At 38.7% G+C, this 123,956-nt stretch overlaps 1 protein-coding gene and 2 long non-coding RNA genes across 3 annotated transcripts; 1 reads left to right on the top strand and 2 right to left on the bottom strand.

Moving 5' to 3' along the window:
- Positions 1-4,732: 4,732 nt before the first annotated feature.
- Positions 4,733-73,337, bottom strand: LOC311440301. The gene is made up of 10 exons (XR_014695322.1): positions 73,255-73,337; positions 70,984-71,104; positions 70,526-70,673; positions 49,811-49,979; positions 49,625-49,669; positions 46,808-46,936; positions 45,933-45,978; positions 37,387-37,533; positions 7,378-7,487; positions 4,733-4,836 (listed from the first exon to the last, which is right to left on the bottom strand). It is a non-coding gene; the product is annotated as an uncharacterized lncRNA (long non-coding RNA).
- LOC311440252 (uncharacterized protein C3orf85) lies at positions 67,786-78,688 on the top strand. The gene is made up of 4 exons (XM_084526895.1): positions 67,786-68,082; positions 75,635-75,783; positions 76,001-76,086; positions 77,913-78,688. The coding sequence occupies exons 1-4, from the start codon at positions 68,034-68,036 to the stop codon at positions 77,989-77,991; spliced, it is 363 nt and encodes a 120-aa protein (XP_084383021.1). The 5' UTR covers positions 67,786-68,033; the 3' UTR covers positions 77,992-78,688.
- A 32,093-nt stretch (positions 78,689-110,781) lies between these two features.
- On the bottom strand, positions 110,782-122,009 carry LOC311420563. Its single transcript, XR_014684366.1, has 5 exons — positions 120,713-122,009; positions 120,155-120,185; positions 117,840-117,900; positions 112,783-112,849; positions 110,782-112,309 (listed from the first exon to the last, which is right to left on the bottom strand). It is a non-coding gene; the product is annotated as an uncharacterized lncRNA (long non-coding RNA).
- Positions 122,010-123,956: the final 1,947 nt, after the last annotated feature.

The raw sequence follows: 123,956 nt of genomic DNA, 5'->3' as shown, positions 1-123,956 counted from the left end.
CATCCCCTCTTTTTTTTTTTATTTTTTTGTCAGAAGGACCCCCAAATAATTGAAAGATCTATTAATAAGGGTTGGACAAAGAAAACAAGGAAGAAATTGATATAATTTTCTTATTATCAGATTCGGCATTACATCCTGAAAGGCAATACAGAAAAATAAAAACAGCATGGAATTCAATTTAAAGGAAAGATGTGGGAAAAATCTTTTGACCTTTTATACTAAATATTCCTCAAGAGGAATTTCATCACCGCTGTGCTATGCGGCACTAACTGTTCTGCAAAGTTGTCTCACACAGCCATGATCCCTAAAACAGTTCCTGACTGCTGCAATTGGTAACAAATTTTAAGATGAAAAAATATCAGAAAGGACAACATTTATTCAAGTGTTTTTTGTTTTGTTTTGTTTTGTTTTTAACTGAGAATTGATAAAGAGAACTCTGTTTCAATCTGAAAAGCTGAGACAAATACATCTCAGAGAATCTGTCTTCACTAAGAAGTTGCATGCTATGAACAGGAAGGCACAACTTCAGTGTTTTTAAAAAAAGGAATGTAAGAGCTTAATCACAGCATGCAATTAAAATAAAGACATGGGAAATCTGGTAGAGTTTAGAAAGTAATGAACAGAGTTTCCAGACAAAATTGATGGTGTATTACAATTTATTTATTTTATTTTGTTATATTTTATTTATTTATTTTTTCAAATTTAAGCTATTTTCATCATCATGTCAGCATACCAGCATTCACTGTTAAGAGTAAACTGCTGGAACTCGAAGCTCTGAAAAACTGCATTCAGATTTGTAATAACAATTTGAAAAGAAAGAAATGGGGGAAATGGTTTGGGTTCCAAAGCTGTTTGAATATTCAAGAAAAGTGCTATCTAGTTTAAGTGGAGGTCACATGCTCAGTTTGTGCATTCAATTAGGTTCCTATCAGCCATTTTACTTAGTTGGAAAGAGAAACTTCAATGGATCTTCCAATTTAACAAGCTTGCATTTTTAGAAATTCTCTAATCTGTTCCAAACTTCCATGTTCTTAGAGGATATTGATATCCACTGAAGTGATAGAAACTACCAGGAAGATGGGAGAACAGAAAAAATTTCTCCTACCTTACAAATCACATGTTCAATGTACAAGGTTGAGTATGAAGATTTTACCAAATCTTTTCCATAGCAGATACAAAAGAAGAAATGTATTCTAAGTCCTCCAACTTCATTTACTTACTAAATCCAGCCTTATCCTTGAAATGCAAATCACAGTGAAATGCAAGCTATTTTTGACAAAGTGCTGTTTGCATGTACCTGGAAAACTAATCTTTAATGGAATAACTTTGCTTCCCCCACAGTTCTTAAAAATCACCATGCTGACATAATTTGTCTAAGACAGAAGATCCACCTCCTGAAGCAGTTCTTGTAAAGCTGAAGATTACTTAAAGATAGCTAGCCAAGTTTTGCAAACTGCACACACTAATAAATTTGAGACAAAAATTTCCAGTCTGTCTTCAGAAAAGTAACGTATTCCTACACATATGCACACACACACAAATATTTGCCCCCCAAAACCAACAAACCTGGGTGAACTAAATTCTTTCTTGTATTATTGCTTTTGATAGGCTTGACTGCTACAATATTTTACAGCACTAACTGAAAGTTAAAGCTGAGCTCAGTTTTTCTGTATTATGCATAACCTTTCTGTCTACTCCGCATAATTTAGGGTGGCTCTCTGGTGTATTAAATGTACTTATATTATTAAATTCAAGAATATAAATCAATAAATGCTCTATTCCTTGGAAAGTAAGCTCCACAAAGAATAATTACAGCTATATAATAGCACATCATCGTGGAATACAAATTAATTGTATATAGTATTTTTTACTTTGTAGAACCATTCTGACTTCTTTAATTGTTCAGGAGGAATCTCTGGTTATTCTTATAAATAAGAAAATAAGGAAAAAGTATTTAAGTATTATGTGTGTGTATAAAAGGAATCAGAAGAAATTTGTAAAGGAGACAACAGCTGAAGAAAAGCAAACAGGGAAAAGAAAAAAAAAAAAAGAGAAAGTATTTTCAAACACCAATTAATTCAGGAGGATATTGAAGCCTAGAAGTGTGAACTAATTCTTTACCATCAGCTGGAGAATAATGACATTTTCATAGCTGAGTTATCATTCTATGCCTTAACAGTGATATTGGAGTATTTAATAATTCTGTAGTACTGGAGAAAAAAATGCCAGGACAACTGATAAACCTGTCCTCAGATACTAATATAATTTTCAAATCCTGTAATCTAAAATGAAGCTCATCAGAAGATCCATAACAGGTGTACTGTGTACTGTTTCTGGAAATGTTTTAAAATTGAAGGCAGGTTCTTGCTGCAACAAACCTCAAAAAATGTGAATGTGTACTTCTGACAACCATCTGCTGTCACCTTCCAGTACCTAAGCCCTCAGTAGACATGCATATGTAGTAAACTTTATTGATGCTGCAAGGCAGCATAGGACAAAACATAAAAAGATCCCCCCCAATAAATAAATAAATAAATAAATAAATAAATAAATCTGTTTCTTGGGTCCTTGATCGGGAAGTAATTTAAAAGTTGCATGGAGAGAGCTGATCTTTAACTTTCACCTTAAAGCTGCCTGGAAGATGTTCCCTTTCTAAATTGAATTAGCAATATTTAGAAGCCAGAGAAAAGCAGCTTATTAACAGGGGCAGACTGAGCTGCAGCTTCCATGAATGGTCTCACAGTGGTGTATTTTGTGTTCATCACAGATCAGTGAAGTTTTAGAAGGTGGGGGGTAATAATTTGTCTACAGTAAAACATTGCAACTAAGCAGAAAGCACATGTAGTGTGGACTGGTAAAAAAATCGAGGTTAGTACATACCTACCAAACTTGTACCTACCAAGAGTTACTCCCAAGGCATATATTTACTGGTGGTGGGTTGACTTTGGCTGGTGGTAAGATGGCCACCCAAATGCTCTCACTGCCTGTCCTCAACAGGACAGGGGGAGAAAATGCAATGAAGTAGCTCATGGGTCTAGATGAAGATTTACCAACTATTGTCTTGAGCAAAACAGATTTCACTTTGATTAAATATATATATATATATATATATATATATTTTTTTTTTTGCCAATGAAAATAGAATAGGATGGTATAGGATGGTGAGAAACAAAGACAGAACTAAAGGAAAATGTCCCCCTTTTCCCAGACTTATTCCTTCATTCATCACTCCTTCATTCTCTCCTCCTCTTCCTCCTGCCTCACAAAGCAGCACAGGAGGGATGGGGAATGGAAGATTACAGTCAGGTCCATAACAGCTCCTCTCTGCTGCTCCTTCCTACTCACACTTTTTCCTGCTCCAACATTGGCTCTCCATGGGCCACAGCTCCTTCAGAGCATGTCCACCTGCTCCACCATCATCCTCTCCTTGGCCACAGCATGGTTATCTGCACCACTGTGGTATTCTGCAGGAGTACCATGTTCTACCATGCCCTCCTCCAGATGCTGCAGTACAACTCCTGCTCTGGCACTTGGGCACCTATTCCTCTCCTTCTTCTTTGACCTTGGTGTTCATGAGGCTGTTTCTCACACTTTCCCTTAATTCCTCACTGTTGTGTGGTATTTTGTCCTCCCTTACTCTGGCTGTCCCCAGGACGGCTGCTAGGCCCAGCTGTGCCCTGTGATGGGGCCACTGGAGCCAGCTGGATGTGGCACAGCACAGCCCTGGCATCTCCTCACACAGCAGCCCCACAGCCCCCTGCCTCTTCCTGGGCACCTGAGCTTAGTAAAGTAGTTCAACCAAAATTTCAGTGCAGCTGAGGATGGGGACACAAGCAGACACTGCCTTAACCGAAAAACAGGAGAGGACCATCATTCCCTCACAAAACTCGTTTGGAAAAATTGATTCAACGCATGCCTTGATGGCAATTCTGTGTCACCTTAGTGTATCTCTAAGTCATGTGAGATGTTACCCTGCTTTCCAATGAAACTGGACTTCTGCCTGTATCTGTGTATCGGGAGTATTTAAGAAAGCAGTATATTCCACCTAGTAAGAGTAATGAAGCATCATTTTTTTTAATTATACCAGCTTGGACATTTTCTAGTGGAAGACACTAATTCTGAATGAATGTAATCAAATCAGACAGCTATAAGTCCAGATAGCTTAAGCATAGATGTTGGATCCCCCATCAATATGCCGGTAAGTGGTTCTTGTGATAGCTTTCATCTTAAAAATTACAGCAGAACTCTAAAAAATTAAATGACAATTAAAACAACTGTACATCAGTGATGAAGATTCCTAAAGCAACAAGGCCAGAGAAGTCATGTCCTGGTCTGGTTAAATAAAATGGTTAATAAAAATGTCAGCTGGGACATTTTTATTAAGGACCATTACCTCTAGCAAAGCTTTCTCTTGGTAGAGTGAAGCAAACTGAATGCAACAAGTAAAGCTATGGTCTCAAAAACCACAAAGTTTTAACTTCTTATAGCTCAGTAAGAAAAGGATTTATGGAGGCAGGTTGAAATCCTACACACAAACTGTGCTTACAAGATTTCAGTACACACCATTCCATTACAAGAGCTATCAGAAATTTTACTTAGTGGGCAGTTTCCAATTTAGTACAATGTTAAGTGGCAGAAAACTTCTCAATTTTATGAAAATTAATTCTGTTTTTCAACCAGCTGTAGAAGATGACACTAAACCATCTGGCAGCTATCATGTATAATTTTCTGTGTTTAAAATTAAGGAACTGGACCGGAGGCCAATGATTTGTGCTATTCAGTGCATCTTCACTTTGTGTCTTTGCTATCCAATGCCATCAACTTGTCTTCTGCACACTGCCAACAGAAGGACAGAAATCTTTTTTATTTTTTTATTTTTTATCTTAGATTCACATCACTGGTGGAAAAGGCTGTGTTTTACAAAAATACTTCCTTGTATTTCAGATATGAATCTGAAACAGAACTACAGAGAAACCATGCTGGGGTCAGAAAGAGCACATGCAGATCTGACACCTGATTTAGTCTCTTGATGTTTCAGGGATGAAGCTCCCTCCCAGTCTGTTCACTCTGTCCTTGGAAGAGGTGTAGAAGAAACAGCTTCCAGGGAGCAACATACAGATATTTACTCATATCACTGGCTGTATGCATGGTGGCTTTCAGTTTGGTAAGCAGGATGAGGGGAGCAACAGAGTAAGAGGATGAAGAGGGAAGCAATGGAGAATGGAAGAGGATCTTTCTTCAGGCAGAATATTCATATTGCCTAGTCTGTGTTCCCCAATAACACTGCCTGAATTACTGAATTAATGAACACCGTTGGGATGAATGATAATCAATTTGTGGATACTATTCAATAAATGAAGCATGTCCCTGATCACAGACAGAGGTTTAGAACACCTGGCAACCATACTGCAAGCTCGTGTGCTTGCACATTCAGTTATTGTGCAACTTAACTCACAGAGTACGGGAAGCAAACTTCTCACAAGCTTAATTTTATCTGCAAAAATTCTGACTATAAAGACTGACACAGATGGTATTTCAGATACCTATACTTCTGGTATTAAGATAGCCATGCTTTCCCACAACAAAATAAAACAAAATCTGTGTTTAAAGTCTGTGTTTAATTCATTTCTCCCCGTTGGCATAAAAGCCACCTTAGGAAACCACTGGTGGTACCTCTGGCAATTTTATTGGACAATTGCTCAGATTTAGAACCATGTTAATGTTGAGGCTGCTATACTGTTATTGTAACACATATTTGAAGAAACTGGTTAATTCATGAAGTAAAGCCTGGCGATTCATTTGCAGCGAGTTCACACAATTTTGCAAACTATCTCTGCAGAATCAAATAGTAAGAGCACACATGAACAGTTTTTCTTCTATCACAGTTATTAAGAGGTTTTTGAGTGATTTCAAGATTTCTTTTAATTTAGGAATTATTATTCTCCTCTCATAAATTGACTTAGAGCAATTACATTGACAGGCTTAATGATGTAGCTGGCCACAGCATCTCTATTCAGTCAAACAAAAATGTCATCATTCTGCTAACAAATAGCTTTTTCATGTCTCCACTTCTCCACTTCAAAAGTTGATAGTCCTTAAATAAGAAGCCTGATTAAGTTTTGTCTATCTACTTTTAGTTCCTGTGCTTTATCTGGTGATAATTCAATGTAAAAGACTTCGGAAGAGTAGAACCCTATTATGGGACTAGGTCCTCTTTATGCCTGACCTAGAGCTTACCTTATCAGTTTTAATGATCAAAGTAACCAAAATATGGATGGAACAGGCCTCTAATTCTGTTATTTGCTTAGTACATTACTTCCCCCCCCCCCCCCTTTGTTTCAGGAAATAAGACTTGGATATTTACTACAGAGAAGGCAGTCCCAGAAGTGCAAGTGACTCAGCTTTCCTATGTGTTTCCCTATGTGAAACACAGTGTGTCATGAGCCAAATTTAAAAAGCAGTAAAAAGTGAAAAGACACTTTCAAAGGGAGTTGACATAGCACTACTGCTACAATGTATCTAATTTCAATTCTAAATATAAAGTTTCAGTTTTGTTTTCAAATCCCCATTCCTGCCTCAAATCCAGTAGAAATAGCATCTGCCAAAAACATTAAGTATTCAATTTATGCAATTTCTTGACCACCAAGTTTAGCACTAAATAGAAGATTTCCTCCCTCATACAATGAAAAACTACTTGCAGCTTTGCTCTTTATTCAATTCACTGTCCAGAAGAAGGAACAGTCTTTCACTCCCTGAAAAAAGTCCTGAATACCCACAGGGAGTATGGCTAAGAATGGTTTCAGAGAGAGACATAAGCGGTAGTAAGAGATGAAAATCCTCACTTCACCCTGCTAAATCCAGCATTACACTTCAGTGATGTGACAAGAAAAGAGCCAAATACCTGCCACTTTCATCCTGCTGAAGTCCTGAAACCAGGATTAGAGTTATATAATGTTGTAAAATGGGAACTGAACTTGTGAAGGAAGGAATCTCTCAGTTCCCCTCTGTATTTAAAATGACTGACTGTGCAGCTGAATAGCATTTCCCCAACACAAACAACACAGAAGAGCCAAGTCCTCAAAACTGTAACTCTTGCCCAAGCACAGTCTTACAAGTGCACTCTTTATGTTAACTACATGCATCTGAGAATTTCTGCTCAAGAGTAAAACTGTTGGGCATGTCCTAGACAGGGAAAAATTTGATCAGATACTCATTTTGTTCTGGATATTTTGTACAGTGCTCAATCTTTGTTTACATTTCTGCATAAACTCTGAATCAGAGACTGAAATTAAGACACACCTCAATGAATTCAGGGTTCAAATCCACAAGTGTGCAAGATGAACACAACAAGATTGCTTCAGGTACAGAAAAGCTTACCTTAAAAGAGAGGTTGGTATTTCTAGTGTCCTCCTCCACATGCACAGGCCAGATCCCATGAATGCCATCACTGCACCCCATCTAATGAGTAGTCCATGTTCAAATAAGCTCTACAAATAAGCAGAGCACAGAATAAACTTAACAGAGTTTGGAAATATCCTTTCTATTGCCTTCTTACAGTTAATATCTTAAAAGCTGCCACAGTAAACATCAAATAAAACTTGAAATCAGGGAGACTACACAGTCTATTTCTGCAAGTCTGTCCTGGAAGCAGGTGAAATCTCCACCAGGTTGAGGGCACGGGCCCCAGGGACTCTGGACTAGGCAACTCTATTTTTTCTCAGCCCTGCAGCATGATCCAGAAGTCTGATTGGTCCTGAAAGCAGGGAGTAAGGGATGGCTGTCCCAAACTCTTCAGAGAGCAGAGCATGTGCATTTCGAGCTGCAAGAGTAAAGTGAAAGTGAAGGGCTGACAGGGTGCACAAACTTGGCCCTGCCAAATTACAGCCGTACTAATGCCTTACAGGAAGAGGCGTTGCATGTCCTCAAAGAGGGCTGGAAGACATTGAAAAAACTGGAGGGAAAGCACCTTGGCTACCCAAAATCTTTTTGTTTGGGAACCAAAGTGTAGATTGCTTGGCAGACCACAGTCTCTCTGACAGGCTGGCTGTGTATGTTAGAGGGTGATACACACAGTGTAAGACAGGAAAATATTGATTAAATCAGCTGTTTTTTGGAGTTCAATAATATTGGACAAGGCTGAACAGAAGATATCATTCAACCTAATCTTGCATCAAACAGGAGACAGGTAATTTTACAGTAAAAAGACAAGTGAATTAGAGTTGTAAATTTTACTAAAGAACAAATAAGAATTGCTTGGTGAAATTATATCATAGAACTTAATTAGCTTAACAAGCTCAAAATCAAATAACAGGTGAATAGGTACTGTTGCAAAGAAGCAAGGAAGACTAAAAACAGACTAAATAATTTAAGAAACAGCTAGTGTGGTGTACTTTGGATTTCTAAAATTGTTGGATATTTTATGTCAAAATGTCTAGTCTTTTAGTACTGACAAGCCAGTATTTTTGACTCATACCCTGACTCCATAAAAATTAAATTATTTTCATAAATTTGCTAAAACAAAGGTTTATTCAATGGGCTTCCTTTCACTGAGTTTTAAGAGAAGCACATGAGGAAAGCAACAAAATCAACAATTTACACAGTTTCAACACATAACTGCAATGCTCAGAAATTAATACTGCACTCAGCCGCAGTCCACGGTACCACATTAAGATAAATGATTAAACTACTGCAGGACATGTATTTGTCCAGATACTGCCTCATTCTGATACAGCATTAGTTTGGTACCCACATTACTATTACTATTATTCAGTTTATCTTACCTCCGTGTGGCACCTATTTACAGATATTTAAACTCATTCATCCAACAAAGCCGAAACAGTTGCCTGAATGCTACATTGCATGTGACCATCCTGACAAAACTAGTGTTAGGCATCCAACAACCCCAGCCTCAGGAGTCTTATTTCAGCAAATTTATGAGAGCAGATGTGGCTCCATGCCTTGCAAGACTACGTGTTGTGTTTGGCACAATGGAGTTAAGCAGCTACAGACTTTGTATTTTCCTACGGCTGTGTAAAGTACTAATTATATCAGTCTAACTACATGCTAAAAATGTATGACTGAAGCTATGTTAGCATGATTCAGGGATCTGAAATCTTGGATAAGTCCTTGCCTTTAATATACTGGGCGAACTCTTTGCAGCACTGCCTTGAAAAATAATAAAAAACAACAACTTTGTTTCATGGCAGTTTAAGTAACAGATGTTTAATCACTGGTTTTAAAGTCTTCTTTCTGAAAACTGAAATTGTGTTTTTCACCAGGAACGTCAGGTTTATTGTATAAACCATATATTTATGAACATAGTACCAGAAGAGAAATGAAGAGAAGAGAAATGTAAACAAGAATGCCATAGATATCATTTATAACAAGTGGTATTTATTTACAGAAAAAAGATTGCATGTAATATTAATTATTAGCAGTTTTTCCACAATCAAGTAGAATAATGATTTAAATATTTTAAAGAATAGTTTCAATAGGTATGGAATGCAAAATTTCTTAAATTAGACTCAATCAATCTCACGCTCAAATCCAGAAAAACGTTGCTAGTAAGCAGAAGAGTGTCTATTGCTTTCATTAAAAGGAGAGGCTGCTGATTGTCTGCTGCACTAAAACATGGATCTTGATCAAGTTATGAACAGTTATACATGTATGACATAGTTGACTCTGGGATGAGGAGGTGGGAATTTATGTCTCAGAAAGATACTCCTGGTCATGCAATCCTCAGATAATATAATACTCTATTTTCATATATTAAATGTTATAATGAAGATACTCACAATTTACCATTGTACTTGGCAATAGAAATAAGCCTCTGGTCTGAAACGTTTTTAGAACTGGAATGTTTTTTGTAATCAGGTTATTATATAAGGTCAATTAAATAGATTTAGTGGTTATGCAGCCACCAAAAATAAAGCATAAATACAAGACATCATTCTCCAGGGAAGATCTCATCACCGAAACCTGAGGGGATCATTAGCCCCAATTTCAATTTCACTCTTATACAGCAGTCAACACTGTGCAATGCATTATGTTTTGTATCATTAGCTGCAGCTATGCCAAAGAGCACGGTTACTCTTCTCATCTATCCGGCTTAGAAGCAGCAAGCTGCTTCCTGTTTCATCCACAGCATCATCCCCATCAAACTAATACACGTGTCTGCATCACAATATTTTTGCTGCTCTCAAATAAGTCTGCAGACTTGGCCAAGAACATCAGCTGAATTATTTGTAAGTGGTATCCCTAAAGAACTTTTAAACATGATTTCCTTTAGTAGAAGTACATATGCTTATTATTTGAAAAAAATATATTAGTAATTATTTGCTTAAAAGAGCTTATACAGCAACATCATTTTGTTCTCTATAGAGTGCAAGCAGAACAAAAGACTCTTTGGCATAACTTCTCTTTCAGGTAAAAAAGCTGTAATAGGCAGGTGGCATTCAGATTGGTTAGTTGCTGTTCCACACGAAAAACTATCAGGTTTTGGTCCTGCTATGTAAATAGTTTTGTCAAAAAGCTCACTCAAAAGCAATGAAATCTCATGAATACAGATTAAAGCTCAGAATAGCAAATTTTCTCACTGTGATCAGTAAAGCCTACCTTTAACTCTCCTCATGCCAAAGTATTTAGTCTTACTGCTGAATCTAAAAAGCACATGAATCTAAAGTCTCTAAAATGTCACTTACAATTAATTTTTTTAGGCGTTAAACTACTTAGCTTTTCATAACAACATAGATATAGCTAAGAAGAGTTAGATGCTGTTGGTTCATCAAATGCATTCTGGATCTTGTTTTGTCTTTGCTTTTATTTTTATCAGAAATAACTCCACTTATGTTAATGGGTTCAAGAGGGCAGAGCTGAGCTATAAATACTTCCTTGCTAGTTGTTTCCCACTTCAATCCAACATAGTTCCAGACACCAGCTCATCATTATTATGAAACAGATTATGAAACTACCTTTATCTTGACCCACAAGTATTTCTCACATTTGCCCTTCTGAATCTCTTCCCTATTTGATGGAGGGTGAAGGTAGGGATGTTGCTGGCTGGGGTCAACCCACCACAATGACTGATTTGGGTTGATTACCTTCCACTCACATGCACTGTCACTTATCAGTACAGATAGCCTGGAAAGATGTTTTATGAAGAGTCCACGTAGAGTACTGTAAATTGGTAATAAAAGCAAGATGTCTACTGCTTATGATCAAATCAGACTAGCTATGTAAACTTAATCCTGAGTCTAGATGCTCAGTATAGAAGTCATGGAAAGTTAAAAATGATTAGCACACAAAAAGAGACAGACAAGCTTCTAGGCTAATGGAGGCACCAAAAAACCCCAAACCAAACCAAACCAAACAAAAAACAACAACAACAACAAAAGCACATAAGGAAAGAAAACAGAGAGATCCTGAAGTCCAGATTGATGTTAGCGTCCTGGGCATTTGGGACAGATTAGGACAGCAGGAGGAACAGCATCAAGGGCTCTGGTTTGACTCATGGCCACGGTAAGTTCTCAAGTCTGTTTACATGAGCCTTAGCTATTGCATTTCCCTGAAGTGTGTTGACATAGCTAATGACAACAAGGCCCAACAGATGATTGAAGAGATGTGAAAAGGAAGCCACATCATGCTTTCCAAGGAAAAAAATGATCGAGACAGATTTAACTTACACCAGTTCTTAGCATCACGTTCCTACAAATAGAGAGCAGTACTGGAGCTATTATTGTCACCATTCAGGCATGATAGGAAGTGTGAAAAATAATGAACTATCTGAACACATAAAATGAGCATAGTATAAAGCATAGTTATCAGACATTTCAACTATCTCTGAAACAGGAATAATGTGTGTTCTATGAACCATCCATCAAATCTATCCTACATTATTCCATCTGACAGATTAAATGGGTGATCTTCAGTTTATGTAAAATTGTGAGATATCCAGCGACTTGAGATGAACCAGTCTAGTTTTCACAAAAAATAAAAAAAATAAAAATAGAGATTGAGTACAGTAGTGATGAAAATTACTACCTTCTTTTATTCTGTCAAAATGCCAGAGTTTGCATGTCTTGAAACATAAAAATGAGAGAAAGACTATGCACAGGCAGGCAGTTAAGCAAAGAAGGTAGGGTTAAGATGAACAAAAGCAGCTTGCAAATTGCCATCTTTAGGGCAACAGTAGCTGCTAAAGGAACACAAGACAATTAAATCTTAGGTTCATTTTCTAGCACAGAACAACTTAATTAAAAAGCAATTAAAGGTACATGAGTTAGGAGTGATCAGCTGACCTAATTTTTCATTAGCAATCAGAGACTAGATTGTCAGCTGTGATCAGCTAGTCCTTGTTTGGGCAAGTTATAAGTCTAAGAAATATGCATGTTTTAAACGTATGCCTTAAATTGAGACAGTGGTGTAAAGGCTAAAAGAAACAGAGAGAACTAGAAGAGATAAGCATCATAGTGAGTGATATATCTGGAAAGAATTTTGCAGTAATTTTGAAAAGTTAATGTTTTAAAAAGAATATCACAGTTACCCAAGGGAAAAAAAAAAATCATTATTCTTTGGGGGGAGTGTATAGCCATTCATCATTTATAGGACAACCAGGACAGTATCTAAGCAATACTTAAAGACTGATTAGGATCAAAGATTACAGAGGAGGGAAAACTTGTATCACAGTGAATCCTTAGTCAGTAAAGTAAATATTTCACTGTAACACAAGAACGTGACCTCAAAATGTAACTGGCTTAACAACATGTAGCACTGGGCATGGACTCACCTTTTGCTGAACAACAGAAATACAGACCCTCTGTTACAAGGAACAGACAGTGGTCAGGCAATTTTATTTGTAACATGACTTGGCAAGATCCACAAACTCAGGCCAAATAATACTAATTTATATTCCAATTCTATCACACATTCTGCGTCCTAAAAATGACATTATTTCCATACAGCCAGGTATTCATTTGCAGGAGAGACATGGAACACAAAGTGAGCAAATGCAACACAGCTATGGGTCATCTTAATCATAAAGACTACTAATGAAACAGCTTCCTGTGATATGAGCCCAAAATGGATGAGTTCTGAGGTCTGATAATAAATGACACATACTTCAGGAGATTGCTCACTGTTAGGCCTCCTATCCTTTATGAGAAACATTTGTGAGCTATAAGAACTCAAAACTTTACTGACAATTAGCTTAATGGAAGGAAATTATTTTACTTTCAGTAAGTTCAGAAATATTCTGCTTTTAAATTGACTGCTAATTCTTAATGCAAGCCTGTAATCCATCCACACTCCAATTATAAAAACTGCACCTTAACTTAGAAGTCCTTCTCTTTCTCCACCAAAGGTGTCATAAATTGGTAGAGATTTCTCTTCTTTGTTACAAAGAGCATTAAGATTTTGTTGTTGTTATACACTTTGTATTTTAAAAGGCCCTTTCTGCACTGCAGTGAAGCACTGCAACAAATTCGTATTAAATAAATTGCTAATCTTCTAAGCTTTTTCTGATTTATCTTCTGCTTATACTTTACTCTGTTGATTCTGGGGTGTTCAATTAATGATATTTTCAGGAAATTACTTTTCCTATATTTCTTTATAATTTTGCAAATTAACCTCTGGCTATAAAACTTCCATTTCTGAAAGCTAAGCCTCCTATAATACTATATAAGGGGGTTTCTATTATTATTATTATATTTTATTTTGTTCCAAAGAGGGAGGGAGAGAGAGAAGGGAAGATAAACCTGCTATTTAGAGAGTTCAGTATTACTGTAAGTGAATTGTAAGGAAGTATTAATTGAAATCATGTATTAGGTTATAGGTTGACTTTCACTGCATCACCAAATGATGTTTTCAAGAAAACGCCAGCAGTTTGAGACAGCTGATCCACAAGTAATTAAGGCAAATGATACCTTAAGCTGGAGATTTAGAGTGCTCAGTCACCCTGTTAAGAGTATTACTGGCTTTAAGGCATTTAAAGACCATCCATGCTAAAGACCATCCATCCATACCACTTTGCCTACTATTGCAAGGTCTTTTATCATAATAAACTTGGTAAATTCATATTTTTACACTACGGCTCTCAATCCTCAACGGTAGTACAATATTACAAGCCACCAGCTTTAAATGTGGCATTTAAACAACAGAAGGTTTAGGATCACATTTGATTTTGTTATAATTTGTTCCCATATAACAGTTTTGGTGCTTTAAAGAAATTCCTTGCACAGGTAATTTCTGGATCACTATCTTTCACTTCAGTTGTAACAACACACATGCTTCACAGAGCAGGTATTTTTCTCTAGGCTGTAAAGGGGTATCTGAAAAGTAGGAAACAGATAGATTGGAGACATTTCTAGCCCAACAACATGTAAGTTGAATCCCTTTGTAGTCTGCAATCATTCCCTGGGATGTCTCCTTCTGTGCTGCAATGCAGACTAAGTTTTTTTTCAAAAGTTCTCGAGTTTGTTACGGGATGATTTGGGTATGACCGTATGTCATACAGTGAATGGTATGCATGAGGATCTTGGAAGAGATGCTGTGTGAACCTTTCTGGACTGTGTACTGCACATGGCTGTGTAGGACCATGGAGACAGCTGTCTGTTCAGCAACACAAAGATTCATCTGCCTACAAAGATACCATTAAATTGTCCTACAAATCACTGCTTTCACAGGATAAGTTACAAGTACTGAAGATACACTGTTAGATCACAATTTCAGGGAACATACGTGTTCAAATATCCTGTTTTTTAATTCTGATTTTCAGGTGGAATTCTCAAGAAAGTAGCTTCTGTTTTTAAGGCACCATTTTCATGAGCAACATCCTGCTTGCAGCTTTTGTAGAAAACCATGGGTGTAATGGGCTGCTTTTACCTTTCTCTGATTGTCTTCATGGAAAAAAAACAGGTTTTCAGTTTTCAGCTTATTGTCTGACAGCCCTTTATTTTGATGATAGTACTTAGCTCAATGACAGGTTAATCTTCCAAAGACTGAGATTTGACACACCTCTTTTTCTGGAAATCAGAAAACAAAATACTAATCAGTTCATATGAAGCCATATAATTCCTCACTATTGCTTGCTACAAATATGACCGATAATTATTTTATCGGGTTAAACTGATATTTCTTTTAATCTCCATCAGGATTCAACAAGAGGGAAGAGCAAATAAACCAGCGTGCAAACAACAGGTATGCTCAGATTCATCAAACTTGTAGTGAAAGAAGGAAGAGAAGGAAGAGAGGATGAATTTTTTTCCTGACCTTTTTGAGTGATCAATGCACATCCTGAAGCGTGAAGACTGACAGCACCAGTAAGTTTTTGTCCCAGCCATATAACTGTAAGTATTACTCATGACGTGTCTTATAATTTAGATTCATATTAACATGCAGCTTTATTTACTGCTTTCTGACATTCTGTTTCCTCCAGCAAGACATAGAAACATTGGCCAGGTTGAATTATACCAGCTATAATGTGACAATGTTATTTTCCCAATTGTATACACATTAACATTCTGATCCTTTTCTTTTGGAAATGAAATCTGAAGTGCTAGAGGCCTTGTCTCTATCCAAAGCAAAGCCATTTATCTAGTTCAATGTACTATTTTTTTTCTTTAATCTTTAAAGATATATATGGGGGTGGAATTTTCAGCCATCTGAAATAAAAGAGGTTCCAGGTTTTTGACACTTGAGGGAATGTGAGAACAATCTAATTCGAGAAAAGGTTTTTTTTTTTTTTTTTTTTTTTTTTTTTTTTTTTTTTTTAATAGAATAAAAACCTGTAGCAAAGTCCCGTGAGCTCTCTGAAAATGGCTTGGGATCTATTCTAATGAAAAAACCATAGATATAAACAAACTGCCAGAAGAGCAATGTAATTAGTCCTCTTGTCAAAGGAATGACCTGCAATATCACTGTGTAAGATGCTACTGACAAATCCAAGAAGCATTAATCCTGAGTTGATCTGATCACTGTAATAAAATTACCAACGTAGAAGATAAGCTTAATTATCATTCATGAGCTACAAGATGACTTGAAATGCTTGTGGATCAGCATATGAATGTCCTTTCCAAATAGCTTGCTAACTATAACGTATATACTAAACACATGCTCCTGTACTTAGTATTTCATACAACCTGCATCAAAGGCAGTAAACCAGACCACTGTCTTGCCTGGAACTGCTACATAAGTTTCAAAGTGAAGATGCTGAAACCTGTAGTTAGTGCCCATAATCACAAGGAAACTTCACTGACATACGAGATAGAGTAAAATGTATTCAGCATATCTACTATACTAAAAAAATAAAAAATGAAACAAGGGTCAGGGTAAAGGTCTTAGGAGCATGACTTTTTAACAGGCACACCAAGCTCCACATGCTGGAGAGAAGAACATCAGAGGTTCCCCAAACAACCACCATCATAAAGTAAACAGTAAGAGTTAAACATACATTTGTGTTTTAATATCCAGTAAATGGGAATCAAGAAAATAGAGAGCTACATGTAAATAGACATGTAACAACAGTGGAAAGAGCACATGCTTATTGCTGGCAGACTCAGAGATTGTTCCAGGGAAGCTAGTAGCCATTGTAATGCTGAGCAAAGCTGTTGTTTATTCATTAAAATCTAACCAAACCAGCTTAACATTAATTGCATTAATCCTTCCTGTACAATCAAATATCACTTAGCATATACGCAAGTTTCTGTATCTGTCTTGCACCTTAGGCTACTCTTATTCTCACTGTTGAGCCTTCCCTGTGTAGTATGTAACAGAACATTTTAACATGTCCCTTTCCTGTGTGCCTCTGGCTGTCAAATGACAAAGGGAAAGCTTGTGTTTCAGCACACACACAAATACTGATCTCCTGGGGAAACATCTTTCATTTTTACTTATTTTAAAACTATCTTAGAATCGGAAATAAAGTTTCCTGTGTTGTTATTTGTCAATCAGAAAGGAAAATACAAAATCATTTACTATATACACTCCAACAGCATTTTAAGGATGGGTTTTGTAGGGCAAGGACCCTTTTAAAAAATATCAATAGCAATATCTACCTCGAAAAACTTATTCCAGTAACTAAGTTTCTAAAGCAAGATCTAGTACTAGCTGTCCCCTCACATCAGCCTCCACTATATAACAAACCTCTTCCTGAGGCAGTCTTGCTGTGAGCTCTTGATATTTAGCATGCAGAGCTGTAGTGAAGGAACTGGTCACTGCCATGCCTGCACAGCAGCCAGTTAGTTACTCAAGAACCCACAGGTGAAAACAACTCAGCAGTCACAAATGACAGTGCAGGAGACAGCTGAGCCTGCTGTGTGAACATCTTGTGGTATTTTACTTCAGATTAGGTCCAGTGAATCTCCTTTGATAGTTTTTGCACTGTTTTTACTTTTTCTGATACCACATTTTAAATTGCTTGGGTATGAAATAAACACTTCACAAACACAGAGCTAACTAAAGGAGGGAAATGACAGATTGTTATATTGTACCTCAGAAGCACAGGGATGCACCACAGGGTCTGAAAAGGCAAGAGAGCTTGTTTCTCACTGAAGTGATCTAGTTTTCTTCTGGGATGGAGATATCTGTCTTGGAAAACCTATTTTTAAAGCTTGCTTCCTGCATGTGGCCTTTTTTCTTCCCTACAGATGTCTAGGCACAGAAATGGTAGAACTGACCCCTTATGGATCCAAAGCAGTTCTGGTACACTCATTTGTGTCCATTCATGTTTTCCTTAGGAAAAGGAAGCTTCCAGCTGAACTTTAGTTAGTCCCGTTTAACAATCGTCTGTGTTTGATTTTACAGTGTAATTCATTAATAAGTGTAAAGTTTGACCTTTTATAGTTCCCCAGTACTTGTAAATTATTTTCCAGGCAGGCAGACTGTCTCTATATGGTGAAACATAGCTTTTTTTTCTGGGGCAAACTTCTGTTTTGCATGACATAAAAACAAAAATTGACTGTGCATGGACTATTTTTGTTCTTATCCTAGCTCTGTTTTGTAGGTGGTTTGTCAGAAAGCACAAAACCAAACAATGAAATACTCACATTTGTTCATGGGGCTCTCCTGCCTGCAGAATGAAGAGCCATCTGTGGTCCTAACAAACAAGGCTTTTGTGAAAAAGATGCATGAAATTTAGGCACATAATTATATATGTCTGTCATGAAATGGTAAAGGCTCCCTAAATTACCATTCAAAAGATTAGCAGCTGACATTTTGAGTTAATGCTCAGATTTAGTATGCCCCCTGGTGTAGTGGCACAAAGAAACAACTAAAGAAATAAGCTGCAAAGCCCGTTTCAGAATGACTTCTGACTACCCTTACAAGCCTGTGGAGAAAAAAGGTCACCTCAGCTACAGACACCTACTCTTTCTAAGGTTATGAATCCTGGGCATGTTCACATCACCTCATACCAGGCCCCCCACCTCTGTGCAGATCAACCCTATTGGCTACATACGCATAATTTTTACAATTTGTTGACAATTCAAGAGAGCATTAATAGGCATTACTGAACACTTGCATTTTCTGAACCCTGCATTTTCTGGTTTTAATAAAATCAGGAAATGAGAATTTGAAATGACACTTCATTTTTTAACTTTTCAAAGGTCTTGAGCTTTGGCTTTAACCAGACTCTCCAGAAGACTGCATGATAAGCAGAATGCTAATTTATGTTTCTTCCACATTTTTTTTTTACTTTCAAAAAAATGGGAATAGTAATCCAGATTTTTAATATGAGCAGTTTGCATAATAAATTATAATGAAAAAGGCTATTTCAAGATCCAGATTACAGCTCACCTTGTATTTCTTTAAAAGCTACTCTATATACCTTTTCAATTCACATAAAACTTTTTATGCACACTAATAATTTGCATAATATTCTTTGCATAAGGAATACGGGCTTTGTTATTAAAGCACTCATTCAGCATAGAATTGTGTTGGGACCTTCTTGATTGAATAAACAGATGTAACAATTTCATAAATATGAGGCTGAATCGTTACAGCTATGCTGGTGACCTCCTTCAGCACAAGGATCCACCTTGCCGTGTATTCTGTTCCCAGAAGTGTTGTAAGAAAATGCTGAGGGGAGAACAGGAATAGGGCAAGCCATATGTAATAATTCTGCAACAGCTTTCAGCTACTTTCAGCTGAATTTTTACATTAAATTTTCATAAGCTGTATAAATAGTTGAAGTATGTTTATGCATGAAAACAAATGCAAATTTTCTGAAATATGAAAGCACTTATATTTCCTGTCCCGCAAAAAGATAGTTTCACTTAAAAAATGTGTAATAATTACTATTCTCCCTCTCTCTCTCTCTCTTAAGAATAAAAAGTTTGCTCTGCATTTTGGAAAGTACACATTATGAATCCTATTTCTGAATTGTTATCCCTAAGTTTTAGGAATTCATTTATTATTTAGGAATTCATTTATTATATAGGTGACTTAAGCACAAAAAATTATCCAAAAAAGTCCTTGACTCCTCTTCATCTGAAAATCCTGAAAAGATTCTGTAGTTTGAAATAATTTTTTTTTTTTTAAAAAGAAGACTCTAGCAGTAGCAAGGATGCTTCAGTTGAAAAGACGCATTATAAAGAGGTAGCATAAAGCTACCACAATAATGTGTGCATTTTTCTAAATTCCATAGGATCCATGCACCACTGAAGTATTATTGCATACTCATTTGCACAGTGGAAAGAAAATTTATTTTATCTATAAGTGTCCTTTGAAGGTATTACTACCTAGATAAAGGCAAATTCATAGGATGTAGTTATATTTAGCTTTTCAAAAGCATTTGGCAAGGGATTTCAATCAAAGCAACAGAAGCTACAATAGAATTTGGGATAAAAAAGCTGTCTGAAGAACAAAAGGAAAAGCCTCATAGCTTGAAGCTTTTCACTATGAACAGAAATGTCGCCTGCGTTCTTTCTGCCCTGTGAAGGGGCAGTTTTGGAGCTAGGAGGAGATCTCCCACGGATGAAAAGTCAATAGTTGAGATGAGGTACTTTGTAAGAAACAAACAGCCAGTCATGCAGTAACACAAGTGTATTAAATTAAATTTCAAAGTAAAATTTCAGCATCCCTATGATAGCTCGTGCATGGTAGCTAATGAAATCTGTGTTCAATTTATGAACAGTAAGTAAATTCATATATTCTGTATGTTCTGAACTCTTAGCTTTAATAAATCCTTGTATCATATTCATTTTGGGACAAGTAACAGACTAGTATAAGTGGAGCAGGATTAAGAACTGCAAATATTGGACTGTTGCTAAATATAATATGTGTTATGTTTTCAGGCAATTACCAAGATAAACAACATATAAAGAAGATAAACAAGCATAAATGATGCTGGAATGGAAAAACAGCAGAAAAGGAGAATTAGATGAAGACTTAAGTAATCCAATCAGTTAACTTGCTAAGAAGCAACATTTCTAGAAGAAATACTAAAAAAAAAAAATAAAATAAAATAAAAAAATCATGCTAAGAAGGGAAGAAATGTCCATTTGGCACACCACACAAGAAGTGCTGAATCATGAAGAACTTAACTCATAACTTAATTTAGTGGTAATTTCTAGCCATTTTATCAGCTATTTAGGGAGACACAATTTGTTCTAGAAAAAGAGGGAAATATGAAAAGAAAACTTGATATTTCATGTTAAGGAACTTGTTCGTAAATCTCTAGAGAAGAAACAAAGAGGTTAGAAATACTAGATGAGATGAAGAGAAAAAGAGAAGATTATTGCCAAGCTTGCTAAGAACATCACAAGAGATGTGGTGATTTACTTTTCTGTAGTTAAAATGATTTCAGTCTTACTCTTAAAAACAGATTTCAAAAAATCTACACGCCTACTGAACATCCTTGTGTGATCATACTTCTGGTAGGTAGCAAGTAGCTTTTGCAAGATTTGAGATTTGTTCAAGCATTTGATTATTATATAAACTGTGGTGAGAAATCCTTAATAAAACAGATATTGCCCCGAGTGAAATGGTGAAACCCCAAAGAAAACTAGCTTCTCGAAAATGTAGAGAATTAAATGGAAAATCCAATGAAGCAACAGATAAACAGATGCCACTATAGAGATATAAAGCACATCATCCGTGAAGCTGAGGACAGACAAAAAGGGAGAGCCTGTGAAGCAAGAATCAGGACCAGCCTAAGATGCAGTTAACAGCAATACAGAAAGGAGACTCCATGATTTAGAAAAAGAAATTGATCTTCTGAAGTGACATTTAATAGAGGGGATAGAGCAGGGAAAGAAAATGATTGTGAGAACAGTGTCCCTACCATGCAGAACTCCTGCCAGTAATGAGGGAGCAGCAGCAGGATGGCATGCCACTTAATTCTCACTTCATCGCAGAACTGTAATAAAAGCAATCGTTTTAGAAATCCTGTGCAAAATCTGTTGTCTCACATGTGCCCTACGAGATAAACAAACGACCTTGAGCAACTGAATATGGCTCTTGAAAAGAATCCATTATACATTCTGATAATTATCTTATACACAGTCCCGGTGTCCCACTTATGGTGGCAGCCCAGGCCAGCTGCAGGGGATGGGGCAGAAGGGTACGTGGGCTGCCATGCTGAGCAGTTTACGCAGTGAGTGAACCACACGGCTGCAAACAAGTTCTCCACATTTTAGGCAACTTATGATGTATAAATATCAGCTTTGTGAGAATTTCAGAAAACAGTTTTGGATACAGTTACGAAGATCTAAAGACAGATAAAACATGAAAATATTTCCTATCCTTTTATGAGAAACACTCCGTAGCCAATAACTTAGGCTCAGGCGAGGATCTCAGTGAAGTAGTAATTTATTCGCGATTGCAATGGTGGGCGCTCCACAAGCAGAAGAGAGCGCATCTACTAGTTCCAAAACACAGTTTATATAATTTTTGATGACAGGACCCTCCCCTGTTTCCCCACTGAGCGTGTAATCCAGGTTCACAATCTATCTGATGCTTCACAAACAATGCATGGCTTTCAGTTGCTGGCCTGTTAAATTTCTGTTTCCTTTTGCCATTTTTACTGTTTGAAGTGGTAATGTTTCTTCACTTATCTGACTTGACTTAACACCGTGATTTTCACCTAATTGTCCTAAGGAGTCTGGTTGTCTGCATTTTACAAGGTCACCTGCTTAAGCTTTCTTATTACTGTAAGCATATCTCAGTACCACATTCCTTCCTTCTAAACAATGAAACTCTGCAAAAACAACATTTCTATTCCTACACTTTTATCACTACAGATCGAAGGATAAAAATTACAACTTGCGAGGCACTGCCTCTTCATCTCTGATCACTAACAGCTCTATCAAGTCCCTTCTTGGAAAACAGTAGAATAATTTGGTGAAGAGCATGATGTGACAGAAAGATGGAATTAGATGACCTAAAAATGAACAAGCTAAGTAATTTTTGGAACTCTACCACTACTGCAGATCTACTTGATAAGGAAAATTTCAATTGTTAAGATGGCAATTATACATAAAAAATATTTATGGAAGGCCTTATGATTTCTTTTTCCCTCAAAGCAAGACAGAATTGGAAATCAGAATGAAAAGAATATTATATGTCGTGAAGTGATAACTTGACCAAACAGTAATTTTCTGTTCCTAAAATACGGCAGAAACAAGCAGATGTCCTTGTTCACACTATTGAAGCTTGCTTCTGACAAAAGCACTTTGTCATCCAAAGAAGTACTATACCATGCAGTTTTGTGATGCAAATTCTTGCTAACAGCAGATGTTTATTTAGCCCCTGCCCTTTGATCTAATGCAACAATTCTTGATGCAGGATTTCTTCTTGGAAACTAAACATTGGGGTTAGGCTCAGGAACCTGAAAGTTTTACTTAGCTTCGTACTTCCTTTGATCATCATTTTTGTGGGCGAAGGTACTTAACTTTTAAGTGCATTCAGCAAACAACTTGCCTGTAAACTGTTGACATATCCCATTCCTAACCATCTACAGTTCCAAAATGTATTACAACTTCAACGCAAAAAAAAAAAAAAAAAAAAAAAAAAAAAAAAAAAAAGGTATCTATGTTCCATGTATATTCCATGTATAGGAGCAGGAAGGTCTACATCCTTCAAAGTGATTGCTGTCTGTTTTATTCATAGTAAACTCAGTGTTTAGCAAAACTATATATTTTTTTTCAATTGTTATTACCTTTTGTGTTGCATTTGGATACAGCAGCTGATTCCAAAATCCTAATGCTTACCTGAAAAAACCTGGTTCGAGACAAACTCATAAACTCTCATACTTTAAACATGATGGTGATTGTTTTAGTGCTTTTGCAATTGAACAGAATATCGGGTCCAGAGAAGGGCGACGAAGCTGGTGAGGGATCTGGAGAACAAGTCCTACGAGGAGCGGCTGAAGGAGCTGGGCTTGTTCAGCCTGGAGAAAAGGAGGCTCAGGGGCGACCTTATTGCTCTCTACAGATACCTTAAAGGAGGCTGTAGCGAGGTGGGGGTTGGCCTGTGCTCCCACGTGCCTGGTGACAGGACGAGGGGGAATGGGCTAAAGTTGCGCCAGGGGAGTTTTAGGTTAGATGTTAGGAAGAACTTCTTTACCGAAAGGGTTGTTGGACACTGGAACAGGCTGCCCAGGGAAGTGGTGGAGTCACCATCCCTGGAAGTCTTTAAAAGACATTTAGACGTAGAGCTTAGGGATATGGTTTAGTGGGGATTGTTAGCGTTAGGTAGAGGTTGGACTCAATGATCTTGAGGTCTCTTCCAACCTAGAAATTCTGTGATTCTGTGATTTTATTTCAAAAACAGACCAATTCAGAGATTTTTGTTGTTTTCTTTTTATGATTACCTATAAAGCTGTTTCAAACAAAGGATCTTTAATGAGGCAAGACAAACCCCTTAGCTGCCGTGGAACAAGTACCCAATTCCTTTAACAATGATGCTTTTTATCTATTCTTTCAGGAGAAAAGAAGAGAAGGGAGCCCAGAAAACAAACAAAAACCCCAGTGTTTAGTTCTCAAATCCAGACTGAACTCAACAGAACTTTGTACAAAGACAAACCAGAGATGACTTAAAAGGAAGCTGGATAATCTTCAAGTAACAGTTCACCTGGGACTGCTACTTTCCCAGTTGCTTCTGATGTCTCTTGATTGACTGTCTAAGGTGATTCTTGTTTGTCATTTGAAAAATGTGGTCATTTCTTCAAAGTGCCCAGAGGAATAGAGGATAAGCACCCTGGTCTCTCACACAGTATCTTACAGTATAGGACTAATCAATACAAGAGGAAGAAGCAAGCAAGAGAGGAGTATTATGTACTATCATTATCTTACATTCCCCAGCAAGAAGTTATCTTTAATGATTTAAAATACAGTACTGTTCTTGTATGGGGCTGTTCTCTTGAGCCTGTAAGAAAGGCTTTGTCTTATACAATAGATCCTTCACTGAATGTAATCCATATTTTTCCTGTTAACATCAAATGATGAAATAGGCATTACTAATTTTAGCTGTTAGCTCCAGGAAACATGCACTGCTCAGAGAAAGGTACTGAACGTACACTAGCATTGCTTACTAGATCTGCAAAAAAGGCTAGTTAATTGCATTGAAGGCAGGTGAAAACCACTTTCTCCATAGACTGCTAAAATCATACAGTCACAACAAAGCACTGATGTGAAGAGTCTGTCTGAGCATCACAGGGACAGCAGCTTTTCCCCATCACTTTTTTTTTTTTTTTTTTTTGGTTGCAGGGTTTGGTGATTATTTTTTGTTTGATAGTTTATTTATTTATTTATTTTAGTAATCAGAAGCTAGGTGCCATTTCGAAATTTCTTTTACAAGTTATTTTTCAGAGTAGAAACATACTTGGCATACAAGTCCACAACACAGTTGTGCACCCAAGTGTCCATCCATAGACTTCTCCACTACTTTCTATGTAAAACCAGTGTTTTATTGAGAACCCGTTTCTGCCAGGTTCTCAGTCACATATCCACTTGCTCTCCCCAGACTGAGGCTCTGGGAAGTGAAACTGAACATACTAGAACAAGTGTGGTGACTCAAAAGCTATGGTCAGTATTAAGCTGGGTCCAACAGGAACACATCAATGTTACATGTTTGCCAAAGGTGAACAAAACATGCATTACCATTAGACTGAGAAAGTGAATTTATCATCCTAGGGAACTAGCTGTCAGGTGTAGTTTGCAAAAAGATACTAAATTTTTTATTCTCTATAACTACATTTACACAGATATAATAGTATAGGTAAAGAGTAACAGAGAAAATCACAAACAAAAAGTCAGTCAACTTTTGCAGATCACAGATCTAGGGGAGAACTCAGAGGGCACAAACCAAAGTGATTACTACATTGCAGAAACTGTGTGACTGGATGTCCAACTATGTGCCATATTTCTTCATTTCTTCTGCATTCTGTGCCTAACTGCATTTTTCCTTGAAGTGTGTATTGATTTAACACAGTAAGAGAAATTCAAGCAAACGGCTGCCTTTGATAACAAAAGCAAGCCTTCAATGTAGCCCTCTACAAAGGAGCCTGCTTTTCATCATATTCCCCAAAGTATCACCAGATCCCAGCATGGATAATAGTCAAAACAGATGAAGTGCCATAGAATCATAGAATGGTTTGGGTTAGAAGGAACCTTAAAGCCCCCCCAGTTCCAACCCCACTGCCATGGGTAGGGACACCTCCCACCAGACCAGGTTGCCCAAAGTCCCATCCAGCCTGGCCTTGAACACCTCCAGGGATGAGGCATCCACAGCTTCTCTGGGCAGTCTGTGCCAGTGCCTCACCACACAATGAATGAAGAATTTCTTCCTGATATATAATCTAAATCTCCCCTTTTTTAGCCTAAAGCCATTACTGCTCATCCTATCACTACACTCCCTGACAAAGAGTGCCTCTCCAGCTTTCCTGCAGGCCCCCTTTAGGTATAAGAAAGCTGCTATGTCGTCTCCCTGGAGACTTCTCTTCTCCAGGCTGAACAACCCCCATTTCCTCAATGATATTAAATGTAAAAGTTTTTTGTCCATCCTCAGCAGGAATGACTGAATCCTGCTGTCAGCCTTCTCATTAAAAAGTAAGCAACTAGGACCACAAATCCTACTAGGAGAGAAAATATGGCACCATAGATATGACATAAGAAAAAACAGATGAAGTAGTTCCAAAATGCTTCAAAAATGTTCTTAACTTGAAACACATCACTGAGGAAGACAACATAAATCATTCCATAGCTGGTATAGAGTAGCCCTGCAGCCCAGTAAATACTGAATTGCCATTGCTAGTAACAGGCCATAGACTTTCTGCTGAGTTTGCAGGGCCCCAGGATGGCAGCTTGTCAAGCTTACTTTGTCTCAGCTTCTCTTGACCTGCTTGCCAATTCCTGACTTAGCTATAATAGCAATTTTTCTAATGACTAGGTGGTTTGGCCTAATTTGCTTTATTTTTCTTATCTTTGTATGACATATTCATAGTTTAATACATTTATTTTCTGTAGAAGATAAGGTTTAGTAGGAGAGGCCTTAAAAATGGGGACACAGGATATGATCTAGAGTTGTGCATGCATGAGGCAGTAAGAGATGTGGCACCGACTGACACTGGAGGCCCCAGCACTATAGACAACTCACCAATGGTCAGCCAAAGAAATGCAGACTCAGAGCCAGGCAAAACTACACTTAGAGGTACAAAGAGAACAAAGAATAAGCATCCAACTTGCATAAATTCTACTGTATATAGGAAATTCAGTTCTATCATGAGCTAATCAATAAAGAGCAAGCAAGGTATAAAGCATGTTAACAAACACATAAGTATTACTTCAAGATGTTCCTAAGCTAAGGAAAGAGACATCAACAATATTATGTTCCTCCTATCTAAGAATTCAAGCTGCGTGATCCATTCTCCCATGCAAAACCTTCAATACTAGGACACCATGGGCACTGGAATGGTAAGAAAACAACACGCAGAGACCATGAAGCATGAGTGTCACAACTCTTTGTTGTTATAAAAGCTTTTTCTCTATAAGTAGTAGGTTTTTTTTTTTTTTTTTTTTTTTTTTTTTTATCCTCCCTGTAATAATTTAGTCTGGGGTAATAAATACTATTTGGTTAAACTGCTAGGATTTCAATTGCATGCAAAATAAATTCTTGGCTTTACATATAATTTGTTTCATTTTTACCCGTAACAAGAAATTGAGGGTAACAATGTGTAGATAGTACTCTGTTCACAAAGACCATTTCACAATGGAATTTTAAATAATTAATACATGCTATTGAAAACAATCATCATCATCTTCCCTTTCCTCCCCAACCAAATTGAAGAAAAAAATGCTCAAGCATGTGATATTTCTTTTCCGGTACAATTCAGTCTCTTTAAGTTCACTGATCATCTAGTAGTAGCTTGAAAATAGTATTTTAGGAAAATTTATTTAAGATCTCATGCATTTTGAAAGCTGAGAAGCTGAATGCGTGTTTATTTGAGGTTGAGTATTATGAGTTTCTGATAAATCTAAAGCAAATTTTGGTGAGCCCTCTTCATTCAGTGTTTATCCATAGATTTTCTGTGTCATGGTTGGGACTTCCCAGCACTTATCTGGCTTGAGCAGTAAGTGTTGTTGCTCATGCAAGTGACATATTTAATTCTGCTATAACAGTTTTGCAATATTCAGTATGTGAAGATATCTACCCAATGAGCAAAGAAAATCATTTGATATTTCTGACTTTGCATCGAAGCAGATGAGCATATCTGAGATAGATACATTTAAAATTTTATACACCATCTGCACTTTTTTTTTCTTTTTTTAACTCTAAAAGCAATGTAAATGTCGTGTGTTCTTTGCCATTACTGTTATTACCAGTAATCTCCTTCATGAAAACAGACAACTTAGTCAAGAAAATACTGTATTTCAGAGACGTTGAGGGGAAAAAAAATCTATTACAAGAACTTTCCTATAAAGACAACTCTTATTAACCTTTTGACTCTGAGCATTTGTCTCTGCAGTTCTTCAGAATGACTTGTGCTGTGCTTGCTTAACTGCATTATAATAAACTGAGATATGGGATTAGTTTCCTATGTGCAAGTCAGAAGCTAAAGCTGGCCGTCTGTAAAATAAATGCTACCATAGGATGTCCAGAATCTATGAGAAAAAATATTGAAAACTAAACCTGAATTGAACTGGCAAGACTTTACTTCAGAGCGTACTGCTGACATGAAGAGTGCAACAAAACAAAGAAAAACTGTGTAAGCACCACCTTTAGGCTCAGTCTTTATCAGCTAGAAAGCATGGAGGTCCAGCTTTGTGTGCCCCTGTATGCAAAGGAGGAAGAATAAGCCAACTTTAAATGGTGACACATTACTGTATATTATTTGTAAAAGAGAGTAGGAAAAAAATTCAAAATAATTCACAGATTCAGCTAGAAAATTTTGCTGCTATTGTTTTTTTTTTTTTTTTTTTTTTTTTTTTGAAGTAATAAGGCCTATATACTCCAATGCACCAAACTGAAGCAGTCTCTTTGGAAGTGACTGAACAAACACTGACCAAAATGAAATCAGCAAATCAGCACTTAGAAGTATTAACGCATTCTCTAGACAAAGATGTAAAATGAAGCAAGAGAGAATTAAGGAATAATATGTAACATATTTGGGAAGAAGCAAATGAAAGCACAGCAGTATATTCTTAAGGTGCTGGAAGGAACTGAAACAAGTTGCTTTATTTTTATGACTTCTTTGGGTATTACCTTGCTAGATCCTAACTTAGTTTCACTTTATATAGTTCCAATTATACTGGCTTACCATGCTGAGCAACAGTGGGGACTTCTGCTGCCTTGCCTCATTTGTAATGAGTTACCTCTGAGGGGTTCACAGATCATTTGTCACCCACAAACTAAACATGTTCTAGAGTGAAGCCACCCCCTTTGGGCTTAAAAAAAACCCACAACAATCGAAGTTACCCTGTGCCAGAACAAAATGTTTGACTAGTTCACAGCGGTTACGTTTGAAGGCTGTACATGAGAGGAGGAAATTTTCCATATCTATGAAATGGACAGCGAGGTAACCACACCAGCCTGAGCGGCGTTATATTGCCATGAAAATGAGCTTGCTGCCAGTGGCTGCAGAAGCATCAGGTCTGCCCCTTTTCAATTAAATACCCACCTGATATAAGGGAGACAGTGAATTTAATTACCAAATTTTTGCAAAGTCCTCTGAAAAATCTTGAATGCTTAGGAAGCACATCTTCATCATTAAGCTCCGCTCAGCAAGTTGTGAACTCCTGCATACCTACAATTTGGAGAAATGCTTTAAGTGCCTAGTATACAAATGGAAACTCAGACGTGCAGTTAGTGAAGCACTATAGAAATGAATTGCCATTTACCTATCAATAGCTTTTTGACATCTCAGCTGTTCAATAGAAGCAGCTGTCCTTAAATACTTTTCAAAATGAAAGCCATTTCCACCTGAGAAAAAACAAAATACAGCTGTAGCAAACAACAAAAACAAACAACCCAGACCTTACCAGCTATTTGTAAAATATTCTTTCTAAAAAGACTCCAGTACTGTGGAAGCATTTAAACCATACTGTAACTAAACTACTTTTCTCCTGAAAGCTCTAACCTAGAAGATATTAGAGAAAAACCTGCTATGGAGTTGATATAGGAAATCTTTTGTTCTTCATACAGTGCTAACAGGAACATATGACACATATGGTAGATATGATGAATAAGGCTAATTATGAAAAGCCCCAAATGGTCTTTCCTCTCCTTTCTGTTCCAAGTCAAGTATCAAAGTTCTTGGCACTGTGCACTGGTGAATTTTTATAGCCGTCTTATGATAGTTGATGCTGGCTTATGTCATATGGGGAACATGGAGTGGCATTTCTACTTGAGCAAACAAAATCAAAGGGGGCACATATATTTGAAAGGGAGAGAGGAAAAATGAAAATATGATATTAATGTAGAAGAAATTCAAGAACTATGGGACCTCAAAACTAAGAGGCAGTAGGTAGACAAAAATACTAAAAGAGGTACTTTTTCAGTGCGAGGATAACAGGCTAGAATACTCCCACATGCTGTCCTGGATGCTGAAGCTGTGCAGGAATTCAAAGACAGCTGGACAAATTAATGAAAGAAAGTTGCCTGTAAGGCCACTAAATTCAAACATATTGCCTTTGCAAGAACAACCCAAGCCATAAGTCACGTGTCACATCTAATGGCCATAATGTCAAAGAATACAGAGATAAAAAACCTCCATAAAATATTTCTCATCCTCTTATCATGCCCCACACAATTTATTTCAGTAGAATGGTAAGACAATTTGCTTTGATGAAACAGGTGCATCACAGAGCACAGGAAGGATTAATAAAAGTATATGGCACACCACAAGTGTAACTTGTTTTCTTACTCTAGGTCTGAAGCTTACTGGAAGCTGCTGTAAATGTTGTCTTGCTCCTTGGTGAGTGGGCTTGAGGACTAAATGCCCAGTTATCTGGATGTTACTCATAATCCAGGTAGTTCTGAATAGTTTAGGTAGTCCTGAAGCGCATACGTGTGAAGCAGCATAACGGGGTGAAGAGAAGCAGGAAAAATTTAGGACAGCACATGCCTGTGGAAAAGCAGGGACTCTTTCCCTTAGCATTGCCACCCTCACTCCTTGTGACTGCAGAAGAACTAGATGAATAGCCTGATCCAGTCTACCTTCTCTTAAAACATAGAATCATAGAATCATGGAATATCCTGAGTTGGAAGGGACCCTTAAGGATCATCAAGTCCAACTCTTGACACCACACAGGTCTACCCAAAAGTTCAGACCATGTGACTAAGTACACAGTCCAATCTCTTCTTAAATTCAGACAGGCTCGGTGCAGTGACCACTTCCCTGGGGAGCATGTTCCAGTGTGCAACCACCCTCTCTGTGAAGAACCCCCTCCTGATGTCAAGCCTAAATTTCCCCTGCCTCAGCTTAACCCCGTTCCCGCGGGTCCTGTCACTGGTGTTAATGGAGAAAAGGTCTCCTGCCTCTCGACACCCCCTTACAAGGAAGTTGTAGGCTGTGATGAGGTCTCCCCTCAGCCTCCCCTTCTCCAGGCTGAACAGGCCCAGTGACCTCAGCCGCTCCTCATACGGCTTCCCCTCCAGGCCTTTCACCATCTTTGTAGCCCTCCTCTGGACACTTTCCAACAGTTTCATGTCCTTTTTATACTGTGGTGCCCAGAACTGCACACAGTACTCGAGGTGAGGCCGCACCAGCGCAGAGTAGAGCGGGACAATCACCTCCCTTGACCTACTAGCGATGCCGTGCTTGATGCACCCCAGGATACGATTGGCCCTCCTGGCTGCCAGGGCACACTGCTGGCTCATATTCAACTTGCTGTCTACCACGACCCCCAGATCCCTCTCTTCTAGGCTGCTCTCCAGCATCTCATCGCCCAGTCTGTACTTGCAGCCAGGGTTTCCCCGTCCCAGGTGCAGGACCCGGCACTTGCTCTTATTGAACTTCATGCAGTTGGTGATCGCCCAGCTCTCCAACCTATCCAGACCCCTCTGCAAGGCCTTTACACCCTCATTCGAGTCCACAACTCCTCCAAGTTTGGTGTCATCAGCAAACTTGCTCAAAATACCTTCTATTCCTACATCCAGATCGTTTATAAAAATATTGAAAAGTACCGGCCCTAAAATGGAGCCTTGAGGGACCCCACTGGTGACCGCCCACCAGCCTGACACAGCCCCATTTACCATAACCCTTTGGGCCCTGCCCGTTAGCCAATTGCTCACCCATCGTATGATGTTTTTATTTAGCTGTATGGTGGACATTTTGTCCAGTAGGATCCTATGGGAAACCGTGTCAAAAGCCTTGCTGAAGTCCAAAAAAATCACATCAGCTGGTTTCCCTTGGTCCACCATACGGGTGATCTTATCATAAAAGGAAATCAGGTTAGTTAGGCAGGACCTACCCTTCACAAACCCATGCTGGCTGGGACCAATGACTGCTTTGTCCCCCAGGTGCGCCTCAATAAGTTCGAGAACCATCTTCTCCATGATTTTACCAGGCACTGACGTGAGACTGACAGGCCTGTAATTGCTAGGGTCTTCTTTCTGACCCTTCTTGAAAATCGGCACATTTGCCAGCTTCCAGTCTACCGGGACCTCTCCAAATTCCCAGGATCGTTGAAAAATAATTGAGAGAGGTTCCGCGATGACGTCCGCCAGCTCTTTCAGCACCCGGGGATGAATTCCATCCGGACCCATGGACTTGTAGGGATCCAGGTGGAGTAGCAAATCCCACGCACGTTCAGGGTCGGTTGGGAGTTTGTCATCCCCACCGTCCCGGTCCTCCACCTCAGGGCACCCTGGGTCCCGAAGCCCATCATCGGCATTGAAGACAGAGGCAAAGAAGGCGTTAAGCGTCTCTGCTTTGCCTATGTCATTGTCTGTGAGGAGACCTTCCCTATCAAGGAGCGGCCCTATGTATTCTTTAGTTCTCCTTTTTCCATTCACATATCTAAAAAAACCCTTTTTATTTTCTCTCACAGACACAGCCAGCTTCAACTCAAGGTGTGCTTTGGCCACATGAACTTTCTCCCTACAAACACGAACATCATCCCTGTATTCTTTCCATGACACCTGGCCCTCCTTCCAGTAGCGAAACACTCTCTGTTTCCGCCTAATCTCCATTAGAATGTTCCTGGTCAGCCACGCCGGCCTTCTGCCCCGCCTGCCTGACTTGTGATATTTAGGAATTGCCTGATCTTGTGCTTCTAGGAGGCATCGCTTAAAGAATGACCAGCACTGGTGGACATCGAGGCCTTCAAGAGCAGTTTCCCAGGGGACCTTGCTGACTAGTTCCCTGAGCAGCCTGAAGTCTGCTTTCCCCATATCTAGGGATGAGGTTTTGGTGGCACTTCTCCTTCTGTCACCGTAAATTTTGAACTCAACCACTTCATGGTCACTATGACCGAGGCGGCCACCAATCACCACATCTCCCACCAGACCCTCTCTGTTTTCTAGCAACAGGTCTAGGAGGGCACCTTTCCTAGTTGGCTCCGTTAGCACCTGCACCAAGAAGTTATCATCTAGGTGCTTCATGAACCTCCTGGACTTGCTCGTGTCAGCCGTGTGGCACTCCCAGTTAACGTCTGGCAAGTTGAAGTCCCCCATAAGGACAAGGGGAGTTAATCTCGAGGCCTCTCTTAGTTCTGTAAAGAATAATTTATCGGCGCTATCATCCTGGCCAGGCGGTCTGTAATAGACTCCCACAATGACATCCCCTTTATTCGTTCGTCCCTTGATCCTTACCCAGAGGCTCTCAATTTTGCCATTGCCGACCTGAAGTTCCACACAGTCCAGCCCCTGCTTCACATACATCGCCCCCCCACCACTTCGCCTACCCTGCCTGTCCCTCCTGAAGAGCCTGTAACCATCTATCGCAACACCCCAGTCACAGGACTCATCCCACCAGGTTTTGCTTATGCCGATGATGTCGTAGTTGCGGGACTGGGCCAGGACTTCTAGCTCATCCATTTTATTCCTCATACTGCGTGCATTCATGTAGAAGCACTTCAGGTGTGTCTCCTTACACTCAGCACCTTGTGGATCTGACCGAAGGACCTCACTGGCACACAGCCCCTCTGATTCTAGCGTACCATCCCTTAGGTCTTCACTGGCGTGCCTGGTTTTAGCCCCTTCCCCCTTCAACTCTAGTTTAAAGCCCTATCTATCAGCCCTGCCAACTCCTGACCAAAGATCCTTACCCCTCTCCGAGAGAGGTGCATCCCATCCGGTGCCATCAGGCCCGGTGTAGCATAGACCTTCCCGTGATCAAAGAACCCAAAATTCTGCCGGTCATACCAGTCTCGAAGCCACGAGTTTATGTGAACAGCACGCCTTTCAGCTTCGATCCCCCCTAACATCCTCATGTGTAGCCTCATATCTGACTGGCTTAGCCATGTGCCTCAATGTATCTTTATAGTCAGGGACTTTTGCTTAGTTTTATGCTTTGCCAGAGTCAAATTACCTTTTCTTGCTCCATGTAAGTTGTCAATTACCACTTGGTTTCTAAATGACCAAGTGCCAAAATAACAAGCAATAGTACCACACCTGTAGGCACTGAGGGACTAAAAGAAAGATCAGCACCTTGTTCTCCTCTAGTCTACGATACTGTTGCTGCTATCACAATCTGTCCTTGGCCCAGTTGTCTGGTCTTTTAAACAAAGTTCAGAGATGTGAAGAAGTCATCAGAGGAGGGTTCTCATGTGAAGTATGTGAACAAGGGCTTCACAGCAGTCTCCAAAGCCAAAGTTCAAAGTCCTAAAGTTCACCAACCTAGAACAAGTGGTTCATTCATGGCTAGTTGCTTGTAAATTAAACACCAGAGTAAAAAGAAATACCCATGGAAAGAGAAAAAGAAGGAAAATTGCATAAAATACTGTCAGAAATCAAACCTATAGCTCCCTTTATACAGGAGATAAACCATCTGCTTCAGTTCATGCTTGGATAACTCCCCATTTTCAAAAATGAATGAAGAAGTGAGCAGATTCCCCACTTCAGTTTTATGAGTAGCTATTCATACACCAGAGCACTACAAGTATTTTATTCCTTTTACCCTTCCTCCCCAGTTAGCACAGAGGCCAATGCAATTTTATTTTTTTATTTATTTAGAGGGAAAAAAAAAAAACCCTCCCAGAGTCAAACTAACAAATGAGTCTGGCAACAAGGAGAAAGGTAGTTACTCAGAGATAGACTGGGGCTGTGTTTAGCAGGTGGAATCAGAAATATGGAGACTTAAGCCTATCAATATATTTCTAGAGATCTGTGTAATAATAGCAATTGAGAGCTTTTATAGCTACACAAATCTGTCAAACACCACTTCAATGATATTTCAGGAGGGAATTGGGCAAAGAGCTTTTTACAGAGAGTTAGGGGAGTTCTGTCACACCTCATCTATTTGATATTGCTTTTAAGTATTGCAACACCACCTCCATGCGGAAGGCAGCAAAGGGAGTGCTATCAAGCAAGCCCAAGCTAAATTACAAAAGACAGCATCTCTTCTGAGGCAGCCAAAAACCCCTCCCCAAAAGCACACTTTTGATGGTTAGTGTAGGATGAGTAAACTGGGAAAGAAGCAGTACTGGGTAATGCCAGAGGCTCCAACTATGAAAAAAATCTTTGAAATGAAATACAATTCCATTTTCAAAGTGACAATTTCATGTTTATATTGAAAAAAAAAATTACTTTCAAAACAGAACCTAATTATTCCAGCCACTGGCACAGAACTGAGGACTTATGGACCCTAAACAAAACAGGCTAGCATGTTTTATTTATAAGAAACTCATACTAAAATTGTTTATTACTTTCACCAATGAGTTATTAGGAAGCTCAGTTTTTATTCACACTGCATATATTTTGTAATACACACTGGAATTAAGGAACTCTACAAAAAGCAGATTACAGTTTTTAAAACATTGCTTTAACTTGGACACACTGAGTATCTCACCTAATTTTTATGCATATACATTCATATTGTATTTAAAATTAACATCTGTTTGTATTGGCCTTTACTTTTCCTTTCCTTGCTAGTGGAACAGAAATGGCTCAAGTTCTCCATAACTAAAACAATGTGGGGAGGGGTGGGGGGCTCTTTTCTCTCATCCTGGTCTTCACCTTTCTGTTCTCTTGAGTGAGAGTGTGAGTGGGCTGCCCTTCAGGATGAATCGGCTTCAACAGCAGTCTTCTGTCAGCTGCCCCTTCAAGTTTGCGCTTGCTTATCCCAGCCTTTCTGCTTCTGAAATTAAACACTGCTTAAGTCAAAAATAAACAGGCCGACAAGCAAATGACTTTGCTTAGATCCCAATTTAGCTTTTGAATTTCTAACATCCATCTATACAAAATAGGCTTCTCAAGTGGTGTCAGGGCATTTACTTATCTTGGTTCCCATGTATATTCCTGGACAAAGGGACAGCTGCAGAGCAAGTGCATCAGTTATTTGGTTACTGTTTTTACCCAGCATGCAAAAAGTTTCCAGAAACTGCCACTGGTACAGTTCATGACCTGTGCCCTCTCTCTGTGCTCCCCTTCTACTTTAGCAACTATATCTCATGGATTGGCAATGACATCTAGACAGAAAACAAACAAAAAGAGAACCAAACCAACCCTACTTGGCTATGCTAAGCAGTAAAGGCTTGCATATGGTTTTTTTCTTTGCTTAAAGAGAAGAGCGGTAGAGGTTTTTAAACAAATAACTGAGTTGGCTTTTGTTTCTAGGTGTTCTTCCAGAGAACACAGAGCTATTCTGCACCAGGGAAACACAGAGTACTGCAGAATACCATTTTCCTTGGGAAATATTCCCAAGGATGTCCTAACTCGGCACTGAAGGAAATCTGTCCCAAAAATACAATCCAGATTCTGCATTTCCTTCCCACTTGCCAAAAGGGTAAACTAAATAGATAAAAGCATTCCCAAGAAGAGGGATGAGACAAACCATTTTAACAGAAAATTACAGTGAAACAACTGAAGGCTGCACCCAGAGAACAGGAAAATGTTAGTTGGTATGGACCAGAAGAATATTCCTCTAAGAAACACAGTTTATTGACTATCAGAAACCTTGTGTGCTGTACACTTGCCATCCTAAGTGACTCAGCAACATGCTCCTGAATGTCTGCTTTGATGTGGGTTTGGTTTGATTTCCTAGAAACAGAAATTAATTTCCTTTAACATTTCCAGCAAAGGGACCCAGCATTTTAAGCATTGCTTTCAGATATGCACTACATCTATCCTACAGCGCCTTTTTTTTTTTTTTGTTCCTTTTTTTTCCCCCTGTCTTCTAAATATGGGAAGGATTCTTTTCATACTTTGTAACTCGTCTTTGCTTCTCTTCAGGCTCCTGACACACTCTTTTTGCATTTTCCTGAGCATTCAGTGGCACAGCTTGAGCTGGCAAATTCATCAGGGGAAGGAAAAGGAATATCAACTTAACTTTGCATCAGGTAAAACAGAGTGAGTTACATCCTCCTGTAAAAGATAAAATGGGCTCAGTCTCATGCTGTTGCAAAGCTGTCCCTTACTTTGAGAGCTGCCTTCATGCTTCTGCTTAATATTTGCACGCTGGAAACTGAATCTGAATAAGTTGAAAAGGCTGGTAAGCTTTCACTCCCACTGTTCAGTAGAACAGTGGGGCTGAAGGCAACAGCAGGATATCCAGCTGCTGGCCTCTTGAAAGATTTTACTGCTTCACTTTCCACGGAGACAAAATAAAAGCAAAACAAGTCCTGCAAGATGAGAAAAACAAAGAAACAAATCCACTGGCTTTAACAAGTAAAAATAAAATAAACAGTGGAACACAGTTAAAAATGGCAGACTCCTTCCAAACACTAGAAAACATGTACACCGTCACAATAATAATTTAGGAAGTAATTTAAGTTTGGTGGTTAGCAATTTACCTACCTGCATCTGCTGCTGGTTCTCCTTTTCGGTGTTTTTATTACTCCAACAAAGTTGCATGTGTTTCCAGAGGGAAGGAGCCTTGCTGTTATCACCCCCTGGAGAAACTACAGAGAATTCATCTATATGTGCATGAAGGGAGACAGAAGACTGTGGAAAGAAATAAACAGGAGAAAACATTTATTTGTTGTCTCCCAAAATACAACTGTTTTAAACATAAGGAAATATTACAATACACAAAAACTTAGGGAAGTATAATCAGCCACATTGCTTAAAACCTGATCTTGGAGGACTAATAGAATTTGACACCAAAGCTGCTAAGTAGTTCCTAATAGTAAATGCATGTAATTAACAGCAAACTGTTCAGTTGATCTTTTCTTATTATTTAATGCTACCAGAATAAATTTCAAAAAGCTTTCATTCAGTTTGTTCTTAACATGGCTTGGAACAACCACATGAAAAACAAGCTGGGTAGTTTTCCAAAAGCATGCCATTGTTGATTTTCCACCAGAATACCCTGGGTCCTATAAACCAGGTGTTACTATAGCATATTGGAAATGAAAGGCAACATTTCACAATTTGTTTAAGCGAGATTATGCATGCTGCAGTGCTTCATCGAGTTCATGCAAGAGAGGTTCTTCCCAGTGCTTTAATTGGCACTTAGCTTCTTTTACAGCTTGTTCGCCTAGACAGCCTGCACAAAGTAGTCACTTAAAGTGTAGCTTAGAGCATTATAAAACACAGCTTTACAGGAAATAGGAACATTCATTTGATAATTGCCATGACAACTCGGCCATGTTAGATTTTAAAATCATTAGTTTTGAAGCTCCGATATGCTGAGTGTTTTTCTACCTCTGGGCATTCACAGCAACGAGGAGCACTTGCTAAAACACCTGGAGGTACCTCGCAGCACAAGCTGCATGGGAATGAGCATGGCTGAAGCCTCCATGGACATCACAGGGGTTGGGGAGGCAGGAGCATCAGCACCTGGGGGGATCAGCCTCAGAGCTTCAGTCACATGCAGATCACCACCAAAAATTATGCAGAGGTTTACTGTGCTGAGAAGTATATTCACTCGGTCATGCTACAAGAGAGCTAGCTCACCATATGACCCCTTTTAATGAGAAAATATAGTTCACTTGCAGACCTAGAGGCACAGGAAGAAAAACGCAACCTACAACAATCAGAAAATCCTCGTTCAACAAAACCCAAATATTCCATAGGGGCATGCTGACTGCTGAATATTTTTTGATTAAACTAAGAGAGGAAGTTCAGGGGGATGGGATGGTAGTCTTGAAGATGTACAGATGAAAAGATGGGTGCCTCCCAGAGACGGACTTCATAGTTTCCAGATGGCCAGAGAATTACTAAAATCTAGTTTTTTTAGCCACATAATGAATGCTTTATAATTTGCTCTTCTTGTAAACTTGGAAATTTAGGTATATAACATGTTTGCCATTAGTACATCTGCATTTGGAAGTGTTTTTTTTTTTTTTTTTTTTTTTTTTTTGTAAGAGACAAGGAAGTGATGGGAAAAACATTAAAGCAGCTTTTCATTACTGCTATTAAAATTCTGGTCCATTACTGTGGAGAAATCGATCGATTCAACAGGAAGTTTGCATATGCCTTTCTCTTTTATTAACTGTAGAGACAAACAAAGATACTTGAAATTTTTTCTTTATGCTGCTGACAGTTTAGCCCAAAACACTCTCTGCTTACTGCTCTTGTGTTTACCGATTCCAAGTGCAATCCACTTGCTGTGCAAGATTCTTCTTTAAAATAATCCATCACTCGTGGTGATCACTTATTATCATTGATGCTGTTTTTAAAAAGTCTTAAGAGTCTGCAAGTGCAGAGAAATTTTATGAACAAAGCATAAAGTCATAAAAGCCAGTAGTATTTTTATTCTACTGGCAGACAAGCCTTAGCTTTTTGTAAACCGCAAGTGCAAACTAAAAAGCAATATAATCATGCACACAATGCAGCAAAATAGTTCCAACGGGTTGATACTGCACACCAATCTTCAGCTACTTTTTTGTCTTTTAACTTCATTCATGTTAGCCTTTTCTAATGATGACTGAGATGAAGAGATGTGTGCTATGAAGAAGTACAACAAATCATTATAAGCATTTTTTTTTTTGACAGGTAGATTTTACACACTCCTCAAGACAGTTAGAAGAGCATATAATGTTTCTTAATACATTAAGGGCCATGCAATGCATTGCTACAGTTTTGATTAATTCACCTTCTGAAAGAGCGATAATACCCAGCTCTGCAATGCTCAGCAACATTTAGCTATAATGCTAAACATGTTTCTCAAAAAATGATCTGTCATCCAGAGTAAGTGTAGAATTCACAAGTTTCTTCTCATTTTTCATTACTGTTTTCAAAAGTATGACTCATGTATTTTGAGTTTCATGGGAATAAAGGAAGGGAATCAGAATCTGTGTAGTTTGCATCCAAGCTTCCCTGCGTGCATACCTAACAAACATCATAAACAAATACACCACAGCCACAGGCTGCTCTTTGATTCATACAAATGGATTTCCTAACTCAACCTGACAGCTCAGCTGATTAGACAAATAAAATCTCTTGGATAACACTAGTGTTGATAATAACGTTTTTCAAATAGGACAGATACATTTCTTGCTAAAAATGAATATACAGTTTGTTAGAGATCATGGAAAAACTTGTACAACAACTAGCAAGAAAAAACAGATATTTTATAAAAGGCTGTGTCTTTTCTCATCCTTGTTTATGCAAGCATTTTCTAGCTGATACGCGCCTTAGCCAAGAGAGACATCAAAACACAAGGTAAAGTGCTGAGCAGGACACAAGCTGCTGAGCACTGCTGGGCTTATTAAGTGTGGAGGCTTATTAAGTTAGCCAAGAGAGGCACTAGCGCTAGAAGAGAAACCTCCCTTTTCCATCCCTCTGACCTGCTCCCTTCAAGCCACTTCTGTCCCTGGGAAGCACAGTGTGCCAAAGGGAGTGGACAAGGATGAAGGAACAAGGGCAAGAGATGCTCACTGCAGCAGCTCAGCAGTGCATCAGGAGATATCCATGGGTAGGGACAGAGAAGCAGGAGTAAGTTATGATCATTGAAAAACATGGTCTTGAGAGGGAGAGGGAGAGGGAGAGGGAGAGGGAGAGGGAGAGGGAGAGGGAGAGGGAGAGGGAGAGGGAGAGGGAGAGGGAGAGGGAGAGGGAGAGGGAGAGGGAGAGGGAGAGGGAGAGGGAGAGGGAGAGGGAGAGGAGGTTGTGAACTGCTGGTTTATATCCTGCATTGTGAAACGACGTCACTGGCTCACTATCAAAGAAGCTCTCAGAGCTAAGACAGGCTTATATCTGTAATGTTTCCGACACCAGCTTTAAATGTTTAGCTGCTACCAGAGAAAACCAGAAAGCACTCAAACAGCTCAAGGGAGAATACTGAGATGAAACAAGATATCATTAAGATAATTTTGCATACAAGAGATCAGTACAAGACAGCAAGACAGCTCTTCCTCTAAAAAGAAATAGCAATTTTCTGATCTTTAAAATTAACTTGGGGATTCTTGTTGTTTATACAGAAAGTTTTCCAGAGAAAAATGAAATGGGGAAGGGTTCTCAAAATTCAGAATGATTTAAGATGATGGGAGAATGCTCAAATGATGCTGTAATGTTACAAGAATGAATTAGTCTCATTACCAGGCTCTTTTTTCACTAGCACTGAATTTTTAAGAGCTGTTTCATAAAAAATATCAGAAATGTCAATTTATATAATAGTGCCCTGTTGTTTAGAAAGCTTACATTGACAGTATGAAGTGTAAACTATTTGTGAACATGAAAAATCAGAAGTGTCAGTCGATTTGTAAAGATTTAAAAACTGAAAACAATGAGATGGTTTCATAAATCCTTGATTGTTCTAAAGAGTCCATTTCAAATGAGAAACTAGCAAAATAAACAAAATTCACTGAGGTAGATATTGTATTTTTTTTTCCCCTTTGGTTTCCTCATATTTTCAAATTAAGACTAAACGTGTTTGAGCAGTAGAAAAGAGCCAAGAACTGAAGATTTCCTGTTAGAAACAGAGACTGACTGATTGCTTCTCCCAACTAACAGACTGAGCACAGAACTTGAGTTTCCTTTTCATTTGCAATTTCAAAATGATGCAAAATGCCAACTTGTATAAAATGTATAAATATGTGCAGTGCTGGCAACTCAAAGTTTTGTTACTTTAGTGCACTCACAATGGTACATCTTAGACAAGTGAAAAATTAAACAGATGTTACAGCTTGATCTTCTGAACCAAGAAGAAAGGATCAGAAGGGGTATAACTGGTCACTCTAATGAACTAGAGCAATGAGGATGCAGATGCTGAAACTTTTTTTTTTTTTTTTTGACACAGCCCTTGCACTCCTGATCAAGATTGCAGTGCCAAATATAGTAAGCCATCCAAAAGAAGTGGGAGGCCACCAACTTGTCCAGTTAGAAGCAACATCCTGGTTTTGAAACTTGCATGAATTGTAATAAGCCCATTTCTGCATTTGCTCACTCATTGGCTATCAAAAAAAGCCCTCCAAGTTTGCATGCACAGCCTTCACTTCAGAAGGATGCTGCCACTCTGGTGATTCTCATGAAGCAACAGATGCTCTATATGCTCACAGACCATAAAATGAACAGGCATTTTATATCCCTTTAGTTCCACTTTTTGGTGTATGACAAAAGCTAAAGAAAAGGTTGATCAGTGTGAAGTTCACATTAAACTGGAAGAATATTTGGGAGGTTAAAAAAAAATCAGTCTTGTAAACGAACACAAACAGGTAGCTACAGTTTCAGCAAATAGACACTGTTCCTTAATCTGCTGGCAGTAAGAGTGAAGCAAATACCCTATTTCACTGAATGCTATTCTCAGATATATGCCTTGTGGGTACAAAAAGTGGTTCACAGCCAGAAATTCTGGTTATTGCAGAAACCCTGAAGACAACAGCAGATCAGCCAAGTATTTTCTACGCATTGGGACCATGGTGACAGTGGAGAAATAACTGACAGATGCTGAAGCAAAATGTCTTAGTCAATAACTTGCTAAGAAAAGCACAAAGAAGCATGGCAACACAGCAGAACAGGAGTAGTACAGATAGCATAAATCTTTCATGCCACCCAAAAGATCCTTGCAATGAGCAGAGACAGTGCTTTGTGAGTCTGAGAGCCAGCAAAACTAAACATCGCACCTGAAGTGATGAAGCGTTCAACAATATGTCAGATATAATAGGCAAATGATAAGACTTTTAGTCCAGAGGATTACCAGAGTCCAAACACCCACAGAGCACAGGCAAACATGCAGAACCCAAGATGTCAAAACAAAAGTTAAAATAGCATAAAATAAAGAATCTGCATCGGGTATAAACCAAACAAAAAATGACACGGATAATAACTAGAACTTGAACATGTGCCTAATGTTTGCATGCTGCAATTAACCAACTAAAGTGCTGGAGTGATGATAACTAAAATGAAAACATTTAATTCAGTAGGTAGGGAATTTGAAGTCAGACTCCTTGATGGGTAGACTCAACTGTATGCTTCTTGGTCCTGCATGCAGTGCGTTTTCTTTGCTGCTGGTCTGTATAAAGGAATTTTCTTGACAAACACAGACTGAAACAGAGGCCTGGATCCAAACCATCAGGCACTGGAGGAATGTAGCTGATAAGGAGCCAATATTGAAATAGCCAAGAGTGGATGAAGATGGAAGTTCTCATGAACACACAGAGATGAGGATTATAAATTGAATATTTATAGCATAAGTAATCCCTCTTCATCTTTGAATTACTGTTAGCAGTTTGGTGCATGAAGAAAAAGAGATATAGAAGCAAAAAGCAAGCAAAGCAAGTATCCATATTAAAGTTGCTGAACAGTGATAAGGACAGCATCCACTAGGAACCCTTCAGAACTGTCATGGTTTGTGGAGGAAATGAAGATAGGTTGGTTTCATGGAGGACAGACAAATTTTAGCTGACATGAGATATGAGAGGCTGCACACCAGGGGAGAAGAAAGTTGCAGGGACAAGCTTAATCCCTGCAAAAACACCCAGTAGAAGCAAAGCAGAAATGACGGCAGACTTAAAACCCTTATGCAGACAACCCAGAGGAGGAGTTTAGCCCCAGGGCACTGCAAGGTTGCAAAAAAGGGGATGATGAGGCTGAAGGGAAAGATCAGTTCACAACTGGTGGTGGAGAGCTATCTACCCTGCTTCTACTCCTACCCAAGCACCAGCAGTCGCCCCCCATCTGCATGCTTTGCAGCAGACACAAGTTATAAAGCAACAACTTATCCATATGTGAAGAACAAGGCTAAAGATTTGTTTCCTTCTTGATTTTGAGAAGCTGAAATTCCCCAGCATACAACAGTAGAAGACTCTGTTCCTTTTCCGCTACTGAAAGAATTACAAAAAAAAGTTATGAATTAAAGTCAGTGCTACCAAGAATCAATCCAACTGATCTTTCTTTGCCTTACAGCCACCTCCCTGAAACAAATAATAAATGCTTGAAATGGCACACACTGGTTGAGGGAATAGAAATGAGTGACAAACACCGGATGAACTAAACTCTGATCCATTGGGTGAGAGGGGTGTTATATGGAATTGGCTAGAATTCATTTCAGTCTAGGTTCACTTTCTCTAGTGCAATGAATGTAAGTATGCAGGAGCGTGTTGTAAGACCTGAAGAGATTCTGATTTTGTAGGAAAAATGAGCAAGAGCAGATACAATACATTAAGAAAGAGAAAAAGCAATTGGTACTTAAAACAAATCACAGAAAAGTCCATTAAATATGACAGAACAAACATAATGGGCTTAATATTTAAAAGTGACTGAATAAAGGAGGGGCATGAAAATGAAATGAATATAATGCTAGAAAGAGATGAGATACAAAGTGATGGAAAAGCGAATGTTGTCATTAAAACACACTTTTAGAACAACAGAATAATCAGTTTATCTTCAGGAGGAATTAAATTTCTTGGTCTCTCATAAGTAACTTTTATATTTACCTAGCATCCTCAGCGAGGGTGGCACTGCATGCCTGCTGGCAGAGGAGGCTGGTCACAAAATGGCGCCCGCCACAGTTGCGTGGTGGCAGCACCAGGTCCCACAGGCACTCTGGTCTGAACACTGAAGCGACTTTCAGAGGTCATTTAGAAGGTACTATTTAGCTTGCATCATATATGCCTTTTGCTGGAGAAACTGAAACATTCCTGAAACCCTTTCTGATCCAGAGTGCTTTCCAATTCATGACAGGAAACCTTCAGCAACTCATTTCTTGACTCTACTTAACAGGCAGACACCTTGAGACTTCAAGCAACAAGAAAGCAACTCCTCAGGACAGAGGCTAAAGATTTTCCTATACTAATACCACAATTCTTCAGCATGACCTTTCCTCAGGCCAGCACTCATTAGCATCTCCTTATTCCTCATCACTCAGCATTTTACAAAATGTCTCCCATGCTTTGATGTCTCTCCCCCTACCAAGTGTACCTTTCATGCTCTTGGCATGCTGCTTGTTACTGGGCTCAGCAGTTCACTTTGTGTATCTATTTCAACTGAAGTGTTTACAGAATTAAAATAGGCAGGGAGGTCATAAATTTGCTCTAACACCTGTAGTGAATGAGCAAACTGTTTATAGCTCAGATTGGAAAATTTGCCTAGCAGGAGCAGTTGTTTTATTATTGTTGAACAATTTATCACAAATGAGCAGTTATCACAATTAGAAAAAGAAGTGGGAGAAATGATAGTAGTCTTGTAAAGAAAACCATTATCTGAAAACCAAACATCTTAACATAGATACGTAAAGAAAGTGAATTTCTTAAAAGAGCTCCTAGGCTCAGCAGGAAGTGAGAATAAAGGCACAGAGTAAGAGTTACTCGTGGCAGGATAAGACAGCCAGGGGCAAGCTGAAAACAAAAATAGCAAAGTCACAAGTTTGTGATCCATAGTTTCAGGAGTTTGAGCTGTAGCAGCTGATTTGGTGATTGCAATTTTGTTTTAAGGAAAGATTAGCCAAAACATGCAGCAGACCATTGGTCCTTTCCTATTTAGGTTGTTAGGCTTAGTGGCTTGGCAAGTCTATAAAGCACTTTGAACAAAGACTTCTCCATAAAGTACACTTTTTAGAAAATAGGTATGAATCTTTTATGACGTCCTGCTGTGTACATGACAGGTTCAATATGCATCTCACCCTGCAGCAAACAAGCAGATTACAAGTAACAGGTGGGGGAAAGATTTTCAAGAGCATGGTGCTGACCAAATACTGTTAACTTGAGAGGACAGAAATAAGGTCAAGGTTAAGCACTTAGGAAAAAATCTACTTTTGGACTCCACAGCCAGAAAGGATACAGGATGAGAAAACTTGCACCTAAGTGGCAGTAAGCTTAAACCTGATAAAATGGCTGAAAGACAGACCAGATCAAAACAAACATCAAGTCAACCAGGAACAAAATGCCAAAATTGTAATTCATCAGTGCCAACAGCAGAAGACATGAACAAAGTCTTCCTGAGAACTTGCTTAAAGCTCTTACCGTCACAGAAGTCATGGCATCAGCATCTATCTGCCATGGTCACAGACTGTAAAGCAAGAGAAACTCACAATAACATTTTGTGTGTACCAGACAGATCTGACTCTGACTAGCTGAATGCCCAGCAAATGCAGGACGACTCTGTGCCAGTCATCTGGGTTTTGAAATTCCCAAATAATCTGTATTCAGATGAGCTGGTGCTTTACCAGACCCTTGTACCCATAGCTCATCTACTAGAAGACTCAGCAGCCATTTATTTATTACCACCTGTGTTACAGAATAATATAGCCAATGATCAATCCTCCTGTAAAGATACAGCGTTAACAACTTAGCTGCTAAATAATTGATCGCTTCACCTTATACCCGTAGTAGGAGTTCCTCTCTGCTGATAGAGAGTGGGATCAGGTCCCAGCATGAATGGGAATTTGTGTACTAATCAGACACAGAAAGATTTATTTTAAAACAATTTTGTATAAATGACAGGTTAAAAGATTGAGGAACCATTAAAAAAGAGCTGCATAAGTGACCTACAATCCTATATTGTGTCTCTTTTTCTACACTATGGAGACACTCAAGGAAAAAAAAAAAGAAAAAACTGTTAAGGTGGTTATATTTTGTACTAAGTTTGCTGCCTTAGGTTGCAGTTACTGCCAAGTTTTTTTCCTTTTTTTTTTTTTTTTTTTTTTTTTTTTTTGTCACAGATGATTACACTTAAGCAGACTTGCCTGCCAATATGATTTGAACTTTGCTTAAATTATAAGTCACCTTGCCATCTAAATCAATTTCCCACCATTTCAAAAAGGTCATTTAAGCTTTCAAGTGCACTGGTTTGAAAATTAAAACATATAAAAGGGTAACAATAATGCAAATCTGCTCACCTGCATCCAGAGAAGAAAAAAAATGCATGTGGTTTGCCACTACCTTCTCAGATTGAAGAAATATTCTCATCCATGGGTAAAAACACAGTAATAACTACATAGTCTTCCTGTGACTGTCATTCTGGAAGGCTGAAATATTTTGCATGTAAATAAGTTTATTTGCAGACCACAAAGCATAAACTCTATTGTGTGGAGAATATTAAGTGCATAATGAACAAAGAACACACAACCTCCTCAGAGATATTAAACTAAAGTGTCCTTGATGCCCCCAACCTGAGTTGCAGGGAGAGATGGAGATCACTGTGCTTTCCTGCCTTGCTTATGTTGCATTATTAACTCTTCTTTCAGGACCAGGGGTTCAGACCCCCACTTTCCCTGTGCTTTGTGCTCTCCAGGGTTTGCTGCTGAATTCTGCATAGAAGCATGGGAGGTTAGAAGGCTTTTGCTGTTTTTCTGTAGGATTCGTCGTTCATAACCTCTATTTTTTTTTTTCTCATGCGTTCCTTTGGCCTCCAGAAACCTCTTCTGTTTAGTCCATTGCTGTTCCCTGTAGGATCAAGATTTCTAAGGCATTCCTTTTAAAAATTTAGTAGCAGAAGCTATAGCCATATCAGACATTCTCCATCACTAAATGTCAAGAAAAAGCTCTCCCCACCATGCCCTCAACCAAAAAATAGTCCCAGCAGGTTTGAACTTCCTTCTATAAGCATCACTAGTGTGGCAGTGAATCAATGACGCCCTGCAAAAATTAACTGAAACTGTAGTATATATAAAAACTGTAGCTTTTATTTTTTACCAATGACATGCACACACAAAAAATGCTAAGTCAAAAAAGCAAAACAAAAAATTAAAAAAAACACAACTCAAAGCAAAACCGAAGATTACTCACTGAAGAAAGCATCCCCTATCCCAATGGATATTCTTCCTTTTTAATTCTTTTTTAAGAGCTGAACATGCCATATTTTCCCCTCTAGGTAGTTCTCATTAAAAAATTCCAAATACCAGAGACAGCAGTTGATTTTTTATTTTAAAAACTTTTTCTGTATAGTTCGAGAAATCTCACTGAAAAATGAATAGATATTGTTGCCATAATGCCACATAATGCCATCCCCTTTCATTCCCATGATCAAGTCTCCTTGATACCTGTCTGTATGCCTTTTCAGACCAACCCCCTCCACAAAGAAAAGGAAATTACTAACACCAAAGGTGTTATTAGCATGACAGACCAGACCCTTCTCCTGCTATGTCTGCTACAGAAATACATCCAGTAGATCAGTGCAGCTATGTCATCTGTTCAGCAGCCCAGCATTCAAAGCATCCGATCCATTAGTTGCTATGTATAGCTGGTATCTCCATTGTTCTTATGTTTCAAGTAATAAATAATAAAAAAAATAAAGTTTCAGGAGAAAAATATTCATTTTCCAGAAAAACAAAAAGAGGGCTATTGTATTCTAAGGTCTACTTCAAATAAAAACATAGAAATAACACTCAAAGTTTCAGCACCTAGTCCTACTAGGATAAACTGTCTATGGAAAAAAATGCATGCTCCCTGGACTTGCTGAAAGTAGAGGAGGAGGGGAGGTGCTCTAATTTCTCTCTCCAAATGTGGCCTCTTTTGGATCCCTGGGCCATCATAATTGGAATACTACCCTATGATGATTCAGGCCAAGACAACAAGGAGAGGAACTGCAGAAAATGGTGTAGAACTTCAAATTATTTGTAAAATTAAAGTTGTGAATTAAAAAATAAAATCACTCCTGTTGTGTAAGAAAAACAGTAAGAAAAAAAGAGGGCTGTGGATCATGTGTTAGACAGTAAAGACACTAAAAAAAGCTCACCGCAAAGGTGAAGGACAAAAAAAAATGTCTATGTGGGTTCTTCTTAAAATATAGTAGATGTGGCTGATTTCTTTTGTAATAGGCTAGCTCATTTGTTATAGCTTTTGATCCCAAATGGTACTTCATTGTACATTAGCATGGCCACTCCTAAATGACATCTGAAGATCTTTATCAACTACCACTAAACAGTTGCTTCATATACTTACCTTTTACACTATAGATGGCACCAAACAGCTGCATTAATTCAGTCATTTAATTTAGAAGGTATTTCAAAGTACCTCCAAAACACACAAACTTCATAACCTGTGAACCTGTTAGATATTTTCTTGTATTTCATCACCACAAAAATGTTGGGACAATTATCCGAAATAATCAAATCTCTACACTATATATATATATATATATATATATATATATATATATATCTTTTTTTTTCAAAATTAGGAAAAAAGAATTACCCTTGGATTTCTCCTTCTTTGACAAATATTAAATGAAATAATTGTAATTCTAATCCTCCATGTAATTAACCTTATGAAGGATGAGAAAGATGCTAATTGTAACAAGTTTTTGTTTGGGAAATTAAAGCTCTAGAAATAATTTGGTAACAGCTGGTTTTCATTTTATTTCCAAGACTTGGGATGAATAGTTCTGAAATCTATCTTGTAAATACTATTTCTGCAGGGATCTTTTCAAGGACAATCTCTGAAAAAAGTAGCAGAAGTGTCTGAACACCCAGCTGACAACCTGTGGAAGTCAGCTATAAACATGAAGTAGAATGCCTTAATTATTTTGTTATCACAGTCTTGCAGCCTTAATAACTGGATTCACGTCCATTCTTTGCCACATGTTTATTGAATAACTATCAGAAAGAAATCAAATGAATGACTAAAGATTAGCTGTTCCCTCTTTCCTCTTTTTCATGCTCATTCTTTCAGCTCCACTTTTTTCCCCACATTTTTCAGCCTGTGTTGTTGCTTACCCTGCCAAGTATACGAGGCTTGCTGTAGTGAATCAGCTTTACACCCTGCAATAAGTAAAAACAATGAGTCATTTATCTAGGGAAGTTTGGGGTTGCACAAGAAATTGGTTATTCAGCCTCTGCTCTGTGAAGGTGCTTTGTTCACCTCAGAAAAGAGGCCTGTGCATGGCTTCTCCTCACCACTACCTGTCCGGGTCAGATGGAGCGGATGAAATGGGAAGCTTTTGTAGGATCTTCAGCTCACCATGGTACACTGGGTCCCAACAGCTAAGGCTGCCAGTCAGGTGTCTTCTCACTGTTCAGATGTTAACAAGTGCCTCCGCACAACTAACACATCCTTCTGTAACAAAGTAAACTTCGAAAACACACGTGGTGATTTCTGAATGAAGACCACACTTCATAGCCATCCTTTCTAAAGAGGAGATATTTTTCAATTTTCTCGAGTATGCTTTTATACTTTTATTATTCAAAACAACATAAACTTATGATTAGAAACATCACTCACTTAAACACCCAAGTTTTAAGTATCTCCTCAATCTGATTACATGTAAGTCAAAGCTTTACCCAAACTGTTTGTGACAATTAAAGAAAAGCAAACTACCTCATTAAGACTTTATTTGTCACAAAACATTTAAGAAAAGCACTTATGTCACTGCATCTTCTTTCTTAGTGAACAATATGAATTTTTTCTGATTCACATGCAATAAAATTAGGTAAGAGCGGATTACTCTCAGATAGATTGTTGTCAAGATGTTACTCTATTTTAAAAAGACAGGAGGACATATGATGCCCCTATTTTAACATGCTCAGATTAAATTTGCAGCACTAATGCTGTTGTGTTTATGATAATTCAAGAATAAGCAAATTTTACAGAAAAAGGAACAATCATTTTTTACCCAGCTTTGCCCTATCATATTTACTTGCTGAGGAACTTGCCTGTTTTTTCCCACTAGATCAGATAGAAACTACATTCATATGAAACACAAATATGAATGAAAACTGCATTTTTTTTTTCTGAAAACTTTTGAGACAGTATCAGGTAGAATGATGAAAAAATACATTTATGGAATATTTCTTACAGATAACCAGAAAAATAAGAATTTAGGAGGTTCACCTGCATTACCAGCAACAGCTGTAACCTAAACAGTTACAGAGTTAGATAACCCATTAGCTTTTCACTACTCATATTAATATAACTTTATCTAGATTTTGAAACTTGTCATTATGTGAATTGCTAGAGAATTGGTTGTGAACCTATGATTTCAAAGCAAACCCTTGGATTTCAGATTGTCATCAGTGTCTAATCAACTTGGAGCCTCATGTCCATTTAGAAAACCTCCCAGAACAAATGAAATCATTTGCTTCCTCCAAAATACAAACAGGCCATTCATTTACTGAATTGTGCCTATAAGGCAATCACTAGATAATACACTAAATTGCACAATCTGCAGTTTCAGAAACATACAGTATTTTTCTTCGTACTTCTCTCATTTGTGATAATTCAGAAGAAAGCAGTTATCAGAACTCAAGTGTGCATTAACAACTGTTCAGCTCGGTAGGAACCCGACACATGTTCCCCCTGCTTAACACACTCTCCAGCACACACACACATATTTCTTCCTGCTCTAGTTGATGGCAGGAGCTAGAGATGGATTGCAGAGAAAAATAGCCAAACTCAGATGGCCTAGTTCACTCTTTACCCATGTAAAACTATAAAGATTAATCTTTATTTACAAATAAGCTGATTTTTAAATCACATTTGGTACAATGTTGTGGATATTTCAGGAGCATGAGTATGTTGATATTCAGTATTCTGAGGATGTGAGTACAGTTTTCTCTTTTCTAACATAAGGAGAAAAACAGTAAAGGCAAGTGGCTAGTCCTAAATGGGATAGCTGACTGGCCATGTCAGAAACTAGGCTCCGATCCTCTGTCCCATCACAAAATGCTACTATTGCAATCAAACATGCTCCAAGGATGCTGTGTTCTAGTACAGAGACAGCAGATCTGGTAGGTACTTGCTGCTGTAGGTAAAGTGGAACACTTCTTCCAAGGAAAATCCTCATATAAGATGTCTTTCAAAGACTTAAATATAAAGAATACCTGACACACCTGTCTTGGAAGCAGATTATTTTCAACCTGTATAAAGTTTAAAGATACCAAGACACAGAATTTGCATTTATCCTCTTGACAGCAACATGAAACAACCAAGTCATCAAGTGTACCTTTTTGATACCTTTCTGATTACAAGGCTCTTTGGTTACTCCTAGAAAGGGTAAATGTTGTCTTAAAAAAAAAAAAAAAAGTAAATAAAAAGAAAACAGACAACCAAGATGGCTAAGGACAGCATAAGAGATCCAGACTTGATTCTTACAAATGAGTATTTACAGAAAAATAACATTTTCAGGACATTAGCTAGACAGTGATTTTTTGGTCTAGATTTTCGCCTTCTTCTGCTGGAAGTTCCCAATGTGCACTGATAAAACTAAAGGACAATGCAGCAAGGTCTGTAGTAATCAGCTAACAAAACATGAATTCCAGAGAGAAGGCAATGCAGGGACAGCCCTGTGAACTTAAACACTTTAGGCACAATATAAAAAATGCCTTAAATAAGAAAAGATGGGAAAAGAATTGTAGGAGGGATATTTAGTAAGGAAATTAATTTGGCTTGCAAATTGTGACTAAGGTCCTAGTTTTGTAGAACTAACAAAAGCTATCAGAAATTTTTCTTGATATGGGCTTTATTATTATTATTATTATTATTCCTAATCACAGAATTAAGAGTTACTACTGTGCTTTGGACCTCTGGCTGCTTCCAGACATGTGGTGGTGCTACTGCTTAAAGCAAGCCAGATAGGTTTTTCTAAAGATCAATTTCACATTTTACTCTTCTAAAAATGCAAAGTCATCATTGAAACAAAAGAAAACAATCCTACCCAATCTCATATTATTTTTTTTTCTTCTCATAAAATAACATACAAATGCTCTTTATTGATTAAGGCATATTTTAGTTGTATAATAAATGGCTCTATATGTATGGAGCCATTAATTTAAAGAAAATTCCCTTTAACTGTGCAGATTAGCACTTATGTAGCTACCTTACCAGAGGACATGACATCTATTGTCCAGAAAGCACAGCAGAAATTTTCTTTGTAGCTCACCATTACCCACTGGAAAGGAAGTATATATATATATATGTAGCAAATTAATATTGAATCAGTATTTGGGTTAAAAGTTTTCCTTCACCCCCACAGTAGAGAACTGATAAAATATTCTCATATGCTATTCTAACCCTAGCTTTTTGTCATTTATTGCAGTTGTGTTCTACATATGGATGTATTTCATTTTGTTCCAAGCTGCACAGAGAGGAAACTCGTCATGGCATCCTTTTCAAACCTGATGAGAGCTATGCATATGCTGGCCTCCATTCAAGGCTGCATCTGATGCTCCTGGCAGCAAGTGAAGTAAATAACACACATGGAGGAAGTAAGGAGGAGCACAAGTGAAGACTTCTGGAACATTACAGCATTACGAAAAGATCTATTTTAAAACATGTCCTATAGAATAAAAAAATAAGAATAATAATAAAAAAAAGATGGATTTTTATTGTCGAAAACTGGTGGTGGTAGGGAAATTAGACCAAGTAAATTCCAAAACTCCAGTTCCTAGAAAGATCAATGTCCAGAACTAGTCTGAGGATGGTCAGCTCTCTGTAGCAGATAGCCCTTCGCCATCAATGACAGAAAATAGAAAGGTCAATTGAAAACATCTCACCTGACTAAAACAAAAACCCTTTTCTGCAAGGAAGCTGAACTCATAGTATGCTAATATGTTTACTTGTGTTGGTAATTCCTAGCAATATGTTTATGCATCCAAATGAAAAACACAGTTTTGCATGCCTTCTGTTTGAAGTATTAAGACAACAGACGGTTGTGGGGAAAAAAAAAAAAAAAAAGCCTCCTAAAAGGTGAGATCCATTTGACTGTGGGATAGTTTTCAAAGGGAAATGAAAATGTCATCACCTGACATTTCCAAAGCTGAGTTTTCAACTCCCAAGACAGTGTGCAGGCAGGAGCATTAAATAGAAGAGCTGGTCACAGACCAGTACACTCTCCATGTTTCCCAGGGGCAATTAGCGTCACTTCCTCTATCACAAGGCTTACTGTGCTTACCAGTGAATATGTCAGGTCTGGTTGCTTGTGAGCCTCTGAAAACAAACACTACAAAATTACTGACAGAACCTTTAGGTTGAAAAATGAATCCTTCTAACTCATACCATCTCACAAATAATACAAAATAAACAAATAAAATGAATCAAGCAGTCCTTTGAAGCAGAGGACTGCCTACTACCTTGTGACATCCCCAAGGAAGAGAAGCAGAACTTATGGAGCCAGAAACCTGACTGAAGCCTGGTTTGAGGCTGCTTTAATCCATTTTTTTTCTCTCCCCTCCTTTCCTGATGCATTGCATTGCTGGATTTGTGTCACAGAGGCAGAAGCTCTCCCCTTCCTGCAGACACATGGGTGAGCATGGCAGAGGCTACCCCAATGAGTCTGGAAACTGCAACCCAACACAGACATGCCCCAAGCCACCAGAATGCCAGGAATGTGCCTTTTCCTAACTGCAGCCTTCAGAGCATCTGAGAGCCACAGCAGGCTGCTTGGAGGAGCAGTCAGCTAGTACTACTCCAACATCAACACATCGGTGTATGGCCTCAAAGGTCACGGTCTTAAGATCCTCAGCAATCTACAGCACTATCTCAGATTATTTTTATTTAGAAACCAGTTTGTGAGTTGTGAACAGTATCACCTCTGAGGAGCTGCTTAGAAGACAACACTAAAAAACACATTACAAGAGGCAATCAGAGCTGAAGGCCTTTCACACATACCAACAAATTTAACCTCCTCCTCCCCTTCCCCCCTATCTCCCAGGATGCAAACAGTGTGGAAAGAAAGGTTATTTCTTCCTTTCAAACCCAAGGCTGATCATCAGGTCCTTCCCACTTGAGGAAGAGAGAAGCAGCAGCAGGGACAGGTTTTGGCATCTGGACATGGTGCTGGGCTGCCTTCTGTAGATGGCCCTGCTTGAGCAGAAGGCTTGGACCAGACAACCTCTAGAAGTCCCTTCCAATGTCAGCCATTCTGCACTTCTCTCCAAGCATGCCATCCCGGTCCTGCCTTTAGTAAAAGGGTGACACCACTTACACAAATTGGGAACAATCCAACTTTGACTGGGGACAACTGCAGAAAGAAGCAGATTGAATGCCAGCATACACATCACTACCTGGCACACCAAATTACTCAGGGAAGCTACACTGGACCTGCGTTATGGTCCTGTCAGCACTTAGTGGCCACCAGCCTGGGTCTGCTTTCCAGGACTGCCCTGCTTCTGACTCATGCAAGAGGGAAAGTATCCTCGAAGAGGAATTTTGATTAAAAAAAAAAAAGAAAAAGAAAAAAGACAAAAAAAGGTTTTATTTTTTCCTTTAACAAGTCATCTACAGGAGTAGAATAAAGCCTTCTTGTGGAAGAGAGACAATTTAAACTTCAAACTCATTTGTATTTGTTTCTGGTAAGCTCAGCAATACTGACTGCCCCACAGAAAATGGGACTGACCAAGAGCAGCGAGCCCTGTGTGCCCTTCACAAGTTTTATAGAATTAAGCTGTCTTTCAGGCAATAGTTTTTTTTTGTTTATTATTATTATTTATTTTTATTATTTTTCCCCTTAGAAAAAAACAACTCTGTGTAGCAAGGTCTTAATACAATATCTGTTTACTACAATTCTCCAAGAGGCATGATGTTCCTTGGATTTTATCCAAGCCATTTAGTTCCCATACATATTGGAAAAAGCTGTCATGTCAGCAGCTAAGGTTGATATCAAGAGAGACAATAAGAGGATTAAGAGGTGGAAAGCTTCTGAATGCAAGCTACTGAATATTTCACAAGAAATGAAGCTGAGAGTGCTACTGATGCAAGGGGAAGGTCAGAAAACTTAAATGCCTCAGGGACAGTCAAGAAATAATAAAATAGCCATTAGGCATTCCAGATGTTGATATACAGTTTTTAGTATCCTGGCTTTTGTACCAACTTGAGTGCTTCACTGAGTGTACATCTGAGACATATGGCACTTATCAAGTGGATTTGCTGGGATGTGTCTACAGCACCAAAACCCAGGAATGATCTGACATTTGAGAGTGCCTCTGAGGCTGATATTTTGTCATTTAATTGCTCATTTTTATTAACACCTGATGTGGACATATTTCCACATCTCCAACTACTAGGGTTTAGTGAGAGATTAGTTTCACAAAGACAGACTTTTTGTCACTGTTACCCCTTCCTATCCGATCCTGTTATGGAATGGTTAAGTGGATCTTCTCCATTATATCTCATCACCATTGAGATCACATAGTCAGAGGGGAAAAGCAGGTGGTGAAAGAATTTTACAGGGCATTACAAATCTTTGGCAGCAAAGGGACTGGGCAGAGACAAGCCCAGGTGTTTTCTGTATCCTTATCAATGACAAGAGGCAAGGCACAGCAGGAATCTCTCCTTAATTGCTTCATGCTATACTTCAGTAATCTCTCCTATAAATGTCAAGACACAGCTTGCCAATGGGCAATTCAAAGAACATTAGTTTCTTGCAAAGTAGAGAGGGACTTAAGCATTACATTACCCTTTAACTTACAACTATCTGAAATGACTCTTCCTTCTCTCCCATATCCAGCCTACCAAGAAGGCATTAATAGATGTGGACAATATATTTTATATCTTTCTGTTCTCAAGCTCCTGTAGCACACTGATGAATTAACGCCTTATCAATATGCAGCTTCTGTTATACTGTTTTTTGTGGCACATTTCACAAGAATCCCTCCTATCCCCCATCCTGTTTAAGTAAAGATATTCTACTACAAAAGTTGAAAAATGTTCATCATTTCCTTTTATCTTGAAGTAGTATTTCAGTCTTGCACCTAGACATATTTTGAAAATACTTGAATTATAAAGAATAACTTTCTAGCTCTCATGACTTTCAAAACATTTATTTTTGACTTGGAAATGTTAACTTGTTTTTTAATTAGAAAGAATATTTTTTGAATTAAGTTGGGAACTACTTACACTGTTTTTTCACTTGCATAAAAACTATTACATTAAAAAAGTACTATTTCCCCATGTACAACTACTGTACTATTGTAGCATTACATTATGAAGTAACTTCAGTTGGCAATTTGCCCACAATGTTATTTCTCTTTTATTCTTGATAGTTATTATAAAGTTATTTAGTAGTATCCTAAAACAAACAAACAAAAAACAACAACAAAAAAAACAAAGAAAAACAACAACAACAACAATAAAAAACCACCAACAACAATATGCAATACTGTAAATCTGTGTGCAGAATAAAAGAGTGATGGTAAATACACAGTCAGCCACAACTGCTTCTCTGAGTGACTGCGGTAAAAAGACAAGCTAAATCAACATTAACTACCTACAAAAAGCTGGATCTTCAACAAAGTAGTTGAAATGGCTGGTGGGAATTTTTTAGTAGAACAATTAATTGTAAGAGATTACGCTAAAGAGAAAATGCCATCCTCTCCCCTCCTTCCCCCACAAAGTAACAAGTCAGTTCCAACATAAGCTTTTATGCGTTGGATCTAGATTATGATTCATTGTTTAACACGAGGAACCTACAATAAACAGGAACCTGGAAATCAAGACACGAGTCTCAGAGACTTCAACCTATGTCCCCAGAATGCCAGCTCAGGTTTAGGTAGCTTACCAGTTGTAGTGTTGTTAATTATTTCTTTCAAGCAATCAGACAAATTGTTATAACAGTTTGGCATTTACTTTTCTAAGCCATGCTCTCCTATGAGATACAGTGAACGTCTCCAGTGTTTTCTAGAGATGGAGTAGCCCCAGACATCACTCACTGTTGAAGTAGTGAAAGGAACATCATAATGAAGGTTTGGTTCAATAAAATGTTTTTTCCCATTCCCACTAACAAACACAACAATAACAACAAAGCAAAACAAAACAAAACATTCTAATCACACTGCTTCATTCAGATCATGTTTCATTTGCCTTTTACTGTAACATTTTTGTAGAAAGTGGCTGAATTTTTTCAAAGTTTTTACCAGCTAGCTGTGAGAGAATAGCTTACTCATTGAGTCACTGCAGATCCTACAGAAATGAAAAATATTTTTCTTAAAAGCAAAATATTTACCAGGCATTATCAAACATCTCAGCAGTTGCTCTGAGAAAGAAGTCATGAGTAGAGCTGAAATAAATAAATGTGACTGTTTTTAAGAACTAGAAGTATTTAACAGTGATAAAACAAATAAGCGTGTAGTGCTAATGAACATGAGCAATATCCTCAGTTTCAGGCATATGGAATCAGATGAAAGCAGCTTTGTCTGGTGATTCAACTATAACACATACATAATTGTGAAAGATTTTGTTAAGGACTTCTAAACAGCAAAATACTGATCAAAATATCTAAACCTTTTTCTTCATTACATTTTGATTTTTCTTCTGTATTTTATTCTGTATGTGTATATCCAGCATTTTAAACATTGATGCATTTACCAGGGCCATTTGCTACTGTAAAGCTAGTACTTTTTTTCTTTCTTTTTTTTTTTTTTTTTTCTATCTACTTCCATAATAATTATAATAATAAACAGTAATGACAATAATAAGCAGTAATAATAATAATAAAGTTGGGATACTATGATGGAATGATTTATAAAAAGCTAGAGCTATACAGACTTATTTTGTAATTAGTGAGATCAAACCTGGTTTCATACCTGTGCAACTACCTTCCCTGTGCATCAATCCCTGTCTTACCTCTGTAGTGAGATTTAAAACCAGGCCTTATCTGCCAAGTGCACATAAGGATCAGTTCATCCCGCATTCAGCAACAGCAGGTGACAGGAGGATCGAAGCCAGATTAACAGATGGACTTCACGGAACAAGGATTTAACTTGACTGTGTTAAATACACCTGTGGCATAAGTCATAGCAATAGCAGTTAATTCCCACTGCAGCCCATAAGATCTCTAAAATGCTCCTCAGATTGCTTCAGTTATAGAATTTTTCATATTTCTCTTCAGGATGCTATCTTTCCTTGTTTTATGACAGGACTGCGGGATTACAGGCTATGGTTCGATGCTCAGTCCTATACGTCAAATCCAATTCTTTTGGCTGTATGCTATTCAGCTTTTAAAAAGAAGTAATAAAAATCGACTTTACCACTAGTTAAAACATTTGTTTGTTTATAGATGTTAGAAGTTGCTGCACTACGTAAGTAGAAAGGAGATGACAGCACAAGATTCCTCCAGCAGCTTTACTGTTTTAGCTGACAAACATGTTAGAGGAAACAGTCATCATATCCTGCTCTGGCTAGATCAGCCTGACTCTATAAACACTGCCTAAAATCCATGCAGGGCTGGCAGCAATATGGATTAATTTCCGGGAGAGAGAGGACTTAAATAATTCTGCATTTCAAATTGCTTTAAGTTGCCCATGTTGTACCCACCACAGTTCCTACATCACAGCCAGCAGAAAGGCAAAAAAAAATTACAGAAGATTCTGATTGTGGCCTTGTACTACATCAAGAACTTTTTTTTTCTGCTCTGAGAGCCACGGTTGCTCTATCACAGATCAGGAGTGATAGATTAGAGAAGCCCCAAGAGCTGTCAGCTAATATCTACACCACAGCAAGATCAGAGAGCAACAACCTGTCTGAAATGCTGTGACAATTTCTGGCTGCCACCACGAGAAATACAGGTTACGCCACCGTAAGAAATTTTAAAGTGGGAATCTGAACTTTAAGAAACAAAAATGGGGAAAAAAAAATCAAAAAAGACTGCATAATCTTGTACACAATAGAAAGTAAGGTTTCAGAAGATAAAGTACTGATGGGCTCTTAGAGTTTTTTTTCTTTTTGTTTTCTTTTTCAACATTGCTTCAGCTTCTCATCTTGTTTTATGTCAACACATTTTCCTGTTACACTGGGGCAGCTGCATTCAGGTGAAGACAGAAGGTCATGATCAGAGTTGTCAGCAGCACTGAGCTGGCCACTCAGTTACACCCGTGGACCTACACTTGAGTTTAATAGTCAAAAAGATAATAGTAACCTAGATCCAAATGCTTGTAGCTCCTCTAACTTCCCTATGCATTAAGGTCACCCACTATATCATGAAAACAGGAGAGTCAATAGGAACAAAATCAGATGTACTGTAAAGCATAACAAAGTTGCTGAAAGTGTAGAAAAACACTATACACAACACTGTAAACACTCTGAGAATGTTAGAAGTTTAGTAATTACAATCTTTGCAAGAAGAGATGTATTTCTTAGACATCACAGTTGTATGAGGATCAGGTTCACTTTGCAAATGAGGTGAAAACTCAAAGCAACGATTACCTAACTTTCCAGGCCACTTCCCTTCAGCATCCATTCTTAAACTTGGTATTGATAAAAAGGAAGAAAACTGCAGTCGCTGGTTACACTGGTCACTCACCAGTATTAAGAAAAAGAATGGGAGATTTGGGCTCATGGTTGATGCTTGAGAGGGTGAGACTCACTAGTGGGACTTAGTGAGAACAGTTGGGTCACATGACTAGAGGGAATAGACTCAATTTGCACCAGGGGAAGTTTAGGTTGGAAATTAGGAGACATTTCCTCTCAGAAAGAGCAGTCAGGCATTGGAACATGTTACCCAAGGAGGTGGTGGAGTCACCGTCCCTGAGTGTGTTCAAGGAGAGCTTGGACCTGGCACATAAGGATATGGTTTAGGAGGTGATATTGGTGGCAGGGTGATGGATCTGCAACATTCACCAGATGATCTTGGAGGTCTTTTCCAACCTTATTGTTTCTAGGATGTATGCATATTCTATGATGTCATTACCACATTGTGGGCACGGTCATGAGCAGCCTGTTCTAGGTGGCTTTGCTTGAGCCAGGGGAGTGTCCACATTCCCCCACAAAGTGCTACACAGACAGTCACGGACTGTCTGTTAATATGTGTATGTTAATATGACCAATTTATTAGCATCTGCATAGGCTGAAGCTCTTGGATGGAATAGAGTCTCTCCAAGGGTCTGGGTGGTCACTGTCCCCTGCTAACAGGTGTCTCTGTTGCGCTGCTGGAGAAACGGGTGCTGTGCAGTAGTGCTGTGCTGCTGGTGAAGCCTTCCACAGCCTACTCCAGGCTTAGGAAGGAGTCATCCAAGTTGTCCATCTGCACCCCAGACATGAACTCAACGGAGATGGTGGTCTCGGAGGCTCTGGTCAGCTTGATCTCTCACACCCATCTGCATCCAGTTGATTGTTTACCAGCCATGGCTTCTGAGCAATGCCCAGCACAGCCAGGGCGAGGAAGATCAGACGAGCCATGGCTTGCAGGAGGTGTGAATCGCTCTCACTGACTGCCAAGGTGCTGCTACTGCTGGCCCTTGTAATGGTTCCCCCACTGTGACTCGTCCTTTGTGCTGTCATGGACAATACAGCCACATTGCACCAATCCCCCTCACCTCACCTCTCTGCAAGTTTGTGGGAAGGTCCTTGCAGCTCTTGGACATGAGAAGACTTATTGTGTCACACAGAAGGTCCCTAAAACAGCCACAAATTTCATCTTAATATGTGACTTAAACCATACTCACTCTTACTCCTTCAGATATAAATATGATTTCTTGAATTGCTTTGTGGTAAATTATCAAGGAAAGAACATCTCCTGGTGAACATTGCAGAACTAATTAGAGAGAGTGAAAAGCCATCTGGACATATAATCATAGACCATCCCAAGATGGAAGGGACCCATAAGGACCATTGAGTGGAACTCCTAGGTCCACAGAGGACCGTCCAAATAACAAGCCATACATCTATATCTGATAACACTCTCTGAGTCTTTCTTGAATTGCAGTGGGCTTGGTGCTGTGACCAGTTCCCTGGGAAGCCTTTTCCAGTGCCTGACCACCCTCTCAGAGAAGAACTGTTACCTAACACCCAACCTGAACCTCCCCTGTTGCAGCTCCATGCTGTTCCTCTGGTGACCAGCAATAGGAGCTAAGGAAGAAATCAGCACCTCCCTTTCCACTCCCATCTTGAGGAAGCTGTAGACAGTGACGAGGTCACTCCTCAGCCTTCTCTTCTTTAAGCTGAACAACCCAAGTTACCTCTGCTGCTCCTCATAAGTTTTCCCTTCTAGAGCCTTCACTGTTTCTGTTGACCTCCTTTGGACACTCTTTAGTTGTTTTGTACCTCTCTTCTATGGCGGTGCCCCAAACTGCTGACTTCTATTCAACTTGCCATTGACCAGAAACCCCAGCTCCTTTTAGCTGGCTAAAAGAAGCCAGCTTTTAGTTAGCTCCCAGCCAAACCTGCTGGCAGCTAACTATAGCCCAGAACCACAACCAGATGGAAGGCAAAACAGGGAGGTGAGTCTTCCATTTGCCTCATACATGGCTGTGTTACCCAAATACCACAGTAGAAGCGTGGGTGCTTCCACTTCATCCACAGAGCAACTGAAGTCTCATGGTACTTGGCAAAGTGCCCCGATGACCAAAGGGTGGTGGACACCACCAGATGCTCTCAAATCCTAGCCCAGGGTCACTCATGGATGGGGTGGCTTCAACAGACAGCTCCTGCCCCTGCTCTCAGCTGTTCCTCCTGCCCCATGGGAGCTTCCCTGGAACCTCCCCCTCCTCAGACACCTCTGACAGGTGAGCTCAGGGCGCATCCATCACCTACTCCCAGAACTGACAGGATAAGGAGTATGTGTCATTGAAAGAAGAGAGTTTTACACACTGCAGTTCAGGGAAAACAAGGTGAGTTAAGGCTTTCACTCCTCCCTGTGTGAAGAGGGCACTCAGCACTCATAAAGGTGAACAGATCAAAAGTGCTTAAGTACAAGAGCAGCGGGACTGGACTGGTGGTGCTGTTCTGAATGAGTGAGCATGGGCTCATCAAGAGCTGTAGCCGGTTGGAATAAAAACCAAAACCAAAGCACATCTCCAAGCCAGAAGGTATAAAATGTGAAGTCCTACTGTGCTAAATACCTCACTGTATGCCAGCAGTCTTACTTCAAAACACTCTAGGCATTTGAAGTAGTGGTCAATAAAAGCCCTGCTAACTTGCTCAAATTAGACCTCCCTGTAGCTCATAGTTCAATTCCACTGCACACAGATTTATATAAACTGCCTTTGCATTGTCACCTTGGAAAAGCAATAGATAATGAATTCACGTCAGGAGGACAGTTTTGTAGAGGCAAAGTTGCCAAAAGGATGTACTTAACCATCTTAGCACACTGATGGTGATGCTGGAAGGGTATCCTCCCCTGCACTGCTTGTAGCAGTAGGAAGCAGTAGGAAGCAATGTGCTGCCCCTGGGCACATCCCAAGCACCACGCTGATGGCAGGTGTTTTCCAAAACTTGTGTTATTTTGAGGTAATGAGGCAGAATACAGAAACAGAAACTGAAAAAACAGAGCAAGGAATAAGTAACAAACCAAAAATGCTGTAAAGCACCCATTTTTTTCCCAGAACTCCAGTCAAGGACCATCTTTTGTGTTGAGATGCTAGCAGTGCACTCACATGCAGAATTCTGTATGCAGAATTACATAGCTGAGTTCTGCCTTTGAGACAAAATTAACAGAAGAAACTTTACCCATGTGATTGTCAGATACAGGCTTCAACACAGTACCTAGTTCATCTATAAGTTTCGAAACTGGTTGTGAAATTAAGGTTTTGAGAATCTATCAAGAAACATTAAATACTAAACTTATTGTCTCCTCATTCAAATTGTTAAGCATAAGCTGATGATTGTACAGGAGATGGAAGGCTGTACACAGTGTTGGAAACAGTAAAGGCTGCTGTTTCGTTAGACCCCATCTCTGTTGCTGGCCACAGTCAATCATGGGCCATTGGGCTTCCAATTTAATCCAACATGACAGGTGCTTATACTGCGATCCTAAGGCACAGACTCTGGAAGAGGATTCACTCTCTTAGCTTTCTTTTGTGCTGCATCCTTGCTCAGTTTAACCAGTCCAAAATGGTGGAGAATATAGCAATAAGCTGAGGTAAAAGAAACTCTAGGGCTCTTTATTCTGTTAAAATATTCTGTTTCTTGTCCTTATAAGAGACTGCCCCAGGATGGCATACAACTTTTTGTGCAGGTTTTCACTGCTCTGTTTTGAGAGAAGGCTTTCACAGCCTGCTTATATTTTATATTCTTTCAAAAATTACCTTGCACTTTTATCATCCCAACTCTGAAAAGATACCACAGCAACAAAACAGACATTTGAAAATACAAAGTTCAACACTAATATAGGCAGATCCACTTAAGTCAAAGATGCCTTAGAGATGAACAAACAGAAGTGGTAAATGTTAGACAAACTGAAACAAATGAGGAACTTGATGTTAAATCCTACAGAAGATGACATTTCTCAGCAATTACATAGCAGTTTGCAAAGTCTGTGATATATGCATTATACTTAGATGGCAAAATTGAACCAGAAGAGTTAAGCTGCCTGCTGTGAGGTGCATGAACAAGTGTGAAGCAAGTGCTGAGAAAGAAAAACGATGTGTGATTTGCCAGCTCATATTGTTCAGCTCCATCTTCCTTTTCACTTCCTAACCTAGTCTTTATAGACTGATCTCCTACCTGTTTGCTCATTCCCTATAACCTTATATGTAAGCTAGTTTAAAAGAACTTGAAGCTGTAAGCGGTCTTAAAGATAAAAACATCTGAGACAGAGGAGCTGAATATAAGTTTGCCATTTTACAACTATTTCACTAGTTTAAAACACATAGAAAAATATTTAAGGACACAGATGCAACACTATACAGCCAACAGTCAACACTCTTTGTTAGTTTGCTTTTAAAACAGGCCTAACATATTTTTATTCTTCTTTTCCTAAAATTGTTTTGCACAAAATCATTTACGTTTTTTTTTTTCCTTTTTATTTAAAGAATTAAAAAAAAGTAACAACAAGGGAAGAACCTACATTCTCTGTCCTATTTCTGTCCTGAATGTCCTACATTCTCTTTTCTCTGAAACAGTGATTTACTGTCTAAGGTTATAAAATTTAAAAAGAAGAATAGTCTGAACTTTTCTCAACTTTGAGTTCTACTGTTTGAAGCCTACCTTACAACTTATTGATAAGGTTGGTACTATTCTGATAGCCTGAAATGTTGCTTTATGTAATCTTACTTTCAAGTCCCTGTAGCTCACTTAAACTTATCATTTGGTCTGTCAGGTGTATGCCTTAGCTTTCTTCTTCTTTTTTTTTTTTTTTTTTTGAAGCATTTCAGCTATTCAGATATTCATCTAGCTATTTCTGCAAACAAGACAAGGATGTGTGGGGGAAAGTTTAACTTGCACTGAATATTCTGATGACAACTCCTTTGAATAAGTTTTCCATGCTTTAAAGTAGGGAACAGAAATTTGACAAGTGAGGGAGGGTATCATATGAAAATGATATGATGATTCACTCCTCCATATGAAAATTTGAGCCATTGGGCCAAGTTATAAATCTTCCAAAAATTGCAGCCTGCATATCTGTTAGTGATTAAAAACTAAAATTCTACATTCAATGAACAAATGAAGATATTCATGCATTTAATTTTATTTATATTTATTTTTTAGTGATATCCAGATTGCCTATGTAATGCCCTCAAAGAACATCTAAGAACACATCTGTCTCCTAAAAAGTTTTTGAATGTGATCCATCTGGGCATATACAACCCCTAGACTAAATACAGTGGTGTTTTTCTTTTATATACACACACATATATATGTATATAGTTTTATATTACAGGGTTTCACAAAGTACACTAGCCATTAACCACTGAGAGGTGGTAAGACTGGAAAATACCAGGACTGACATGGGAGGCTGGGAGATGGTGAATCTGACAGCTTTATGCACTCTTGGATGTGGGAAGCAGGACACATGAGAGGAGGAAAGGAAAAGAGCACCAAGAAATCACTTTTCATGTAAGAGACCAATAAATTCTTCAATCTAAAGTTAAGTTTTATGGGCATAGTGTTATTTTATATAAAATTGCGTAGCATGCAACAAGACGGAAGACAAATCTTGAAGAAAGAAGGCAGAGATAGGCAGGCCAGGCAAGAAAAAACATAAGACATGAGTAAGACCAACATCAGACATAGACGAGATTGTGGCATGATAAGGGATGAAAGAATTAAAAGCAGGATGGGCATGGATCTATATTTCTGAGACATACTGTCTGCATCATAACTGCTTCCCAAATCTTCTATCAACCCCTAATCTGGCTGACCACTTGTCCTCTCTGCAGCAAGGCTCGTAAGCCTCACTACAGTAAGCCTTATGTTCTGAACTCAAAGCTTGGGCCTGGGTGCATCAACGTCCCCTCTGTGTTCTGTGGCCTTGCTAGAGGGCTTTCCCTATAAGAATCACGGTTTTATCAGTAAAAAAAAAAATAAAAAATAGGCAATTCAGATTCTCCAGCACACGTGGCGGATTTTATGTGGAACTTGCAAGAGCAAGGATGAAATGTTAAGTTCTGGAAGCCTGGACTTAAAGGTCACTTGGAATCCATGGCCTCTACCATTTTTTTCTGCTCTTCCTGTTTCAAAGACAAACTTTCTCATCTCATCATCATGCTTCTGAAGATGAGATAGAAACAGCATATACCTTGGGTCTGTGTTGCCAGTCCAGCATGCCTTCCTCTTACCCGTTCCCAGGTAGCATCAAGTCTAAGTGGTTGCTAACATCTCACTTGGCCTATCACTGACATTTTTCCTTACCTGCATTCTAAAAACACAGAGAACTGCAATGAATATAAAATGACAGGCCAACATATTCTTTCATAGTTTATTCTATGTTATGTATAATGAAGGTATAAAACACACAAAAAACAATTTTTGGAAGCAGCCTGCATTAGAAAGGCAGGTCTACATAAGACAGAAGTATGGAACAGGATGGAAAACATAGCCCAGAAAAGTCTGAGTTAAAGGGTAACCACAGTATACTCCTCTAGCATGTATTTCTTGGGAATCTATAGTTGAGGACTTCTGTCACAGACACCTGTGTCACCCACTGTCTCCTTCTTTCCACCTTTAATGCTAGTCCACAAAACAGCTGACATCTAACATTTAGTTTAGTAGTTCAGAGATGGAGAAGGCAGGATATTCAAATATCCTGAATTTGGATAGTTAACAGTTGTTGTTAATGTGGCTCCAGGGTGCAGGACACCTGGCCTCTATTCAGAATTGTTTGTTGGTTCTTCTTAATTGTATTTATTGTCTAAAAACAGTACTAAAATAACAATAAAGCTGTGAAGTGCCCTATTGCAGTTAATGTTTCCATTGTTCGGCCTGCTGTTCAGTACCCTCCCCTTTTGCCCATGCTTGTGTAAAGACAGGAATAATAAGCCTAAAAGCATAGCTAAACGCCATTTTGTTTCCCAACAAACCTTTGCTCCATCCATTGTCTAGACTGCATGATTCCTATCATGTACATAAGGATGAAATACTGCTGCTCATCACCGTGGAGTCTGGCCCTGGACCTGTAACATCAGCAAGGTCCAATTGCCTGACGTAAAGACCTTCGTGCATACCTGTAGGGGTGAACTGCAGTTCATCTCATCTTATCTCAACACGTGATAAAGCTCAGCTTTCCCTGGTCTGTCGTCATCGGTGTAGGTGAACTTATGAAGATAAATTGGTCAGCAGTAAGACAACTGTTATTGACAGAATTGTACAGAAAAAGGCAAAATTTAAGGGGGAGGGGGTAGGGCGGGAGGGGGAAGTAAGGCAGCATGAACTCATGGTGTCCCACACTCTTCAGTTTCCCAGCACCAGAAGGCAGCAACAGGAGACCTTGTGATCTATGTCTAGTTCAAGTGAGGAGCCTACCTCCTTGTTCTTCCCTGTTCTAGTGCTTTCTCAGTTTTTTCACAGGTTTTTATTCTCAATCCATGCATTACATAGCTAAAACATACTGTATGCTTGGGCACTGCTCTCAGAGCAGGTTGATTCAAACACCTTTTCCCACATACATCAGACAATAAAATGATCACATCCATTACTGCAGTAAGGGGAACACAATCATGCAGAAGACTGACACTCAGACACCTGCCATGTTCACTGAACACGGAACAAACCCAATGCACTATTTCACATTACAAAGCGTATGCAGAAGTTAATGCACCCACACAATAATGAACCATTATGGCTCATTAGAAACTCTGCTAGCAAAGTCCAAAGTGTACAGAGGCATACAACACAAATCTGAACTAAGCACTGTACCCTGCCCTCCACATGCACCAGCGGTTCACAGGTATCCAGTCAATGATTTATAAACTTAAAGATAACAAAGTATAAAGCTGTATGACTGCCTCTGTCTTATAAAGGAAACTTTCTGGATGATTTGCGATGTCTCTGAAAATGTTCCATGTTTTGGTGTCTTCCCTGCTGTTTACAGGTAAGCACCTGGCACCCTGTCTCATGTCATTCCCTTCTGGTGTGTTAAATAGTCAACTGGCAAAAAGAAACCATGGTACCGCTGGAACAGCATGGATAGAAGAGAATTAACTGGAAATCACTGCAGCGGGACATATGGGAGAGTAGGCGAGCACAAAGCTGCATAGCCAAGTCTGTGAAATCGTCTTGGTTCTGCTCCTTGTGATTACTTTTGAATCTCTTGCAGATTAACCTCTCAGGTGTTAGGAGTGAGGACACATTCCTGACTGAAAGAGATTCTTAAAGAATGTTTCCTTGGTTGTTAAAATATTAACAGTAGCTTAATGCTATTTTTTTTTTTTCCTTCCCCTCCTCCATCTCCTGGAATTTTCCTCAGACGTTGTTCTACTCTCATCATTTATTGCTTGCAAGAAACACGGACTTCACACACACTTTTTGAGGACTGACAATGATCTATTTCATGAGTGATTTCTGGTTGTCTGATTTGAAATTGCTTAAGGGGACTTTTTTTTATTATTATTATTTTTTTTATAAAAAGGTTTTTTTTTTTTTTTTTTTTTTTTTTTTTTGATTGTTGGGCCTTTACAACACCCTGAAACTGAAACCAGGGCACCTAAAATTAGTCAGTCTGTAAAACCTGGAGCAGTGCAAAAATGGATGGGGCAGGGCAGTAGCATAAGCAAAGCTGAAAGAACACTCTTATTCAAGAAGCACAGACTGCTACAGTCAATGAACAGTGAAACTTATTTATACCTCAGTAAATTAAAGCAAAGCAGGGAGGCACTAAGTGACTATAGACTTCTTGGGTGATTGCCTGCATCATGGAAAGATGTCCATCAATGCATGCATTAGAACTATTTTTTAGATATGAGTGCTCTATCAAGACAAGATCTAAGGCAAAAAGATGTAGACAGATTTAGCCAATACTCAATCAGAAATTAATAATAATAAAAAAAAGGTGTTTTGTGATTTGGGAGCACCTTCAGGTGTGCTCTCACTTCTGGGCCAAGCTCTCTTCCTCCTTGTATATCTCTAATGTTCAGTTGCGATGACGATCTGCAGGAAGGGAAGAAGGTGGAAAGAGCCTCTCTCTTTCTCCCCCATCCCCCCACCACAGTTCGAGTACATTTAGATACCTTCCTCTCCCTTAGTTTGCATGTCATGATCTGCTGTACACCTGAGCTTGGACTATTTCTGGGTACTTGTCTGTCTGCTCAAACCTCACCTCTTTCCATGACAGGCCCCCAGGACACATGCAGTTCCATGTGAAATGAAGCAAGTAGGAAAGCACCCTGCTGCCCCTTCTGTGGGAGACTTATCTTTGCTTTATCTCCCTTTTCCCTCTGTCTTTCACAACAGCCTTGTTTGCTCTCTTTCCCATGTTCCTTTCTTTAAAAGGTGAGAAGAACTATTTACTGCTGATTTCTAATGGGCTCTAAAAAGTTTCATTGATCACTGACAGCAAAGAGTTCAGTTTTTCATTAATTGCGAACCCTTCCAGAAATGGCCAAGGTGGTGGTGAATTAACACAAAGCCTGTAAGGTTCACTAGCAAGAACCTGATACTTCATCACACCCTCAGCTCAGCTGCTATAAATCATTCTCAGTATTAAACCATTTCCACACTTCAGGGAATAGGTTTTCTGAGCTATTTTCTGGACCTCTTTCTCTAGTCTCTACATAGTGCAGCAGCAAGGGATGGACCACGAGTGTGGTGTGCTGGCACTAGGATTGCTATTGAAGTCTCTCAGTTGCCTGAATAGGGTGTCCTGCCCATTCACTTGAGCTTAAACTGATGGCCACATGTGGATTTAGGAAGGAATTTTCACCAAGACCCGCTAAGCAACACCATGTGTTTTTAATCCTTTGTTGCAGGGGAAGTAGTTCCTTCCTTGGGATTATCCAGGAATTTTGCCAAATTCCCATTATTTTACTCATACCTGACATTTTTTCTGACCCCTGGCATCACACCAACACATAATTCATAATTCAACACACAATTCTGTATTGTGTAACTTGTCTGCCTTTGCTGATGAGGAATGAGGTATTTGTAATGACTACTAATGACTGAGTTCTCATCTTCTGAACCAGAGAGTTCATGTCCCGTGTTGTAAAATTAAGAACTGTTGAGGAATAAACACTACTGTACTTTAAAAATAAACAGATGAGACCAAAATTTCAAAGACTAGGGGGATATGCACAATGTTCAAGCAATTAACAATCAATGACTTCAAAATGTTGTAGTTGACAGGTATTAGAAAATCAACCTAGTTTTTAAGTTCTTCAGGATACATACCCCATGTGAAAACACACTTTTTCATCATTTGCAAAAGCAACATGCAAGAGTTCAATTTTAGTTTAACTGTGCTTCTCAACAGTGAAAAGGCAACACGTGGCCCAAAGGTGGCCTGCAGAATCCAAAAACCTACCTCTGCAGCCACTCACCCATGTATGTGAAGAACTGACAGACAAACACATCTTGATTTCCAAGCAGTGCCACACAACCCAGAGAAGTACTTGAGTGAAAACAAAGCCAGCTACTTCCACACTTCTCTTTCAGTGCTTAGACTGTTGCATTAAGGTATGCTGAATCCTTAAGTGTTGCAGAAAAAAAAAAAAAAAGACTGAAAATGAAATAATATTCTTATTTAACATTTCCAAGATATTTTACAGCTTATTTTTTAGATGTAACTGGAAATTTATCTAAAAAAAAATAAAAAAATAAAAAAGGAAGTCACAAATCAAAAAGCCAAGCCAAAACACAACAACCCAAGACCAAGTCCTGGAGTCTGGCTTCAAGAATCTTTTTGGGATTTAGAAAGTTAGACACCAGAAGCGTGGAGGTCCATTCTGCTTCATTCCTAGCTTTAAGAAACATACTTGAGCTGCAACATTAGATTTACCTTTTCAAAGTTCCCAACACGTCAGCATCAGCAGCCTCAGCAAGGTTGAAGTGTCCAAGGCTGAAGTTTAGCTCTGCCCCAGTGCTGGCTTTAAGTGCTGATAACACTGGCAGCCTTACCCCTGTGAGATGACATTTTGACCAGGCAATCATCAAAGCTAATAATAAAAATCATTAGCCTAAAAGGAAGGGAATCAGAGCAATTGCCAACTTTTGACATTTAAATTCCACTGATATAAATAACTTCAGCAATGGGTTTTCACATTGTCAGAAACTTGGAATAGTCTTAAAAAACCAGGGAGAGAGACAAACAGCTCCAGTTTATATGACAATGTTCACAGAGAGCAACTGAAGTGTTGCTAAGTAATTACCATTTTTTTTTTTTAATTTTTTTTTGTTTTTGTAAATATCACAGCAAATCAGACATAAGCCACTTTTCCCTGTGCTAGATGCACACCAGGAATAAACTGTGGTCCCAAGCCTTGACATTACTCCTCACTACTTACATACTGCTGCTGATTTGGATAAAAAGGCTCCTGGGGGGGGGGGGGGGGGGGAGGGGAGGGTGGAAGGAGACAGGCATATCCTATCTTAAAGCAATTTTAAAGGTTTGTCTTCTGATTATTTAGATCTACCATTAGACATGTAAATGGTGGTTTGCCTGCTCTTCCCCAAAGACTGTTAAGCACACTGTCTCCTACTGCTCAGCTTTCAAAAAAGAAAAAAACATATCAATTACAAGGGTGCCTAAAGAGGCAAAGGTGTCAAAATTTAATCCCACGCTCACATTTCTCTCCATGTGAAGTGTATCATCATGCATTCAGATGATTGAAAAAGAGCTCTTCCTCAGAAGATTTAGTAGCTGCACCCAGCTAAACATTCCTTCTGAAAATCTGTCCTTGCACAATAGAGTTAAGCTTCTGATTGAGTCTAGTATGATGAGATTTTAATACACAATAATTTAGGATGTATGTAGGTTGATTTTGCTTGTTATACTATAACACTTTTAAATTATTATTTTTATTAGATTGGCATTCAAACCTATTTGATATGCCTCTTCCTTAGTCAATGTTTTTGACATTCAATACTGGATTAAGTTGCTATTTTGACAAAGATGACAAGAGTCTACCACTGTTTCTTCTGAAGTTTACTGGTGTCATATCAGTTCTCCCTAATATTAAATAAGATGCTTGGAAAGCATCATAGCAATAATGATTACTAATAGTTTTCCCACTGGACAATCTGTTTAGGTGTACAAGGTAGAAAATACTACCTGCTGAAGGCAGTAAATACATGCTTCACATCTGCTTGAGAAAAACAGCCAATTTTTCTATAATTAGCTTTTCATACAAGAATGCTGAGTGAATCTAGAGATGATGAAAGAACCACACTAGCTGGTACAGTTGCAGCTCTTGCAATAGTTTGTGTCTGCATACATTGTTTTCCCCTTTGGGCCATTAATCCCTAAATGTGCTTTTCAAATAACATTTATCTAAGAGAAAAAAGGGAAAACAGCATTGAATGGAAACATTAATGTAGATTTTGCATGACCACTCTGAACAGTGAAAATTGTTTCACTACAATTTCAAATTCTTCCTTTTCAGCTCAATTTTATGCATTGTGAGCAATTTCTTTAACTCTTATCTACCCACCTGATCCTACCTCCCTTTAGTCTCATGCCTAGGTGCTCTGCACCTCTGTTCTCCCAGCTTTTGACAAAGAGCTGCACATGCAGCCTAAAGTCCTCCAGGAACACTCTGTTTCTGAAACACGTACCTGAGCAACAAATTCCATGAACTTCTACTTAGGCATTCAAAATGGGAAATTTACACCCTGTCTGAGAAACTTAAACAGAGGCAACACAGAGGTTGTTTGCTGAAGACTAAACACTGTATTTAAAGAGGCTACTTGAATAGAGACATCTAGTCTGATACTCCCAGGTCTATGTTAAAGCTTTCAGACTGCTTTATCTGAGCTCTGCCAAAGCACAAGCAAACATGCAGCCCCTTCTTTCTGTCTGAGTAGTTCCAGTGATATGCCTGAGACCAGTAAGGCTCTTTCCAGTTTCAATAGGAAATGTTCAACCAGAGTTGTTCGGCAGGTAAATGAAGTTTGCCCTGTTCAGGCAAGCTTGCCCCATTCAGAGCCATATAATGATCCTCACAGTAAGATGACGGGAGAGTGAGGTAAGCCTGAAGGATTAGTGTGAATGTAAAGTAAAATAATTGGGGGAAGAAAAGAACAACAACAACAACAAAGTAAAATCACTTACCTGATTATCTTCCATGTTACTCTTGTATCTTCAGAGTGCCCCAGCAGCTAGGGACAAGCCTTGCAAAGACTGATCCAGCTGCAGAAGGTGAGAGGTGGAAATATTTCAAATAGCATAGTAATTATTTTTTGTTATGGCTTTTACAGCATATAGAAAAGAACAAAACCTGGGGGTGAATTTAGCATAAAAGATGCTAAAGGCAGAGCTGACACCCTGCCCCCCTTTGGGGCAGACAGGTGCCCTTTAATCAAAGTTAACATTGGGTAAAGTTAGGGATAGAATTTCTCATTGGATATAGGTGCAGTCAGAGGAGACTATGTCAAAAATTGAAAGTTAATACCCTTAAAAAACAGCACTCTGCACCACAGGAGCCAAGAGAATACCTCATTGTCCCACCAGTACTGCTACAAGCTCACTCTGTGAAGATGTTGGCAGTGGGAGGGGGGAACACAGAAAGAGCTGCCTAATAATCTTTATTGTAGCTCACCATGAAGCCAGAAGGCCAAAGCACACATCGGTGATAAAATTCAATGTTTAATGGCCTCTACTAGATATATATGCATTTAAACAAAAGTGAAGCCTGTTACTGAGCCAATTTCTGATCTCAGTTCAGTTTTCTCAGTCCAGAAACGTAATCATGACTTTACAAAATATTTAATATCACAACACCCCCCAAATTCACTAAAGGGAAGTTAACAGCTCATAGATTTTCTACTGGATAATAGTAAATTGCCAGAGATGTAATGAAATTTGGCATGAGCTTAGTTTTATCTTGCACAGTTCTGGACAAGAACTGTAGCAGTTTAATGGATAAGCGCAAGCAATATAGTTTTTCTTCTCCAGGCCAAAATTGTATTTGTTTTCTGAAGTACCTAAATGGCTATTGCTTAGTTTCCTAAGGGAGAGAGCAGCTTGTACAAGAAGTCTCCACACCAGAAAGGGTCACATTTAAGGGTCTGAACTATGGTTAGCCAGTGGCTGTTCACCTTCCTAAGGTGAGTGTTCCTTGGAAACCCCCTCCCACAAGTTTCTGCCTCCAGTTTCTGATTATAGTAACTTGGAACCTGAAGAAACTGAAGCAGAAAAGAACTATAGGGACATTCATTGCTTCCTATGTAAGTTTTCTAGAGAACTGTTTCAGAGTGAAGAGATAACCACTTCCACTTTTTGTTGTTATTACTGTATAATCAACATTTTCTCACCTTTTTTTTTCAAGCATTTCTTAGCTATGAAAAGAGACAACAAATATCCTGCCTCAGAAGTCTGCTACATATATGCATTCAGTATACATTTTTCCTGTTTGGAAAACTGAGAAGTGACCATATTGCAGATGGTCAGGCATGCTAGCAAAGGACCTGATTCTGCTGAGCACTGCGCACAAACGCCCATGCTTAAGTTTCTAGTGGAAAAAACTGAAAACAGCATGAATAAAAAAGCACAGGAGAGTGGTCAGTGAGGCATCAGTTTGCCCTACAGAGCTCCCATTGTAAGATACAATACATTAGAGTTCACATTATTGCCCCATGAGTACCAAGTATGTGCAGGGCATCCTCAAGTGTCCATTTCAACCCACTCAAATAAATCAGAGCACAGGTGTTTACTGACCCTGGCCTCAATTTGGCTGACTTATCTGAGTTCAGACTAAATCAGGAGCTTTTTAACAATCACATATTTCAGACTGAAGTGTTATTTCAGAGCACATTAGCCCCAAATGAATTTAAGTCTCAAACATGGAAGACTAGAAGAAAAGCTTTGTGCTATATCAGGACCTTTCATATGAAGTTAATGAGGAATTCAGCCTCTCTCTGTTAGGCAGAGTTGTCATTTTAAGATCTTCAAGAAGTTCTGCATCTGGGATGATCTCAAAAGCATGTTATAACATGTTATAAAAGCCTGTTATAACAATATTAGAATGCAATATCCTTTGCCCGAACAATACTTTACAAGCATTTTCTATGCTGCTACTAATGAGAATAAATGTATCTAAACCAGGAGGTTTAAGAGGTGTAGTTAAATTCATAGGTAGGCTTAGTTGCCTTTTTTAATTTTAGATTTCTCAGCACACCCAGAACTAGTGCAATTCCAGTCCAAATGTTTCCTTTAACCAAATCTAGTATTAAAATTAAAGTAGTACCTTAATTTGATTGCCAATTTAACCGCTTTGGATTTACAGCAAGATAATGATTTATAGGAGCAGCTTTATTAAGTGTATATTTCTTTAAGCTTTAAATTATTTCTGAAGATCTAAGGTAGGACCACCTTTGATTTCTTTTTAATAATGTATGATTCCAAAGAAGTGTTCCGTCTATATAACTTATGTATTTTTAAGTGCACATTCTAATTTTTTTTTTTTTTTCCTAATTTTACATGTATTGTTCAGCTTCCATTTCAGGTGTCCTTGGAATACCATTTCTGACAGAAGAATCAGCAAATCAGTTTATACGACTTAAAAGACACTTACCATATTCTGAAAACTACTGGGACGCAAGCAGCAGCCAAAATACATGGGGATATGCTGTGATTGAACAGGTATTTCTTCCACTGTCTTGCAGCACCTATTAGAAACAACAAAAACAAATAACAACAAAATCCAAAGTGCAGATCTTGGACTGGCACGTAACAGGGAAACCTTTGGGGAAGGATAGAAGTCTGTCTGATTTATCAGTGCAGGCAAGGTTGCTCAATAGTCACACTCTAATCAGTATCAAAGCTAAGAATACTCTTTTTCTGTTTTGATCTACTCTAGGTTAGTGAATCATGGACAGCTTTGAGAGATACAGCGAAGTACTACATGGACCTGAAATCTTTTGCCTTTGATCCATTGATTACCAGGTACGATGAGGTTTCTCAGTATAGTATTTCATAGGCTCATAATGCATATGTGTACCTTGGTAAGGAAAACTGTGCAATACAGGACTGCTGGCATTTGGATGTTAGCAACATAGTTGTACACATTAACTAATGGGATTATAAGAGACATCCTGAAAATTAAAATTTGTTTTGTCATATCAGTTTTATAGTTATTTAAAAACGGTCATTTAATTGTTTTAAGATTATTATTATTATTTACACTGGAGAAATTCATTGAAGTCTTAAAGAAAGTACGTCTTTTTAAAATTTCACAATAGCTGAACTGTGACAATATATCATAGCTGATTTACAGTGGAGATGAAAAGCAATTAATGAGTAGAAAATTAGAAGGCAAAAACAACAAAGATACACATTTATTTTGGTAACAAAACTATATTCAATTCAGAATAAAAGCTCAGCTGAACAAAACAGAATGAGATGTAGCATTTGGCAAAACCAGTATTTATAAATCAGCATATAACCACATGAAATAAAGTGTCTCAAATGATCATAGAGGAATTGTTAGGACTATGCTAAAACATTCACTTTCTTGGGACACAGTTTTGTCAAATTTAGGGAACAATTGCTAAATGACTCAGTTTGGTAAGCATAATGCAGAATACATGTGTTATTCCTGTGAAACGCTTCTCATAGAAAGACAGTTCACTAAGAAAAGGCCAGGAGTGGGTTTCAGTGCTTGAAGTAGTTGCCACACAGTGATCTGATTAGTCTGACTGTAACCAACAATAGGAAAATGGGTAAATCTTTCTCTTAATGCACTTTATATTGAATATATTTTAAAAATATTTTTTCTCACTTTCAGAAAGAAAGCTTTATTTTGAACTGTGCCTTTTTTTTTTAATTTATTTTTCTCTCTTCAAACTGTTTTTTTTATTAGATAAGAAATTGATTAGGAGATCCTCAAAATTACCTTTCTAGAACTCTTCCACCTGAAAGGTGGAGCAGAAGCAAAGTGCAAAAAATAGCCCAAAGTGACAGTTTTCCTGTCAATCTTTCAACTAGCATCCCTGGGCAGCTGAATGGAAGCATCAGGATATTCTCTCAATTTCCAGAACTGATATGGGCAGCAGTGTGCTTGTCTGCCAGCAGTCACTTCTGTCTTATCACAAATGTGAAATTACCTGAAGTCACTTTACTTGGTTTTTCGTGTGTGTGTGTGCGTAGCAATGCAAAACAGAACAAACCCCCCAAACCTGTCTTTTCCATCAGAAAAATGCTTAACTGCCTCTAATTATAAATCACCCAATCCGTGTCTGAAGGCTGTGATTCTGACAGCTGTCAGGCATACTCCAAGATGAATTCTTCCCCCAGAATGATAATCCTTATGATTGTCGTATGACAGGATTATAACTAGTTTACAGAAACACATTTGTGGGCACTCCCAAAGACACACATTTGTGATTTCAAAGAGAGGCTGGTTAACTACTAGGCTGAAATAGACTTCAAAATGCTAGCATGGTAGAAATTAAAATCTAGAACTTGTATAAAGGCATACAGAAAAAAACAAAAACAACAACAACAAAAAAAAAAAAGAAAAAAACACCCTAGAGTTCTGAAAAGCTTTGTGAATAACAAAAAAAACAATTTTTGACCTCATTGTTCATATTTCAGAGGCAGCCAAGGAAAGCAGGCCTATACAGCATATGCAGAAATCTGGTTCAGGGACCATATCTGCAAAGGCAAATATTTGCAAAAGACGGCAAACATGAAGACCAAAGTTGCTGACAGGATATTTAAGTAATTTTGTAGACTTATTTTCTAAAAGCAATTTATTTCATCTTTTCTAGTGACAACGTCAGACCTTACATGGACATGCTACAGCAGTCTGGGACTCACCTCCAGCAACAGACAAGGACGAGCAGTTAAATCCTATGCATCTTGTATCTGGCAATACTAGGACATGGCATGTTATCTATTTGCCACAAATTACTTTACTTCATCCCACTGTCTAAAACCACAATTAACATGCACAGTCTCTCAATGACTATTTTACATTCATCAGTAGGAGTGATATGTAAGTCATGTTAAACTGAATAAAGAGACGAAGACAAGGCTGTCATTAACTTTTACACATGAGGTTTTAAACAAAAGAAACCACTTTGTTTTCACGTAAAAACTTTTTTTTTTGAACCAAATAGTTATTTTTAAATATACATTCCTGTTTTCCTATCAAGAAACCACATTTTTCCTCAGTATTTTACTTCAGATACATTTCTGAGAAGAAATTAAGAAATGGAAGCCAGTTACTGTAGCTGGGTAGGAAGTTGAACACATTTGCTGCACATCTGACTAATAGGAAGAATGTACTTTCTATACTTCAATTGTATTTCAATTTTTTTTTCCAAGTATTGAGCACAAATTAGTAGGTGTTATAGTATACATCATAGTATACATCCACATTGTGCACTTCACACATTTAAACTTCTGTACTTGGTGTTGAAAGCCAAAAATGACTGACACTAAAGCTACCAGCATAAGTTATTCTTTTTTACCCCATGGAAGTAGGAACTAGTGGAAACATTTATTTACAGCTCATTTTCTAATAAAAAGGGTGATGACAAGAGTTTTTTTTTTTTTTTTTTCCTTTTCTTTTTCCTCTCTCAAATCTGCAATTTTCCTTTTTCTTATCCATTAAGCAAACTTAATTCAAGACATGTTTGGAGAAAAGGTTTGCCTCCTACAGTTTTTAATGCATTAATATATTCATAGCAACCAAACCCCTTCAAACCTGGTCAAAATTTCTGCACGGAAAAAGAGGACCTGTTGAGGAAGATGAAATGTATAGTTACCTTAAGAACAGGGTATGTGAAAGAAGGTAATCTCCCCTCACTTTTTATCTCCAGACAGTGGAATCTGTGTGTTGTGGGTCTGAGGTTCCTTCTGAATGCATACTGTATGATGACTGGAATGAATGTGAAGATAATGTTGGATCTTCTAAAAAAGGAATGTATATTCTGACACTTCAGCTATCTCCATCACACTACTAGGTATGAAACTATCCTTAGGACATTATTAATTTTCCTTCATAGGACAATGGGCCTGAAATTGCCATTATTCATTAGCTGAAATGGAAAATTCATTAAGCACTTGAAAGAGATAAATGAGGGGTAAGTTCAGTAACTGCCATGTAGAATTTCACATCTTCAGTCATGCTACCTAATTACGAGAAGTTCATTCAAAGATAAGGGACGACAAATGATGTGTAGACTAGTAGAACCCACTAGTTAAATACAGTGTCTGGCCTTTCTGCTCACCTTCCTCCCCTATGCTGCTTGACCTTGGGTACGCAAGTGCTGCGGATCCTAAACCTCTCACTGTTTTCCTCAGTAACAGTACACATACATTAGTTACCAAAGCTTATCAGCTTGTTAGCAAAAAGGAGGATAGCAATGATAAGTATTGTTTTTTAATTTAAACTAATGTAAAGTTAAAAAAGATATACCTCCTCTAGCTGTGCACTTTGCTGGTCCCAGAAATACTCCTGCTCTGCAGGCAGCCATATCCAAGCCACCTGTGCATCAATTCCTAAAGGTCTGTTGTTGCCTTTCTAATTGATGTTGTAGCTGCCAAGGCAGGGGTTTGGGATCTGCCTGAGAACTGGCTGCAGTTTTCATGCCTGCGCAGTAAGCTAAACGAAAATGGGACTCTTGCAAATGGGAGCTGATTTGCAAATGGACAACAGACATCCCTGGAGCACAGGTGACAAAGTCCACCAATGAGGTGGAAGGTAAAATGAAGTGTGTCTTACCTCATTTACTGTCAGCTTGTAAGGTAACTGCCCAGACTTTATGAGCCATTTTATGGTTGTCAGAGCAATAAAATTAGACTAACCATTGCCTTCAATCTATTGCCACGAGGACAGTCTTGCATGAAGCTGGCTTTGTGACCAAAACATCAGACAAAGCCAGGGGATGCAATTTGACAGTTCTGTTGTACTTAGACATGACTAATTCCTTTAAAGAAGTTGTTCAGAAAGCCAGAGCTGCAATCTGCAAAGCTGTAGCTTCAAGCTAATGTCACTAATTCAGATAATTAGTCTTGCTGAATTAAATGGGAAGAATTGTACACGCATGAGTAGCAGTGGAAGATGAGGTGCTTATTTTGTGTTATCAAAATACATGCCACTCATTACAATGAGCAAATGGTTTTCACAGGCATTTGAATGTAAATAAAATGGAGAGGAGGGATTTTAAGAGTCTGGGAAGAAAACATTTACCCTCTGAGTTTATTCCCCTTATTTAGCTTCAGGCATTGTTTCAGTGATTCAACATAAATAACTTTAGACCCTTCCCCCCCCCCCCCACCCCATTTCTTCCTGTTGCAACCTACAGGTTCTTTCACTGCTGTTTTCCACACAGCAGATACACATGCAATATCATATTGATGGCAATCACAAAGAACATGCCTAAAATAAAGCAAATTTCAAGTACAGTGCTGCTGGTTATGGAGGTAGTAATACAGGCCTTGGGGCACAGGACCTATGCAAAGGAGGGCAATCCCTGCCAGTGCTCTCAAGCTTTGTGTCCAAGGAGCTGAATGGGAAAGAATCCCTGTCCTGCTACTTTCTAAAGGCTGCAGTACCTCCAGCTAGTTTCTGAATACTCTGACTGTTGGAGGAAAAAACAAAAAACAAAACCACACCCATAACAAACAGCTCCCCAAGGCCAGCAACAGCATGGAGATCCTTGGGGAGAGGAGGAATGGATGGTAACAGAGAAAGAGCACAGAAAGCTGGAGTCAGATCTGTCACTGTATAGACATTAGCTGTATGGATGAGGGAGAACATCTGCCAGGCAGCCCTGAATTGCCCATTCTTTTCTGATTGAGGTGAGCATGACATCTCAGATCAGCAGAAACACAGAAGTCGGGTGCTTGGATATCTCATGGTGGATTCTTTGCTCCAGCAGGAGGTCTTCCCCAGCTGTGGCAATTACAAGATGTCTCCCCTATGGGGCTGCCCAGGGGCCAAGTCATATCTGAGTTGTGCTGCAACCCTTTCCTCAGTTAGAGCACTCCCCTGTTGCCTCAGCTACTCGGATCCCTAATGTTACCAGATTTAGAAGTACCAAATTACATTTGTGATTTGTGCTGCTGTGTCAAGTTGAACTAGAAACAGCCCACAGGTTAAAAAGTTACTGTGGACAGACTTAAAAGTGATAAACACATGCATAACTAGACCACATGACTGTAGGAGCCTTGCTTTGTTACACAACCAGATGGAAGATGTAAGTGTTGCCTGATATTACAGGAAAATTAAAAAAATCCATCTCTCCAATAATAAAACATTAATACTACATGGCGCTTCTTTTCTTTTTCTTTTAAGGAAAAAGATATTTCAACCAGAAAAACATTTCAGCCAGAGCAAATTGTGATAATTTTACAAGCCAAGTAACCTATACGTGTATAGCCCATGTTACAAATGGTGAATGTGGAATAAGAACCAAGAAACACTGCTTTCTCTAAGCTCAGCAGAACAACCAAATAGCAGTATAGAGATCTAATGAGAAAGAAACATTTATTATGACCTTAATGGTTTCTACAAACTGAACAAGTGGCATCTGGTTTTCAAAGAAAAATCTACACACTACTTCATCGCTATGGTAATTCTTATGATTGAACCTGGTCTCAGACAATTTTAATAAATAAACCTTTTGAGCATGTATCACACTATTGTTATATACTTGCTTTGCACTTCATCTCCTGTTGTCTTAATTTAAGACAAAAAAGCTGAGACAAAATATTTATCTAATCTATACCTGCTGCTGTAATCTTTGGTGCCAGCAAAAGCGAGCTGTGTTCAAAATGATTTTATGCTGGCTGATTAAATATACAAACCATCCACCCGAGGCAGGTGCATTGCTATAACCACTCCATATAGAGCAGAAAATAAGTTATTAGTACTTTGCTTCATACATAAGAAACAATGAGATGAGTAGCTAAAATGTAAAGATATAAGTGTTGTCAATTGATAAATTCAGTTAGGAAAATGAAGTAAGCATTCTTTGTATGTGATTATCAGCTTAAAAAAGCCACAAATTTTTCTGCAATTTCTTTTAGTAATTACTTTTCTGCCCCAACAACTGGGGAAAAAGATGTATATTTTAAACACACAATATGAAGACCTGTGAAGCCTACTTTTCCTGCCACACAACAGCAATAAGCTGGCTCAGTGCTGTGGATGGCTATCTTAGGGGTGAAACACCCACAAAACCCAGTAAAGCAAACATACCTGTCAACTCCCATAAGAAGCAAGCTTTCCCTATGTTGTTGTCAGTCCAGGCAAGGGTAGGGTAGGAAGGATGGGGGTATGACTGACTGGTGCACTTCAGCCTTCTTTACTTACCTGGCATTACCAAATAGTCAGCCTAGTGTAACACCTCTTATCAGCTTAGCAGTGGTTATGTGGATGGGAGTAAGTAGCTGAATTTCATGCCAATCACTGTCTCCTTGGCAGGACTGAAAAAGCATGTGAGATTCTGTCTGAGTTATTCAACTATGTCCTGGTTGTGGTTGAAAGCTGCTGTGCAGCAGGGAGCTAGTTCAGGGAAGGCTTCCTTAGCCATCCTTACAACTGTTAGTATCATCATCATAAACCCAAGGCCTGATTGTGCCAAGTGCTATGAGAAAGCAGAATGCAGATAGATAAAAGTATCTAAGGACATAAAAACAATCACAAGAAGAAAGCGGCAAGGAGACAACCATGGCGCTTGGTGGTGCCTGTTCACCACTGCAAGATGACTAGTGTCACTGTCATTTAGAAAAATGAATTTAAAAGGAATCCTCTCTGTGATATCAAACATGTCATGATTTGGATGAACCTTGCACAGCACACTCAAATGCTGCTTCCTCTCACTGTCTGTGCTCCAATATTTGTTGTGTTACCTTTGGTGTGGAGTTCAGATAGAAAGCTCTGTGCTGACAAATTTTCTGCAAGCTTTCTGATACAGTGGGCCTGATACCTCTGCCCAGATTACACCACAGAAAGAAAGCAGTAAGGCTTTTGCTACAATACCTCAGAAGGCAGCCACCTTTACATTATACCAAAACTATGTGTACTGACTTTTTGTTATGACTGTTAAAAATGATTACAGAAACAAGGAAAAGTCTTTGTAAACATTTACCATAGGAAAAACTAAGAAGGTAAAAACAGAAATGTGCTTTTACTCATATGTCATTTGGGACAATTACCTTTTGTTAAGTATAAAGATAATTTAACCAGAATAACTACAATTTGTGGACTAAGGAAATTGTTTTCTTACAAGAAAATAATATCTTTTTTCCTTACTTATCAGGGTTACCTTTTTCACTACTCTGTTCTCATCCCCTCTGTCCCAGGCTAGGTATATTTTCATACCCTCAGTAATTGCCAAAGGATTAGATATAGTCGAAGTACATCCACAGGTACTGTTTTTAAAAACCATAGATTACTCTGTGCCTCACTAAAGTGTTCAGGCTGCCCTGATCTGTCAGGGTCAACTGTGTCAAGAAACACATATACACCAAAAATCACTATACATGAAAATTATGGAAGAGTCCCTTTTCTTGAAACAAGGGACTCTGTCATTAGGACATGCTGTTTTGAAATCAGGATTAGAAACTGAAAGATTTTCTGAGAATTGCTAGTCTGCCTTTTCCCTCCTTCCTACAGTGAATGCTTTGAAGCTACACTGCTAATGGGAGCAGTGGCAGCACAGCACAGGGAGAGAGGAGAAGGAATTATTTGAGATGGGCAAAGCCTTACTTGCCAGGTCTGAACTCACACATAAGACTGCATACCAGGAAATAGAAGGGCAGCCAGTGCACATCATGAAAATATCAGGCACACCCTCCTAAAATCAGCTCTTTGAAGAACACCTAATAAGTAAGCAGAGATTACAACTCAGGAGTGCTTTATCATCTGCTTTGCAGATGGTTGATTAGAAGAAATGATGAGTCCTGGGAGAACCAGGAACAGATAACTACATTTGGCTCAGCAGCTTACTACAATAGCTTGGGCCAGCCAAGTTTTCTCTGACCCTTTTTCAAGTTGAACTAATCTGCCCTGAAACCTGCTAGCTTGAAACTGTTGCCAGTGTTAGCCTGGAAGGGGATCTCTTAGAGAAACACTTTGAAATTGTCAGCTCTGCTTCCTGAGCAGAGGCTGAAAGTAGCTCATCTATGCCAGTAAGTTATCTGGCAAAGGACTGAATCTATCCTTTGAATTTGTCCCTGATACAAATGATACATTGTCTTTCGCAGTATTTTCAGCATCAGGATAGCTCTCAGGACCAGGAGTACAGACATGAATCCACTATCTTTCTACAGCAAGATCATATGATGTGTAACAGCACTACCAATCATCATGTCCAATGAAAATAGCTGATTATAACTGTTCTTGTCACATTACCTTATGACAGGAATGTTATGAACTTGTGACTGCACAACACTTTTTTAAAAAGAATCCTTGAGGACAGGAAATATACATATGAATATACATTCCTTTTACTTTCCTTTGCTTAGATCATATAGCAAGCTCGCTAGATGGAAGGGATTACTTGGTGATTACTAAACACTAGCAAACATATACCACAGAAATCTCTCAAAGACAGAAACATTGGCTGCTAAGATGGCATAGCAGCCCACAGCAAGGATATATATTTTTTTTCAGAAATAGGCTTGAAAATGTCATTTTTCAAGTATTTTTCAACATGTATGGATGTCCTGATACGCAGCCCCAGACTGCTCCTCCAAAAATGATTAATAGTAGTTGCATGAGTACTTCATCAGTAGAAACAAGAGAGACAGATGCATCCATACAAAGATTTCACCAACAAAAAGAAAGGTAATTAAACTAGAAAGATACATTGAGAGGCTGGCACTGTACTCTTTACTGTATTCGGTTTTCCATTTCATCTCTTTCCTGAGCTCGATGACAGTGAATAAGGTTTGAACAATTTCAGAGAAATAAGATTTATGATATACATCAGATGTTTTTATTTATATAATTATCACAGCTTTTAGGAACTACAGAACCATATTTTACTGTAAAGCATCTAGCTGTGATCTTTCCTGCCTATCATATCCCATTGTCTTTACCTCCAAGTGGAATGAGCACAACTCCTACTGAGGACTACTAGTATTCACTCCATCGACCAGCTGAAAACAATTAAAATTCACAGCACACAAATATTCATGCATGGACACTCATGCCACTTGAACTCAAGCTGAAAGTGAGAATGAAGACAAGCTACTTGAACTTAATCTTCCACATGCATAAATACCCATCTAAATTACCTGAATACCCTGCAGAGTTCCAGCAGAAACACTTTTTAGCAGAAGTCCACAGTGGCCACACTTAGCCCACTTACTTGGCAATACTTTCTCTGAGGACTTTTCTAAGCATGCCAGGTTAGTAGATAGGCTATAAACTATTATTAATAGTGGAACATGACCATTCAAAAGACCAAAGGAGTGGTTTAAAAAAATTGTCACTCTTTCTAACACCTCTGCATTTCTTATCCTGATTTAAAGAGCAGTGTGGAAGGCAAGCTCTGCACAAACGAGAAGAGGGCTATGGCAGCATCTTCACACAGAAGACTATTCAAACAAACCCCTGCACAGTCAGCTTGCCCAGTTCCATATATATTAAATCTCTACAAATATCTAAACAAAGTGCTATTCTGTTTGAATAACATCTGGCTGCAGCAAAACAACCTTAAATTAAATTTGCAAAATGACTTTATAAAACAGCCTTGTAAAATGGCCAGCCACTGCCAGTGGTTCTCTAGGCTACAATGGCTTCTGGACAGAGTTTCATTTTGTTCTATAAAAATCCAGCTTGTTCAAATTAGCTGCACAACTGATTCTTTCTTACTTTGTGTAGTATTATAATAGCTCAGAGACAAGGATCCTTCCCAGAAGGGCCTTGAATTTTAAAAGCTACCTAGGAAGACTCAAGAGTTACTTACTAGACAATGTCAGTTTTGAAAGTCAGTCTTCTGTATTTCATCCAATTTGTAAAGCCCAAGATCTCCCCATCAGAATTAAGTATTGGCCAAGAGTCAGCCTAAATCAATTGATTACCATTGTGTCCAATCACAGGAGCTGGTAATGAGCTGCGTGTATTTATTAATTTAGAGTTTCGTACAAGTGTCATGGTGAATTTTGGGTCCAGTATCCAGTAGAAAATTCAGTACATAGTGGCATTTCACATTGAAAGGTTAATGCTGTTATGTCTGGAATGTCAGCTGGTGAAAATGGAGGCATTATTTCTTAATTACTCTAGGAACAGTTAAAAAAAACTAATTAAATACTAGAGACTGGAAATGAGCTGTTACAGGAACACTCTCCCAACTCCCTCTCTAGGAAAGAAAGTCTTTTTTTATACTCCTAAAGGATCGGAAGGAAATATTTTTTGGAAAGGTAAGAACTTGATGAAAAGTAATCCTGTGCCTGATTCCTCAAGAGAAGCCTGGCCGTGGAAGTGAGCCAGTTTTGCTGGCAAAAGCACATCTCCAGTAGATGCTGCCTGGAGCCCAGGGCACAAAAACACATACCTGAGTCAGGAATGTGTCTATATGAGATAGCTGGGAACAGGAAAATGAAAGATGACTTTAAATTCAGCGTCAGTAGATTTGCAATAATTTCTTTTCATTTCCTTAGAACTCTCTTTTTATAACTATTTGTCCTTACGTTCTCCATTTTGGATGCTGCACATAAGTCCTTTCATTTAGTGGTCATTTTAGCTGGTTTGTATGGAGAAGGATAGCAGGTGAGATCTAAGGCATTTCACAGCAAGGGACCACTGCAAGGGTGTGTGTGGGGGGGAGGTAGATGGAAGCATGCATCACAGGAAATACCTTTTTTCCCCCCTCCTTTGGGCTTTGGAATGAGCAGAGTGATATACTGAAGTCTGAGAAAGCTCTTGCAGTCCCAAGACACATCTCAGGAAGAGAAGGACCAGGCACAGCTCAGGAAGGTTCAGAAGCTAGGAGCAAAAGGGGAGGTGATCAAAGCAGTTAATGAGCCTTCAAACAAACAAAAAATTAGCTGTTTAAGAAACAAGAGTGGTCCTGAGGTGTTAAAACTAGAAAGCTATAACAGAAGAAGCAAATGAACAGTACTCCAGGTGCTGTTAAGGTAGAAGTAACGCTACAAAAGGAGTCCTACCTACCATGATAGTAAAGGTCTGATAACATGAACATCTGGGGACAAAGTGAGAAGAATCAATTAATTCTGTCTTTCTTGTCTTCCCTTACACAGATTCATGCACCAACATACACTTGCTTGTTTCCATTCACTTCTGTCTTTACCCCAATAAAAGCAGATGAAGGGCATTTGTTGTTGAACTACGAGAAGAGTGAAGATCAGGTGTTATGGTATCTGCTGTGTAGGGAAGCAACTGACTCTGTGCGTGCCTGTCTCTGGTAGCACCACAGCATAAATTCACAACTTCACAACAGTAGGAAGATGACAGTTTGCCAAAGATAAGCCCTTTACATGGTATTAATTCAGCTAAACATCAAAGTCTGAGGATGCACACTGTTCCTCAACTCAACTTGGATTCCAAAGTAAAATGGAAGACAGATCCAGATTGCTTTGGGTAGTGGCAAAATTTTGCTTTGGTTTTCTTAAACCAATAGCTAGTTTGTGTGGCTTCCAAAGTAAAAGTGAATCAAACAAACTTAAAAAGAATCCCACAGTGTTCCAAAAATATGTCTTAGTAGTGTATCTGTTATTAAGATTATTTGACTATGACAAAACTGAAGAAACTAAATTAAATCAAATTAAAAGGCTTGGAAAAAAAAATCTTCCTCTTCTAAAATGGCTAGATTTTGGACTAATCCCTATTTCATTCTGATTGTTTAATCGATATCAAGCTTTATAGCATTTAAATTGCCCTTCATTCATTCTTTTTAAAGTTTGTGAATCAGTCCTGGCCTTTGGCTTTTAATTTCATATCAGCTAGAAGCAAGACTCACATTTTCTTTTGACTGCAGCCCATCTACAGTCTGCCACAGTTCAGCAGCTCCTCAACAGCAGGACTGTGACCATGCCCTTAAAAAACCTTCACAGCTTAAAGATCTTGCACACAGAGCACTCTTTTCCAGGAAATTGGTTTGCACAGTGCCCCTCCAAAAGCCTTCCTTCCTCCTGTCTCATATAACTCAAAGTACTTCCCCCCCACAAAGTGAACATGGGGAAGGATGAACAATATAATCACCGGGCATCGTGTTTACCATTACACCAATGATTACAGTGAATCACTGTGCTGCTGGGTACCTTAGCAGGATTAGTGGAAAGAGGCAAGACTGCTGAAAAGATATCATAGAGGAGGCTCCTGGCTTTATCCAAAGAGGGTTTGGGCTGTGCTCTGGGATTATGCACTTGGGCACTTACCAGCAAGCTCTGGTAAAATCAAGTTAGGGTGTCTGTTTTTTAGACTATAGACAGCATGATTGTGATTTCCTGATTTGTGCTGCAACCAGCCAGAAGAAGAGAGGCAGAAGCCATCCAAGCCTCTGCTGCAACACCAGGGAAAGGGAGCATGAACAAATCAGGGAAACCTTCTGAGGCATCCAACTTGGTCCCAGGATTCTGGGGTTCACTAGAAGAGAGGTTAGACCTGACATAAAGTTCTGGTCACATCAGGTGACTGCTCCAGTAACATAAATACGTAAATAAAGCCATTTTATAACTCTAGCAATTCCCTCCTTTGGAGAGTTCTGATGACCCCAAATGCTTAGTTCACAGAAAGCAAATCCACCTTCCTGAAAGAATGGTTACAGCAGAGAGCAAGCTCCCTGTTTCTTCTTACACCTCCCACACAGAAGTATCAGAAAGGTACTGCCAAGGCATATTGTGTGATGACTGGCAACTCACTTTCATGCCAAGAGTAGCATGTGTAAGAACATGCAAACTGTCATCTTGACATTCCCTGTCTTTCAGAAGTTTTTAAAAGATGGTAACTACTTTTAATTGAGTTTAAAGAAGAGAGCAACACTATGTTGGTCCTGGTTTTTATTTTTAATTCAAGCAACTCAGCCAGGTCTAGTTTTCCACCTACCACATGAAACAAGGAGTATGAACATCACAAGCACAGGCAAAGTTTAATTAGCAATGGCTCATAACAATTTTCATTCTCCACACCCTATTTAGAAAATGATGGTATTTCTTCTGCAGTTTAAGTAGCTTTTGTATGGAGTCCCATCATCAGGTTGGCAAAAGCAAAAGTCTGAGGTTAGGGAAGAAGCCTGCAATACAGTAATTTTGCATAAATTGGGCTTACCAAGGTGTTTTGAAAACAGTTATTAAAAGAAGACCAAAAGAGGACCAGTATCTCTATCTGGCAAGAGTTACTTATCCTGTTGATATGCAGATTTCTCACAAACAAAAGAAAGAACACCTATTAACTAAGCTTTAAGGTATCCCTTCTATAAAAAAAAAACACAAAACAAACATATTTGAGGACAAGACTCCATTTCCTTAAATCATGCACAAAGAGAGGCAATAACTACAATTTAGGAACGAAGGCAGAGACGCTGAATATTATATCAACATCCTTTGTCCAAATCCAGTTTGATAGTTTGGAAAGGGTTTCATTTAGTGATCTTTCTATGTGAAATGAACTCGTGGTAAGACACTTGACTGACAGATGTTAAAAATAGAAAAGCTTGTCTTATACCTGTGGCAGTTCCAGCTGCAGTTTGTCCATAGATAAATAGAATACCAATGATATCAGTTCAGACAAATAAATCAACGCAAACTATTTTGAAAAGATCAATCAATCAAAAAAAAATAATCTCATAAACTCCCTTCTCCCACACTGCCATCTCAGCTGAAACTTCTGATATGTAATTCCTCCAACAAATCCCATTTATATGCCAAAGAAATAACAAGCAGTCTTCACAACACCTCACAGAAGGATGATCTCAAGGAACAGCACAGGAAGACACGGAGAACTCAAATTACTCACTTTCCAGACTTGACTTCACAGTGCTTTGTTTCTTCTGAAAGTTATCTTCAACCTTGAGGTCCCACCTAGTCCTTAGAATGCCTCCCCACATCTTGAGATCTTTACAAAAACAGATACAAACCTACCGCACCCAGGAAGAGGTTTTTTATTGAACCCAGGCTTAGTGGGGATATGACCTCAGCAACATGACTTTCAGCACACCTGTGTAATAAAGCTACAGGTGAAAAAAGTGAAGCCATCATTGGCACAAACTGCTCTTGGATCTGGAGAAGTTAGGAAGATACTTTGGCACAGCTGTATAATTGTAAAGCATATTAGTCAAATGTAAGAAAGAGGCAATGGAGATAAACCATCACCTGATCCTGGTTTGCAGTTCCCCCAGCCTTGTCAAATTTTCCTGCACTGAAATGGACCTTATATGAAAAAACATCATAATTGACTTTTAAGGAAGAGCGTCAGGATATTTACTAGTCTATGGTACCATTACAATGCTGGGGATGAAAAAAAAAACAACAACATAAAAAGGGCATGATTCCACACACAGGCAATGGTGATTATGTTATGTAGCTCATCTTTCTGCTTACACTGATATCTGCTGGAGGGCAGGCCTGACTGAAACCCACAAGAATCATCAGGTGTTCAAGGATATGAACAGCAGAAAAGTATTTGCTATGAGAGTGGCTGTCCTACGTTTGTTTTGTCTTTCCTGCAGGATTTATTTTTTAAGTGATTTATTTTCAATTTTGGCTTATACATCTAATTGTAACTGGAGAATTCCAGCTCAAAAATTTACATATGCTTAGTGCTTTTATGGCTTTCCCCATAAGACATTCTGTGGTGTAAGAGGCAGAGGAAAAAAAATGATTCCAATTACTGAAGATTTTTATTTTTATGGCACAGATCTGCTCCCTGTTAAACATCATGGTATCAAACTGCCATGACATGAAATCTCTCTCTCTTTTTTTTTTTTTTTTTTTTTTTTTTTTTTTTTCCCAGATTGTCAATTAACTAAGGCCACATTGCAGTGGGAAGGATGCTGTTGCTGCTTGCCTACCCGTAGCCCTAAGGAAACATGAGGAGGAAATCAGTCCCACCCAAGCCCCGCTGCCAAGTGTTTGTACAGGTGTCACTAATTAGGGCAGAATTTGGCCTGCAAAAAACATCCAGCCACAGATACTGGAGAAAACTGCCAATTTGGTTTTGGGGGAAAATCTCTCGGACAAGTTTGCAGAAGGGCTTAGTGTGGTCATAGCGTAACAAACTGATTTTTGTTTTGTTTTGTTTGTTTGTTTTTTTGTGAATTGAGTATCCTTGGTCTGTGTACTGAATCTGACTGGGAGAGAGTTAATCATCTTCATAGCAGCCCATATAGTAGTGTGTTTTGGGTTTGTAACAACACCTCTTTTTTTCACGGTCACTTTTCCAGTGCGTAGGAACACTCCTCATATATTCCCTATCCCCTTTTCCGGAAGCAGCACATCATGGAGCTGTATGTCACAGCCATTCTACCTGTGTGTGGGCTTTTCTTCTCCACAACATCCCAAGGGAATAAATGAGGGCATGGGCTCATTTGCAGCAACTTCTCATGAACAGCGAGGAACAGCCACATGGAGTGGCACAGAAAAAAATAGAGATGTGCTTAAGTCCTCTCACTTTTCTATTGGCATCCAGAAAAATCATTTATTCCTCATAGCACACTACTGCAGTTTCTTAAAGTCAGAAACTTGACTATCTCATCAGATGCTTAAATATTTATTCATGGGAGACACAAGTGGACATACTTACTGACAATTCTACACTCGTCGGTAGGAGTCACCCCTATGTACTTTAAGACACTCCTGTTGTCTTTTGGTGTGAATAGTAGGACCTAAATCTATCAGCTTCCAAAATCCTCAAGGGCTGTCATCTTCCTGCTGTGTGGTTCATTTCCTGTAGCTGTTCCTTTTTCAACATCAGCTTAATAAATCTTTATCCAGGACAGGCAAACAACAGAAAAATATAATTTAAGGAACAATCACTGCCTTGACCAGCAAAGAAGAGGGAGCAATAGATCTTAATGACCCTTTTCTGCATCTGATTCTAATGTTGTGAAGTTATAATGTAAACATTGAACTGTCTTGAATTGCATGAAGTCAAGATAATTCAAGGACAAAAACTTTGTTGTAGCCAATATAGATATTTGAAATTTTCTCAGCAGTTCTTTAAAAATCTCATTACAAGTTGAATGGGTTATTACATTTTTTGTGGTACTCTTACAATTCCTGAATTTCTTTATTGTTTCTTTATGTGTGTTCTAAATACAGAGACGGGATCTCCCGTGGATAAACTACAGAATCTTACAGAATAGAAGATATCAAGAAACAATTATTTAGTTAGTTGATTTACTAAAACAAAAATCATTCCCGCCTGAAATATTTAAATCTTAATTTCACTCCAAGCATGGAACAGTACAGAAAGGGTTTCAGTGAGTTCTGTATCACTACAGGAACATTGTCACTGCTTTCAATTCAAATCCAGTTTTAATACTAGACATTTTAGTTCATTGAAAATGACGAGTAAACTAGAACATATAGCATGTGAAGTCTTTTTGTTTTTATTTATTTTTTTCCTCTCACTCCTTTTTATATCTAGAACTATGGCACTAAGCAGCAAAGTATCAAAGCTTCACTTTGAAATAAATTTCTGGGCTTTGTATCATGTAGCTAGACCAAAAAATAATAAAAAAATAAATCTACCAAACAAAAAACCCACCACCACAAAACAAACAAACAAACAAACAAAACCCACCAACAACTGGGAAGTAATTGAAAGCATAGTTTTGTCCTGCATTCTGTAAGCAACAGGATTGCTTTACTCACTAAAAACTTGTTATTAATGGTGTATTCAAGGAAGGATTTGATACATTTCCTTTGGCCATATTACTAAAAGAACGACCACAGTTCAATTGAGAAAAATTATTTGGGAGCCCAGTGGAAGAGAACAGGGAACCTTTTGCCCTGCAGAAGACTGGCTTCTGCATATAAATTTAAGCTAAGCTCTTAATAGGGACAGAATATTCTGTAGCTATCATTGCAAATTCTGTGACATAATTAACACAAATGTTTCGCAAAGATAATGGCCAGTCCTGCTTATCAGCCATAGTAATTAAAAAACTCTGGTGAAATAATACCAAGATAAATTTCAATGCTTTGTATGATGGAGCTCCTCACAGAAAACTCAATATTAAAAATTTAGCTTCAACTTGTTAGTTATTTTTGAAAGGTAATGATGTGATAAATTTAAATAATATGGCTAGTACATATTTCTATGCTGCATTAATTATACATTTGAAACCATGGAAGACACCCACAAGGAGAGCAAATAAAGAAAATATCTTCAACTGCAGCCAAATTAAAACAGTGTCCATCATATCAACAGAATTTTCATTTGATATAACTATTCTGTGTTTGTACACATTCATTTATTGTCATGCTGCCTTGCTTCTCCTTCCCTAGAGAGGTCCTTGGATCCAGCTGGCAGTTTTGTAGGACTTACCAATTCTGCAGAATACTAATGATATCTACATTTTTTTCCTCCTAGAATCTTAATTAGGAAAGTATGAAGTTCTACAGTCTCAAGTCATGAAGTCTAAAGTCACTGATGAGCCAACATGGAGTTTGATACCTTCCCATGGGCTGTTACTTACCCTTTTTAACATGCAAAATGGTTTTATCATTCTGCTTGAGATTTAATGCAAAAATCTGCTGTAACCCAATTTGTGCAAAGGTCTCCCTGATCAGACAGGAATCTTTTTGCTCATAACACAGGACTGGTTTGATGCACAGGCTTCCTTGCCTAAGAAACTCCTGTTGCTAGAAAGCCTGGAAGCTTTAATTTTGCTTGGCTGGTTCACAAGCAGAACTGTGTCAGGGAACAGAAAGAGGCATTAAGATACACAGGAAGGGGTGAAGAAAATATAATCTCAGTACCAGCAAGAACAAACTGTTGATATGGTTGATCTTAAATCTTCTTCCTAGGTGGGAGACTATAGCAGAAAACAGATGACATTTTCACCTTGGAAAATGCTAGTGAACTGGAAAAGATATTTGAAAAAGTTGAGAGAAAATAATGCAGATTGTACGTTGCTGGTATGGAAATATGTAAAAACAACACTTAAGTTAACGTGTCTCTCTATTGCAGTAGGGTTTTTTTTCTTTCTTTTTTTTTTTTTTTTTTTTTTTTGCTTTTTTTTTCCCCCTCTCAATTACAGTATGTTATCTAACCAGAGGCATCACAAAGAGAGAAAGGATATTTCAAAAGAAAACTTATATTTTGCCAGCAACCATCTATAAGACGGACTATTGCCCAAATTCCAGGTGTCAGTCAATGTGCACATGTAGCTTGCCACCCTGATTTTGGCTAGGATAGAGCTTTACTGTTTCGTGGGGGGCATTATGAGGGTTGAGCATTATGTGTATCTGTACCTCAGAATAATCTGTACCCGGGTACATGGGCCAATCATCAGCGATATGTAGAAGAGAGAGTGAAGTCCCTGTCTAGCAAAGTTAAAGCCTGCTGATTTCCCAGGTTGTGCCTGACTCTTTTTCAAGTGAAAATTCCATTATGGACTGATAATTATCAAGAGTACTAGAGTATTCCAGGAAAAAAAATAAATCAACAGGGTTTAGAAGACAACTCTTATTAGTAATTTATAATGATTAAAAATAGCTGAGAAGTTTCTGACCAGCCCTAGTTGTAGTGATAATTTGCAAACACAAGAATTATCCTCTAGGAAACAGAAGTTGTGAAGAAAACTCTGCATATGCTGGTAGTGGATCACAGGCTTTTTTTTTTTTTTTTTGATTCATATGGACCCAAAATAGACCTTCTGGATCATGAAATCCGGTTCCCAGGCACACATATGAAAGCATTGACAACCTAATGAGGTTCAGCTGGTAGCTCTGAAGCCCATTCACAATAGTGAACAGAAGGCTCTGTGTTCTTCCATCAAAACTTTCACAGGAAAATGGGCAAGAACTCAGAATTCAGATAGAGAAAGAAATCTCACTTTGATACTGAGTAGCAGCTATAGCTCTGCTCTTAAATGAATCCTATTTACTTGGCTGCATTTTCTGGTGGTACAGATGGGCTTACAGTACATTATAAAATAAATACATTCTTGACTTTCTACCATCATTTAGCTCTTGCAATTCTCATCACTGCATGAAGTATACCTTTGCAAAATCTATTTGATGTAATGCACTGGGTCTGGCTGGGATGCTGTTAATTCCCCACAGTTCACCATACCCAACCTTCTTGCATTCCTTCTTCTGACTACCCATCTCTAACATAAAATCTCACTGCAATTCTTCCCTAAGATAAATTAGTACTGTACATTCATAGAATCCCAATCTGCAATTGAAGAAACTGCTGATTTAGTGTGATTTTTTTAATTTTAATTTATGTTTTTAATTTCAAACCAGCCTTGCACTCGTTATGTAGTTACCCAGGGGTGTATTTTACCTGCTGCATTCTTCCTACTTCCCCAGCATTAGAAGACTAATCACATTAGATACAATGCATGCACTTTCTACTTCATCATTATTCTGCTAGCAAATAACAATGAACAGTAGCTGAGAGATCCTCAAAGGCTTCCATTAAGTGCTGATCAAATGCTGGCCTCATTTTTCACATAGAATAGTGTATTTGTGATAAATAAGAAATGCAAGTAACACAAAATGAATATGGATAAGCTGGAAACATTCTATGATGTGATCAAAACCACCTGTATTTAAAAGAAAATGATACAGGCCTTGTTGGCTTTGATTCTGAGACAGAGGAGCAATGGTTATCTGTGTAACACAGGAAGTTCATTAGCCATACCATAGGATTATGCTCACAGGTCCCTGTCCTTAGACTTGAAACAGTGTGGATTACCACCCCATTGAAATATGTCCACCAAGTGATCTGTTACCATTCTGGTTGCACAGTTGCTCTCCTCTTTGAAAGCAATTGTGGCACCCTTCACAGTCACTGCCTGGCTCCTGTATGCTATTCTGTGTTCATGTAACTTCACATGTAGGCTCCTACTAAGGGAATTCAGGAGCTTTGGAGATTCAGATTTGAACATACAGTACCTCAGGAGACACTGACTTTAAGGGCAAACAAGTATCTGTTGCCTTTACATATAGTCTGTATAAAGGACTGACAAATTGTTCATGACAGTTAAAAAGAAAAAAAAAAAAAAGGAATGGGTATAACCAAAAAAAAAAAAAAAGTGGATTTTTATTTTATTATTATTTTTTTAGAATATTAACTACACAGGTACTGACTGCAATGGATCTGAAACTCACGATAAATGTATTCAAAAAGTAAAGAGAAATGATGAAAAACAAAATTATTCTTTTTTAGGATCAGATTCTGCTCCTATTGTGCCTGAAAGACTCAAAGCCTTCCTCTAGAACATCTGGGATGGGTGCTTTGATTTAAGAAACACGTCATTATTGCCAACTTTAGTTGAAACACGTTCTGTTTCCAACCCTTATTAGTAAGAGGAAGGAGGTAGGTTCACAGAAAACAGGTTTTTAAGGGAAAATTAGAAGGAAGTAATTTTGGAGGGGCAGGAAAGAGGAAGACAATTCGTGAAGAATACTCCAGGAATAGCTCTACACAAGATGCCTTCTTGAGATTAATGAATTTGTTGTACATGCCCATAATTATTTCCATTCACATGGAACAGGTCCAGCTGCTTTCAGCATCCATAAATGAGAAGCAGAAGGAAGCAGAAGAGAAAACAACCGTATTTTGTTATGTCCAACAGTTAAAATCACTGGATGGCAAATAAATTATGCTAAGCGCAATTAAACACAGAATTAACAACAATCATTTGTAACATAACACAACAAGACAGCTGAGATAAATGAAAAAGGCTTGCATTGCATCATATTGAGAAACTGAATGATGCGTTGCCAAGATACATGTTTACAGAAATATGAACCTGAGGTCAAATAACTGATTGGCTTCTTGTGGTACATGTATTCATCTAAGCCTTATTTGTGGCTGATTCTAATCCCTTCCTCTGTTTTTGTGTGTGCTAGAAAAACTCCTACTCCTGTGTAACTACTATTTGAGTGGTATTAGGTACAGGAATGCCAGCACAAGTCTGGGTTAAGGAGGCTAATGTTTAGTTATTACCAAGTGGGTTAGATTTGCCCCGAACCAGGAGAGAGATGTCCCAGTGACAGATAACAGCTGCCACTCTGCTTTGGATCAATCTGATTTTTAGAGCTCTGCTAATGACAGGAAGACAATAGGGAAATATTTCCCAAAAGCAAATTCAATCATGGAATGCACAGTACCTTGTGGGCAGATATAAGCTTGGTCCACACGTGCTCCAGAAAGTTGTGGAAACAACTGAGAACCACGTGGATCAATTAAAGCAGTCCATACAGCTGGGCTGATATACTCTTGGCTCCTCAACAGGTCCTATGATGTTGGGAACATGACTGGCACTCAGCTTTGGTCAGCTTGAAATGCAAGCACAGCAAGCAGATGAAAGCCTGAAAGATAGTATTTAGACTTTCTCATAGTTACAGCCACATTGGCTTTCCAAGGTTCAGGTGCTTGCACTTGTTAAAAAATACCTCATTCATCTGTTGCTATAACAACTCTTTTGCCTTCCTACTCAGCAATAGTGCTGGGACAGACTTGAGTCTTATTATTTCTTTTATTGTGGTCTGTTTTGCTTTCAAAGATATTTTAACTTGCCTTGGTGTAAAAGTAAAATATCACCTTTCATTGGACAATCATATCTCAGCCACAGACAGGGACCAGAGCATGCCCTGGCTGCCTTCAAAGGACTGGGCCCTTGTTTCCATTGAATGGGGGGATGATTGCCCCAAAATCTACAGATCTGAGTTTCCACAGCAGTGTGTGTCCAAATCTAGAAGCTCAGAAATACTCCTGGGAACTACAATGAATAAACACTCTCACATGAACACGTTTAAAAGCTAGTTGGCATGATAATTTTGCTTTGCCTTCCTAAATTGCTCTCATTCCTCAGTGAAAGAAAAAAGACACCAGCTTTCAGGACAAAGCTCTTGAGCATTATCATGCTGCTGACAGTCCCTGAGGATGTAATCAAGAAACTCTGGGTCAGGATTAGACGTGGAGTCTGAGGCCGATTACATCCACACCGGGCACACTGCCAGCAGCCCCTAGGATTGTCCCTATGAGGGTGAAACAGCACTCACAGGAGCCACCTTCCAGCTTTACTGCTTCATTAAGTCTCCACCAAGGAGCTTGTGTTCTCATAACAAATAGAAGCACTCTGCAGGCTTTCAGCAGTATTTTACTTTCTGCATCAGCAACATGCAGGTACATTCTCCATTTTCAAGCACACCTATGCCACATGCTTTCTATAACCACTTTAATCTTTGAAGAATCCACCAAATTTAAAAATTGTTTTCTAGATCCTGAAAAAAAAAAAAAAGGCAGATAATTTTTGTAATAGATGAGTGGATGGAAGGGCAGATCTGAATGAGATGAGACGTACAAGGCTATAATGTAATTTTGTTTACTTAAGGATGAGAATTTTACCCTTGCATATAGGTTTTGCAAGAAACCTGGTTCACTATAGAGAAGCCTAAATCTGTTTGGTTTCTCCTTGTTCTCTTTTCTGCTAAAGAGCAAAGTATCTGACAAGCAGAGACTAAGCCAAGCGAACACAGTCCCTGCATTAAGCATTAATGGAGACAAATGCCAGGTGTAGATGTCAACTGCAATTTTTCATTCCCTGCTGGTAGCAGAAGGCTCCATAGAGCAATGCCAAAATATTAGGGTAGAAAATGCACTTGTGGCTCTCCCAGTTCCATTGTGACTTTTTAAAAAGCTTTCTGTTTTCAAAAAGCAGTTTCTCTCTGGTACTTCTATTACTCCATGTAGCTTTGTCACAGCTGATCTTCATTAAAACTGAAGACATTGTAAGAGAAGGCACAATTTTATTGCAAAGGTAATTGTTCCATAGTCTGATCCACTGCAAGTGCCAACATGCAAAATAATGTCACGCACACACACATGCAGTGTAGAGTTCGACACTGTCACAAACAGCAGTTTGTTTGCCAGTTTGTTTTGATTTAGGAATACAGCAAAGTCGTCTTCTGCTAGAGGCATTTTTCTAGAAAGCAGACACAAGCAGAGACTCAGCTGTAACTGATACTTAAATTAACATAGAGGAGAACATTGAAATCTTTCAGGGTTTAGCATGAAATAGGTCTGGTGTTTTGCTTTGTTGGCTTTAAGAACACGCTTTGGTAGAATGTTGTTTTATTTTATTTTTGTAAATCAGTATGATTACATTTTAGTGAAATGAAGAGGGCCCTGAATTTGCAGGCATTTCTGCCTTAACTACCATATGTGGTATTGCATTCACACTCTCTTCAACTGTGTAAATCAGACAAAATTGCTGTGATGCTCCAATTTTATGTGTTGACCATTCTCTTAGTGAAAGGGAGACAGCAACTTAAGACCACGAAAGTTCTCTCAACAGTTGTCTTTTGGCATTAGAATTCCTTCTGCGTTAAAGGCTCAGCTATGGTTTCCTTCAGCTGCAAGTTCGTCTGCCTGAAACCCACTGTCATTTCAAAATGGTTGATTAAGAAAGTGTCTGTTCTAAATCAACAACTAGTAATAGAAGTCATGTGTCCATTTAATGGGTATAGTTTGCCTAGGGTATTTCTGTCAATTTACTAGTTTATAATAAAAGGCAATGTTCAATGCCCTGAGACATTTCACAGTGAAATGTACCTGCTGAGGAGCTGTGAGAGTCTGGGGAATTAGAGTATTATGCCCTTAATGAGTTTAATGGAACCAGTCATGTTTAGGAGATAGCACCTAATTTGCCAAAGTTATATTAATTAGTCTTTCCAAAAGGGGATAGATGTCCAATATTTATTTCCTGGAAAAAAGGACTATATAGATATATTTGTTTGTTTGTTTTTGTTAGATTAATGTACACCTAATGGAGAAAAAAAGAACAGGCAGATTTGAATATAAGTGGGAAGAAAGCAGACACCAAGGAACTAGATACCAAGACTTTGCAATTTATTTGGAAGGTGCTATGTCCACTGGTACTGATGAACACACAAGAAAATAATGCCTCCCTGAGATTTGAGCCAAAATGCAGCTTGAACAGGTTTGATAATGCAGAAGAGGCCTTTTTTGTTTGGTTTTCACGTGAACAGATTAAGAGAACAGCTTCCTTTTTGCTCCTTATCCATTTTTTGTAAATATTTTAAATTATGTCTATTCTGGACATTGTAAATAAACTTCTATTTGTATTCATCTGATCTCACCCTGAGTTAAGAATGACTCCTGAGTACTTGTCTAACAGCAAGGCAGTCCTCCTAGCATGGTGGTAAGAATCTCTAAAACACTCCAAAGCAAACTTTTGAAGGCATCCAAGGGGTAATAACCTCTGTCTCCACTGAACTTTTGCAGGTTTGAAGCTCTGACTGCAGTAGAAATCATAAGAGGTAGCATTAGAAAACAGAAACTAGGCAGCTCCATGAGATCTGGCAGCTCAACATGGACCTGTCCTTTACTTTCTTGCCATGTGCCAGAGAGCTTTCCTAGACCTTACCCATTCTTATGGGATGCTTCTTCAGTATAAGTCCCTGCATGTTCTCACAGAGTGGTAGCAGCCAGATCACAGTTTCCTCACATTTTCAGGTATGGGTAACCCTAACTGATGACTTAAATATGATTTCATGGCTTGAGCAACATGTTCTTTCCATCCATTTAGAAATGACCATCACTGCGACTAACCTCCTGAGCTTTAGGGAATATAGACCATCTCCATGGCCTCCTCAGCCACAGGGCTCAGACACCCGCAAGTTGTTCATATTTTGCTGGAAGGCTTACTTTAATTGTGTAATACATTTGTCCTGAGACACTAAGGTGGTGAAATGATAGCAATGTGTATCTCACTAAATCTCAACACATTCAAAAGCCCAACATTTATTTCACAGGAGTCCTGTGCAACTTGGTGTAGTGTGTGGCATCCCTACCCATGGCAAGGGGGCAGGAAATAGGTGATCTTTAAGGTTCCTTCCAACCCAAGCTGCTCTATGATTCTGTGATTCTCTACTACTGAAAACTTTGGTCAGACAAGGAATAGTATAATGGTGGATGCTATGGGCAACATTAAGGTAAAAATAACATAAGCTTGGCAGAAAATTTGTCACAGATGTTTACCAAGTAGAAATGACACAAAATGTTGTTACTAAACAGCATGCTCACAGCTTCTGAGAAGCAATTACACCCACATACATATCTTCTTTCAAAGTCCATAGTCATTTATAATGATCTGCTTATAAGCCTTGAGTTGAAGAAGTGAAGATGCACTAGAAAGAGGAAGGAAAATAGAGAGTTGTTCTCATGAAAGATAAGCTTGGATTACTACTCCATAGGAGTGAAAAAATACTAAGATCCACAATGCCATTATCTTCATTTTGTAAAAATAAATATTTATAAAACTAATTAGGCAATGAGGTAGATGAGGGTTTTATGAGAGTATCTTGCCCTTGACTAACAATTTCAATTTACCTCAGATGCAGCTACCTATGCTGGAGTTAAATTAATCTTTTCACATTGATGTAATAGATTGAGCTGACCAAATTAAACTTACACTTGAAATGCCTAAAGAATCTTTATTCTTTTTTTTTTTTTTCCCAATAAATAAATAAATAAATAAATAAATAAATAAATAAATAAATCTGTTTCCCAACATGTGTTTGGTGAGTGAAGAAAGCTTAGTAACCAGTCTGAATAATAACAATGTACCTTGCCTGTAGATATCTCATTGTCTTGAAAACTTTTCAGATTTGATTCTTCATCGCTCATCAGAATTCAGAACGACTACCAAGTATTCACCTAAGAGTTACGGATACAGTCCATAAGTGACAGGTCAATTAAGAAGACAGCACAAATTCCTAGAAATGCTGGAGAACAAGGGGCATACAGAATACATTATGAAGAAATTGTGAAAGCAGATTATTTCTGAGAGAGAAAATCAGAAAGGAGAACAGAGGATAGGAAAGCAGAGAACACTAAAGATCCCTTCATTAAATCCTTACCTCCTACCACTGCTGAGAACCTGTCAAATTCAGAAGAAAAAAATTAAATTGAAAGCCTGGAGAAAACGTGTAAGTTAATAGCATCTGAACATTAAACATCATGTGCTTTTACACAGGCAAATAGGATTTACTTAGTTACTGTGATATTTCTACATGGTTGTAGAAATTGGTCATTGCTGTCCCATTACAGTTGTATGCATTACTGCCATCACTTTTTTTCATTATTGGTACCAAAATAAGCAAAGGAATTCACTTCCTGGGTTCAGAGAGGGCCAAAGAAAAATATTAACCAACTCATGCAATTCAAGCTGAGCAGAGTATTTTTTGTAAATAAAATCTTCCAAAATGTGCAGTTCTGAGAAGGCAAAAACATTCCATGAGTTTAATTGAAGTCCAAAGAATATTTTCTGAAAAGAATAAGTAGAGAAAAAAAATCCTCACAAAACACAATTGAAATATGGATATTCTGAATAAAGTGTTGTGGTTGGTAATTCTGTGTTTAGAAATAAGATTTTTCTATTTTGTTGCTGAGGCAAAATAATATTTTTTGAAAACTAGATAGACATAAACCTTGGAACTTTAATACAGAATGACACATTTTGTTTCTGATTAAACAATATGCTTTGTATTGTTTTAATAGTTCAGCTGCATCATTTTTTTGCACTTGTAAAACAGATTTAGTTGTGAAATACTATGACTTAAAAAAACTAAAACAAATTGAGCTGGAATGAGCTTCAAAGTCACAGTCCCTGTGTAGTTCCAAGTCTGACTGAGGAGGGACAGACTACAGAATTTCAACAGCTCTGGGAAAACTCTGCAAGTATTTAGGAGGTGGCTTATAGGTGTCCTCTCCAAAAGTACTGGGATAACCCCTCATGCATATAGCAGTGCTCTCTGCACCTTCAGCAGCCTGAGAAGGGAGCTAGTCCTTCAGAGATGGTGAGGTTTTGCCATTGCCTTGAACAACAAGTGAATAACTTACCTGATATATTGAATGAGAAGGGCATCTGGTGTCTTGTGTTCAAAAGCTGTTTCAAGTTGTTTGTTCTGTAGCAAGAAAAGTTGGCCAAAGCCACAGATAATCATCAGTAGATCTGGTATGAACCCATGGACAGGGGCTGTGTAATTTTTCACTTTTTAGTCTATAAAATAGAATTAAAAGTGTGTAAGTTTTATTAAAGTAACACACAGCCATATTTTCAAAGCACTTGGACAGTAACCATATAAATATCAAGACAAGAATAAATATAAAGGTATCAAGTTGGACAGAGTATGCCTTTTCTGCTTCATGAAAGAAAATAAATTCTTTTAATGTGGGCATAACTAATGCACTGTTGAATTACTAACCCACATGAATGTGCCAAAGTGATTAGCTCATTACTAAGGTCTCCATAGTTTCAAAATTGTAGAAAATATTTCAAAAATAATTTTGTAATTTCAACCTAACTTACTAAAAAATGGGTAATAGTACTGGTAATGTAGTAATGAGGTATGATCACAAAAAATACAACCTCAAAGAACAAGAAATGCACCATGTGTGGCATTCTTATCATAAGCTGTTTCCCAAGCAACAGAACTGTAAAAGCCTGATTGAAAATGTTTGCAAGTCTAGTGTGAATGTATTTGTAATGGCCTCAGTTAGGATTGTCTATACACAGTAATAGAGTTAAATTAAATTAAAACATCACAGTCTTTAATTTAGGACTATAAACTTTGACTAAATAATCCTATTTCTGGCAAAAGGCAGATCAAGAATAATATTCATTTGTGATAAATACAAATAATAACAAAATCAAAACATCCAAAGCAATACAACACATTTGAGATAGTTTAATTAAACTGTCTCCAACTGGGATTAATTTGTTCCCTGTCATCAGCTCAGGTAGGAGCTCTAAAGGAAGGACAATATGTCAGGCCTAATTGTGCTTTATTTAATGTGAATATGGCAATAGACTCTCTAGAGGTTACCAGAGTACTAAAACAACCTTTTAATTACTTCAGCAGCCTCATTTCACCATTGCTTGTGGAAATACCCTGCCACTGTTTCTTGTCTGTTGTTGTGGCATAACATCTGTCCTGCACGGCAGAGGCTGGACCACACTGCAGCATCAACCCTCAGTGTTCTATACAACTCTCTGAAACACCCACTATTGTATGCTGTCCAAGGGACAATACTAGCTTAAGGTGAGCACACCTTCTTGAATAAAGGTACAGGCCAAGAACATGCCTATGGAAAAGAAAAATAAGAAATAATAGAATTGTCTTCACATTTTTCTGACAGCTCACTCCCAAATGAGTGGAGTTGGGAAAAAGCTAACTTTTTTTTCCTTTCACTAACCAGCACCCAACCACCCTAATACAAGCTTGAGGTCATTCACCTGATGTCACAAGAATAAAGTGCTGTATATCTGTTTCTTCCACTGTTCATTGTATGTATGGGGCCAGAAAAGGTGGGCTGGTAACAGGCTGCTAACACCATAGCAGTGGGGCTTCTAGAAGGGAGAAGATCCCTTCTAGAAGGGAGAAGATCAGGGTGCACCTGAGCAGAAAGAAGGTCCCACTTATTCGAAATTTCTCCAGGCTCGGGGAGCCAAGATTGCTGTGAGGCAAGAGACACAGAGTGACCAGGAAACCTAGCAGAACAACCAACCAGGTTTGTCGCCTATAGCTGCATCTGTGAGATGATTTCCTGAGGTTAAGGAGTTATTCTTATCAAAAAATTAGTTTGAGAGCAGGGAGAGCACTCCAGGATGTTTTATGTTTGGGGCAGCATTTTGTGTTTGGGGACTCTCCAGCCCACTCATGATATACTACCACATTGTGGTAGATTGCTTCAGGTTTTCAGAACACATGGGAATTTCAGAGAAGGGCCAGTAAAAGCTAAGCATAAACTTCAGCATTTCCACACATTAGCATTAGCACTGAGGTACAGCTATCTCACAGATGAAATATCAATAAACGTAACAGGTGTAAATTCTGTTTAACAAGATACGTTACGTTATCTCCTGTAGCTCAAACTACTGTGAACATAAATCTGACCTAAAAGATCCTTTCCAAACTCAGAAGTTCATCCCATGGAACTCAGCATGCAACCCTTGGAGGACTAGAACTGCTTAATCATATTTTTGCAATTCATCTCTGTGATAAACTCTTGAAACAAGTACAAAAAAAAACATTTTATACAAAGCATACTTTACACAAACATGCCACTTCTGATCTTTCAGTCTTGATTTCTAAAGAGGATCTTCAAAATGCCTTCTGAAGATGAGATTAGAGCTAACATTTTAAACTCTGCTGGTCACTAAAAAACAGGGATTCAATAAAGATATTGATTCCATGGCACAATATAATTTTCTTTCCCATCCACTAACATCTCCATGTTTGACAGGCAATACATTATTATTTTTTCTTTCATTTCCTTAGAGATATAACTACCTTATCACTTTTCTCTATTCTACACATACCAGCTACCTTTTCTTTCAGAGGTAGTTCTGCTGGTATATATCTGAGCAACTGCTTTCATTTTGCATTTCACTCTGAAGTCTGCTAATCCTGTTTCAGATCTGAGGAAGTCTAGTGTGTCAGAAAATTTGTCTACCATTTCCAATTACATTACCTGATTAAATAATAGATGATATCTCAATATGCACATCTGGTTTTACCTCATCTTTAGATGACTATTAAAACAATTCAACCACATCTGCTTTTTAAACATTTCTGAAGTTGGAAGGCTAAGAAAACACAGTAAATAAAGCATACCAAGTTAAATAAAATATGAGGCATGATGAGATCCTAGTTCAATTAAACAACAAAGTGGATCAGCATGTGACAGTGGACTCATAAATAAAGAATCAATATGAAGGTTACTCACCTTGGCTTGTGTCTAAACTTCTCTGTTTTCCAAAAACACTAGAAGATTCTGGTAACAATTTGCTGTCTCTGGGTAGTTTCATATTAGAGTAAAAAAGTGATAGCACTGTCATCCTGCAAAGCATCATCCAACAGTTTGCCTTTAGACTGAGAGATAGGCTATAGTTTAAGCATAACGTATAGATAACATACTTTACGGCACCTCCAGCTGCTGATTCAGAAAAGCAAGAGTATTCTCTAGGTTCTGCATCATGTCAGCCAATGTGTTGCAATTGTTTTATATGCCCTGGGACAACCTAAATGACAGTTGACGTTAATGAAATTGAAACTCACCTAGGACACCAAAAACGAGGAACAATTAATTCAGGCTCCTTCTTGGTTAGACTTAGCAAAAAAGCCAAGGCCTATCTCTAGGAGGTTTCTGGAGAGCGTGGAAGATAGCTTTCTGACGCAGCTTGTTAGTGAACCTACCAGGGGTGGTGCCCCGCTAGACCTTCTCTTCACAAACAGAGAAGGACTGGTGGAGGATGTGATTGTTGGGAGCTGTCTTGGGCAGAGTGACCACGAAATGGTGGAGTTCACTATTCTTGGCGAGGCCAGGAAGGGGACCAGTAAAACTGCTGTATTGGACTTCCGGAGGGCTGACTTTGAGCTGCTCAGGACACTGGTTGGTAGAGTCCCTTGGGAGGCAGTTCTGAAGGGCAGAGGGGTCCAGGAAGGCTGGGCGCTCTTCAAGAGGGAAATCTTAACGGCGCAGGAGCGGTCTGTCCCCATGTGCCCAAAGGCGAGCTGGCGGGGAAGAAGAGCAGCCTGGCTCAACAGAGAATTGTGGCTTGAGCTTAGGAGAAAAAAGAGGGTTTATAGTCTTTGGAAAAGTGGGCAGGCCACTAGGGAGGACTATAAGGATGTTGCGAGGCTGTATAGGGACAAAATTAGAAAGGCCAAAGCTCATCTGGAGCTCAATCTGGCTACTGCCATTAAAGATAACAAAAAACGTTTTTATAAATACATCAACACAAGAAGGAGGACTAAGGAGAATCTCCATCCTTTACTGGATGCAGGGGGAAACTTAGTTACAAGAGATGAGGAAAAGGCAGAGGTGCTTAATGCCTTCTTTGCCTCAGTCTTTAGCGGCAATACCGGTTGTTCTCTGGATACCCAGTACCCTGAGCTGGTGGAAGGGGATGGGGAGCAGGATGTGGCCCTCACTATCCATGAAGAACTGGTTGGTGACCTGCTACGGCACTTGGATGTGCACAAGTCGATGGGGCCTGATGGGATCCACCCAAGGGTACTGAGAGAACTGGCAGAGGAGCTGGCCAAGCCACTATCCATCATTTATCAGCAGTCCTGGCTATCGGGGGAGGTCCCAGTTGACTGGCGGCTAGCAAACGTGACGCCCATCTACAAGAAGGGCCGGAGGGCAGACCCGGGGAACTACAGGCCTGTAAGTTTGACCTCAGTGCCAGGGAAGCTCATGGAGCAGATCCTCTTGACAGTCATCACACAGCACTTGCAGGGCAAGCAGGCGATCAGGCCCAGTCAGCATGGGTTTATGAAAGGCAGGTCCTGCTTGATGAACCCGATCTCCTTCTATGACAAAGTGACACATTTAGTAGATAAGGGAAAGGCTATGGATTTGGTCTACCTTGACTTCAGCAAGGCTTTTGACACTATCTCCCACAGCATTCTCCTCAAGAAACTGGCTGTTCTTGGCTTGGACTGGCGCACACTTCGTTGGGTTAGAAACTGGCTGGATAGCCGGGCCCAAAGAGTCGTGGTGAATGGAGTCATGTCCAGTTGGAGGCCAGTCACTAGTGGCGTTCCCCAGGGCTCGGTGCTGGGGCCGGTCCTCTTTAATATCTTCATCGATGATCTGGACGAGTGCACCCTCAGTAAGTTTGCAGATGACACCAAGCTATGCGCGTGTGTCGATCTGCTCGAGGGTAGGAAAGCTCTGTAGGAGGATCTGGATAGGCTGCACCGATGGGCTGAGGTCAACTGCATGAAGTTTAACAAGGCCAAGTGCTGGGTCCTGCACCTGGAATGCAATAACCCCAAGCAGAGCTACAGGCTGGGAGATGAGTGGTTGGAGAGCTGCCTGGCAGAGAAGGACCTGGGAGTGATGGTTGATAGTCGGCTGAATATGAGGCAGCAGTGTGCTCGGGTGGCCAAGAAGGCCAATGGCATCCTGGCTTGTATCAGAAACAGTGTGACCAGCAGGGCTAGGGAGGTGATCGTCCCCCTGTACTCGGCTCTATTGAGGCCACGCCTCGAGTACTGTGTTCAGTTTTGGGCCCCTCGCTACAAGAAGGACATCGAGGTGCTTGAGCGGGTCCAGAGAAGGGCGACGAAGCTGGTGAGGGATCTGGAGAACAAGTCCTACGAGGAGCGGCTGAAGGAGCTGGGCTTGTTCAGCCTGGAGAAAAGGAGGCTCAGGGGCGACCTTATTGCTCTCTACAGATACCTTAAAGGAGGCTGTAGCGAGGTGGGGGTTGGCCTGTGCTCCCACGTGCCTGGTGACAGGACGAGGGGGAATGGGCTAAAGTTGCGCCAGGGGAGTTTTAGGTTAGATGTTAGGAAGAACTTCTTTACCGAAAGGGTTGTTGGACACTGGAACAGGCTGCCCAGGGAAGTGGTGGAGTCACCATCCCTGGAAGTCTTTAAAAGACATTTAGACGTAGAGCTTAGGGATATGGTTTAGTGGGGATTGTTAGCGTTAGGTAGAGGTTGGACTCGATGATCTTGAGGTCTCTTCCAACCTAGAAATTCTGTGATTCTGTGAAATATCCTAAGCCAACAATAGCTGAGAACAAGGTCCCCAAGATGTGGAGCACAATTTCATGTGCCACAAACTGAGAATACGACCCTGTCCCAATGCCAAAGACATCCCTGGGTTGTGTGAAGGATGACTTCTCTCAAGTACCTTGTCAGTAGGACTAGTTTTGTTAGGCTATGAGTTCCCCTTCTTTCCTGACCAAACGGGAGCAAGAATAAAGAAAACAATTAAGATATTCACAATAAATTCAGATGTCTAGTGGCAGTGTAAAGGTAGTCAGACTGCTTGTAAGCTCCATATATTTGTTTCAAAATATTGGTACTTATTTTTCTTCTTAATATTTTTTTTTAGCTAATCAATAATAAAAATTATTATGTGTAACTTCAGTAACAACAAGTAAATTCAAAGGTTATAGTCCTCACAAACTTTTACTATATTTTTGGTCCTTTAAAAGAAGTTAACATTTATAATAAGATAAAAACAGAAAATAAGATAATAATTCCATAAATTTCATTTTGATGGACAGTATATTATCATATATAAGACAGTTCCAATTTACCACATGAATAATAACACAGATATCTCATAACACATGGTGACATGGTTGTGATGAAACAGAGGTTTGTGCCAGCCTTCATAATATTGCCAGAATTCAAAGCACTAGAGCTACCAGTGGGAGACATATCCCCATTTAAATTTGTTAGATGATCTAAGTGCATCTTTTGCTTCAAGTATTACTTTTTGCTGAGTCATTATTTTGTATCCTTCCTATATGTTTCACAGAACGTGAACACCAGAAGCAATGGCTGTATTAAATTAAATCTTATGAGTACAGGAAGCTTGTTTTAATATTGGCTGGCAAATACAGACAAATTGGAAACTTTGAAATCCTTAGCACTGTGTTTTACTATCAGACAAATATTTATTTTTAAACTGATGGACTTGAAAAAAAAAAAAAGATTAGAGTGATTCCTTTGGAATTCATAAACTCATGTAAAAATCACATCCTGTGTCTACAAGCTATTATTACATTATTTTGCAGGTTAATTAAAAAGATACTACATATATATAATTTTTTAAATGATATACTATTGTTTTTATTATTTTATATATCCTTATAAAGAGTCAGTGGAAGGAGTTGTTGGAGATTATATCAAAGAAAAAAATCAGGAGAACAAGAAAATGTAAGAGAAATTCTAGCAGATTCATTAGAATCAATCTGTTAGTGCTTTGAGAAGGTGACATTTAAAAACCAACAAATAAAAAGGGCTTGGCTAACCCATGACTACGAATCCGTACCACAGAACATCACAGGCTCATGGACTACACCAAAATAAAATAAAAAGAAATCCTTACCTTTTTCCACCATTGCTTGTGGTGTACCTAAAAGACAAGGACTAAGGGACTATGAGATATCATTCTGTACTTGAGTAAGGCTATTTGTCATGTAAGCTTTTATGAAAGCAACTAGATTGTTCCCTTCTGGGAATGATGTTACTATGAGCCACCACCTCAAATATCACACCTGGCTGTTGCACTTAAATTACGCTGCAATGAAGCAAAGACTTGCCTCTGCTGCCGCCTCGATATTACAGTCACAATGACTGAGAGGCTGGTTTGCACAATGCAAAAAAGCAAAGCAGTGCTGGGCTATTTAGGAGTTAACTATTAATATTAGAATTCCTAATAAAGTCTTATTCCTTGAAAAAGGTAAACGTGTTAAATTTACTTTTGAAACTCACTAAGTTTCCCAATGCATGGTTGCATTCCTAATACAAGAATTTGGGGGCCATAAAAATTACTACAATCCTAGGAAAACTGATTTTCCATCTATGGAAATCAGTTCAAAGTACAATTTAAATGTCAAGGTGTAATCAGACATGACAAATTCTGTATAAGAGCACATGCATACTCCCCCGCATCAAGACATCCACTCAAAATTACAAAGTTTGTAACTTATTTATTATCTGTCACACATCATATTTCACCAGTTCACCTACTTATTATACATTACATGAAGAAAGCAAACTGAAGAAAGTAATCTCTTCATCATTACTTATTTAGCATACTAGATGTCAGCTGAAAAAACCCTTGTCCATCTATTAATGATTCTACGATTAGTTATGTAGGAGTGAGATGCATAAATGATCTGACTTTTCGCTAACATAGTTGAGAAATAGAAAATAACCCTGCTGACATCAACAAACTATTCAACTTCTCAGACTTTAGTGACAGACATTGGTGCAGCTGTCATCTTTCTTGTGCATGCTGGCCTAAAATAAACACAATTTTCAGAGCAAAACAAGAGTCAGAATCACAGAGTAATAGAGATGTGAAAGCTGGTCAATCCCATGTAAATGGAGATGCACAACTTTGGCACAACTCCACCAAAACGCTAGATAATTGAGACTATGGGCCTACTACCTGTAAACTGAATAAAAAAAAACTCTGGCTTTCCGATGGCAGCTCTGAGAAAGAAATATTCCCTCAGTGGAGGGTTGAACGGACTTAGAGGAATGTATCACATTACTTTGCTATCTCACAGGAAAACCTTTTCTTCTCCATCTTTGCTTGGTGGGGACCATGGAGAGCACATGCACAGGAGAGGACAGGAACAGATCTTGAAAGCACCACTCCCAAACCAGCAGCTGCAATATGCAGGGCCAGGCAGACGTGGCGGCAGAGGAGATTTCAGTGTTCAGCATGTTGCCTGGCCCCTTGCTGATATTTACTGCCTCCCTAGCACAGACAGAAAGCAGATATCTATGCCTTGTCTGTGCCACACCATGCTGTATTAAAGTGATTGCACAGGCACACAACTGATTTTTAATGTCAAGCTGCCACCACCAACCCAACCCATCCATCACGTCATCGTCCTAAAGAGAAGAGATTCAGTTAACATCAGCAGTCACTGCTAGCCCTTTCAGAAAACCCTTTTTAATACCACCCATCTTCAATAAAAAACTGTGTGCTTCCAGAACAGGGAGCAATATAAAACCTAAAACAATCATCAAGATTTTACCTCCTACTGAGGTTGGAACGATAAGACCTCTGGCTTGCGTCTGGAAAAGCACCTAAATCCTTGAGGTTTGTTTTTCTTAAATCCTTTCCTTTTCTCTCCTCTCCCTAGTCTCTGTCAGTTGCTTGGTGATGAGGCTTCCAGGAGCAGAAATCTATGCAGCTTTTTTCAAAGTCATGGTCACATGTTGACATTATAGTTGCAGGTATGGATCTGTTTGCTAGGGTCTTCATTTCTAAGAGCTTCTTCCCAAGTTTGGCTTGCTAGTCACCAGCTTCAGTAAAAGAGCTCAGCACTGTTTATCACAGAACAACAGGGTTCTTTGGACATCTAATGTGAGAGGCATCTTGCCACATGGTTCTTCTACAGAGCAAGCCAGGCATCAAAAATAAGACAAGATGTTTCAAACAGATGCACACACAAGTCCCAAGGCAAGCAGAAGCTCAAATCTACAACAGCAGAAGAGAGGGAAAACAACTCATTGAGTAAAAAGTAAAAGAGCACAATAAAACAATAACAATGAATAAAAAGTTTTTTTTTCTTTTTTTTTTTTTTTTCCTTCTATTTTTTTTTCTTTCTTTCCAGGTCAATTAATGAAATGTTTATTTATTTATTTGTTTGTTTATTTTTACTGTTACTCAGCTTCTTCTATAAACATCTGCATGCCTGCAACCAAAAGGGCTGTGTACATGATCTAGGAGCAGAAAGCTTTCATATACAGGTCATTGTCTGTTCTCAGAGGCAGACACCCTTCCGTCCTCTTTTAAAGCTCCTTTCTCTCTTCAAGAGCTGTTCCAGTACCGGGAGAACAAGCAAGGCTATCTTTTATTTCAATCTTGTCTTTGCTCTGAAAGCTGTGTAAAAACCTTGGATAGATGTTGCCAGCCTTCACTAAAGCACAAATGAAAATGACTTCATTTACCTGGCATTTTGCAGGGCAGAGCAACCTCTTGTGCACCTAGAGGCTTCAGAAGGCTGTGGGGATCTGACTGCAATGAAAAGAAAGCAAGCAGAACTTGTACCCACTTTTGCCACAGCTTATAAGCATCCATCTTACACCTAGGGACAACTGACACAAGTCTAGGAAGAAGATTTTATGGAGCGTTTTTTCACAGAATCACAGAATCTCTAGGTTGGAAGAGACCTCAAGATCATCGAGTCCAACCTCTGACCTAACCCTAACAGACCCCACTACACCATATCCCTAAGCTCTACATCTAAACGTCTTTTAAAGACTTCCAGGGATGGTGACTCCACCGCTTCCCTGGGCAGCCTGTTTTTTGACCATAAAGAACAGAGGGCTGTCTAGTCCCAGAGGCTAATATTTAACTTAATTCAAAGAAGAAAAGGATGAAGACAGAACAACAACAGTCCTGCCACACAAAATGTATGTCATGCTCATAATGTAACATGGTAACTTTAAGCACAAAGGAACAGATCTTTGTAATACATGCAAATATATGTGTATATATATATATATGAACGTCTTTGCATATAAATGCATATATACACATACATACACATATGTATATATGTATATATACATGTATCTGTGTATATTTGTGAAGGGTCTTGGTCTTTTACCTGTCATCGCGTCTTTATTATTTTTAAATTCCTGCCACAATGCCAAAGTTGTTTTTGCAGTTGCCATGATCTGCTGCGTGCCAGGAAATGTACTATGTAACATCCCCACCACCGCCCTTTGGCATGTTATGCTATGAGCCTTCCCCTCATTCCTGAGACATGTCAAGGAAACAGATTCCAGCCTCTGGGATGCCCAAATTCATGTGGGATTGCTGACATCCTATTTTTTTTTTATTATTATTTTTTAAAATCTCTAATTTTATTGAATACATTGTTTTGAAGAAAATAGAGGGCCCTTGTGCTTCTTAGGCTTCTTTCTGAGATACTTAAAAAGCAAAGCAAATTCATTTTAGCAAACCAAAGGGGTGAGGCTGTAAACAGTTACGAAAGGAAAGAAAAAAAAAGGAAAGAAAAAGGCACAGAAGTACTAAGTCCTAGGCTAGCCTTAACTTCTGCCCACTACCAGAGTTTTGAAGGCTGTGGCATGCTGAAAACATGCCACACAAAGCTGAGACCAGTGCTACAGAGCCATCTACAAGATACTGACCTCCGTACCAGACTGGGTTCAGGGAAAATGGAATTTTTGTTTAGATACATCCAACTACCACCAGAATATTGCTACACATAAATTAAATTTCAAGTACATCCCTAACTTTTTATATTATTTAATTTTAGTGGAACATAGTACCAACTGTGAAGAACTTCATTTGTGAAATTGTAAAAGAAACATTTTTCAGGTCCATCTAGGAGTTACACAAAGGCTTGATATACTGACTTATCAAGCTACTGTGGAGAGAGAACCAAAACAGAATTTGCCTGACACTCTGTGTCACAGGCACCATGACTTCTATTGTTTTATTTTTCATAGCTTGATTACAATTTATAAATATGTCAGAAAGACCATGATCATTAAGATGCTGTATTTCCACAGAGACCACACACTTAAAACCAAGCTAACAAACATTTTACCAAGTTGGCACACGGTATCCCCATTTTCCAATGCAACTTTGTAAGCTGGGGCCCATCATACTGAGCAGTTATCAGCTTAATTTGAGTCAGATTTAAAAAATTAAAATGCTCAAGGACTAAATGTGTGAATGATTAAAATAAAATTAAGAGGTGGGTGAGCTTTTTCCCAGATAAGAATATCCCACCAGAGAACCAAACAAACTATTCCTTGATATTCCAATTGCAGAAAGAACATCTCAGCTGATTTTAAGATGCAAGACTTTTGCAGCACATTTCTAAAAGCTAAAACTCAGTCTTGAAGACTAAAAAAGAAAAAGAAAAAAGAAACAATTATTATTATTATTGTTTCTTTTTACCAAAAGGACATATTTTGTTCATTAGATGATGATTTAAAACTGATTTTCACTTCAATGGATGGGGGGGAAGATGTAAGCATAAACTAAAATTGGCCTTCACTCATGATTCATGATAGAAAATCACAATCAACACAAATTTATACTGTGCACCCAGAATACAAAACCAACCATAATATATATCCCAAGGAGAACATGAAAAAGCCATTTCTTCCTCAACTTAGAACAGTTCCTAGCAGAACTACTAGAAAATTTCAAGAGCTATAAACTTGGGATTATTCATAGCCTACTGGAAACCTCCTAAACCACCATTTTTATATATGAGGGGAAAAAAAAAAAAAAAAAAAAAAAAAAAAAAAAAGTTGCCAGTAAAAAGTATCCTACTGAAAAGGAGACCTAGTTACAAAAATATACAGAAAATGAATATTTTAAAAAAAAAGGAAAACAATGAAGAAGTAATTAAAAAGAAGTAGTTAAAAAGTGGTAGCAACTTCTTAATGTGATTTATAAACTCAGTCCAATCTCAACAGGCAAAATAATTAAAGACAACATGGTGGAATTTTTAATAAGAACAAGAAGTGCCTGACAATGGATTAAATACATTTCAAGATACAGGAAAAGTCATAAATAACACCAGAGATAAATCATAAAACATAAATATCTACTGAATATTATTAATGATAATTATCATAGGAGAATATATCTATTCTATATAGTACAAAACACTGATTTTTTTTTTTTTTTTTTTTTTTTTTTAGAAATAGCCCATATCTTCCAAGATTAAAGGTAGGCATAAAAAATCAACAAGTATGGCAAACTTACCCTTACTCCACAAAGCCTCGAACTGTTTAGCTGAAGGGCTCTCCAACTCATTATAATTTTATTTATTTATTTATTTTAAATAATAATTCATGGAAAACTGGAACAATTCCAACAGATAGGAATACTGCCAAAAAAAAAAAAAAAAAGAAAATCCCAGGGCTGGAAAAGAAAACCCTGCAATGTGCAACTTCAAAAATATGTCATCTCAATTTGTTGAAGAACATCTCAAAAAACATTGATCACTGTGCAAAAACGATATAAGAGTAGACGGATTTTTCTTTTGAAGCAGCTTATACAATGAACACTGCAATAGCTAACCATATAGACTGATGGACAAACTTTTCTAGATGGTTATTTCTTTCCACAGCATATTCCTTCCTTTCCTACTTTCAGATCCTTAGGCTGAAAGTCTTTGCTGTCAAAACCTCAGGCTAGGTGGTGGATGGAAATGGCCCCTAGTGTCTTCAAAATCCTTTGACACTATTGTGCCTATCAGTGCAGTCACAGGGATGAAAGCAGGATTTGGCCTATAGAGATTAAATGAATGTTTGCAGATTCTTGAGATATCTCTCTGAACAAATGGAAAATGTGAAAATTAATTAAAAGTACAGCTTCACAGCTGAGACCTTGAACATGGCATTTCATCTGGAGCTAATGTTTATGAGAAGTTACACTCTCCCCACCTTGGCAAAAGGCTATAAATTTGCAATTAATAACTGTGCTGCTATTAATCTTGGAATGAAGTGGAACATAGTCATTAAATGGAGAAAGTCTTCAGAAATTATATGCATGTGGATGAGAGCAGAATCCTTTCAGGAAATGAAATGGGAAAACTGGCAAGAAGTGTCTTTAATGGCTTATTATTAAAATTCTGCTATTCTGATCATGATTTAACACTCAAGGCTCCCCCAGATTAGTCCTTTTGGAGTTAGCTGCAGCAGTAACTAAGCCTGTTCCTGCCCCATCCATCTGGAATAGTTTCTACTCTTCAGTTATAGCAGACCAGAGCTCACTGTCATGATTTAACTTGCTCCCACCAGTGGCTCAAGCTCAATCCTCTGCCATTTCAACAAGCCAGTGGTGAGGTACAATATATTCCCACTGCCACCCATTGAGTCTCAGGGTAGAGAGCTAGTGGCAATAACACATGTAGTCTGGAGGTATAACCAGCACAATACTCTGTCTGGTATCTTAAATCTTCCCTTACAATACTTTTAGTTCAACAATGAGGGAGCCTCAAGCCAGGGTGAAGGGAAATTTGCTCAGTTCCTGCCATCAACATGCACTGACAATCAGTAGCTCAGGCATTCTTCCTAGATTATGTCCTTTCTCTGTATTTTCCCATCACCAAAACCAGAGAGATATGAGGCCCTCACCCACACCTTGCTCTGAATCCGTAGTCCAAAAGCCAGGGTCCACACCAATGTCTGCCTGAGAACCCAAGATTAATGCTAAAGGTCCTCCTGGCAGCCCTGATACAAAGCTTCCAATCCAGTCTTTCCTGGTATCTTCTCTTGCTTTCTTTTAAAGTAACCCACCTGAATATCATCTCCATGAAACATCCTTCAAAGACTTCATAGGCAAAGGTTCAACATTAGCTTTGATTCTAACTTAAAAAAAACACAATCCTTTAACATCTCTGAAAGTTAATTTTACTGGCCCTATTACAAGCAAGTTACTTGTTTGGTGTGAAGAGAAATCAGTTTCATTTATTTGTTATCCCCACTCTTGCATAACATGGGGGAAAACATACATTTTGTTTCAAGAAGTCAGTAAGAGAGAAATTCAAAGTGACAAGTGATAAGCAGAGAAGTTTTGCCCTCCATAAACCTTGGTGTTTGCTACCTCTTTGGAACCATGTGAGTAAAGAGCCTGAGCCTAATCAGGTGTTACACTCGTATGAAAGTGGTGAGCAACCAAGTGCAAGCGTATTAAGTGGTGCAATAGAAAGTGAGGCTGAAAATATTTGTCAATCACTTCCTTGAAGAATGCAAAGTAATGTACAGCTTTCCCAAGTTTGATGGACATTTCTTTTCAAAAGGCAATTTCTTACCCAAGAATGTATGCTCTTACCAGAGAGCATTCTGGCTTTTTAATGGCTTCAGCATACGATGTGGCATTTTGACATGAGCATAATTACTACACTGTCAAAGATAGGGTATCCAAGTTCAGAGAAGTATCAATAGGTTCTGCATTTAAGAGCCTAGAAAGTTTTAGTGATCTCTGATAATACCAGGAGAAAATCTCTTACCATCATGTGTAATATCTTTTAATCCTTCCCCTGTGAACATCACAAGCTATCCAAGAAATACCTAATAGAGACAAAAATGAAGAACTATTTAAGACTATTAGAACATGAAATTTCAGCTGTGGTTAATTTTGTTAGATAATACAAATAAGTCTTTTGCTTAAGAAAATAATGTTTTACGGATTCCATGCAGTCTTGAGGCAGTTTGATTAGAGTCAGGGAACAACGTAATAGTGGCCATAACATTGTCATCTCTCCAGAGGAAGACTCTTTGTGTTCACGATATCTGTATCTGTATTGCCTGGGCTGTAGCTATTTCTCACTCCTATAATAAATTTTATTCCAGGGTAGGTAAAGAGGTAGATATACCTCTAGAAAATATTTAATTAAGTCACCTTTCCTAATCCTTTTATAGCTAGATTATAGCACTGAAATTATTTTTTGCACCTTTATGAGAGATTTTTTCTCCCTTTCAAAGTTTTTGAAAGTTTCAAAGTCTTTGTCAACTGAAACTACTGCATTCTGTTTTTAAATACTCATTCCTTAACATTTGTAGACAGTTAATAGTTATTAGCACACATTGTAAAACTTACAATTCTAAAAGGCATTTGGACTGTGCTAATACAAGAGGAAGCCTGTTTTATTTCTCATTTCATTTGTTGAAATATAATAGAAGATTATTATGAAGATTGATGGAGATGATCCCCAGCTTAATTGTTATAACCAAATGATCATTGCACACTGATGCAGAAAATGAAGGGTGTATCAGGTCAGGAAGTATGCTCAGAAGCAAAACCTTGATTTTGCAAGGCTACAGGAAATCATAGTAACTGTGGAGAAGCAATTGATTATTTTCACAGATTGGCCTTTTCATAAGACACAACTTTCACTTATCTGCAGCCATGCAATAACCAGGAATTTTTGAATTTTTATCCTGATTTGACTCCTCTTAACCAAAGAAATAAGTGGAAGACAAAACGAAGTAGAAAAGACAAGTTAGAAACAACAGAATATTGGTTAGTAAAACATAAATCAGGAAAAGTGGGCAAACAGAATTCTCTTCTAATAAACACTCCTGGTAATAGCTAGAAACATTAATCAACCACAATGTAATTGAATAGTAGCAAGTAGATCAGCCCAATAGGAGAGGACATAAAAAAGGATAGGGCTGGTGCTAAGGACCCAATGTTCAGATTATACATGTCCTGGGGAGTTTCTGAATCAGAATTACCCTAGTTTCTTTCTATAGGCTAAACAGCCGCTAGCTGCTGGAGGGCATCTTCCAGTTATGTTTCAGCCTACAGGATTTCCGTTTATGTGCTTTCACAATCTTTTGCAAGGGGAAACCAAAACATGGAAGCAGGGACAAACAAGTCATCCATCTTAAAGTGAAATGTGATCCAAACAAAAATGCCAATGTGGATGTTCTTAGTTTTTCTTTGCACAGAGACACAAGGGACAATGCAGCAGAACAATAATAATGCTGCACTTACAGCCATCCATCTACTGTGCTACCATGATGTCTACAGTAACAGCTATCAGCAGTATTGGTCCTGCATATTTTAGCTTCTACTCCAATAGTATGTGGGTGTTAGCTCTACAGGCCTTTCTATTCCAAGAAAGTGGAGGAGGAAGTCCTTGAGATATACTGGGTTCCTCTCACTTTTCCTTTCCACCTCTTCATCAAAGCACCTACCAGTAAAGCATGCTGACTTGTGCTGGTGCAGTGCAGCTGCTGCACTGGAGAACCAGCACGCTCTTGAAGTGAACTGCATCTGCTAGGAAGACCTATACTTGAAGGAAACAAGAGAGAAGGAGATAATCCTAATTCCACCTTCTAAGACAGTGAACAAACAGACCCCTCCTCTTGCCCACAAACTCTCTCTCCCCCCTCAGACTCCAAAGACTCTATCCAGCCCAGCAAAACACATGCTAGAGTAACATCACAGTAATCTGTGATCTTGCAAGGCTGGGTGAGAAGCAGGAATGTCACCATCATGGAAGATTAAAGTGGCACTATCCATTACTAGAGGACAGTTAAGTTTTCTCCAAGGAAGGTTTAAACAAGTTGTGAGTACGATATTTCATTTCTCTTGAGCAGACTGACTTTCTTAACTAGAGTAGCAATATTTTTTTTTCACATGGGCAAATCTGGAGCAAGCACCATTTTTACATAAACCTTTAGTTACAAATCATCTAATTTAACTAATATGGCTGGTTTCCATAGTGCATTTTTTCTAGGAGTGCATTTAAGTAACTAGGAGCTAGTTGTGAGAAATGGGAAAATAAAATTTAATACAAAACATTTCAAAACTTACCATCAATTCTCCTTGATGCTCATATCTTCATCTGAGAATGGAATGAGAGGAGGGTTTAAAAACATTTTATAAGAGATTAGTGCCTTTTTATTCCCACCATCATCTCTGAGCTTTCCTCTTGCTCATAAAACACAACATCCTTAGAAGGGGGCTGCTATCTATGAGGCCTGGCACACTGCCACAGAGGTCTTACCTGAACTTCTTCCAGCATTCAGCCCACACTGGTCTCCCAGGAATAACATTCCCTGTATTTACACCCTGACAAAAAACTTAATTGATCTTTTAAAGATTCTTTGAGTCTGGAGTAACCAAGGTCCCTGTTGTTTTCATGCATAACATCCATCTTTTGAAATAGAGGACAAAGACTGAAAGTCCCTAACAGGACCTGCAGTAAGGTCAAGCAGTGAACTACGAGTATCAAAGTGGCAGACCATATAGAGAAAAAATAAAGGTGCTGTATAAAGAAAACAGACCTCAAAAATGAAATAAAACAAAATAAAATAAATTTGCCCCCCTCCCCCCCACCCCCCATAAGCTAAGTACCAATATTATACTTACTGTGCTTACTGACTCTGGTCACATAGGTGGTGATGTTTTCTGTCAGCAATATAACCTGTAAGTAGCTAAACACATTGGCAAAGCTTTGAAGTGTGGATCAAGTTTCCATGTGAATAAAATGAAATCAACTGTTCAGCTTTAGGAGTCAACTGGTTGGAAATAGGAGCTTTATTCAGCTACCAACAGGAAGCAGACTTGTACTGGATATTGGAACTAATACTTGTTTTTTCGTAATTTAAAGGACACTATGCCAATTTACTACTTAAGTTTACAGTTCGTTACACTTGATGCAGATATAAAAGCTGTATCTGATAAAATCATCTTCTGAATAAAATTAATGAAATTACTTTCACACATAGCCTAGCTCTGTGCTAGCTTTAAAATATAATGCAAAATCCAACATATGAGCTTTTTACATTCATTTTATTGTCACATATTATGAAAACACTTCCATGAAGGCTTTTGAAATGGAGAATTTTTGGAATTGGTTATAGCTCTTATGAAAGACTCTGCAGTAGCTGATCTGGAGTCCGAAAGTCCTTTTCCTGCCTCCCCTTCAAACAGCAAGTGCAGTGCAGGGACACAAGAGCACTAGCTCCTCATACACAGCTTTCACAGTATTCTTTCCTGGTATCTTTGTGCATGAAACCACATCTAGAATAGGAAAAGAGTTGGCTGCTTCTCTGTAAACATTCACCTCCTGCCCTCTTTGGTTGTAAAGCCAAAAATGTTATAAATAGTGATGAGTACCACCTGACATGGACACCTGTGGGGCTAAGACCTCAGATTATTTCACAGGTTGCTGAACAACTGCCTAAAATCTTTTCTGTCTCCCGTTCTTTTTTTTCTCTCATTCACTCCCCCAGAAATTTACACTGAAAAGATGAGCTTAAGCCAGCAATCTAGAAGAGATCTGAACTTTAATAAGCAAGAAGTAGCATTGCTTTTCCCTAAGGAGATCAATCTGTGAGAACAAGATTTTTCTCTCTGGTTGGGAAAGTGTATGGAGAAGGCCACTAAACTGGTGTGGTGGTTTTACTGTGCTGGGCAGCTAAACCCCACAACTGCTCTCTCACTCCCCCTCCTTTAGATGAGGAGGGGGAGAAGTAAAGCAAAAAACAACTCACGGGTTGAGATAAGGATAATTTAATTAAAGGGAAATAATAATAACAATTAAATAAAGATTATTATGAACTAAACAATTTAACTAAGGGGAAATAAAAAGGGAAAGGGGAAAAGGAAAAAATAAAAAGAAGGGAGGAAAACAAACAAACAAAATAAATGAAGGCTATATGGAAGTGCAGAGGAAAGAAATTACTCTCTACTTCCCACAAATGAGTGATGATTGACCACGTCCTTGAAGCAAGGCCTCAACGCACGCAGCCGGTGTTCGAGAGGAGGACTGACGTTTTCTCAACAAGAGCCCACCCCTCCCCTCTTCTTCTTGTTTCCACCTTTTATTGCTGAGTGTGACATCACATGGTATGGAATATCCCTTTGATTGGTTTAGGTCAGCTGCCCTAGTGATGATTCTCTCCTCACTTTTTGCCCACCCCCTAGGAGGGTTAGAGAAAGGCCCGATGCTGTGCCACTGCTGCTCAGCAGTAGACACAACACTGGTGTGATAACACTGCTGTTCCAGCTACAAGTACAGAGTACGGCACTGTATGGGCTGCTGCCGGGAAAGTTAACATTCCAGCCAGACCCAGTACAACTGGTTAAGGGTTGAAGGAAAAAATGCTTCACAAATGGCATATTTAGCTTATTACAATGGCAATATCGCCACAGGGAAAGAAACATTCAGTGAAACCAATACCTAGGTAAGCCAATACTGTTCACATGCTTGAAAGCTAAAAGACTCCCTTTTGAAAGAGGGTGCATTGTGGCTGTATTGTATGCATATTCTCCAAAACCCCTAAGAGCTTCCAAGGATCTCTGTGCAGTCACCTGTGCTCAGGTGGCTCTGCCAGTGCATTACATTACTCACCCTACAACGTGTTAGAGTGGCAATTAAGCTGTGTAAAGTGGACAAAAGAAGATGTTGAATCACAGATTCTTCAGGACCATGAAACAATTTAATCTGTCTGAAGGAAGTCTGCTGCAGAAAGCAGATTTAGAAGGAAGGAGTCACGCAGATGGGGGAGTGCAAGCAAAGCATTTCTCTGACTGGAGAGCATCTGGCATACCATTAAGCTACACTTAAATAACTAACAAGCTAAACAAAAGTTTAAGTAGCACATGATGTGTGTCTCTTGGAAAGACCTGAAAAGTAACAGCTGAAGACAAGTCACAGGATATTTAACTACTGCAGAGCCCAAACATCCAAACTTGCTTAAACTGTAGCGAGAACCAAAGGAATACAAAAAAGCAAGCACAGGGACTGTTCATGTCAAAATGATGGATATGATGCAGAATTGGAGTTGTTAATGTAAAGACAGAAAAATAATTAATGTATTGTAGACTGCAATACTTAAAGGAGAGAAAGAAGGCTGAGTAATTCCTGTCATTGAGCTTCAGTAATTTATTTTATTTTATTATTATTTTTTTTTTTTTAAACCAAGCTTTAAATCTTACCCATCTCTAAGACAGGATGCAACTCTGCTTTTCCACTACCAGGTAATTTTGCCTCTCAGCACAAGAGTGGGATAGTTATACCACAATAATCAACTGTACAGTCTCCTGAGACTTTTACATAGAATGGGTATTTATGCTAGTTTTTAGGAACAGAAAAGCTAAGCAGCTCTCATGCAACTCTGGAGTGCCAGCAGCTCTACATCTAAGATCCTGAGGAATGTGTCTCTCTGGATTTCTTTTTTCATTTGATAAATATAACAACAACAACAAGATCTTTCTTTCCTTCTTTCTTTCCTTCTTTCCTTTGCCCCCACCCCTCAGGTACATTAGGCTCTACTTTTCATTATTTTGTAAAATGCAATCACAAAAGTAGGTGGACAATGATTCTCTTCCATACACAAATGGACTAGGAGGGGTTTGGCATGGAAGAGGGTCAGTGCACTACATATGCCCATAAGGAAGTCTGGCATCAGTTCCATTAAAAAGATGAATAAGAAAAGCGCTCAGATGAAAGCAATTTGAGTAAGTAGATGTAGCAGTGTGTTTGAAAAATAAGTGCAAGTAATGTGTTTCAGGACACTGATAAAGGAGTAAAAAAAGACAACAAAAAAAAAAAACCAACAACATTTCCTACTGTTTACATTATTTTAAATATAAAGTAATTCTTAAA

Source organism: Aythya ferina, assembly GCF_964211825.1.
Source record: "Aythya ferina genome assembly, chromosome: 1".
NCBI classification, from domain to species: domain Eukaryota; kingdom Metazoa; phylum Chordata; class Aves; order Anseriformes; family Anatidae; genus Aythya; species Aythya ferina.
This window is presented reverse-complemented; position numbering and strand designations above follow the sequence as displayed.

Coding starts and splice junctions, on each gene's coding strand:
- LOC311440252 (XM_084526895.1), top strand. CDS start 68,034: ATGTCTCTGAAAATGTTCCATGTTTTGGTGTCTTCCCTGCTGTTTACA. Junction 68,083..75,634: donor GTCTTCCCTGCTGTTTACAG/GTAAGCACCTGG, acceptor TGTATTGTTCAG/CTTCCATTTCAGGTGTCCTT. Junction 75,784..76,000: donor GATATGCTGTGATTGAACAG/GTATTTCTTCCA, acceptor GATCTACTCTAG/GTTAGTGAATCATGGACAGC.